This window comes from Chiloscyllium punctatum, chromosome 6 (assembly GCF_047496795.1).
Source record: "Chiloscyllium punctatum isolate Juve2018m chromosome 6, sChiPun1.3, whole genome shotgun sequence".
Lineage (NCBI taxonomy): Eukaryota > Metazoa > Chordata > Chondrichthyes > Orectolobiformes > Hemiscylliidae > Chiloscyllium > Chiloscyllium punctatum.
This window is the reverse complement of record NC_092744.1, coordinates 20,692,553-20,812,688: the sequence shown is the minus strand read 5'-3', so window position 1 is coordinate 20,812,688 and position 120,136 is coordinate 20,692,553. Positions and strand designations below refer to the sequence as shown.

Below are 120,136 nucleotides of genomic sequence, written 5' to 3'. Positions count from 1 at the left end.
CATGACACCAAGTAGGAAAATTTGTTAACTGAAAATTTCATTACCAAAGCTTTGGTCCTGTCATCTAAATCATTGCTGTAAATTATGAAAAGTTTAGGCCCCAGCACAGACTCTGGTGGGAGTCTGCTCAATACACCCTGCCAATGTGACAAAGACCCTTTCATGCATACTGTTTGCTGCCAGACAGTCCGCCAGGCAATTCTCTGTCCATCTAATGTGTTACCCACTACATTATGGGCTTTTATTTTCTATTATAATCTTTGATGTGGCACCTAATCAATTACACAAAGACAGAAGTGGGAAGTTGAGTGCAGAGATCGGAGAGGTGCTAAATGAACATTTCTCATCGGTCTTCACTCAGGAAAAGAAGAATATTGTAGAGGAGAAGAATGAGGTACGAGATATTAGACTAGAAAGGATCAAGGTTAGTTACGCACAGGTGTTATCAATTCTAGGAGTGAAAGTAGACAAGTCCCCTGGGCCAGATGGGATTTATCCAAGGATTCTCTAGGAAGATAGGGAGGAGACAGCAGAGCTGTGATATTTGAGTCGTCATTGTCTACAGATTTAGTACCTGAGGACTGGAGGACTGCAAATGTGCCCTTGTTCAAGAAGGCAGCAGAGATGACCCAGGTAATTATAGACCAGTGAGCCTTACTTCTGTTGTAGGAAAGGTGTTGGAAAGGATTATAAGAGATACCATTTATAATCATCTAGCAAGCAACAATTTGATTTCAGATAGTCAACATGGTTTTGTCAAGGGCAGGTCGTGTCTCACAAACCTCATTGAGTTTTTTGAGAAGGTGACCAAGCATGTAGATGAGGGTAGGGCAGTTGATGTGGTATACATGGACTTCAGTAAAGCCTTTGATAAGGTTCCACATGGTAGGCTGTTGGAGAAAATGCAGAGGCATGGAATTGAGGGCGATTTAGCAGTTTGGATTAGAAACTGGCTTTCTGAAAGAAGGCAGCGAGTGGTGGTTGATGGAAAATGTTCAGCTTGGAGTCCAGTTACTAGTGGTGTGCCACAAGAATCTGTTTTGGGACCACTGCTGTTTGTCATTTTTATAAATAACTTAGACGCAGGCATAGGTGGATGGATTAGTAAATTTGCAGACGACACTAAAGTCGGCGGAGTGGTGGACAGTTTGGAAGAATGTTACAGGTTGCAGGGGCACTTGGATAAACTGCAGAATTGGGCTGAGAGGTGGCAAATGGAGTTTGATGCAGCTAAATGTGACGTACAGGAAGGCAGAATACTGGGTCAATGGAAAGATCCTTGGTAGTGTGGATGCGCAGAGGGATCTTCGAGTCCATGTGCATAGATCCCTGAAAGTTGCCATTCAGATGGATAGTGCTGTTAAGAAGGCATATGGTGTGTTAGGTTTCATTGGTAGAGGGATTGAGTTCCGGAACCACAATATCATGCTGCAACTATACAAAATGCTGGTGTGGCCACACTTGGAATATTGTGTCCCATTACAGGGTTTAGAAGCTATAGGAAGGGTAGAAAGGGAGGCAAGAGAGGTGGCATTTTTGGTTAGGGATAACATTATGGCTGTACTGAGGGAGAAAATACCTGGGAGATCGAACAGTGAAGTTATTTGGCTGGAAGTGAGAAGTAAGAAAGGGATGATCATCTTGTTGAGATTGTATTAGTTGCCCTCCAATAGTCAGCAGGAAATTGAGAAGCAAATATAAGAGATCTCAGATATCTGTAAGAATAGTAGGGTTGTAATGATCCGGATTTTAACTTTCCAAACATAATCTGGGATTGTCATAGTGTTAAGTGCTTGGATGGGGAGGAATTTGTTAAGTGTACAAGAAAACTTTCTTATTCAATATGTGGATGTACTTACTTGAGAAGGAGCAAAACTTGATCTTCTGTTGAGATATAAGGCAGGGCAAGTGACTGAGGTGTCAGTGGGGGAGCACTTTGGGGCATGTGATCTTAATTCTATTAGTTTTAAAATAGAGATGGAAAAGGATAGAACTGATCAAAATTTAAAGGTCTAAATTGGAGTAAGGTCAATTTTGATGGTATTAGAGGAGAACTTTCAAATGTTGAGTTGGGGAGGCTATTCGCAGATAAAATGTATGGTTGGGAAGTGGGAGGCCTTCAAAAAGGAGATAACACAAGTCCAATGTCAGTATGTTCCTATTAATGTGAAGGTCAAGAATGGTAAGTGTAGGGAATGGTGGATGATGAGAGAAATTGAGGCTCTGGTCAAGAAAAAGGAGGCTTATATCAGGTGTAGACAGCTGAGATTGAGTGAATCCCTGGAGAAGTATAAGGGCAGGAGGTATAGTTAAAAGGGAAATCAGAAGGACCAATAGGGGATGAGATAGCTTTGGCAAATAGAATTAAGGAGAACCCAAAACGCTTCTATAAGTATATGAAGGGCAAAAGAATAACTGGGAGAGAAAAAAGGCCCCTTAAAGATTGATGTGGCCATCTATGTGTGGAACTGCAGCAGATTGTTGAGATACTAAACAAAGATTTTATGTCTTTACTGTGGAGAAGGACATGGAAGCTAGGGAATTTAGGGAATTAAATAGTGATGTCTTGAAAAGTTCATATTAGAGAAGAGGAGATGATGGAGGTCTTAAACGCATAAATATAAATAAATTCCCAGGATCTAATCAGGTGTTTCCCACAATTTTGTGGGAAGGTGGGGAAAAGATTGCTAGGCCCCTCGCTGATATATTTATATCATTGACAGCCATGGGTACGGTTCTGGAAGACTTCAGGTTGGCTAATGTGGTGCCATTGTTTCAGAAACAGTGTAAGAAAAAGCCAGAGAATCATAGACTGGTGAGCCTTATGTCAGTGGTGGGTAAGTTGTTGGAAGGGATTCTAAAGAATAGAACTTACATGCATTTGGAAAGGAAAAGACTGATTAGGGACAGTCAACATGGTTTTGTGCATGGGAAACCATTTCTTACTGACTTGACTGAGTTTTTTGAAGAGGTGAAATAGAAGATTGTTGAAGGCAGAGTGGTAGACATTGTCTATGTGGACTTCAGGAAAGCATTCGATTAAACTACTTAGTAAGGTTAGATCACATGGGATCCAGGAGGAGATAGTCATTGGATACCAAATTAACTTGAAGTTAGGAGACAAAGGGTGGTGGTAGAGGACTGCTTAGGGACAGGAGGCCTGTGATCGGCAGTGTGCTACAAGTACCATTGCTGGGTCCACTGCTTTTCATAATTTATATAAATGATTTGGATAAGAATATAGGAGGTATGGTTATTAAGTTTGCAGATGACACCAAAAAACATGATGTAGTGGATACGAAAGAAACGTCTCTCAGAATACAACAGGACCTTGATCAGGTGGGTGATGGGTTGAGGAATGGCAGTTGGAGTTTAATTTAGATAAGTTGTGAGCTGTTGCATTTTGGTAAGGCATACCTGCACGAGCTGTATAGGGCTCTGGGAGTGCTGCCAAACAAAGAGACCTAGGGGTGCAGGTGTATAGTTCTTTGAAAATGGAATCGCAGGTAGATGGAATGGTAAAGAAGGCATTTGGCATGTTTGCCTTCATTGAACAGAATATTGAGTATAGGAATTGTGATGTCATGTTGCGCTGTACAGGCCATTAGTGAAGCCACTTTTAGAATACTGCTTACAATTATGTTCACCCTTATATATGAAGGAAGTTGTTAAACTTGAGGATGCAGAAAAGATTTACCAAGATGGTGCTGGACTGGAGGGTTTCAGTTATTGAGAGAAGTTGAATAGGCTGTGGTATCTTTCCCTGGAGCATTGGACGCTGAGAGGTGACCTTAAAGAAGTTGCAAAATCATGAGGGGCATGGATAGGGTGAATAGCCAAAATCTTTTTCGTGGAGGGGTTGGGAGTCCAAAAACTAGAGGGCATAGATTTAAGGTGATAGGGAAAAGATTTTAAAAGACCAGACGGGTATCTTTTTCATGTAGAGGGTGATGCAAGTATGGAGTAAGCTGCCAGAGGAAGTGGTGGAGGCAGGTACAACATTTGAAAGGCATCTGGATGGGTATGTGAATATAGAGCGTTCAGAGGGATATAGGCCAAATGCTGGCAAATAGGACTAGGTCAGATTGGGATTTCTGGTCAGCACAGATGAGTTGCGCTGAAATGTCTGTTTCCATGCTATGTGACTCTATGACTCTACAGCTTAGTATGCAGGTACAACACGTAATCTAGATGGCTGATGGAATGCTATCTTTTAACATAAATGTAAGGATTTTTATGCTTCAGTTGTGCAATATCTCCAACGTTGTGTCTCAGTTTGATCTTCTTCCTGAAGGAAGAATATAAAAGCACTAGTTGGAAACAGTTCAGAGGTTTTATGTGGATAGGTTAGACAGGCTGGGTTTATTTCCCCTGAAGTTTAGAAGAGTGGGGGTTGACCCAATTGCCATGTCTAAGATTTTGAATGGTCTTGCTGAGGTGAACGTGGAAACAATGTTTCCCCTTGTGGGTCAGTCAGAAATAGCAGACTTTAAAATTAGGGGTTCCCCTTTCAGTACGGCAGTGAGATTTTTGTTTTCTCACACTGTTGTGCTACTTTGGAAATCTCTGCCTCAGAAGGCCAGGTCATTGAATACTTTTAAGACAGATGTGGATAGATTCTTGTTAGGCAGGGGCATCAAGGGCTGTATGGGAAAGTGAAATTTGAAACACAAACAAATTAGTCTCGTGATCTTATTGAATGGCAAAGCAGGCTCAAAGGGTTTGTTTCCATTTCCTGTGTTTGTATGTAAATCTGGTTGCAAATCCCAACACAAGGGTGGGCAAGGTGAATGCCAATGGACTGGATCAATTTTCTCCCTAATTTTTGTTTTTACTTCTCAGTACCTTAAAGATTCAGCATAGCCACGTATGTGTTTATCTTAAAAGGACCTTGCTTGTTCACAGCCTATTTGCCTCCCAGCATAGTACAATCCTGAAAGTTGCACTGCAACACATCTTTGTAACTTACAGGAACAGTGGCCTTCATCCCACTGTATTCACTGCAGCACCATATTGGGCAGGCACCACAAGATTAGATTAGATTCCCTACAGTATAGAAGCAGGCCCTTCAGCCCAACAATCCACACCGACCCTCCGAAGAGTAACCCACCCAGACCCAATCCCCTATCCTATACTGACCCTGACGAATGCACCTAACACTATGGGCAATTTAGCATGGCCAATTCACCTGACCTGCACATCTTTGGATTGTGGGAGGAAACCCACGCAGACGCAGGGAGAATATGCAACCTCCAGACAGACAAGGTGGGATTGAACTCATATCCTTGGTGCTGTGAGGCAACAGTGCTAACCAATGAGCCACTGTGCCGTGTAGTAAGCCATCATAGTCTACATAGCACAAGTTGGAGAAAAATCTTGACTGATGCCTGGAAATCATACAGAGCCAACAAGTTCCAGGGTTTGTTACTGCAGACAATACATGAAACCAGGTAAAATTGCTCATGGAAGAACTTGCATTTATACAGCACGGTGGCTCAGTGGAACTTACATTTCTACAGGTAGCACAGTGGCTCAGTGGTTAGCACTGCAGCCTCACAGAACCAGGATCCCAGGTTCGATTCCAGCCTCAGGTGACTGTGTAGAATTTGCACGTTCTGCCTGTGTTTGCTCTGGTTTCCTCCCATAGTCCAAAGATGTGTGGGTCAGGTGAATTGGCCATGCTAAATTGCCCATATTGTTAGGTGCATTAGTCAGAGGGAGATGGGTTACTCTTTGGAAGGTCGATGTGGACTGGTTGGGCTGAAGGGCCTGTTTCTACACTGTAGGGAATCTAATCTAAATTTCAGGCCCTCAAAACATCCAAAGCATTTGTAACCAATGAAGTAATTTTAAGAAGTTTGCCAATGCTGCATGAAACAAAACGGCAAAGTTGCAGACAGCTAGGTCTCACAGTAGCATTATGATAATTGGCAGGCATGTCTGTTTTATAATAATGTTGATAGAGGCAAAAATATTGACTAAGACACCTAGAAAGAACTCACCTCGTTCAAAATAATGCTGTGGGATCTTTTATGCGATGAACAAAAAGGCAGATGAACAACATTTCATCCGATAGGCAGCAATCTCCCACTTGCCTTTGTACCACATTGGGAGTGTCAGCCACATTTTTTTCCCATTCAGGGATCAGCGCTTGAATCCACAACCTTTATATTTAGTTGACACCTGACAGCAGCAATAATAGTAGTGGACTGCTATCACCTTAACTTTCCTCTGCAGGACACATGTGGTTACGATTTAGGCAAAAATAGTTGCTCTTTCATTGTTGCTGTGGAATCTCCCAACACAATTACAGGGACTGCAGAGATTCAAGGAGAAAACCTCTAAAGCACCTAATGAAGTTGCTGGAAAATGCAGTACTTTTTTTTTACAACCAAAAACGCACGTCACTAAAATGCATAATTCCGTCAGCTAATCAACTTTTCCTTGCTTTACCACCATTATCCATAAGCCATGAATTCATCAAAAATAAAATACAGCAATGAGCTTACTTTATTAAACTGTTTTTATTAACTGAAAACATTGGCACATGAGGGGAGTGAGGGAATTTGGAGTGTATGGTCACAATAAGACCCTTAGGCTTGGTTGGGTTTACACTAAACACTTTGTTACAGATGTGGACCAGCACAATGACTCTAACTTGACTCTACCACAGTCCTTAAACAACAATTGCACACTTAACAATAAAAAATACACCATGTACAAAACAGTACAATGCAATCATTCATCTTGAAAAGCTGACGTTTCTCTTTCCACAAAATTGTGACGCATGACTCAATTGGGTTGGCACATAAGCTACTGGGATGATGTCTTCAATGAGTGCAGCGACATAATTTGACACTGAGTATGCTCCGTGCATGGATATGCACTATCTATAAACAGTTACTTTTGGAAAGAATCAGAGCTGCTCCTGCTCTAGCTACTGATGGCAACCAATGAAAAACAAAATGCTTCTTCAAATCTATCAAAGTTGGCTTTGCCAAAGCTTTGATTTGCATAAAGGTTTTCAAAGGAAAAAAGCAAGCTGAATGCTTATCAGCATGATACTATAAACATTAATAATCTGTAATAAACACAATACAATACAGTTTCTCGAGGCTTCTTTTCAAAGCCTCATTTGAGAATAGTTCATGGTTTTTATATCGGTTCTGCAGTCCACTTAAACGGGCTATATTGTCACGCATCGGGGCTAGAAGACAATCCATTGAAATGATGCTGCCAACTGGTAAACCCAATGTTACCCACAAACAGGATGCAGTCATGTCTACTGTCAAAGATTGTCTTTCAGCCCAAGAATGAGTGGGGGCTATTACAATGCTCAGAATAGACAGCAGTGTGTAATTACATTGTACCCAGTTAGGAAAATGGTAGATAAACAGTGTTAGCCTTTATTTAACTCTTAGAACACAAAATAACTTCTTAAAACTTTCAAAGCTGGCTTTGCCAGAAACTTTGAAACACAATCCTACAAATTGACAATACCCTGTGAAAATAGGGTTGGAAGTCCCAGCAAGTATTTTTAGTTTATAAAATTCTACTGCAAGACTTTTGCATCCTCTTTCATGTGTGGTAACAAACCTTCATAACAACTCATCCCCAGGCTTGTGGAGACATTTTAAGTAATTATTATTCCAGCATAATTAAATAATAGATAAACCACTGCAACCAGAAAAACAGATCTCCCTCCCTTGTTTAAAAGAGGGCAGCACGGTGGCTCAGAGGTTAGTATTGCTGCCTCACAGTGCCAGGGACGCAGTTTAGATTCTTGCCTTGGGTGACAGTCTGTGTGAAGTTTGCACATTCTCTCTGTTTCTGCCTGAGTTTCCTCCCACAATCCAAATATGTGCTGGCCAGGTGAATTGGCTATGCTAAATTGCCCATTGTGTTAGATGCATTAGTTAGGGGAATGGGTCTGGGTGGGTTACTCTTTGGAGGGTCAGTATGGACTTGTTGGGCTGAAGGGCCTGTTTCCATACTGTAGGGAATCTAATCTGAAATCCATGTGTTCTGATTCTTTGAGCCTCATTTCTTAACAGCGAGTATTAACGAAGATTGTCCTTGAATACTTGGTCTGGCACTTTCATTTTTCTCCCTAGTCTGAAAGCTGTGATGATATAAGACAGATTTCTTGGTGAGTATCTCTGATAAATTTTTTTATTATTATTCTTTGGCATGGACATTTGCATCATAAATACTGGAAAATATGGACCAATTCAACCAGATCATGACAGATCTGCAGATCCATCTTTGCATGACAGATGGGTGTGTCTTACAGCCAATTAAATTCTTCTGAAACCTCATCAGAACTTTGTTCTATGAAACAAGGTCGTCATTAGCACTAGCAAATACATAAAGTCAGATACTTTGGTTGAGGGACAGATATTTGTCAGAGATAGGGGGAAAAAAGAGTGCCATGGAATCTGTTATGTCCAGTTGAGAGGGAAGATGGAGTCTTGATTAAAGGTCTCTTAACAGTACTTTGGATGATTCAGTACTGCCCGAGAAGTGAAAACTTAAGTTAAAGAAGCCAGAGGACTCCTGCAGTACAACACAGCGACTGACCTACAATCCTCTTGTAACCCTATCTCTGGGATACTTATGGATTTATCCAATAACACTGAATAGATATTAAAGAACATTCAGCTTTGAGAGGCACTGGGAGGGGAGAAGGCAAGTAAAAGCAGTTTGTGGCTTCAAATCCAAGACCAGAGACTTGAGCACAAAATGCAGGCTGATACCTGGGTGCAGCACTGAGGGAGAATATCACTGTCGAAGATACCATCTTTCAGGTGGGATGTTAAAATTGACACCCCATTTTCCCTCTCAGGTGCAAGTAATACATTCTTTGGTATTACTTCAAGGAAGAGCAGAGGAGATTTCTCTGGTGTCTTGACCTACTGTCCAAGTGTCCTGCTGCAGAGGGAACAGCCTGACAGCATCATACACCGGGAGATTCTAGGCTGATTTTTGAAAAGATCAAGATTTAGGAGCTTGTTGCAGTTCATGCTAATTATCTCTAACCTTCATGTGTTTATAACCAATTATTTAAAATAATCAACAAACTTTAAGATTTATTATCCCTCAACCAACACCATTCTAAAATATTATCTGGTCTGTCATCATCTCACTGTTTCGCTGTGCATAAAATAACTAGCGTACTTCCTACATAACAACAGTGACTATACTTCAAAATTATTTAATTTCCTCAAGAACAGTTTGAGTTTCCCAAGATTATGAGAGGAATGATATGAAGGTAAGTTTTAATCACATCAATTGCCAAGAACAACAGAAATCCTTGTGATCACTTTATAAAAATTGTGCTTTTTTGATGACTTCCTCTGAAAATGAGATCAGGGGATCAGTGTTTCAGATCCATATACCTCATAAGCTGATTTCACCTACTTCAATATTTCTGTTTGGAATATCAAAGCCTCAAACTTTATGCTGACAGGAACAAACTTTGGATCCAACTTGAGGTCAGGTGCAGTGTAGCTAGCTAGTAGCAGGATTGCCCTTCCAAAGCTTTTGGAGAGGGATAAAGAGAGACAAATCACTACATCAGCAAGAAGTGACCAAACACCAAACATAAGATTGCTCATTTACAATGATATTAACATAGGCACAGAAAGAGAACATTTTGTGCCTTGAGCCTGGTCTGTCGTTCAAGGAGGTCTCAACAAATCTAAGGAAAAAGTGAAGACTGCAGATGCTGGAGATCAGAGCTGAAAATGTGTTGCTGGAAAAGCGCAGCAGGTCAGGCAGCATCCAAGGAGCAGGAGAATCGACGTTTCGGGCACGAATCCTTCTTCAGCCCTTCCTGAAGAAGGGCTCATGCCCAAACGTCGATTCTCCTGCTCCTTGGATGCTGCCTGACCTGCTGTGCTTTTCCAGCAACACATTTTCAGCTCAACAAATCTAAGTCCAGATTCCACATACCCTCAATCAGTCCAACTTTTAAAAACAACAATTACTCTCATATCCATTGTAATTTGTGGAAAACAGTTCCAAACTTCCACTACCCTTTGCACGTAGAAATCTTCCCAAACATGAAATGGGCTTTGCTGTGTTTGAAGATTCTAACGGAAGACCTTATGATCGGACTTACAATTTTAACATTGCACTTCCAATGCAATCACCCTTCCATGTACGTTCTGTCTCTAAATAATAAGTCAAGAATAAAATATGACACAAGATCCATTTGAGTCTTTGGACTATCATGGCAATTGCCAGTAACTAAATTATATCTTAAACCTTAAAGTGAAACTTCAGTGATTTTAATCTCCATGTCTATGATCTGATGAACATAGTACCCATTTTAATGATCCTTTAAAGCATACATAACAACCAAATGTAAGTGTGTGTGGTAGGAAGAAAACATGTATTTTGCAAATATAGGTTGATGACATGAAGAAACAGATATATTTTCATTATGGATTCTTCTATACAAATCGGCAAAGGAATGTTTCAGAAAATAACTGTGGACATGCAAAGGAGTAAGACCTCAATCAGATCTAGCTCAGTGATATTCATTACATTGCATTATATTAATGACAAAATAGAGTTTTAAAAAAACTGATTCTATTGGCAAGAAGAGTTAGTAACCAGATTATACAGATTTAAGATAATTGGCAAAACATCGATGGAGGAGATGAGAAATTTATTTCATGTGGTAAGCTGTCATGGTCTGGAAAGCGCTGGCTGAAATGACAGCGGCAGAGGATTCAATCACCTTTTTAAAGAGAATTAAACAAATACCTGACGAGGATAACTTCACAAGGTGAATGATAGATTAGTATCTTCAAATGGTGCAATGGTTTTAATTTTCCCTTTATGATTAAGATACAAAGGAAGATTTTGCATTTATGTAGCACCCTTCAAAATGGACTTCACAGTCACTGCTATAATGTCAGAAACATGGCAGCCAAATTGGATGCAGCAAGTCCACACAAACAGGAACGTGACAATGAGCAAAGATGATCGCTTTCTTGTGAAGTCAATCAAAGAATAAATATTAGTCAGGACACTCCTCTTTACTCTTCTTTGAAATAATATCATGAAATGTTATTTACTCACCCAAGCAAACCAATGGGGCCTGTTTATCATATCATCCAAAGCTAGGACCTCTGACAGAGCAGTATTCTCTCAGTCTACTGTTGAACTTGATTTCGTACTCAAGCCCTGGAGAGGGACATGAACCTGAGATGTTATGACTCTGAGGCAAGACCAACTAAGTTGTGGACGACATTTGATTCCACAACTCACAGATGAAAGGACAACGAGATATGACAGTTTCCTGGGAGGCAGCTTCAAAATCTTACCAACACAGAATACTTCGACTTGAGTTATAAAAGCACGTGCTTAAAGAGGAAGAGAAGACTGACAAAAACTAGCTGTTGAACATGCTGTCTCGCGTCAGTGAGACAAGTGCTTGTCCAGTCCTGCTAGAGTTGATTCAAAGTTCTTGTGGCCCCTTGTTTAATATTTTAGGGTAATAGTCAGTCTGAGGCTATTTCAGGAATAAACATTTTGACTGTATGACTGGAGTTTCCATTTCAATTGATAGAGTAAAATGAAACTGTAATAACAGTGTAATGTCACTAAGGGCACTGAATACAGCCAGGAAATTTATTTAGTGTGATAGCAACAACTGCTAAATGACACCAGATCAAAATATTTGCAGATCACATTCAGTTCCAAATAGTGAAGTTAAGATTGTGATTGATTTCAACAGGCATGTCCATCTTAACCTGCTCTGCCTTCCTGTACCAACAGCAAAGTGAATTGATGCTTTGTTACTCACTTGGACATTTCTTGAACATCACAGCACACCCATTTCTCACTCAACTACTTTATAAATAGTAATGGGGTCTTGGAGAGCTGGCAGCCATTTAATGTCAAGGGGTCTGGTCAATACAGTTGTTTCATGAGCCTTGGGCAAGGGAGGGAGGAGTTAAGTTCAAACACAATTTCTGCTCCCGATCACTGTTCAGGGAGGGATCCTTCTTTGGAAATGGATAACATACATGGCTGTGCTATACTCCAAGGTCAGAGACTATCATGATGGAGGAACAGCCAAAAAGCAGAGGACCCATGCCAACCACTCGAATGGAACCCAATAAAATAAACATGTCTAAGGGGTGAAAGAAAACAACTGGAAGAAATAAAGGAGCAGGAAAAGTATGCTTTACACTCAACAGTCTCTTACATCTGAATTTTAGATCAAGATTACACTGAAGGCACTCCATCCTTATCTGACACTTGCCACACATTCTGTCTGACATTAATACCAGTCTAAATAGAACAAAAGACTGACTGCCTTCTATCACCAATGATATGATATATTCTACAATAATTTGTCAGGTTCTTAGCAGGCAATCCTTTAGATTAATAAACCAGCTCCTGAGAAAATAAGTTGACACCCCCCTCTAAAATAATCTCCAGGGCCTTGATTGGCTACGCAAAGGCATAGTTCACCCTTCCTGTTAAAAAAAGTGTCAGTATACTTGCAAAAATATCAATTGCGGTATCAGAAAAATTGTCAAAATAAAAAGAAAATCAAGATTCACTGCGATATGCTGTGTCTTTTCCGTGTCATTCTAAGAACAGAGTCAAAGAAAACAAAAGTTAAACTTTGCCCTTAAGCTTACATATTCTGACGAAGCTCACTTAAAGGACTCTTTCTGACATTGTGATGGGTACAGAACTGTTGTGATTTTCCAGCTGTAATTTTCTCATCCAAGTCTGAACTTTTCATTCTCTGTGGAAGATTTTTGCAGCCCAAAGTCAGGTGTGTAACGTTGGCCCATGGAAGAGCTTTGAAGAATGGTCTGCTGATTGTCACATATCACTAGCCTCAACCATAACTTCCTCACCCTCAGCTCCACAGCCCAAAGGAAACCTGGTTCTGCGGAAGATGTCCGGAATGGCAGAATTACAAAATGGAGAGAGGCTGGATGAGTTACAGCAATCTTTTCCACCAGAAGCTGACTGACTCCATTTTAAATGAAAAGAGAAAATACTGGAGAAACTCATTAGGTCCAGCAACATCTGTGGAAAGAGCAACAGAATTAATGTTTCAATCCAACGTGTGAGTATTAACTAAGATCTGAGCTGTTCCGTAGAAACGTTAACCCTGTTCCACGCACTCTGTTTCACCTTCCACAGATGTTGCCAGACCTGGGAGTTCCTTCAGCATTTCTGCGTTTATTTAAAATTTCCAGCATCTGCAGTATTTTGCTTCAATGTGATTCTAATTTTAAACTGCAGACAACTAAACTACCAATCCAAAGGTCGTGGAATCCATTTTAGTTTACTCCTTTTTTGTATTAGAACTATTTTCTTTCATTCTCAGGATATGAGGGTTTCTGGCAAAGCCAGATTTATTGCTCATTCCTCAGCTACCTTTGAGAAGGCGAAAGTGAGCCACCCTATTTTGGAACGGCCGTATTGAGGGGGATATTCACAGTGCTGACAACACAGAATGCTAAGAAGAGATTGATAGATTGATTGTAAACCATAGAAATGAATAAGAATATATTATGATCAGAGCAGAGAGATGAATGTGAGGGGGAGCAGTGGCTGCAAGTCAGGTTACATTTATTACAACAACGCTATGACTAATTCAAACCTTGGCAACAAAATGGCATGAATTGGATCGGCATGTTTCAGCTTTTAGCAAAGGTCTGTCAAAGGCAAGTTCCCATTAAGAAAGCTGGTAAGTTCAGTTTGGAGTGTTGGTCTAAAGACAAAATTCTTCAGATTTCATTTTCTGACTCCTTGCTGTCTGGTCCACCACAAGCTCCTTGTCAGTATATAAACTTCTGTACCTGAGCACCTGCTCAGATTTTAATCCATTCTCTTTTTAAATCAGTGATCAACAAAATGGGCGAATTTAACAGCTGATCTGCTGGAGATGAGAAGTTTACGATTCCTTAAGCATGTTAATCCGAGCACAGATTTTGAGTGCTGGGCCGAGTTTGATGTTCATGGCACTCATTAGGTGGTCCTCCTTCAGCAAGAGCAGAGCCTGGCCATCAATCTCCTGGGATCGAAATTCATCGGCAATATCCTTGCAACCTGCATGTGAAAACCACACAAAAATGGTCAGAGATACTACTAAACAGATTTTCATTTTTAATTAATGTAACAGATACAGGCACACAGTACACCACATAGCCCATCGAATCTACTCCATCATTTAATTAGGCCACTGTTGACCTGGTAATCCTCAACTCCACTTTCCTGCCTATCCTCACAACCCTCGATTCGCATATTGATTCGAGATCTATCTGAAACCTGCACACAGCTAACAACCCAAGCTTTACAGCGCTTTGCAGTAAAGAATTCTACAAGGTTATTACTCTCTATCTTAAATAAGCGAACCCTTACTCTGTGAGTTTGTCCTAGACTCTCCCACAATAAGAAGCAAGTGCTCAGGAAACTGGATATTATCAAAGGAATATAGAAAATATTAAAATAAAACCAGGGTATTCTTCGTGGACTAGCAAAGGGGAGATCTGATGAACATGTTCAAAATTATGAGGGTAAATAGACAGGGAAAAACTTCCCAATGACAGGAAGGTCAGCAACCAGAGAACATAGATTTCGGTAATTGGCAAAAGAACAAAAATGGATACAGGAAGATTCTTTTATTCCTGCAATGAGTTGTGGTGTTTTGGAATGCTCCACTTGAAAGGACAGCAAAAGCTAATTCAATAAAAAGTTTCAAAAAGGAACTGAACTAATATTTGACAGGCAAAAATTACAGGACCACAGGAAATGTATAGGCAAGGAGTGGAAATAGTTGAATAATTAAAAGCCTGCAGGGACACAATGGGCTGAATGGCCTCCTTCTGCCCTCTATAAATAATGAAAAGACAGAGTTAAATCAGAAAGTAGTGGCCAGATGAAACTAAGTTTAGACTGCATGGAGAGGTAAGGAAGCCTATAATTTGGAACTCGTCAGAAAAAGCTGCATCACAGGAGAAATCCATGACAAATGCATTATAAATTAAACCAAACCTCAGTGAAGTAATTTTTTAAAAGCTTTCTCTTTGGCGTAATCCCTCAATCATACTCAAATTAGGACTGCAATACTGTAGCCCAATTTCTGATTTAAATGGCCTACAAGTAATAATTCTGTAAGTTGAGAAGGAAGTCTGACCACCTAACACCCACATACTCCACACCCAATGCATCTCCCAAGCCACCTCCCAAACAAGCTGACAATTAGATAAGTACAGTGACCATGGCGAACAGGGCACACACCTGGTAGAGAGTGTATGAACTCCCATACATGATCAACTGTCCACATTGTTGGGTCAACATGTAGTGTTTCACTGCAGTCTGACACCTCTCTCATCCTCTGTTCTCGCATTTCCCGTTCACGTTCCCGCTCATTCTGCCGGCGGCGCGTCGTCATGGCAACAGCAACCGTTTCTTCAGGAAGTGATGGGTTGGACGTTGTTGTAGCCTCTTCTACAGGAGTGAAGCTAACAGGCATCTAGGAGGAGTTAATGATTTTATCACTTGCAGTACTTTAGATCTGTGCTACTAAATGATCATTGAAGTTAGTAATTGGGTTTCCTGTGGGTACCTATTCTGTATTCATTCATTATAGGAGAAAGTGAGGACTGCAGATGCTGGAGATCAGAGCTGAAAATGTGTTGCTGGAAAAGCGCAGCAGGTCAGGCAGCATCCTTCTTCAGGGCTTATGCCTGAAACGTCGATTCTCCTGTTCCTTGGATGCTGCCTGACCTGCTGCACTTTTCCAGCAACACATTTTCAGCTCTGTGTTCATTATACTGACGTAGGGCAAATCATCAAACCTTAGAAATAAAGTATACTGCCAAGTCCTCATCAGATGGAAAACAGACCATAAAAGATGGAGGAAGATCCAGGGAATAGTTCTCTAACATTTCAGCTAGGGAGCAGAATGCTGCCATCACAAGACATTTTCATTAATAAACTTTGCACTAACTGTCTGATGCGTTAACCTCTGATACCAGTGAATTAGTCTCAACTATCACATGCTGTATACCTCTCCTTTCTTTTTAGCTAATGCACCATATATAAACCGCTGCTTCATAATAAACTTCATAAATGATCTTAAAACTATTTATGAACAGTCACTGCCTATCTTAGCTGCCTGTGACTCACAAACACCAATTGTGACACTCTGCTTTAAAATTCTATCTAAAAGAATCTAAAGTTGGTACATAACTGATTTTCCTAATAATTTTACATATCAATTAGCTACTGTTTTTAAATGAAATTTAACTAACCAAATCATTCATCAAGTTATAATCGTACCATTTTCTCTCCTAGTTTAGCTTGTCTGCATTCTTTGATCATTTTAGCAATTCAAATTGTGCCCCTCATTTTTGCAGATCAAGCGAGCACTGTACATCTCTAAATCTTTTCCAATGTCTCTCGGCACCTCAAACAGTCTTATAATCAAAACTGGCTATAATACATCCGATCCCACATCTGCTGGGTATTGACATTATCTCTGTGGACAGGCACTTCTTAGATTTGCTTCAACATCTCATCATTCTATTTGTCTTGGCAAAAGCTGTTGGACATAATGCTTGTCCAATTAGTACACAGAAACTGTACCCTTCCTGAAATAATACATTCTTCACTGTGCAATCAGTTGACAATCTTGCCTAACATTCAAATTCAGGATCAACTGATTAGGAGCCAAACACTACACCATCTAACATTGCCCCACTGTTGAGGAAATGATCACCCACCGCAGCTAAAGTCCTGAAAGAAAACCATATGATTAACCTTCAAGCAAATTGGTTGGATTTGGGATTAAACAAAATGAAAAAGCAACCACTTGAAAGATGCTATTTTCCGCCCATTCCTCAAGAGATTCTTTGCATTCTTCTATCTATTGATAGAAGATGGAACTGCTGGATGGAACTTTCAAAGGCATTGGAGCTACTGTTAAGAACAGGACACAAAATTGATTAATAGATTGATTTATTTTGAAAACAGAAATAGGTAGGAGTTTTGTTGATCATTTTAAAATGGGTAATGGCCAATTTTAGCAGGAACTTGAAAATAACTCAATCAGTTATTTCCTAATTTTTAAGAGAGAATTTCCTCAGCAGAATACACACCCCAACTGGGTGATCATTATATCCATCCTTGGTAAGGTTCACACAACTTTATGGCACCATTACCACACATTAGGACACTTTGACTTCAGCTTGTCCAACTTGGATTCCCATTTTTATTGGATTCAGGACACTAGAGATAAAATTGAATTAACCTGAAAATGTAATGATCATGTCATGCATCTACACATCTTGTGTTCATGTCTCTTATACCTGTCTCATAAAGTGATCAGCTGATGCTCCTTCAACAGTATTGGGTCTCCTTCCTCGTCGATTAAACCCATGGGATTCTGTTTTCTTTGTCCAACGTGTGCTCTTGTCTGATTTAAAAAGCCCCATTCGTTTACTGCAGCCAACATTGTACCTTAGAAATCAAAGGGTAAACATTGTTGAGGAACTTTTTAATTGAGGAGGTCAACGCACTCCCTTAAGGAGATGCGAAGCAAAGACGTTCACCAAGGTTCCTTAAGCAGCTCTTTCTAAACCCACAAGCACTACCATTCAGGAGGACAAGGGAACTAGATACATGGAACACTATCATCTGCAATTCCCCTCAAAGGCGAGCACCATCCTGACTTGGAAACATATTGGCATTCCTTCAGTGTTGCTCAGTCAAAACTTAGAACTAGCTCCCCAACAGCTTTGTGGGTTTACAAACACCAAAAGGCAGAAGCAGTTGAAGAATGCAGTTCAATATCATTTTCTCAAGGGCAACTAGTTAAGGGCAATTAATGTTGGCTCAGTCAGTGATACACACTTCCCATGAAGAGATTTTTTAAAAGATCTCTGATGGTATACACAAATCTTTGCAAGTGTCAGGCCATGTTGACAAAAATCTTAATAAAATGCTTATGGTATCCACAGTTTTACAAACAAAGGCAATGAGTACAAAAGAAAGATGCCAAGCCTTGTAGAGGTTGCAGAGGAGGTAACTAGAAAGGTATCAGAGATGTAGGACTGCAGTGGCATGGAGAGATTACAGAAGCTGGGAATACCAGAAGAGTATTTTCTTTCCATTCATTTTTTGGCCAACAAATTTGGAATGTCAGGGATCAGGGGTCTTGGCACCTAGTTGGAGAGTTAGCAACAGCTCCAAGTCACCTCTGATGGGGTTGCCCCGCAGTAAGTGCTGACTAGAGTCATCGAGTTAGAGATGTACAGCATGGAAACAGACCCCTCAGTCCAACCCGTCCATGCCGACCAGATATTCCAACCCAATCTAGTCCCACCTGTTAACACCCGGTCCATATCCCTCCAAACCCTTCCTATTCATATACCCATCCAAATGCCTCTTAAAATGTTTCAATTGTACCAGCCTCCACCATTTCCTCTGGCAGCTCATTCCATACATGTATCACCCTCTGTGTGAAAAAGTTGTCCCTTACGTCTCTTTTATATCTTTCCCCTCTCACCCTAAACCTATGCCCTCTAGTTCTGGACTCCCGGACCCCAGGGAAAAGACTTTGTCTATTTATCCTATCCAAGCCCCTCATAATTTTGTAAACCCCTATAAGGTCACCTCTCAGCCTCTGACACTCCAGGGAAAACAACCCCAGCCTCTCCCTATAGCTCAAATCGTCCAATCCTGGCAACATCCTTGTAAATCTTTTCTGAACCCTTTCAAGTTTCACAACATCTTTCCAATAGGAAGGAGACCAGAACTGCATGCAATATTCCTAAAGTGGCCTAACCAATGTCCTGTGCGGCCGCAACATGACCTCCCAACTCCTGTATTCAATACTCTGACCAATAAAAGAAAGCATACCAAGCGCCTTCTTCACTAAGGTAAAAACATTGACTGCAGATGCTGAAAACCAAATACTGGATTAGTGGTGCTAGAAGAGCACAGCAGTTCAGGCAGCATCCAATGAGCAGCGAAATCAACGTTTCGGGCAAAAGCCCTTCATCAGGAATAAAGGCAGTGAGCCTGAAGCATGGAGAGATAAGCTAGAGGAGGGTGGGGGTGGGGAGAGAGTAGCATAGAGTACAATGGGTGAGTGGGGGAGGAGATGAAGGTGATAGGTCAAGGAGGAGAGGGTGGAGTGGATAGGTGGAAAAGAAGATAGGCAGGTCGGACAAGTCAAGGAGACAGTAACTGAGCTGGACTATCCTATCTACCTGCGACTCCACTTTCAAGGAGCTATGAACCTACACACCAAGGTCTCTTTGTTCAGCAACACTCTCTAGGACCTTATCATTAAGTCCTGCTAAGATTTGTTTTTCCAAAATGCAACACCTCGCATTTATCTGAATTAAACTCCATCTGCCACTTCTCAGACCGTTGGCCCATCTAGTCAAGATCCTGTTGTAATCTGAGGTAACCTTCTTCCCTGTCTACTACACCTCCAATTTTGGTGTCATCTGCAAATGTACTCACTGTACCTCTTATGCTCACATCTAAATCATTTATGTAAATGACAAGAAGTAGAGGCAGCAGCACCAATCCTTGTGGCACTCCACTGGTCACAGGCCGCCAGTCTGAAAAACAACCCTCCACAGCCACCAAAGGTCTTCTACCTTTGAGCCAGTCCTGTATCCAAATGGCTAGTTCTCCCTGTATTCCGTGAGATCCAATCTTGCCAACCAGTCTCCCATGGGGAATCTTGTCGAATGCCTTACTGAAGTCCATACAGATCACATCTACCGCTCTGCCCTTATCAATCCTCTTTGTTACTTCTTCAAAAAACTCAATCAAGTTTGTGAGACATGATTTCCACGCACTGCCATGTTGACTATCCCTAATCAGTCCTTGCCTTTCCAAATACATGTACATCCTGTCCCTCAGGATTCACTCCAACAACTTGCCCACCACCGACGTAAAGCTCACTGGTCTATAGTTCCCTGGCTTGTCCTTACCACCCTTCTTAAACAATGGCACCACATTAGCCAGCCTCCAATCTTCCGGCACCTCACCTATGACTATTGATGATACAAATATCTCAGCAAGATGCCCAGCAATCACTTCTCTAGCTTCCCAGAGTTCTAGGTTACACCTGATCAGGTCCTGGGGATTTGCCCATCTTTATGCGTTTCAAGACATCCAGCACTTCCTTCTCTGTAATATGGACATTTTGCAAGGTGTCTTAAGCAGTCACTGTTGGGCATTTCTCAGGCTCAAAGATATCGGGAGAGAAATCTTACTTCCCCGCCCCAAGAACTGCCAGTCATTCAGAGGCTCTCCATTCTCCATCTGTGCCATTGGGAATGGTGGCAGCTGTTTGCAATATACCCACCAAAGGTACAGGATCAATGAAAGTCATGAGGTCAAAGCTGACTGGAGGCAGCATAAGAGTCACGTGGTGAGATCTGTAGGAGAAGGTGGGAGAGGGAAAAAGGATAAGAAGCCAGGGTATGGGGGTGGCTTTCAATGGGACCTCTCCCTCTCCAAATACCAGGTCCCTCAGACAGGCACTGAATGCCTTCAACTAATGGACTCCCTTGTCAGAAGTCCTCAGGCAAATTGGACGATATTCTCTTTTCAAGCTCCTGCATGACAAGTACTCTTCCCACAGCTGTAAACCGCACTCCCCCACACCCCCTCACAATTAGCATACCAACCGGAAAACTGCCCTTGAGCTTCTTGCCCCAGACGTAATCCGGCAAGTGTGAAATTTTGGCATGGTGTCCATCCACCCTCCCCTCGCCAATTAAATGGCCCCAACCATCTCCAAACTCAACAATGGAGTGGCATTAAGTTCCACCCTGAACTCTGTTTCTCTCTCCATGGATGCTACCTGACCTGCCGAGTTCCTCCACATTTTCTGTTTTGATTTAAGAAGGCATTAAGTTGAAAAATTAGGTCTTCAAAGAAGCAAACATAGAGGGTTGCTTTATTGAGGGAATTTGGGGACTTAAGACCCCTATACAGCTGAAGAAATGGCCATCAATGGTGGGGCAAAAGGTGTAGGGGATTAACAAGAGGCAAGGCTGAAGGAGCTGAGCAATCTTAGGGGACTGTACAAACAACATTCATCTGTGATATAACTGGGACTGTACATTTTCCTTAAATAACATACTCTTGCTTCTTATCATTATTAAGTATTCCATGCTTGCCTCTTAGTGATTTTACAGGGCTTCTTTTTCTAAAGACATTCACATTTTCAAGGAACTCAGTAGTTTGCCACAGACTTGTATAATTTGAATACAATGCTTACATCAATGTTTGAGCCCTTTTGATATGATACATTGCTCCAAGTCTGGGGTTGGCAATCATCCTATAAACTTTATTGAAAATACAACTCTCAAAGTCAGCAGCTTGCAAAGACTCAGAAATTCCAAGGCCTATCTTTGTACACATATTTCAGATCATAGTGTTCAGTTTTTTTCAGTTTGTAATGGTTCTTATGCAGAACAATCCAGTTTGACTTGGCAGAGAATTAATAATATACACACAAGAACTGTTCTCACTGCTTGACTGTACACTCTGAGCTCAGTTGCCAAATGGAAAGAACGCCATCATCATTTACTTTGAACCCTATCGATTTTCTCCCCAGAGAGCTTCAAACGAAATGTTTGGAAATTTTTCAAGGTTTTGTGCACATGAGAAGGCTTGGCAGATTTGCCAATCTGATACAGATCACTTTCATCACATCTTCTGGCAATATTTTGGATGACGAACTATTAAACCTGACAGTTCTGGGTCAGCTTGGAGATGTCATGCACAACTTTGGAAACAGTATATCATGCCTGGGAGCAATCAGCAATGCCAAATGAGGAACTATTTTCCTTTGTCCTAGGCAATAAGCTATTTAAGTAACTAGTGAAAGTTTGTTTAATTCCTGCAGTCAGCCTCACAGTTCGTTTCTTGCAATATTAAAAGTTGGAATGACACAGAGACCATTTAGCATGCAACACTGAGTATGCTCTATTGCTGTACATTCTAGAAAGGAACACAGCTCCTCTAGTACTACACCAAGTCAGAATGACTATACAGTGATTGTGCATATCATCACTTTCAAAACAAAAAGCATTTTTGATAAGTCATGCAATGACATTTTGCTGAGTAACTGTTTGTCCTTTATTGCCAAAGTAATGAAGCATAAAGGGAGAGAAATGTTGCAACTGTGCAAGGCATAAGTGTGACAGCCTCTGGAGTACTGCACACAGATTTGGTCCTCTTGAAGAACAACGTAATTACACTGGCAGCATTTCAGGAGGTTCACTAGATTAATTCTAGAGATGAAAGGCTCGTCTTGTTTGGGGAGATTGAACAGTATAGGCGTATCATCACGACAGATTGAAAGAATGACAGGAGATCCAATTAAGATATATGAAATGCTTAAAGTGATTGATAAAAGGTGAAGTAGATCTGATGCTCCCCCTTATTGGGCAAGCTAGAATGAGAGGTCTAGTCTATGACTAAGGAGCTGCAGATTAAAACAGGGATGAGGAGGAAATTCTTCTTTGAAAAGATTGTGAATCTGAGGAATTCACTACCGTAGGGTGCAGTGGATGTGAGGATCCTGAATAAATTTAAGAAGGAGATAGACAGTTTCTTAATTAATTAGTGAGTTGAAGGGTTATAGACAGCAAACAGGAAAGTGGAATTGAAGCCAAGATGAGATCAGCCATGATCACAGTAAATGGCTGAACTGGCTTGAGGAACTGAATTGCTCCTGCTTCTTACATAGTTATCTGAAAATCTTCTTTTAACTTGTGGTAAATGAAGCCTCAATACCTGTGGAAATTTGGTGAATCAGTCATACAATCTTCTTATTCAATGACATCACTGTTGGGAGCCAGTGCCATATGAACACAGTCCTATTGAACTTATCTGTCATTTTAATAAAGGCAGAGCCTTCATTTGGTCAAGCCTGGGTCAGCCGTGCCTGTGTTTAGTAGTACTCTTGCCACTCTGTCATCAGGTTGTGAGTACAAGTCTCAGTCCAGAGATTTGAGAACGTAATCTAGGCTAACACTTCCCAGTGCAGAGAATGTTGCACCATCAGAGATGACCACTTTCAAATGAGATATTAAATAGAGCTAGACTTAAAAAATGTCATAACAAGAAAAATTCTCCTAGGTCCTGACCAATATTTGTCCATCAACCAATGTCATTAAAAAAGATTATCTAGTCATTATCATATAACTGTTTGATGGTAGCTTGCTGGGCAAAATTGTCTGTTGTGTTTCCTATTGGCAAGTCAGTGGTTCTATTTAATAATTATCTAGGAGTTTTTATAAACTATATAATTTCCTGGGTAACTATTAAACTTAACAGAGTTGAAAGCCTCCAGACAGTTCAGAAGTACTCAGTTGATTGCAAAGTGCTTTTGGGCATCCTAATGTAATGAAGGGTGCTTTATAAATGCACACCTTTCTCCAATAGTGCAACTTCACTTCATTGGTATCTCCAGGTTTCTGAGTAACCGTTCTCCCCGTTGAGAATGCTGGTGAGTCATTGGCCCAGGCATTCTGATGGTCAGGTAGTCAGGGCACCATGGACTGGTGTCATGCTTAGACTCTATGTGGAAACCCTAATGTAGCTGACTACATGACCATTGTTCAGGAAATTTAAACATCTGACAGGCAAATTCCCTAGGACTCAAACCCTCTGAAAAAGCCCTTAAAATCAGAAACATTGGAGGCTTTCAACTTCATTAAACTTAATAGTTACCCAGGAAATTGTTTAGGTTTATAAAAACTCCAGGGTAACTGTTAATGGAACCCCTGACTTGCTACTGACACCCCTCAATCCCATTAAACCCCTGAAAACTCTCCCCCAATCTGACTTTGTTGGACTCAACACATAAACTTGCCATCCCAATCAGATAACACCACCAGTCTCACCTCACCAGGTACAACACCACCTCCCCAACCCTGATGCCACCCTGCACCACCCCATACTTACACACCATACACACCCCTCAATCCCAGGTGCCCCTTGACTGGACCCCTCCCCACCTTGCTGGATTTGACATAGCCCAACATATCTCCGCACTGAACAAACATCTAACCCTCAGTCACCTAAATTGACTGCCATTCTAACAATCCAAACCCCCGATACTACCCCATAACCACCTGAAACATCCATTCACTTAGCTGGCACCTTACCTACCTGGAATCCTATGCACCTCACCCAGTTGGCACTTCACCCACTTGGCATTTCAACCCCCTCACTTACCTTACATACTTACCTTTTCGCAGTAGCTAGTGTGTAAAGTGGCCGACTGAGTTGTTGGACTTTGAAGTCCTGGAACACAGTGTGCTGACTGCTGTTAAAGGGGAGTGTCACTTATATGAATACCATATTCGCTGTTGGGTTCATAGATTCCTGGACAGGCTCGTAACAGGAGAATCCTATCCAGGAATCTCCAAAGCAAGAGCTATCTAAAGGTAAGTGGGTAAATTTTAAAACAATTGGGGTCAGAAATATAGTCTCCAACCCTGCTGGCAATATCTAGGCCACTATTGTGCTGTTTTTTGTTATTATGGTTTTTGTACAACCTTTTTCAATTAATCCAGGGTTGTTTTTCTTGGACCAGAGAAGGTTAAATGTAGATTTAATAGAACATGGATAGTCCTCACAAAATTGTGATTATATCTCTGAAAATCATGACTTTAAGTGAAGCGACTTTATTTGATTGAAGGATTCTCAAAGAAATTAACGTTAAAAGTGAAGTTAGGCTCTGTTGAGGGTTTTCATGTTCAGAGAAAACAGAGTCCAAGTTGAAATACTGCACCATACAAGGGCAGCACAGTGCATTCCCAGCTGAAATAACTTGCAAAATAAAATAAATCACTGACTATAATAGAAAAATTGTATAAATAAAACTTAAATAACGCTCACCAGTCTCTCTAAAGTGGCTGCTGTGTCAAACCCACAGCAATCTTAAAGTTCAATTTTGTCAGTGTCGCTCTTTCTCACTTTGTCTGGCTCATGTTTAACATAAATGAACATCAAAAGAAAATTGATTCCCTTGACAAGAGAAACAGTAACCAGAATCCACTGATTTAAGACGATAGGTAAAAGAAGCAGAGGGAAGACGAGGACAATTCTTTACTTAATGAAATTGAACCCACCACCAGGAAGGGAGATTGGAAGCAGTTTCAGCAACAGTTTCCAAAAGAAAATTTGTTATATGTTTTAAAAGGGAAAAAAAGATTCAGAGCTATGGAGTAAAGCAGAATCTGGTATTCAGTGGATAGTTCTTACAAAGAGCTTGCACAGGCAAAATGGATCGAATGCCAGGTTTCTATGATGCATGCTTACACAAAGTCATCATTTCAGAACTTAACAATGATTCATATCAAGTTGCAGCTGTACAACCTGCTTACAAATAATCTATAGAAATTACTATAACTGTATATTTATAAAGGTAAGTACATGTTTGAGAATCAGATACATTTATTTGTAAAAATATGGGGTTGAGACTGCATTTGTTATTTGTGGATGGTGTTGATGTTGAGTTTGCATTGAGAACAGATGAGGGGGATGTGGTCAGATTTGAGGTTTGGTCGAGATTTGAGATATGGTTGGCTTGGGCTTGAGGATGGGTTTGAGGACGAGACCGGCGTTGAAGGTTGGGAGGTTCACACAGTGCCAAGCCGAGTACACCAGATAACAATCTGTGCTGTATTGCTGCACTGAATCATTGAATCTCTACAGTGTGGAAACAGGCCCTTTGGCACAATAAGTCCTCACTGACCCTCCGAAGAGTGACCCACCCAGATCCATTTTCCTACCCTATTATCCTATATTTACCCCTAATGCACCAAACCTACATGTGGATTGGGTTGAATCAAGTGAGCTGAGAGGCAGTTTTGTTTGGAATGCCAACTCTGGCATTGGCCAGCTGGAACAAATAATCTGTATCTGAATTTTGGACAAAAGTTTTATGAAAGTGAAGGGGTCTCTGACTTAATGAAAATGGCGCCAGAAATTTGATTCTATAAGTTTCACCTCTGAACTTGGCATCCACCATTTTCATCAGGGTCAGGAGTACAATGGAAGCTGCTGGAGTCATTTGGACAGATAGGACACCCATTCATAGATATAACAGACCCTTTTGATTAGGGCCAAGGATTCCTTCGAGAGAAGTAAACTACCTTTTCCAATTGCTAAAATAAATGTGAGTGTGCATAAAAAGTGAAACTTCCAAATGATCAAGACCAAGCTCCTTAATTCTTTTTTTTTAAAACCTGCCTGCTGCCACTGCTTGCAACTGTCTGTTGATATAAGCCTGCTGGTTACCATTATAGGATTAACCCTGCATAGCTGATTTCACAATCCAGCATCATGGGTCTTGTATAGTCATGTATAGGTTTGATTGACCTGACCATGAAGTGAGTGAGTGAGTGCGTGTGCCTGCAAAGAATTAATACTTGATGGGATTTGAACGTAATGACAGGGTGTTTATTAATGAGTTTTTTAAAATGTCTGCAATGGGCACATTCAACTTCACTTCATTTCCTTTCAGAAGTCTGCCCATTGCTAGTAATGGACGTATTATCATGGATGGTGTAACAGCAAAACAAGTGTTTGAGGAATCTGAGTTAAAAAGGCCTGTTGAATGGATAGGCAGGCGCAGGGAACTATAGTGGTTATAAAAGGCCATGGTGGTGGATTGAGAAGCATAAGCTGACATCAAAGCTGGTACAAGGTGGCATGAGTTGGTATGGATAGAACAAGAGCAAGAGCACTATATGGGGAAAGACGTGTGAGAGATGAGGCCTGGAGGATTGTTTCCGGTTTAATTTCTTTTACAGCTCGAATAAAGTCCTTTCACAAAACCCATTTTTATACCCAGTCTCTGCGGCTGACTCACTCAACGCCCATTAATAGCATCAGTACACAGAATCAAATTTCCAAGATCAGAAGATCAGTGGTACTTACTACCTGTTGGGATCGTGAGAATTTTCACAGTTTCGTGCTTCTAACACGAAAGTGAAAATTAGGCCCTCCAGGTCATTCTGTACAATCGCAATCACAGCACCAAATGCATCAGATGTGAAAAATATTTATTCTGCAAAGAGCCAATAATGGCAAAACTGGCTGATCTCCAGTACACTCAAGTATGCTGGAATGTAATCCTTTCTTGACAGCTGGCAATAAATTGTGGCTGTGAACACTCAAAAGTGGGTTATCTCCTAGTTTTGCCATTATCGCCAACCTTGCAAAACTCCAAGAATGCTGCATTGCCTCAACTCTGACTCTCATGCCTTACTTTCCCATTTATTGGCTGGCTGTGCCTTCAGCTGCCTCGGACTTAAGTTCTAGAACTGCCTTCCTGAAACTCTCCACCACTCTATCTCTTGCTCCTATTTGAGCATGCTCATTAAAATCTACCTTTACGATCAAATTTTCGTCACCTATCCCAATCTGTCTTGGTTTCAAATTTTGAACAAAGATCTCACGTGAAGAACCTTAGAATATTTTGGTATTTTCAAAATATTATGTAAATGCAAGTTATAATTGATGTTATAACATCTGCTTAAGAGAACCCAGTGTATTTTGTAACAATGCAAAGCAGCAGACACCACAAGTCTCCCACCAACCAAACCCCTCCCCACACCTTTCCCCACCACAATTCTATGTGTCAGATGCAGTTACTCAATTTATGCTGCTGACTCACTTTACTGTTTTTAACCTAGCAGTCAAGAATTATTTACTCGTTAAATTCACTTAAGAATGCTGGCTCAAGATTGGAAGATGAGGAAGTCAGATTTATTTTGGACAGAAACTATTCCATCTGGTTCCCATCCTAGCCAAACCACCTTGTCGCAAGGGGATTAAAACAGCCAGTAGATTAACCACACAGAAGGCATTCAAGTAGAACTGATCACACAAGGAGAGAAGTGACAAAGTCCATACCAACAATGAGTACTGAAGGCCGTTACATCAGTCATTACATCAACTCTATCGTAATTACAGCCAGGTAATTATAACACGACCAGAGACTGCCTAATGTTTTGATGTGACAGTCCTTTCACTGCTCATTTTAAATAGATTAACAGCTACGTTAATGCATCACGAGAGGCAGTGAGGCAGTGGTTATGTCACTGGGCTAGCAAACCAGAACTCCAGGCTAATGGGGGAGGTAGATTTGAATTCTACCAAGGCAGATGGTGAAATGTGAATTCAATTATAATCTGGAAAGGGATCTGGTGACCATATAGCTCCTGCTGATTGTCCAAAAACCCATCTGGTTCACTAATGATCTGTGGGGTTGGAAATCTGTTGTCCTTACCCGGTCTGGCCTAAGTATGACAGCAATATAGTTGACTCTTCAATTCCCTCCTAACTAGTAATGCCCACATTCCACAAGTGAATATAAAAATCCAAGTTATGAATTCTACCTAGAGCACATGGACTGCAGTGGTTCAAGAAGCCAGTTCACCATCGCCTTCTCAAGACAAACTAAGGACGGTCAATAAATAAAAACTAAAAGAAGTGCGGATACTGAAAATCAGAAACAAAAACAGAAATTTCTAGAAAAACTCAGCGGATCTGACAGCATCTGTGGAGTGAAATTTGAGATAATGTTTCAAGTCTAGTGATCCTATCTCAGAACTGTGTTCTGGAAAAGATCACTGGATACGAAACATTAACTCTGATTTCTCTCCATACATGCTGATGGGCAATAAACACTGGCTAGCCAGCAATGCCCACATCCCATGAATGAAAAAAATTGCTGTGAATGAATTAAAAAAGGATGTTGCCTGAACATGTTAAGCAGTTAATGTTGCAAAAAGTACTCAGCTTCCCACTCTAATTACTTTTAAACAAGAAGAGGACATGTGTGGACATATTTTGTGTAAAAAGCTACGTATAAAAATATAGGTTTACAGTATAAAGCCAAATTAATTGTTTAATCTGCAAAAACCTAAGCCTTTTCAGCAGAATAATGAGCATAGAAAGATGCCAAACATAGAAATATGAGTTTCCTACCTTTTAGCGCATGACATAGAACAAAAACGCTTTGATCTTCTGAATTTGTGCGCATAATCCATTTTCCCACAGAACTCACACTTCAGCATGTCTGGATCACTGCCCTCCATCCCTTCTGAAATTATAATGGAAATGAAAGAATGGAAATGAAAATTAAAATGAAAAGGAAGTTACTGTGAGGTAACTCATAACTAAAAACAGACTGTTCTGTTCAATCTGGCTATTTATTGAACTTGTCCTCCTTCAGATCCATCTTCCCACTTCTACCTCAACATGCATGCCAGTGGAATAACACAAAGGGGATCCAACCATGCCATGACATGTATCAACAGAACACTGGCCTACGTCCATGATTTTGTGTACGGCTCATTTCTGATAACAACAGTTCTTGTCAGGTGGAGAAAGACAAAATCCAAAAGAGATTAATTACTCTCTGGACATAATGTACAAATACTGATAACAATGAGTTTTTCTGACAAATTACTGGGGGCCCTCTTTGGTTCGATCTTATCATCCCACTTTAGTCATAATTTCCTCATTTTTAGATTAGCTCAATGTCAAGGTTAACTTTTTAAGATGAAGAGAGTTGACTGTCAAAGAACTGATGCAAACCAGTTAAAATGGAGTAGAGGTTGGGATGGGACCCATTTCCCACCCTAATTTCCCTAAATACAATTTGATATGGGCGTCTCCTTTGAATAATTTCTCCCTGTGTTGAAAATAATTCTGTGAATTTGAATTGGACACAGCAATGCCACTTGCTTCAAGCTAGCCAGCTCTCCATTACGTATGCAGATTGTACCCTGAAGTTGCCATGCATAAAGATTATAACGCAAGGACTGAAAATCAATTTCACAGAACAAGGTAGCAAGCATACCAAGTCATTTGGTCTATCATGATTGTTCCAGCTCTTTAAAGCTGCTCTTTAAAAGTACAAATGATTTGCTATTTCTTCCTGGTGCTGCATTTTTTTCCCTTTTCAAATATTTATCCAATTCCCTTTTACAAGTTACAACTGAATCTGCACAAACAATTTTTTTATAATCAGCTCATTCCAGACCACACCTAGTTTGCGAAAGAGTAAACTATCCCAATCATCTCTCTGGTTCTTGTTCAATTACCTAAAATCTTTTTATCTCTGGTTACTCACTGTTACGTATTTGGAAACATTTCATTATTTAAAATAAACCCTTCATAACACTGAACAACTCAAATTAATCTCCCTTTCATCTCAATGCTCTGAGAAGAATAATCTGGACTTCTCTCTAATTCTCCGATATATCGCAAGTCTCAAATGGCATTAGAATAAATGGAAACTTGATAACTAATGTGGACATGAAGTGCTGAAGGGCCTCTGTCCATGTTGCAAAACGTACTGACTCTCATTCTTTATCAAAGTCTAGAAAATTTCCTTTGCAACCTCTCCAAGGAATTGACATCCTCCCTGAAGTATGCTGGCTACAATTGGACACAACACTCCAGTCAAAACCTGAGAGTCGTGCTATAAAACCCTCCCTCAACCTTTCCAGGAAATATTGGATTTTGTTGAGTGTCTACAATGAAGTCCCATGCTGCTCCTAGCTTTTTATGTCACAGTAACAGTTTAACTATCATAGATTTCTAACCAATCATGAGAAAAAAAACAGGTTGGGAAACTGAAAGCTGACCTATTGTGGATCCTTAAAGTTATTAAAGGGTCAGAGAATGAGGAGGTAGAATCTTTGTTTCCATTCGTGGGGGAAAGAAAACTAGAGACCATAAATATAAGATGGTCATTAATGAATACAATAAGGAATCCAGGTGAACATAAGAAATAGCAGGCAGGAGTAGACCATTCATATCTTTTGAGTTGATTTACTATAGTCACGTGTATCTAAGTATAATGAAAAGCTTTGCTTGCGAGCAGTACAAGCCGAACATAGTAAGCAAGGACACACTGATCACAGAGTGCTTAGACACAGTGAGGCATACAGGTTACACTGCACAGGAGGTGCGTGAGGTAGGATTAACATTAACAAGATCAACATTACTTGAAATTAGAGAATCCATTTATCAGTCTAGTAATGACAGGGATGAACCTATTGGTACATATGTTCAAGCTTCTGCCGGAAGAGGTTGTGGGAGAGCACTACCGGGGTTGGAGGGGTCTTTGACGATATTAGCTATCTTTCCGTGGCAGCGGGAAGTGTAAATGGAGTCAATGGATGAGAGGTTGGTTTACATAATGGTCTGGGAAGTGCACATGACCTTCTATAGTTTCTTGCGGTCCTGGGCAGGGCAGTTGCCATACTGGGTCATTATGCACCCAGGTAGTATGCTTTCAATGGTGCATTTACAAAAGTTGGTGAGGGTCCCTATGGATCTAAGCTGCCCAAGGAAGACAGGGTATTCTTTGAGCATGCTTTGCCAGTCTGTAGATCAGATTGATCTTTAACTCCATTTTCCCATCTTCTCCTCTTGAATCCCTGCGAGACTAAAATTTACTTCAACCTCAAACATCTTCAACGATTATATAAAAACTTCTTTACCTAGAGACTGGAGGGACGTCAAACTTGTTGCTGTTGGGAAGAGTTGAGGCAGATAGTTTAAATATATTTAAGGGGAAGCAAGATAGATAATGAAAGCAAATGGAAAAGAGATCATGTTGATGGAATCCAAAGAGAGGATGGGAAGAGGAACATGACTGTAGATCAGCTAGGATGAAGGAGGGTCAGTGAACTTGAAATGTTAACTCTGCTTTCTCTGCACAGATGCTGCCAGACCTGCTGAGTTCCTCCAGCAATTTTGGTTTATAATTTAGGTGGGGTGAGTGGTTTATTTCTGTGCTGCAAAATTCATGCAGTTCTATATAGAGTCATAGAGCTCTACAGCATGGAGGCAAACCCTTCGGCCCAACTGGCCCATGCTGACCAAATGTCTATCCACACTGACTCCACATAGCCTAAACCTTTCCTATCCGTGTATTTATCTAAATGTCTTTTAAATGTTGTTAATGTAGGTGACTCCGCTCATTCCATGTGCGTTCAACCCTCTGTGTAAAAAAATTGTCCTTCAGGTTCCCTTTATTGCTTCCTCTCTAACCTTAAATTGATGCCCTTTAGTCCTTGATTCCCCAAACCTGGGAAAAAGACTGAGTGCATTCACTCTTTCCATGCTGCTTATACATTTCTATACGATTCCCCCTCAGTCTCCTATGCTCTAAAGAAAACAGTCCTAGCTTGACCAACCTGTTCCTATAACTGAGACTCTTGTGACCTGACAACATTCTTGTAAATTTCTTTTGCACTTGTTCCAGTTTAATAACATCCTTCCTATAGCAAGGATACCAAAACTGATCATTATATTCCAAGTGTGGCCTTACCAATGTCCTGTACAACTGCACCATAACTTCTGAACTTCTATACTCCAAGCCCTGAGTATATAGGTTCAATGTGCCAAAAGCCTGCTTCACTGCCCTGTCTACTTGTGACTCCATTTTTAGAGAACTGTGCACCTGAACTCCAAGATCCCTCTATTCCACTACACTCCTTAAGACCCTACTATACCCAAAAAACTTCTAACTTGATTTGACTTTCCAAAAATGCAAGCCCTCACACTTATCTATATTAAACTCCATTTGCCATTAGACTTCCCACCTAATATCAATATCTACCTTTAAAGTTCTTTAAACGTGACAGAAAATTGAGCAGGATGCATAAAGGTCAGCAAGTTTCATTATCGAGCAATTTGTGTCTTTAGCTTTATCCCCCACATCCTACAAAATGTTTTACAAACCTTCACCAGTAAGGTCATCCAAATCGCTGTCCAGAGACCCTTCCAGCTGTTTGCCTGAGTTGCTCTGGAGCTCACCTACTGACTGGACAGAGGTGGGGGACGTGGCTGGCACTTCACAGTGCACCTTCTGTTTGACTGGCTGCTCAGTCAACAGTGAGGAGCGGCTCACCTATCAAAAGGAGGAGATTCAAGTCAATTTAACACAGTCACCTCAGCAAAACTGAAACAACATGAAACATTGGCTACTAGATGTGTTAATGAGGTGACCCTTTGATCTTTTACTTATGAAGTCTGAGGTTCCTTCTCTCACTAGCACCTGAAGAAGGAGTGAGTCTCCAAAAGCTTGCATTTTCAAAAAACCAGTTGGATTATAATCTGGTGTCATATAAATTTTGAGGTTATATAGACTGTGCTCAACTCCCTTAAGATTAGAAGATTCGGGTGAGTAATAGAAATATAAAACTCTCTGTTTTAAAATACACCGAGGCAGAGGGAAGGGGGTGTCAAAGTAAATATCAAAACAGAAATTGATGGAGTTATTATCCACAAGGATGATGGGAGTTTCAAGATCAAGGCAAGCTAATGGAACCAAACAATATAATGACGGCCTGACTGAATGATGGAAGATGCTTGAAAGATCGAATGACCCAGTCTTGTTCCAAAGTGGGAGAAACTAGAACATCAGCCCAGTTTATAGATGATAATAATGGCTCCTTGTCAACTAGCTTAGAACTAATTATTTAAAAAAATTAGCAGTGACTCAGTACCATAAAGTCACTAAAATAAGGAATCATGGAATTTTTCAATGCTAATGGAGGCCATTCAACTCTTCTATTCGAGGCTAAATTTTTGGAAGAGCAATCCATTCACCCTGCTTCTTTCCCATTGCTCTGCAAGCTTTCCTTTCTAATTTAACCTAATGTATGCTTCTAATCTCATCCTATCCAAATATTGAAGGTAAAGTTGCCATAGTCTTGTGAGATTATTAGAGACAGACAACTGGTCGTGATTTAACATTAGGGTCACCACTCCTCCCAGGCAAAGGGAAAGTTTAAGCAAGGGGCAACTGAGAAATATCTATTCAGTAAACAGGTTGATAACATGTAGAGTAATTCAGCAATACATGGTTAATCTTGAATTAATTTTATCTTTGCTGGGACTGGGGATATTTTCCTTGTGTGGGGAAGTCCAAAACTAGACGGCATACTTTTAAAGCGAGAGGGGAAAGATTTCAAAAGAACCTGTGGAATAGCTTTTTCATGCAGAAGGTGGTGCGTGTACGGAACAACCTGCCAGAGAAGGTGGCAGAGACAGGTACAATTACAATGTTTAAAAGGCATCTGGATGGGTATGTGAATCAGAAGGGTTTATAGGGATATAGGCCAAATGCTGGCAAGTGGAACTAGGTCATTTGGGCTGTCTGGTCGGCATGGACGAGTTAGACCAAAGGGTTTGTTTCCATGACTATGACTCTATGGCTATTTACAGGTGTCCACACATTTTATGTTTTCAGACTCTGAATGATCTATAAAGCTCATAGTATTAATTCAGTGAGACATTACTGTATGTCAATCATTTGTTTTAATTACGATGAGATTAGAATCATAAAATTCTGCTTGGATTGTCACTATGATCAGGAAACAAGTGTTGTAGAAAATAAGGTTATTCAGTCAACAGTAACTAACTGTTGTGACATTGCATTATGTTGAAACCAAAAGAAATTGATAGTTTGCCTTAGCCAAGTTTTCTAACCCTACTATCACATCACTATTTGCAGGGTCAAGAAGAAAAACCAAGTGTACAATTTGTTCTGTTCTTTAATCATATCATATAAACAATAAATAATAGATGAAAATGGATGTAATTCACCATTTACATAGGGCAAGCAGTTTTGTATCATTAGGTTTTGTGACACTAGTCAATACCTTTCATCCCTGGTCCCAGATTCACTCTACACCAACTGCCTACCGGTAATGGTGTTAGGCACCATGAAAGATGCATTATTAGTCAGACTGAATTTACAACAAAACCCACAAAATGTGTATTTGCATGACATCTTTCACAACCTTAGGAAGTCTCAAAATACTTCACAATTGTTGAAGTACAAGATATATAGTGCAGTGGATATATAGCTGTGCTGAGTTTTAAATATTCTCAAGTTTTGTTCTTAATCACTTGTATGTTTTAAGTATGACCTCCCATTATAAAGTAGTTGGCGGAAAAACTGGTTGCAAACATTTAGTTCTTGCATAGATCTTGGCTAAGTCAATCTATGAAAAGTTCATTACCCCATTCACTAGAATGTTCAGTCCCCACCTACATATACCCCACCTACTCCACCTCCCAACCTAGAAGGAACACTCTGAAGCATGCTCACTGTCTTCATAATGGGACTGATGCTGAGATGCTACCCAGTGACGGAACAAGTGTCTGTGACCAGGAGGAAAATTAATATAGACAAGCTCATTATTTAAAGCAGGTAACAATTTTAAGTCAAGTAAATAAAAGAGAGAAATCAATCTAGCAAAAATCAACAACATTGTTTTGGAGGTGTCATATGTATTTTTATTTTCAAATTAGAAAAAACACAAAACTGTTCATTTTGGTTCTTTGCCACATCACTAGGAATATGTACAGACTATTTTATTCACTTCATGTAATGCATTGGGGCCAAATATCTTGGGTTGAGAATGCATTGATATCCATACATTATATTTATTGAAATGAGAAAATCCACTTCAAAATAATTTGACTTCCTATAGTAGTTTCCAGGAACACATTTACGATTTAAAACTCCCTGTGTTACAGTGTTGGTAAATCAGTGGCTTGCAGTAATAACTTGAAACCAAACTTCACCATGTTAGGTTGAGAGTTTTAAACTAAGTTGAAGCAACAACAACAGAAATTGCTGGAAAAACTCTGCAGGTAGCAGCATCTGTGGAGAGAAAGCAGTTAATCTTTCAGAACTGATGGTAGCTGGGAAAAGGTTTAAGTATGACCTACCATTATAAAGTAGTTGGCGGAAAAACTGGTTGCAAACATTTAGTTCTTGCATAGATCTTGGCTAAGTCAATCTATGAAAAGTTCATTACCCCATTCACTAGAATGTTCAGTCCCCAACTACATATACCCCACCTACTCCACCTCCCAACCTAGAAGGAACACTCTGAAGCATGCTCACTGTCTTCATAATGGGACTGACGCTGAGATGCTACCCAGTGACGGAACAAGTATCTGTGACCAGGAGGAAAATTAATATAGACAAGCTCATTATTTAAAGCTGAAGATGTGTTTGGGGATTCTAAATGACAGATGGAAACTGAGCTTAGAGGGAGAGAACAGCAGTTGGGCAGACAAAGGAATGGGTAATGGTCAGTCTAGGAGAATCAAAGACTGCTAATGGGGACCATTAGTGGTTAACAGTGGGTTGGGTGTAGTTAGCAACTCATGTGATGACAAGGCCTGGTGTGTAGAGCTAGGAGAAGGCGCTCAGGTCCAAAAATTATTTAACTCGATTTTGAGTCTTGAAGGCTGCAGGGTCCCCAAGTGGAAAATGAGATGCTGTTCTTCCAGCTTGCACTCAACTTTACTGCAGCAAACCCGAAAGAGAGAGGGGACATGGGGGTGAATTGAAGTGGCAGGCAAAAGGAAGCTCAGTGTCATTTTTGTTGACAGAGTGTGGGTGTTCTGTAAAGTGGCTGTGGTTTGTCGCCAGTGTACAGCAAATCACGTTGTCAGCAGCAAATGCAACTGACAGAACTGAGAGAAGTGCAGGTAAATCACTGCTTTACCTGGAAAGTGTGTCTGGGCTCTTGGATCGTGAGGGGGGAGGAAGTAAATTTATGTTATACTTTCGGTGATTGCAAGGGAAGGTGGCATGGGGCTATGGGTGGCGTTGGGCAAGGAGGAGGAGTGGAACAAAGTGTCCCAGAGGGAATGGTCCCTGTGTCCGTGGTGGCATCTCACTGGAGGTGGCAGAAATGGCAACTAATGATCCTCCTGATGTGGATCCTAGTGGGATGGTATGTGAGGACGAGGGAACTCTATTGCTGCCGAGGGAGGGAAGAGAAGGTGTGAAGGCTGAAATGCAAGAGGGGTCGGACACAGCTGAGGGCCCTGTCAACCACAGTGGTGGGGAATCCTTGGCTGAGGAAGAAAGCAGACATTTCAGAAGCCCCTTTGTAGAAGCTGGCATCATCAGAAGAGATATGGCAGAGACAGAGTAACTGGGAGAACAGAATGGAATCTTTACATGAAACAGGATGTTAGGATGTATAATCAAGGTAACTGTGGGAGTCGACAGGTTTGCAGTGGATACTGGTGGCTAACCTATCCCCAAAAATGGGAAGAGCTTTCAGGGAAAGGAAGGGAGAATTTAGAAATGGACCAGATGAAGGTGAGTCAAGAGTGAGATGCTGGAAAAGCACAGCAGGTCAAGCAGCATCCAAGGAGCAGGAGAATCAACTTTTGGGCATAAGCCCTTCATCAGGAATAATGGTTTATGAGCCAGGGCGCTGACAGATAAATGGGATGGGGCTAGGGCTATGGGGAAGTTAACTGAGAATGCAATAGGTAGATGAAGGTGAGGGAGAAGGTGATCGGTTAGAGAGGGGGATGGAGCGGATAGATGGGAAAGGTGATGGGCAGGTCAGGAGGGTGTCGAAGGCTTGAGACTGGGATAATGTGGGGGGAAGGAGAAATGAGGAAACTGTTGACATCCACATTGATCCCATGTGATTGCAGGGGCCCAAGGTGGGCTATGAGGCGTTCTTCCTCCAAGTGTTGGGTGGTAACGGATTGGTGATGGAGGAGGCCCAGTACCTGCATTTTCTTGACGGAATGGGAGGGGGAGTTGAAGTGTTCAGCCATGGGGTGGTGAGGTTGGTTGGTGTGGATGTCCCAGAGACGTTCTCTGAAATGATCCACAAATAGGCATCCTGTCTCCCCGCTGTCGAGGAAACCACATCAAGTGCAATGGATGCAGTAGATGACATTGGTGGAGGTACAGGTAAATTTCTGTCGGATGTGGAAAAGATCCTTTCGGGCCTTGGACAGAGGTGAGGGGGGGTGTTGTGGCCGCAGATTTGCACTTCCTGCAATGGCGGGGAAGATGCCAGGAGTGGGGTGTTGTGGGGGGGTGGACCTGACGAGGGAGTCACGGACAGAATGGTCTCTCCAGAATACTAATAGGGGTGGGGAGGGAAATATACCTCTGGCGGTGAGGTCCGTTTGTAGGTGGCGGAAGTGGTGGAGGATGATGCGATGTATGAGAGGTTGGTGGGGTGCAACGTGAGGACCAGGCAGTTCTGTCCTTGTTGCATGGGGAAGGGTGGGGTTCAAGGGCAGTGGTGTGCGAAGTGGAGGAGATATGCTGGAGGGTGTTGCAACCACGTGGGAAGGGAAATTGCAATCTTGGAAGAAGGACGCCATCCGGGATTTTCTCAGGTGGAATTGGTCATCCTAGCAACAGATGCAGTGGAGGTGGAGGAATTGGGAATAAGGGATGGCGTTTTTACAGGAGGGGGAGGAGGTTTAGTCTAGTTAATTGTGGGAGTCAGTGGGCTTGTAGTAGATGTCCATGGCCAGTCAGTCGCCAGAGATGGAGATGGAGAGGTCCAGGAAGGGGAGGGAGGTGTCCGAGATGTCTAGGAGAATTTGAGCTCGGGGTGAAAAGTGTTGGTGAAGTTGATGTACTGTTCAACCTCATTGTGGGAGCATGAGGTTGTACAAAGACAAAGAACAAAGAAGATTTACAGCCCAGGAACAGGCCCTTTGGCCCTCCAAGCCAGATCCGATCCAAATGTACTGTCTAAACCTGTCAGTCAATTCCTAAGCATTTGTATCCCTCTGCTCCCATCTACTCATACATCTGTCCAGACGCATCTTAAATGAATTTACCGTGCCTGCCTCTAACACCTCTGCTGGCAACACGTTCCAAACGCCCACCACCCTCTGTGTGAAGTACTTGTTGCGTGTATCCCCTTTAAACTTTCCATCTCTCACCTTGAAAGCATGACCTCTCATTATTGAATCCTTCACCCTGGGAAAAAGCTTGTTTCTAGCCACCCTGTCTATACCCTTCATGATTTTGTAAACCTCAATCAGGACCCCCCTCAATCTCCTTTTTTCTAGTGAAAATAAACCTAACCTACTCAACCTCTCTTCATAGCTAGCACCTTCCATACCAGGCAACATGCTTGTAAACCTTCTCTGCACCCTCTCCAAAGCGTCCACATCCTTTTGGTAATGTGGCGCCCAGAACTGTACACAGTATTCTAAATGCAGCCGAACCAATGTTTTGTACAATTTTAACATGATTTGCCAGCTCTTATACTCAATTCCCCAACTAATGAAGGCAAGCATACCATATGCCTTCTTGACCACTCTATCCACCTGTACAGCAACCTTCAGGGTATAATGCACAAGCACTCCTAGATCTCTCTGTCCATCAACTTTTCCCAAGGCTCTACCATTCATTGTTGCACTGATACAGTCATCGATATAGTGGAGGAGCAATTAGGAACAACTGTGGAAGATGGACTGTTCCAAATTCCCGACAAAGAGGCAGGCATAGCAGAGTCCCATGTGGGTGTCCATGGCTACCTCTTTGATTGGAGGAAGTGAGAGGATTGGAAGGAGAAGTTGCTAAGGGTGAGGACCAGTTCAGCCAGGTGGATGAGGATGTTGGTGGAAGGGTACTGGATGGGACAGTGTGAGAGGAAGAAACGGAGGGCTTGGAGGCCTTCGTTGTGGCGGATGGATACGTACAGGGACTGGATGTCCATGGTAAAGATGAAGCACCGGGGGCCTGGGAAACAAAAATCTTCGAGAAGGTGAAGGGTGTTGGTGGTGGGGAGTTCCTGGGCTAAGGGGGACAGTGTCAAGGTAGGCAGAGATGAGTTCAGTGGGACAGGAGCAGGCTGAGACAAAGTCAGCCTTGTGAATCTTTGGTAAGAGGTAGAATCAAGTAGTGCTGGGTTAACAGACAAAGGTTGGAGGCTCTGGATGGAGATCCCCAGACGTGATGAGGTTGTGAATAGTCTTGGAAATGATGGTTTGGTGATGGGAGGGGAAGTCATGGTCAAGGAACAACAGGAGGAGGTGTTTGCGAGTTGGCGCCAAGCCGAAGGTTAAATCACCACCGGTTGTCTGTCTCTAATGAGAGAATAGCGCTATGGTCTCGTAAGACTATGGCGACTTTACCTTCAATATCTGGATAGGGTGAGATTAGAAGCATTCACTAGGTTAAATTAGGAAGGAAAGATTGCAGGGCAATGGGAAAGAAACAGGATGAATGGATTGCTCTTCCAAAGACCTAGCCTTGTATTAAAGAGCTAAATGGCCTCTGTTGATTCTCCTGCTCCTCGGATGCTGCCTGACATGCTGTGCTTTTCCAGCACCACACTCTCGACTCTGATCTTCAGCATCTGCAGTCCTCACTTACTCCCAGATGAAGGTGAGAGCAGGGTACAAATTGGAAGCAAAATTGATAAATCTTAATTGGATGAAAAAGCAAAGTAGCACTGACGATATCAATGATATACCAGAGAAAGAGTTGTGGGTGGGGTCCAGAATAGGACTGGAACAAGGAATGTTCCACATACCTCACAAAGAAACATTCATAACTGAGGCCCATCCAGGTACCAACGGCCAAGTCTTTGACCTGAAGGAAGTGTAAGGAGTTAATTGCAAAGTTATTAGAAGTGAGGACAAGCTTGACCAGAGGAGGTGGATTGTAGATGGGAACAGTTCACGCCTTTTTCCAGGAACAATTGGAGACTCCTGAAACCAGCCTGATGGGAAACGAACGTATGAAGGGAATGCATATCCATGGTGAGAAGGAGGCAACTGGAGCCCATAAACTGTAAATTCTGAAACTGACGTAAAATGGATGTAGGTGAGAAGGGACTGGACAAGGAGAGAAAAAATACATCGAGTCAAGGTAGGGAGAGATGAGTTCCATGGGGCAGGAGCAGACAGAAACAATGAATCTGCCTGGACAGTCCCATTCGTGGATTTTGGTAAGCAGGTTGTGTGGGATTGAGTGACTAATAGATTGGAGGAAGATCGTCAGATGAAATGAGATTAGTGACTGTTGTGGACAAAACAGCCTTGTGTTCAGTGGTGGAGTGGGAGAGATAGCAGGAGGTGTCTTAGGAGCTGGCACTCAACCTCCACAATGTAGTGGTCTCTGGCCAATACAAGAAATCAGACTTTGTGGACTTTCTGGGGTGCCCCAGTCCCATCACAGTCAGACATTTATTTTCATTACCTGGACTAGCCACATCAATTTTGCATTCAGACTTCCCAGATGTTGTCTGCTCCGGTACAGTTGTCAAAGAAATCAACACTGGCCTTATTCTTCCTTCCAATCAACCACATCATACACCATCCCCACCGAAAATGGTAGAGGTTGTAACGTTCTCCCAGATTTTAAGTGCTTTGTATTAATGACTTGATTAAGACACTCATGAATCTCAGCTCCGAAGCTCAGTCTGTGTGATGGTCAGAGAGCTTTTGCTGTGTACTTGTCACCACCTTCTCTCACTGCTTCCCTTGAGCTTGAACCTGGCAAGTTAACAAGCAGACCGCCTTGCCCAGCTGAAATGATGTCCCTCAGGCCTGTGCAGGATCATTGTTATCGTGTGAAAGCCTATTATCTTCATTGTGCCCATTTGGAGACAGAAGCCCAGATCTCCATAAAGCATGGGCCCTGGTGTTTTGCTTCCCCCTCCCCTCCCTGCTCAGGCCTCACGTTCAGGGACCTAGGCCCCAAGCTCTGGAATTTCCTCCCTCAATTTCCCTGTCTGTTCACCTCTATCTAAAGGCATGTCCTAAAATCTCTCCTCTCTTTCACCAAGCGTTTAGTCAACTGTCCTAGAATCACCTTACACAACTTGATCTCAAATTTTGTTTGATGATGCTCCCGTGAAGCATGTTGCGGCATTTTGCTAACCTTTAGTTAACACATGATGTTGGAAAAGCACAGCAGGTCAGGCAGCATCCGAGGAGCACGAGAATCCCTTCATCAGGACTTATGCCTGAAACATCTATTCTCCTGCTCCTCAGATGCTGCCTGATCTGCTGTGCTTTTCCAGCATCACACTCTCGACTCTGATCTCCGGCATCTGCAGTCCTCACTTTCTCCTCCTCAATACAAGATGCACATGATTGCTGTTGCAGGCTCAATCCTCGAGCATAAATCAAAACCTTTATGAAGTAAGCGGGGCTGGGAGGGGGGTGTTGGGAGGTGGGAAAATGGCTAGGGACATTACAAATGATGCACAACAAAACAAGGACTACTCACAGGGAATGGCTCCAGTCCCTCCTGAATAACAAACCCTTCAATGACGTGAGTGAGGATCTGCGGTTTCACAATTGCCTGTGGTGGCTTGTTGTCCATCCCAGGAAGGTTGGTGGAAGACACTGCGCCATTGGTTTTCAGTTTTGCAGGTGGAACAATAAGAGATGAGGAACTGGAGAATCTCAAGGTGTCTGCAGAGGACCTGATAACAGAAGCACTTGCTGAGGTCACATTGGGGGGCACTGCTCGTTCTGTAAGACAAAGAAAAGTACAATCTCTTTTTAGAGGAAGGGAAACAAATTACATTCATTTATGTCACTTCTTCTAGAACTTCAGGATATTGCAAAGCTTTACACAGCCAATGACATATTTTTGAAGTAAAGAGCACAGCAAAATCTAGCAAAAATGTAATAATGACCAATCTGATTCTAGTGATGTTCACTGAAGGTGATATCTGAATAAACTCTCTTACTTTTCAAATCTTTCCTTAGATTTCCATCTAGCTGTGAGGGCAGGCAGGTCTCAGCTTAACATTTGATCTGAGAGACACAACTTCAATACCACAATACGCCTGCATTACTGCATGGGAATGTCAGCTTGGGTGTTCAGGCCTCCAAAGTGGGACTTGAACTCAGGACCTACTGGCTCAAACGCAAAAGTGTTACTAACCTAAGCCACCTCCAACATTAAGTAAATACAAGAAGAATTATAATGCTTTATTTTGAGCAGAGCAGCTCTCTGTGGTGCATTATCCATAATTGACCGCACTGTCCATTATCTCTTCCAGAGGCAACATATAAAAATGCATCATCTGGCATTACCTCACTGCCTCCTGTGGGACCATGCTGTGCGCAATCTGGCTACCCTGTTTCCTACCTCATTGGCTGCACTGCAAAAAGAATTCATGTTTTACTGATGGTAAAGCACTTTGAGACTTTTCATTTAAAAATAAAATTCATGAAATGTAGGCATTGTTGGTGAAGGCAGTATTTAAGACTGATCCCTAATTGTCTTGGAGAAGGTAGTGGTGTGAGCTGTTACAGTGGGAACTGGAAAGACATCCACTGTGACAACAGGAAGGGAAATCCATGTTTCTGATCCAGTGAGAGTGAGGGAACAGAGGAAAAGTTCTAAGTCAGGTTTATGTATAGCTTTAAGGGGAGCTTGCAGGTGGTGGTGTTCCTATGTATCTACTGCCTTTGTCCCACTACGTGTGAAGAAGACATGGTTTTGGAGGGTTCTGTTTGAAGAAGCTTAATGAGTTACTGCAGTGCATGTTGTATTTGGCTCAGACTGCGGTTTTTGTGTGATAGTGATAGAGGCAGTGAATGCTGAAGATGGTGCATAGGGTTCTAATCAAATGGGTGGCTTTGTCCTGGATGTTGGTGAGATTCTCAAGTACACTTGAAATTGAATTCATTCAAGGAAGTGGTAAATATTCCATTGCATCTCTTAATTGTGGGTTGTAAATAGCAGACAGGCTTTGGGGAGTCAGGAAGTGAGTTATTTGTTGCAGAAATCCCAGTGCCATGAAGTACCTTAACTCAGGACACAGATGGAACACAAGCTTTCAGTACTCCAGCCAAAATGTTGTTAACACCAACAGCCTTTGCTATATCCAGTTCTTTCAGCCTTTTCTGGATGTAATGAGGTGTAAATCAAATTGGCCGAAGACCTATGATACTAGGGATCTGAGAAGGAGCGCAAGTCAATCATCCACTTGGCATTTTTGATTGCTGATGGCTGATGCTTAAGCCTTGCTTTATGAAAAGTTCGACATAAAGATGAGTCATTCCTTCAAGAGTAACAGTTTTCCACTCCCATACATCAACCAGTTAGTGTTAACTCGAATAAAAATTAGAATCAAGATTTTGCCAATGCATTTCATGTGGGTTTTTAAAGTCAATGGTCATAGTAAACTCCCGTTTCATGTGTTGCTGCTACATTTGTGGGAAATTTACATAAGTGAAGAGTTGGATAGCCATTCAGTCACTTGTTAGCTTTCTTTTTCAAACCACATTTATTTCTGCCTTCTTAATACCTGACCTTGGCAAATGTCCACAGCTGACAGAGTTTCTCCTTGTGCTGTAGAGATAGAGGATTCAGACTCAGAGGGAGGTGGTGAAATTGGTCTGTGTGCAGCATAGCATTCTTCCTGGTCCTCCCTCATCTCCTGGTCTTCCACAGGGTAGACCTGAAAAGACACAATGACAAGGAATTAGAATGCACCATACAACATTGAAGGTTGACCATAAACTTCAGTAAAAATAGAACCAATGTGTTGACCCTAATTCATCCACTTCATCTCCATGCCATTTCCAACACACGCATGCACACAAATTCATAACAAAGAGAGCACATGATCCAGATTTCCCAGAAACCGAAAAAATGATGCTTGGCTTGCATGACCTGGACTATGAAGACTGATACAAGATTAATATGCTTGAGGGATGGCATGATGAATTTCCATAGTAAACCACACAGTGTGCTTATTTTACAATAATTCTTTATATTATAGTTCATACTAATTCTGTTGAGTGATCACTAAATCCCTTGGGAACTATTTTTGGTTCAACAGTAGCAAAGGGAATCAATTTGAATTCAGTCCTCAGAGCACTCCCTCAGTGCAATTCCTGAATAGTAGTGGCACCTCAGAAGTATGAAGGGCTTCATAAATTGCCTGAACTTGGCAAAATGCCTGGTCTTCACATTCTCAGCTGCAGATACAGATAGTGTCATCATATTTCAATGCCTAGGAATCTAAATCAATTGGGAATAACCTCATGAAGGGAAATGGACAGGTATTTCTTTCCATTATACTCTCAAACAATACTGAGGGACCATTTTTGGTTAGCATATGTCTGAACACCACAAGCAAGGGATCAAGGCTCTGTGATATGACCCAATCCTGGCACCAAGGAACTGTTGAGAAGGAACTACCTAAACATAAACTACATTTACTTTGTTTGCTGAGGGTCTCACTCACTGAAAACACTCTGCAAGTGTCACTCCTCGATGAACCATCTTAACCATCAAGGGAAGGCAGAATGGCTCAGTGGTTAGCACTGCTGCCTCACAGCACCAGGGTCCCAAGTTTGATTCCAGTCTTGGGTGACTGTCTGTGTGGAGTTTGCACATCCTCCCCGTGCCTGCGTGGGTTTCCTACGCGTGCTCCGGTTTCCTCCCACAGTCCAAAGATGTGCAGGTTAGGTGAACTGGCCATGGTAAATTGCCCGTAGTGTTAGGTGCATTAGTCAGGGGTAAATGTAGGGGAATGGGTCTGGGTGAGTTGCTCTTTGGATGGTCAGTGTGGACTTGTTGGGCCGAAGAGCCTGTTTCCACACTGTAGGGAATCTAAACTAAAACCTCGACATTTTTGCATGCAATTCTGACAGTATGAGTATTAGTGTTGACCTTGAATTTGCTCATCACTAACACTTGGCATCTTTCATTTTGCATTTCATCAATACAACAATATACTTTTTAAGGAAGTAGACACGTACAATATTCCTCATATACACATGGTGGGTATGAATTGTTCAGAGGAACGGAAAATACTTCTGTAATGTTTCACAATATTTTATGGTCTAAAGATTATTGCTCATTCTTTCTTAAATCATAGAGTGTGCTGACTATGCCATACATTGCTGACTATGCCAGCATTTATTGCCTATTCTGAATTGCCCTTGAGTTGGTATTGAGCTGCCTTCTTGAAATGCTGCAGTCCATTTGGTGTAGGTAAACTAACAATGCTGCTCGGGAGGGAGTCTCTAGATTTTGGCCACCAACAATGGAGGAATGACGATATTGTTCCAAGTCAAGATTGTGAGTGGTTTGGATGGAAATTTGCAAGTGATTGTGTTCCTATGTAACTGCTGCCTTTGGACTTTTGGTAGTAAAGATCGTGAATTTGATGAATGGTGTTAATGGAACCTTTGTGAGTTTATTGCAATGCATCTTGTAAATGGTACACACTGCTGCCTCTATGTTTCAGTGGGGGAGGGGCTGATATCTTTTTTAAGATGATAAACAGATTGCCCTCAAATGGCCTGCTTTGTCCTGGATGGTATCAAGACGGTAGAGATTTACATCACATTCCTGACTTGTATCTTGTAGATAGTGAATCGGCTTTTGGTCTGTCAAGAGCAGAGTTACTCTCCTCAGAATTTCCATCATCTGACCTGCTCTTAGGGCCACGGTATGGATAGTCCCATTGCATTTCTGGTCAACCCCAAACTTGGGATTGCCAGCAGTGGAGAATTTCAATGATGGTAATGCCACAGAATTTCAAGGAGAGATGGTTATATTCTTGCATGTTGGAGATTGCCATTGCCTGGCACTTGAGCAGCACAAATGTTACTTGGCACTTAACAGCCAAACCTGAATGTTGTCCAAACCTTACTGCAGATTGATACAGGCTGCTTCAGTATTTGAAAAGTCACCAGTAGTGTTGAACACTGATGATTGCACAATGAACATTCCCACTTCTGACCTTTTGTTGGAAGGAACGTCATTATCAAGCAACTGAAGATGATTGGATCTACAACTGAGGAACTCCTGCAGCCATGTCCTGGCACTGTGACTGACCTCCAACAACCACAGCTGTCATTCCTTGTGCTTGGTATGACTTCAACCAATGATGAACAATTCAATTCACATTCAGCCAAAATGTAGTTCTGTGGAACAATACTTCAAGGCCGCCTATCAGAAAGGTTAGAATTGGTGTTTTGTGTGTACCACTATGTTGTTGAAAGCAAATCTGAATGGGCACATACTGGGCTGAAATTCAGGTTTATCCAAACAAATGTGAAACTACTGATTCAGAGTATGGATAGGGACTCCCATTAGAAACATGACAGTTCTGAATCAAGATATACACATGAGGGGTTACGGTTAATTTGGCAGGGATCTAGATTGAGATTTTGAAGAATGCAAGTGTCCTTTTTTAAGGTGTTCTTCTTGGTTGGTAAACAGTTCCCATACCTGCTCACTGGCCAAAGGATGGTCAGATTAGATGCTCTCAAACCTCTGCCATCAATCCCCCATTGGTTGCTATGAACGATTTTCATCACCATCCAATTTTTCCCCTTCATGGCTTACATTCAGAATCTTCTGCAATAGTATAGCTGAGATCACAACCTTGCAACATTGGAATTTGGCCATTGCTTACCACGTTCAAGTCCTCTGTGGGTTCAATTACCTGAACTGCAAAAAACATTGTACCTCCACCCATCAAAGACAGAAATTGCCTTGGGTATGTTATAATACCCTTCCTCTATTCCACTAGTGACCATAATTCCCACTAGCAAACCGCTTATGGGCAAATTATCGCCATCATGTGAGACATAAAATAACTTGTGTTAGATAGGTGAACAAAGACTAATTAAGGTTGAAAGTGAATATTATTTATTGCAATTCATGGACCCATTTATCTTTAAACAATAATTTAATTTTGATGATTGTTGGTTTCTGCAGGGGTAGGGAAAAAGGTACTAGAAGATGTAATCATGACTATGCTACTGGTAGAGTGAATAATTCGACTGTAAATTATGCTAGGTCCTGTGTGATGCAAACTGATTAACCAGAGAGTTAATTTTATTAATTTATGGAATGTGGGTATTGTTGCAAAGCTCAGCGTTTTTTGCCCATCCTTTTTTCTTGGGTAAGTGGTGGTAAGCTGCCATCTTGAAATCCATGTGATGTAGTTACATCTGTTAAGGGAGACAGTTCCAATATTTTGAACTAGCAACAGTGAAGGAAGTGTGATATAGTTCCAAGTCAGGTTGGCATGTAGCTTGCAGGGGATCTTGCAGGTTTTGGTGTATTCATGTATCTAATGCCCTTGCCCTTCTAGATAGAAAAGGTCAAGGATCTGGAAGATGCTATCTAAGGAGTTATTGTGTATCTTCTAGATGTTACGCATTGCTACCATTGTGCATCAGTAATGGAGACAGTAAATGTTGAAGGTGGTTAAAAGCACTGTTTTTGCATTCAGTGGTACACTCCAAACCTTACAAAGAACTGGACTTCCTGTGCACCAAACAAAGCAGAACCCCAAACATAAATCATTCTGAAATTCTCACTCAAATCCCAGTGTTTACTGCCATTCAAACAAGACTGCCTAAGAATAACTGTGGGATCACAAAGCAATTGACTGGATTGCACAATGAATTTCCTTAAAAGAATGTGAAATGCACAGAATCAGGATAAAGCAGGTTAATACAATAACACAAAAATGGTGGTTAATTCTCATAAAACTATTTTTCATGCAAATTGTAAAAGATTCAATGAATCCCTACCAGTGGCGCATCCACTGGAGCTGAAGGCTGGACTTGCAGGTTAACAGCAATGGTCTGGGGTGGGGGAAGAGCCTGGAAGGGCATTTGAATCAGAGCCTGGGCAGCAGGGAGTTGTTCCCTTGAATGTAGAACAGTCTGTGGTAGTACTTGAGTAGAGGAAACAATGTCTGATGGTACTGTTAGGTTCTGCACTGATTGCAAGGGCAGTCGCTGGAGGTGGCCTGGGGCTGTTGATGAGACCTCTTGCGAAGGTGATACCAGTGTTGAATGTTGCTGCTGGGATGGTGCAGGTAAGTGCATAGTCACTGGACTTGATTGTCGTAATGGCCCAATCTGAGCCACCGGTGAGCGATGGGCAGGCAGTAAGTGCGTTGGCTGTGGCTGTTGGCTTGGCTGCACATGAGTTGAGGTTTGCTGCTGGCTGGAGCCCAATGGTAGATGCGTGTGAACCAGGCTGTGAGACTGCGTCTGTATTAGTGCCTGTGGCTGGATGATGATCGTTGATGCTGATGGGCTAGGCGGCGACTGAGAAGGTACTGGAGAGACCACAACTGTCTGCTGCTGGCTTTGAGGATGAGAGTGAGCTGAAGGTTGGCTCAGTGGTTGGCTATGGGCCTGGGTTGATATACAGTGCGGCGATTGAGAAGAGGCCTGGATTAGCGATTGACTGTGGGGTTGGACTGGCAGGCAATGCTGAGACTGCGGAGGGTCAGAACCCTGGGCTTGAAGAGCTAGAGGCTGCAGTTGCTGTCTGTGTTGGATCTGCTGCTGGATAATAAGTTGATGGTGTGCTTTCGGCGTTCCTTGGTGAAGTGGAATCTGCTGCTGTTTAATCAGCTGGTGTGCTTGAATTGGTGTGTAGGGTGCTAGTCAGGACAAACAACAGAGATAACAGACAAAAGTGAGCTAGCTTGGTTTTTACTCTGAAGGAAGTATCAAGAAAAAAACAAATAATTGTTAAACATCAATATTATAATGCATTATAATTAACTTTCCTATTTCAATGGACTTTTAAAAAAATTATATAATGAAGGAAATATCTTGAAGAATTCACCAACTCTTCCAGTAAAAGAAAGCCAAATTGCATTGTTTCAATCACTATTAAATCAAGGGACTGAATGCCAATACCTGTTTCTAAATCATTATTTGATCTATTTTTCAATTCATCTTCTGTTACCATTTGATGAAGTTGCCATTTTGTACAACAAGAAGCTATGTCTGATCAACCTTTCTTATGGCTTCACAAGATATCTCTGCAACAGATAAAACTGCCTTACATCCTTCAGAGTTCAGAAGAATGCAAGGTGATCTCTTTAAAACATACACGGTTCTTGACACACGGGATGTTGGGAGGTTGTTAACGCAAAATGGGGATTCTCAAATCCAGCGACACAGAGCCAAGTGAAGGATTCAGAACATTAGATTGAGATGAGAAGTGTATTCACTCAAAGGTTCCTGAATCTTTGAAATTCTGTAACATGGGGGTTGTGAACATTCCATTATGTAGTCAGGCCAAAGATCAACAGATTTTGAATGCTAAGGGAACCAAGGAACATGAAGACAGGGTGACAAAGTGAAACCAAGATAAAAGATTACTTCACAAACTATCTGAACATAGGAGCAGATTTGAGGGATCGTATCTTTCATGGGATGTGGATATTGCAGGCAAGGCCAGCATTTATTGCCTGTTTCTAATTGTGCCTGAAATGTGTAGCTTGCTTGGCCACTTCAGAGGGCAATTAAGAATTAACCATATTATTCTGGATCTGGAGTTACATGAAGACCAGACCAAGTAAGGATCACAGTTGCTGTCCCCCAAGGATTTTGCAACCATCAACAATAGTTTCATGGTCACCATGAAACATGGGGTGGCATGTGGCTCAGTGGTTAGCACTGTCGTCTCACAGTGCCAGGCACTCAGGGTCGACTCCACCTTTGTGCAAAACCCGGCACAGACAACGTCTGCCTGGGTTTCCTCCCACAGTCCAACGATGTGCAGGTCAGGTGGAATGGTCATGCTAAATTGCCCATAATGACTCGGGATGTGCAGGCTAGATGGATTAGCCATGGGAACTGCTGGGTTACAGGGAGAGGATGGTGGGTGAATCTAAGTGGGATGCTCTTCGAAGGGTCGGTGTGGACTTGAAGAGCTGAATGGCATACTTCCATACTGTAGGGATTCTATGAATAAGCCTGGCTTTTAATTGCAGATTTATTAACTTAATTCAAATCCCTCCAGCTGACAGGGTGGGATTTGAATCCATCTCCCCTGTGCATGATCGTGCGCATGAGTATAACCTAGTGCAGCTTCCATTTCTTATGCTCTTATGGAGCTATGTTGCATCCTCCCTTTGGCACATTAATTAAAACAGGCTTCTTGTACATGGATAAACAATTTTTTGAACATTGGCTGCAAAGAATATGACTCAAATCCAGAGCAATTACAAAGTGGAACTCAGCAAAATTCCAACTCCAAAATAAAGAATTGTTGGTTCTGTAAATCAGAAACAGAGATTGCTGAAAAAGCTCAGCAGGTTTGGCAGCATCTGCGGAGAGAAATCAGAGTTAACATTTCAGATCGAGTGACCCTTCTTCAGAATGAGTCACTCAACCTGAAATGTTAACTGATTTCTCTCCACAGATGCTGCCAGACCTGCTGAGTTTTTTCAGAAATTTCTGCTTTAGTTTCAAACTCCAAGATGTTGTAGTTAATTAAAATTCCTCCCTCCATCTCACTACTAGCTCTGTTGCTGCCACTTACCAGGGGCTATTAATTGCTGTGTGTTTGCTGGCATCTGTAACCGGGTCACCGTGGACACCCGGGTCTCAGGGCTGACTGACGTCAGGCTCTCTCCTTTCTTGGTGCTTTCAGGGGCTGAGTCGTGTTGGTTGGTTTTAGGGCCAGCTCCTTGCCCTGCCTGCTTTGTGTGGCTCATCGGGAGCTGCTGTGTTTGACAGGTACCTTTTAATGGAACGCTCTGAGGGGATGGCGCAGGTAAGGCACCTGACTGCTGGCTCCGAACAGCCAGATTCTGAACCTACAACCAAAAACATGAAAAAGGCAAGATCAAATTACTGGTCAGCAATGAAACAATCGTGAATAAGTGAGCTAGATGGTTAATAAATGGAACTGTGCAAAGGAAAAGATACTTTTGTATTACCTGCATGAGGGGCTTGACAGAGTAAATGAGGATACATTATTTTCACTGGCAGGAGGGTGGATAACCAATGGTCCCAGATTTAAGATTATTGCTACCATAATTGGTAAATGGCATCTGTGACAACTGACCTTTCTTTCTTGGTTAAAGACAGATGTAGGCTGCTAAACAGCTGGTTTGGGTCTGATCTTTAAGACTTTAATCATCTTACCCACCTGACCCTCATACACTATTTTAAGACCATAAGAAATAGAAACAAAAGTAGTCTGTTCAGCTCCTTGAGCCTATTCTGCTATTCAACAGAATCATAGCTCATCCATCATGCCTCACCTCCACTTTCCTGCTCTTTCCCTATAACCCTTGATTCCCCCACTGATTAAGAATCTATCTATTTCAGCCTTAAACACACACAAGAACTCTGCACACAGCTGTCCATAGCAAGGAGTCCACAGACATACAACTGTCAGAGAGAAGAAATTCCTTGTTATCTCCATCTTAAATTGGTGGCCCTTTATTCTGAGACTATGCCCCCTGATCCTCGACTCTCCCATGAGGGGAAACATCCTCTCAGCATTTACCCTGTCAAGTCCTTTAAGAATCCTATATGTCTCATTGAGATCATCTCTCATTCTTCTAAACTCCAGTGAGTAGAGCTCCAGGCAAAAGTGAGGACAGCAGATACTGGAGATTAGAGTCGATTGTATGGTGCTGGAAAAGCACAGCGGGTCAGGCAGCATCCAAGGAGCAGGAGAATCAACACTTCAGGCAAAAGCCCTTCATCAGGAATGAGGAGGAGGTAGAGCTCCAACCTGTTCCTCCACCCAACCCATTCAGCCTGTATCTGCTCTCTGTTATAATTATCCAATTAGCCCTACTTCTGTGGTCTTTCTGCATGTTCCTTCATATTTTGACCCTTGTGTGTTTAGTCTTTTGAAAATTACTATTCAATCTGCTATTGCCACCATTCTTCCACACAATGCAATCCAGGCTGTAGCTCACTGCATCAAAACAATGTTGTGTCATGTTGCCACTGGATCTTTGGCAATCACCTTTAATGTGTGTCCTCTGGTTACTGCATTTCTGCAAGCAGGAACAATTTCACTTTCGTTACTCTACTGAGATCATTCAAAGTTTTGAACACCAGTTCCAAACCTTCTCTGCTCTAAGGAGAACACCAGTTTCTCCACTTAACCACACGAGGTCCTCATTTCTTCGTGAGATGGCAGCATAGTAGTAACTGCACTGGATTAGTAATCCAGAACTCCAAGCTAATCTTCTAAGCACATGGGTTCAAATCCTACAATGCAGATTGCAAAATCTAAATTCAATACAAATCTAGAATTAAAAAGCAAGTAACCACGGTTGATTGTCGTCAAAACCCTATGATTCACTCATGTCCTTTAAGAAAGGCAATCTGCCTGTCCTTACCTGGTCTGGCTTACATGTGACAACAAGCCCATGGAAATGTGGTTGACTCTTAATTGCCCTCTGGATGAAAAATGAAGTGATGCCCACATCCCATGACTGAATCTTAGCACCATTTCTCGACACCCACTTTTAAGTCTTTGAAATACTCTTAAGGAGAGCTACCCAAAACAGAACACAAAAACAGTGGGCTAAGGCCTTACCAACATCATATAAAGGCTTAATATAAACTCTCATTTGCTCTATTAATAAAGCCAACTACACATCAGCTCCTTCAATAGACACTGCAATGAGGTCCAGTAACTTCAAAGATCTACATTTGTACACTGTTTAGATTTCTTGATTCCTGCACTCCCTTTTAAACCATATTGTTTATTTAGTCTCCAAACCCCACACAGCTCACTTCTACGTTCTTCCCTAAATCCTCAAACAGGACTGCCCAGACAGGCCCATTGTTTCTGCCTGCTCCTGCCCCACAGACCTCTTCCTACCTCAACTCGGCGATTCCTCTTGACAGTTTATGTCTGAATTTCCAGTTTGCCACATCCTCTACACCATGGGCATGCAATCACGTTAGACTTCCATCCCCCATTAGGACGGCCTTAGGGTTCTCCGCTGCTTCCTGGAAAAAAATACCTGATCCATCCTAAACCACTATCACCCACCTCTGCCTGGCCAAACTTGTTCCCACCCTAAACAACTTCTCTTTGAACTCCTCTCATGTTCTTCAAGTTAGGGTGTGGCAATGGATCCTAGTTATGCCTGTCTCTTTGTGGGATACGTGGAACATTCCTCATTCCGGTCCTAATCCAGCCCCTACCCGCAACTCTCTCTCTCCTGGCTATATCAATGATATCATCAGTGCTGCTTCAGTCTCTTGTCTGGAATTGGAAAAGTTTATCACTCCCACTTCTAATTTCCACCCCGCTCTCACCATCACCTGGTCCATCTCTGACTCTTCCCTTTCCTTCCTTGTTTTCATTTCTGGGGATAGGCTGGCCACCAATATCCACTAGGTGAAAGTAAGTACTGCAGATGCTGGAGATTGGAGTCAAGAGTGTGGTGCTGGGAAAGCACAGCAGGTCAGGCAGCATCTGAGGAGAAGGAAAATCGATGTCTCGGACAAAAGCCCTGATGAAGGGCTTTTACCCAAAACATCGATTTCCCTGCTCCTTGGATGCTGCCTGACCTGCTGAGCGTTCCCAGCACCACACTCTTGACACCAATATCCACTACCAATCCACCAACTCCCACATTTACCTTGACTATACATCCTTGCACCCTGCTTTCTGTAAAGACTCTATTCCACTCTCTCAGTTCCCCTGTCTCTGTCACATGTGTTCCAATGATGCCCACTTCATAAGGGAGTCTCTGAAATGTCCAACTTCCTCCTCAAACAAGGAATCCCCAGCACTGTAGTTGACAGGGTCTTCAGCCGGGTCTGAGCCATCTCTCACACTTTGGCACTGACCTCCTCTCTCCCCTCCCACGACAGTGACAGGGTCTCACTTGTTCTCATCTACCATTCCATCAGCAATCATATCCGGACGATCACTAGCCACCATTTCTGCCACCTCCAGTGGGATGCCACCACCAGACACATTTTCCCCCTTTCAATCCCAACAACCACCCCCACACCCCATAGCATCTTCCTCAGCAAAAGGTGCAACACCCACTCATTTACTTCCTACCTCCTCAGTATCCAAGAGCTCGAGCACACCTTCCAAGTGAAGCAACGCTTTACCTGCACTTCATTCAATCACATCTAATGTATTCACTGCTCACAGTGTGGTCTCCTCGACACTGGGGAAACGAGGTGTAGACTGGGTGACCTCTTCGCAGAACACCTACATTCTATCTGCAAAAACGACCCTGATATCTGCCACTTCAACACTCTGCATTGTTCCCTGGCCAATATCTCTGTCATGGGCTTGCTGATGTGCTGCAGTGAAGCTCAGCGCAAGCTGGAAGAAAAGTACCTCATTTCCACTTGGAAACTTTACAGCCTTCTGGACTTAATATCAAGTTCAACAATTTACGTGCTTGAGCATCTTCTCCACACACACCAGGCCTTGTTATTCCATGGTGTGCTATTACACAAAACCCATTGTTAGCTACTGATAGTCCTCATTAACAGCTAGAAAATGTGTTGCTGGAAAAGCGCAGCAGGTCAGGCAGCATCCAAGGAGCAGGAGAATCAACGTTTCAGGCATAAGCCCTTCTTCAGGAATGAGGAAAGTGTGCCAAGCAGGCTAAGATAAAAGGTAGGGAGGAGGGACTTGGGGGAAGGGCGTTGGAAATGCGATAGGTGGAAGGAGGTTAAGGTGAGGGTGATAAGCCAGAGAGGGGGTGGAGGCGGAGAGGTCGGAAAGAAGATTGCAGGTCAAGAAGGCGGTGCTGTGTCTGAGGGTTGGGTCTGAGATAAGGTGGGGGTAGGGGAAATGAGGAAGCTGAAGAAATCTGCATTCATCCCTTGTGGTTGGAGGGTTCCTAAGCGGAAGATGAGGCGTTGTGTTGCCATGGTCTGGCGGTGGAGGAGGCCAAGGACCTGCATGTCCTTGGCAGAGAGGGAGGGGGAGTTAAAGTGTTCAGCCACGGGGCAGTTGGGTTGGTTGGTGCGGGTGTCCCAGAGGTGTTTTCTAAAATGTTCCGCAAGCAGGCGGCCTGTCTCCCCAATGTAGAGGAGGCCACATCGGGTGCAGTAAATGATGTGTGTGGAGGTGCAGGTGAATTTGTGACGGATGTGGAAGGATCCCTTGGGGCCTTGGAGAGAAGTGAGGGGGTGGTGTGGGCGCACGTTTTGCATTTCTTGCGGTTGCAGGGGAAGGTGCCGGGAGTGGAGGGAGGCAGCACGACGCCTGGAGGAAGAGCGCCTCATCTTCCGCATAGGAACCCTCCAAACACAAGGGATGAATGCAGATTTCTCCAGCTTCCTCATTTCCCCTCCCCCCACCTTATCTCAGTCCCAACCCTCGGACTCAGCACCGCCTTCTTGACCTGCAATCTTCTTCCCGACCTCTCCGCCCCCAGCCCCTCTCCAGCCTATCACCCTCACCTTAACCTCCTTCCACCTATCATATTCCCAACACCCCTCCCCCAAGTCCCTCCTCCCTACCTAATATCTTAGCCTGCTTGGCACACTTTCCTCATTCCTGAAGAAGGGCTTATGCCCGAAACGTCAATTCTCCTGCTCCTTGGATGCTGCCTGACCTGCTGCGCTTTTCCAGCGACACATTTTCAGCTCTGATCTCCAGCATCTGCAGTCCTCACTTTCTCATTAACAGCTATTCATTTTCCTAGGCTCTCCATTCTCCACTCCTTTCTTTCTCCTTGGGTTCTATCCCCACCTATCAGTTACTCTTTACCCCCTCACCCCACTTATCCTCTACATTAAAAAAACAACTTTTTTCCTTGCTACCATCAGTTCTGAAGAAGGGTCCCTGGACCAGAAACATTAACTCTGATTTCTCTGCACAGATGTTGCCAGATCTGCTGAGTATTCTAGCAATTTCTGTTTTGGTTTCTGATACCCAGCATCCGCAGTTCTTTTGGGTTTTTTTGCTTATTTAGTATTTTGTCTCCTCATTCTTCCCAGCAAAATGTATTGCTTCATACTTTGCTGTCTTAATTTCAATCTAACATGTGTCTGCCCATTTCAGCAATCTGTTTACCCAAGACCTCCAAGTATTTATCACTGTCTGTCTCTTTGTTAACTACAATTCCTTGTTTTGTTAACATCATCGAAATGCCCAAGTTTAAGGTAATGAGTATGCCTGGAAAGGAAAATGTTGCAGAGCTTTGGAAATCAAACGTTCTGGGGAGCTTACCAAATGGTCAGAAACTGAACTGAACTAGCTATATAACAGCAGGTCAGAGGCTAAGAATCATGTAGTGACTAACTCGCCTCCTGACTCCCCATAGCCTCTCCACATCTACAAGTCTGGAGTGTGATGGAATGCTCCCCACTTACCTGGATGAGTGAAGCTTCAACAATACTCAAGGAGCTTGACACCACTGAAGTCGAAGCAGCCTGCTTGGTTGACACCACATCCAGAAACATTCATTTCCTTTGCCACCAATGTTCAGGAGCAACAATGTATACCACTTATAAGATACAATGCAGAAATTCACAAAGGCACTCAAACAGTACCTTCTAAACCAACAACCACCATCATCTGGAAGGACAAGGGCAGTAGATGTATGGAAACACTACCACCTGTAAGTTCCCTTCCAAACCACTTCCCATCCTGACTTAGAAACATAATGCTCTTCCTTCAGTGTTGCTGGGCCAGAATCCTGAAACTCCTTCCAAAACAGCATTATGAGCATACCAACAACAAATTGATTGCAGTAGTTCAAGAAAGTGGCTCACTATCACCTTCTGAAAAGTAACTAGGGATGGGCTGGCCCAGCCAGTGACACCACATCCCATGAATGAATAACAACCAAAAAAGCAGAGGACAGTGGGTCTAATTGGAATAGCTCTTTCAAACATCAAGCACAATGATCTGAATAGCCTTGTGCTGTTCATGAATTTCTATGGTTATTAAAGTTGCTCACTAAATCTACAAAATATGATTTACGGAATTTAGGGTGTGCAGAATGTTAGCAATAAGCTAACAGAGAAGTATTTTATTATTTCATCTGGCACAAGAGTTCTAGTGATGTCTCAGTCCAGTGAGGTAACAATGCTCCTGCTCTCAGAACTGACAGACATCCAGGACTCTGTGCAGTTTACATTTCCCCTCACCCCACCTCTACCCAGTCATTCCACAGTGGAGAGAAAGATGGGGCAGGGGAAAATGCGACACCATTCTGGAAACTAAAGCAAACTAATTTTCACTGCAAGGCATACACATCCCAGAGGGCAGCTGTGGCTTTTGCAACACAGTAATAAATGGTTTAATGGCCAAATTTGGCAATGAAGAAATGGCCGTTGTCATTCCAAATTGGGCTGGTATGTGGCTTGGAAGGGAATTTGCCAGTAGCGATCTTCCAATGCATATGCTGCTCTTTTCTTTCTGGATTGTAAAGGTCATAGGTTTTGAAAGTGCTGTCTGTGGACCCTTGAAGTGCAGTTTGAAGGTGGTACACAGTGCTGCCTTTGTGTATCAGGGATGAAAGGAGTGAATTTTGAAGGTAGTGGATGGGGTGTCTATTAATGGGCTGATTTGTTTTGGAAGAAATCAACTTTTCTAAGGAGAACCTTACTACATTCATATTATGGAAGTAATTTGCTAGCAGAATATTTCATGCTTTAAAAAGGTCAAAGTTACTCCAGAAGGTATAGGTCCATGTTTAAAAGATAACAAAATCCTAACATGAGTCATGATATGCCTACGATGCATGTTGCAAACAAGGTTTTGCTGTGTTTCTCTGGTTCACTGGGTTTGGGAATATCAGTTTGTAATAACTCACCTGTGTGGATGTAGACACTGAGGAAGAGGAAGAGGAGGCAACAGGAATATCTGGCTGCACAGTAGCTACAGTAGCAGTGGGAGTGAAAATCAGCTGTAGAGACATAGAGAAGGTCAGGAAACAGCAGGTACAAAGATGTGAAATTCTAGAATATCCCCACTAGCCAACCACTCAGTAACCTTTTCTCCGGTAATATAAATTGCTGATCCTGTTTTAAATTTGGCATTCTTTGTATTTGTCCTGATGAGTGCAAATTGAAAAACGCTGGCAACATGTATCTTTATTTTCAGCGATGCTCAAGTTCTGTACTACCAAGTTTATGTTTGAGTTTCGCTAGAGGTTAGCCTACAGAAGGTAAGCTGGAACTTGACAGAAAATTAAGCAAATCCATGAAATGGCAATAAAATAGCTTCTCAGATAGTTTTAAAGTTGTGAAAAGATAGAGGCGATTTTGCATAGGACAGCAACTATCTTCAACTAAGCCTGGATTTTTTTTAAAATCAAGGACATAATATTAATGACAACAGCTTGCATTTATCTAGCTCCTTTACCAGAATAAAACATACCAAGGATCTTCACAGATGCATTACCAAACAAAATCTGACACTGAGACACTGAGGAAATATTCAGATAGATAACACAAAAGATTTTCTTTATTTGTTCAAGGGAAGTGGACATCACTGGCTGGGCCAGTATTTATTACCATCCCTTATTACCCTTGAACTGAGTGCATTTCAGAGGGAAGCTGTGGGTCTGGAATCGTATTTAGGCCAGACCAGGTAAAGATGACAGATTTCCTTCCCTAAAGAGCATTAATGAACCAGATAGGGTTTTGGGACAATATTAGAGAAGGGCACAGAGGTTTAGATAAGAAATTCCAGAGCTTTAGGGACAAGACAGCTGAAGCATAACCACGATAGGTAAAATGATGAAAAACTGACATAGATGTAGTAAAGAACTGCCAAAATGCTTTACAACATGGGCTCATTGATCGATGAAGTGTTCTACTCCCTGCAATTTTTCTATTGTGGAAGGTTTACACTACCAGTCCTGTGCTGTATTACTTACCATTTGGGCCCTGAGGTACATCTGCGCCTGGCTTGCTGTGAGAGTGGGGGTGGTGTTGCCGAGAAGCATGGCTTGCTGGGTGATTCCGCTGCCTGAAGTGCTGGTGGTCTGAGCACGACTGATCAGCTGAGTAGCCGAAGGAGATGCTGAGAGGTTAATCTGCACAACAGGACCCAAATGTCAATTAACAATTGGATGCAGTGATGCACACTAAACTGAAACAAAACATTATTCATACAGTTTCTGAAACTAACTTGTTTCAAGGATAATTAAGTTATCTAATAATAAGATCATCTGGTTAAAGAGGGCAAACTACTTGACAGAGTGCTGTTGTTTTCATATTACAATAGCCATGCTGTAAAAGATTTCTAAAGATGATATTAGAAATAAGCAAAGCATAGAAAAATGAGAGACATACAGATGAATAGAGCATTTCACAATAACAGGTCTCAATACACTTTATGCTAGTGAAATATTTTTGAAGTACAGTCACTATTCTAATGGAGGAAACACAGCAGTCACTTTGCACACAGCAAACTCACACAAACAAAGTATTAATGATCAGATTATAATTTTTTTGTAATGTTGACAGAGGTATCTTTATCGACAAAGAACAGGGGGCTGGTTCTCTTGCTCTTCTTCAAAACAGTTCAGCTGGATATTTTAGATGCAAAACTAAAGGCAGCTGGAGCCTTCTTTTGACACAGAATTTGAAAGACAAGACTTCCAACAGTGCAGCACATCCTCAGTACCTCACTGAAAAATCAGTATGGATTTTTGTGTTCAAGCCCTGGAGTGGAACTTGAACTTAGGACTTTAGAACTCAGGGGGCAAGTGTGCTACCAACCAAGCCATGATTGGCAGAAGCAGATAACAACAGTTTAAAAAAAAATTGATCAGACTGGGCTGTGCTAGAGATGAGAGATGGCTATTAGCACATCTGCAAAGTTATAGCAGGGTCGATATATAAAAGACATTTCCATTTGCGAGGGAGACCAGACCCTAAATATAAACAAACAGTCATTAAGAAGTTCACTAAGCAATTCAGGACAAATTTGCTTACTGAAAGAATGATTGAAATGTGGAACACACTACTGTGGGGAACATTTTTTTAAAATTCACTTGCACATTGAGGTGAGTGGCATCGAATTAATTAAGGTGAAGCCACATGAGAAAGTAATGAATAAAAGAATACACTGATTACAGTTTGACAAGGACAGGTGTTTGCTAATCTGTTTGAAAGTAAGTGCTAATCTCAGTGGACGAGTTAACTGGGGTATTAGGAGCAGATGTGAGTCATTCCATCTCTCAAGCTTGCCCTGTCATTCTACATATGGTAGATAAGCTATCTCAATGCCATCTTCACACTATCCGCATATCAGCTGGTGTCATTAGTAACAAGAAATCTATCAATTTCTGATTTGAAATTACATATTGACTGAGCTTCTACAGTGCTCCGAGGTAGATATGGCGAATCCACTAAATGAAGACATTCCTTCTCTTTTCAGTCCGAAATGGCTTATCTTTTATTTAAGGGCTATGCCTCTTGGTTCTAGATCCACAGTGGGGAAACATTCTTTCATCATCTACTGCATTTACCTCTTATATGATTCGATGAGATCATCTCTCGAATGTCTAAATACCAGAGAATACAGGCACTCTCATCTAAATTTCTCCTCCTGGGACAGTCTCACCACCCCCCCAGGACCCAGACCAGTTACCCACTACTGCAGGGACCAGAAATGCTCACAATATTCCAGTGCAGTCTCACAGATGTCCTTCATATTTGAAGCAAGACTTCTTTGCTGCTGTATCCTTTTATAATAAAGACCAATCATTCCATTTGGGAGCATTTGTGGAGAGAGGAATTATTAATGTTTTGAATCTGATATGACTCTTCAAAACAGTTTTGAAAAAGTCAAATCAGTCTCAAAATATTCACTGTTTCTCTCTCCACAGACGCTGCGTTTCTCCAAGACTTTCCATTTCTATTTCAGACTTTTAGCAGTTACTGCAATTTGGTTTACTAACATCCCACTTCCCTTCTGAACCGAATGCTGCAACCGTTGTCAGCTTTCAGGGACTTTTGAACAAGGACACCCTAGGTACCTTTGGACATCAACAGTTTCCAATCTCTCAATATTTAAGAAATATTCTGCATCTTAGTTCCTCTTACCAAATTATATTCCACATTATATCCCAACTGTCATGTTGTTGCCACTCAACCTGTCTAGATGTTCATGAAGTCTCTTTCCTTCCTCCTCATTTCTTACATTTCTACCAAGTTTTGTATCATTCGTAAACTTGGAAATATTACAATTGATCCCTCATGTTCAAGTCAGTGTCACAAGATTGTGAATAGATGGATCTAGATACTGATCACAACCTCTCAACCTCAGAATGATCCATTTATTCTTAGTCTTTGCTTTCAGCCTATCAACTAATCCTGAATCAATGCTGGTTTATTACCCCAATTCCATGCAGTTTAATTTTCTTTACCAACTTAGTGTGCTATTATATCAAAAATCTTCTGTAAATTCAAATATGCCACATCCAGTGGCTTCCCCTTATCAACTCTACTAGTAACATCCTCAAAAAACTACTTTCATTTGTCATAATTTCCCCTTCATTAACCTATGTTCTTTCCAATCAAACCTTTAGTTTCTGAATATCTAATAATCACATCTGTATTATCCCTACTCCTGATGGCAGACTACCAGGTCAGTAGATCCAGTTTCACCTCTTCCTCCTTTCTCAAATATAGATTATTTGAACAAAATACTGATGTTGCCATGCCATCTGCATCAACAAGTAGGCATGGAGGAGATATCAGGGATGTTAAGGATACAGTATTTTTGACACAAACAAACAATATGGTTTTAACTCCTAGTACTGGCTTGAGAGAGATTTTATTTGATTTGATTATTGTCACATGTACCTAAGTGCAGGGAAATGTTTTGTTTTACATGTAGTACAGGCAGATCATAAGATACAGAGATCATAAAGTGATTGAACAGAACAAGGAATACAAAGCTGTGGCTGCAAAGGGAGTGCCCAAAAAGCAAGGTCGGCATTAGATTTGAAATTTGAGATGTGCAAAGTCACAGATATAGTCAAGCTGGAGGCAGAGTGTTGCAAGTCATTATCATCCATATCAATTGACTCCATAGGAGAATATGTAGATATGAAAGTGACAGAGGAGACAAAAACAGAACCATGGAGCCATGAAGGTTAATTTTTAGGTATGGAAACAGAATCCGTTGCCAGGAATGCTGTGGCAACAATTGATTATTTAAGAGCTGATGTAAGCAAGAATAAACTTCTGCGCTGGACAATGAAAGTGCAGTGCTGAAGTAGAATGGTATTACTGACCTTGTCAAACTTTGCAGATAGGTCAGGAAAGGAAAGCAGGGTTATTTCAGTTCCAAAGCACATGATTTGTGACATTTAATTAGTACGACAGGGCAAAACCTGATCAATGCGAAGGTTGGATCTTTGGGGAACTGGAGCTGTGACTACAAAAGCTGGAGAATAAGCAATTTCGGGGAATGCACTGATAACCTTTGGAGAAGTAAGTATAAAATCATGAAAGTACATTGCCACTTAGGAAAGACACTGCAACTACACAGTGTGATCAGACCAGGAGGGGCACTGGAGAGATGTCAAGTGTGACACAATGGGATAAATTAACACAATTGCAGTAACAGAAGTTGTTGGCTTTTTCCAGGATTGTCTTTGGACTATACGTAAAGAGGGAAGCAAACTAAAAGAATTGAAAACAGGGAAGTGAGAATACTTCATTATTACAGAACGCATTAACTTGCTGCACCTGGAGTGCAAACCTTCAAGGAGAGATGAACATTTTCAGCTGGAGCATAACTCATAATTTTATACATCTAAGATAAATAACTTGATATAAATTATATACTTATTTATAAGGTATATGCTGTATAATAATACTGAAGGTCAGAGTATTCTAATGGATGTATTTTGACAGAATTGAAGAAAGATTTACAGATTTTGTTGCCCCTCATTAGTCATAGGTTTTTCAGCTCTCACAGCTTAGTGCATGGGTGCATCAATTGTGATGCAAAAGGGAAGATAATTATGAAGAAGAGACTGGATTAGCCAGAGGGTCTATACCATAACTATCATTATTGTGATCCTAGCAAGAAAATCGCAAACCCAATTCTGTGTGACTTGCACTCAGATAGCTACTTTCACAACCACCTTGCAATTAATGATATACTCATGAAGTGTTGCAATGTAGGGAAACAAGTCCATTGCTGGAAAAAGGAACTGGGTGGAATGCTTTATTCAAAGGAATTGGCTCACTAGTCTGAGAATTCCAAGTTAAACAGCATCGATATAAACTGAGGCAAACAGAAGCTTGAATGCAATGGCTCTGACAGAGTCTGCATTTCGTCACCAGATCTCTACTGGCCACATACGTGCTCTAATGTGAAAGGATGAAATACTTGGCTTGGGTCGGGGTGGTGCAGAGAGAGCAGCATGGTGGCAATGTCTTTGCACCAGTAATCCGAGGCTCAAACCAATGCTCGGAGAACACAGGTTTAAATCCCACCATAGCAGGTGAAGGAATATAAAACTAGTGTCAGTAATAGTGACCAAGAAACCACCATCAATTATCATTAAAAAAACACCCACCAGGTTCACTCATGTCCTTTGAGAAGGAATATCTGCCGTCCTGACACATAACTCCAGATCCATAGCAATGTCATTGATTCACAGCTGCTCTCTGAAATGGCCTAGCAAGCCACTAAATTAAAGAGAAATTAAGGATGAGGAACAAACGCTGGCCTTGCCAGCAATGCACGTCTCCCATTAAACAATTTATAAAAACTCACTAAACAGTAAGTGCGAGGCCATGCATTTTGGGAGGACAAACTATACAAGGAAGGACATGAGGAATGCTGGAACCTAGGAAATACAGAGGAATCTTAGTATGCATATCCACAGATCTGATGTGGAAGTGCCAGTGTCAGACTTGTGTGGACAAAGTTAAAAATCACACAACAACACCAGGTTATAGTCCAATAGGTTTATTTGGAAGTACTAGCTTTCAGTGCGCTGCTCCTTCATCAGATAGCTATGGAGAGGGATCATAAGACATAGAATTTGTAGCAAAAGGTTACAGTGTCATGCAACTGAAAAGATATCTTGAACAAACCTAGATTGCTGTTAAGTATTTCATCTTTTAGAATGGGCTGCAGGTTTCAGTTTATTGATATGTACCTGGTGTTGTGTGATTTTCAACTTTATCCATAGATCCTTGAAGGCAGCAGTACAGGCAGATAAGCTGGCAAGTGGGATGCTTTCCTTTATTAGTTAAGACATTGAATAACAAGAGCAAGGACATTCTGCTGGAGCTGAATATAACATTAGTTAGGCACAACTACTGTATGTAACTTTTGTTGCCACATGAAAAAGAGATGTGACTACACTAGAGAGGGTGCAGAGAAGACTCACCAGGATTTTGCCATGCTGGGGTTATTAGACTGGGGTGATTTTCCTCAGAACAGCAAAGTGTGAGGAGGTATCTGATTGAGATGTACAAAGTTATGAGGTAGGGTAAATTGTGAGAAGCTTTTCCTGTTAGTAGACGAGTCAATAATATGGGGCATAGTTTTAAGGGAAGGAACAAGAGGTTCACTGGGGATTTGAGAAAAGGTACTTTTACCCAGTACCTGAAACTCACTGCCTAAAAGGGTGGTAGGGGCAAGAACTATTCATTTAAGATGAGCACTTGAAACATGGCTACAGACCAAGTGGTGGAACACAATTGGATACTTAGATGCTTGATGATCAGCGCAAACACATTGGACTGAAGGGCCTTTTATTTGTGCTGTAAAAACTCTGACTCTATGAATGAGAATGTCACCTCAGCTGGGTTAAGAACAATATGATTGGAGGGAGTCGGTGTTGGCCAGGGGTGGACAAAGTTAAAAATCACACAACACCAGGTTATAGTCCAACCGGTTTATTTGGAAGCACTAGCTTTTGGAGCGCTACTCCTTCACACCTACCTGATGAATGAGCAGCATTCTGAAAGCTAGGGCTTCCAAATAAATCCGTTGGGCTATAATCTGGTTTTGCATGATTTTTAACATTGAAGGGATAGATAAATCAAAGCCAATTATCGTGAGTCAGTCTCATGCTCTTCCTAAGTTGCAGAGCACTACCACTCTTTGCTATGGATATACCATATGCTGTCACAACCCCTAATGAACTGAAAGGGGATAAAGGTAAATCCATTTAAAGAATAGAATCATTGCATTAAAATTGTCTCTCGTGTAACAAGAGAAATAAAACAATATACTTCAAGAAATCAATGTGAACCACTGGAAACTCAGAAAGGGGAAGTTTATTTTTGCAGGGACTGAAACAGTTTGGGAAAACACTTGCTTGCAATGGTTCAAAATAAAAGCTGCTCTGTTAAAGAGCAGCAGACTGATTGAGTCCTTCTACATTCTGAGCCAGGCCCAAAAAACATGCCATACCACACTAGTGAAGAGGCAATCTCACAATGTGACATATTCAGTGGGAAACTGAGTTTTCCAGGAAGTAGTGACAGTGCTGCTTGCAATTTTCCCTCCGTTCATTTTAACTGTTGGATAGACTGTGGGCTGCCCATCTGCACTTTTTTCTCAATTAGTTCCCAGTGGCAGCACAGGATCCTGAAGCAGCCTCTTTTTAGAGCACTTAACCATTGAGTATATAAAACAGGTAACAAAATCTCTGGTTAAAAATCACAGCCACAGATGGTTGGTTCATAAGGTGGATCCAAAACTTTTTTTAAGACCTACATTCAAATTAGCACTATGATATCAAAAGGTTACTGTGACTCACTGAGGTCTGTGACACACTTGACTGTTGGCTGATGCTCCCTGTAGGTGAAGCAGACTGACGCCCTCCTGCCTGAAAATGTAATATGAAGAATAATCAGTGACCTGCACAATGCATGAAAAGAACCCAGTGGCCAACGAAGAGGATTGGTTAACCTGTTTCTGAAACCTTGTTACTCATAAATCATGGTGTTCAACCCATGCCTTTCACAAAATCACAGATTTGTTACAGTGCAGTAGGAGGCCTTTGGCCCAATGGTCTGCATCAGATTTCTGAGCATTTTGACAAATTGTAAAACTTCTGCCTTTTATCTGTAACCAGGCACAAAGTTTCTATTTCAATTCCTTATGGAATGCCTCAATTGTATTTGCCCCCAACCACACATCAAAGCAATATGTCCCAAACACAAACCACTCGCTGCGTGAAAACGTTTTCGAAAGGCTAGTTACAGAAGAGGTTTATGGAGGGGGTTTTGAAAGCTCAGTGATATGATGAAGAGACCTTGTAGAACAATAGATACAGTTGCTGAATGAGCATGTCACAAAGAATGGAGCACATTGGGACAGTAGAGAGTGTTCACAACGGCCCTTCAGCCCATCAAGTCTGTACCAATCAAAAACAAGCACCTAACTATTCAAACCCCATTTTCCAGCACTTGGCCCTTTAATGTTTTGACATTGCAAGTACACATCTAAATACTTGTTAAATGTTATAAGGGATTATGCCTCTACCATTTTTATAGGCAGAGAGTTTCAGATTCCCTCTACCCTCTGGGTTAAAAAAAATTCCACTAGTCCCCTCTATACCTCCTGCCCCTTACCTTCAACCTATGCCCTCCTCCCCACATTGCACAGTGGTCATTCCACCAAGGGGAAAAGTTCCTTCCTTTCTATCCTATCCATGCCCCTCAATGCTGTACATCACAATAATGTCTCCCGTCATTCTCCTCTGCTCCAAGAAGCTAGCCTTTCAGGCTGATGGTTTTTCTATCCATCATAGGAACCTCACAGCATCCTTGGGTAAGACAAAGGGTGGAGGGGTTTGCTTTTTAAATCAACAACTTGTGGTGCATGGACATTGCAACCCTGGGCAGCTACTGCTCCCCAAACCTTGAACTCTTCATCATCAAATACCGCCCCTTCCATCTACCACGGGAATCTACCGCTGGCTGCTATACTAACTGCTTTGTACATACCACCACAAGAAAAGCTTGAGGAAGCTCTGGATGTGCTGTACTCCCTCACTAACACCCTGGAAACGGAACACCCCGAGACCCTGTTTATTGTGACTGCCGACTTCAATCAAGTCAATCTAAGGAAGGTGTTGCCCAAGTACCACCAAAACATTACCGGCCCCACCAAGAGCCTGAACATTTTAGACCACTGCTACAACACTGTGAAGGATGAGAGTGGTGCTGGAAAAGCACAGCAGTTCAGGCAGCATCCGAGGAGCAGTAAAATCGAGGTTTCGGGCAAAAGCCCTTAATCAGGAATACAGGGAGAGAGCCTGAAGGGTGGAGAGATAAATGAAAGTAGGGTGGGAAATGGGAGCTACTTTCTCCCCACCCCCACCCTCCTCTCATTTATCTTTCCACCCTTCAGGGTCTCTGCCTGTATTCCTGATGAAGGGCTTTTGCCCAAAATATCGATTTTACTGCTCCTCAGATGCTGCCTGAACTGCTGTGCTTTCCCAGCACCAATCTAATCTAAACTCTGGTTTCCAGCATCTGCAGTCATTGTTTTTACCAACACTGTGAAGGATGCCTACTGCTCCATACCCCGCCCTCACTTCAGGAACTCCGACCACAATGCCGTGCTTCTGCTCCCAGCTTACAGGCAAAAGCTCAAGCAGGAGACCCCCTCACAGAAACAGGTCCAGTGCTGGTCGGAGGAGGCAGAGGATCAACTCTGGTGCTGTCTGGAATCGGCTGATTGGGCGGTGTTCAAACAGTCTGCAGGTACCTTGAACAAATACACCACCACCGTCACAGACTTTATCAGCAAGTGTGTAGAGGACTGCATACTGAGGAAGTCAATCCAGGTGTTCCGCAACAGGAAACTCTGGATGAATCAGGATATACAGAGCCTGCTAAAAACCAGGCATAACGCTTTCAGATCAGAAGACCCACTCAAATTTAAGGAATCCAAGTATGACCTTCTTAGAGCCATTAAGACAGCCAAGGACCAACACCAATCCAAACTAGAGACCCAGACAGACACCTGGTGACTATGGCAAGGTCTGAATGACATCACAGGTTCTAAAAAGAGATAGTGCAAGGTAGCAAACGATGACATATCCCTCCCAACGCCTTCTATGCTCACTTTGAGCAGAATTTCGGCAGAGAGGTAACACCTATTCCGACAAGTCCTGATGAACCTATCCCAACAGTCACAATATCAGAGGTCAGATCAGTTTTCCTTCATGTGAATCCAAGGAAAGTGATGGAACCAAATGGAACACCAGGTCGTACACTCAGAGCATGTAGAGATCAATTGGCAGAGGTTTCTCGGACATCTTCAACCTCTCCCTGCAGCAGGCCACTGTCCCTGTTTGTTTCAAGAGGACCAACATCATCCTTGTGCCCAAGAAGGCTCATGCAGCATGTTTCAATGACTATCGCCCAGTGGCCCTAACTTCGGGGGTCATGAAGTGCTTTGAAAGGCTGGTCATGGCATTAATCAAACCCATTACTCTTGACCCACTCCAATTTGCCTATTGGACCAACAGATCCACGTCAGATGCCATATCACTTGCACTTCACTCCTCTCTAGAGCATCCTAAGACCAAGGATAGCTACGAAAGAATCTTACTCATTGACTATAGTTCAGCCTTCAGCACAATTATCCCCTTGAGACTGATTACTAAACTTAGTGATCTTGGACAAAGCCCCACTCTCTGCAACTGGATCCTCAGTTTCCTGGCCTGAAGTGAAGATTGGGGACAATATTTCATCCTCGCTAACACTCAATACTGGAGCCCCCCCAGATTTGCGTACTCAGCCCCTTACTGTACTCACTGTATACCCATGACTGTGTCGCCAAACAGCAGACTAATGCCATTTACAAGTTAGCTCATGACACCACCACAGTCGGTTGAATCTCAGATGGTGACAAAACAGACTACAGACAGGAGGTGGAAGACCTGTAAAAATGTTGCACTGAGAACAGCCTAGCTCTCAACACCAGCAAAACCAAGGAATTCATTACAGAGGAATCTCGATTATCTGAATACCAATTATCCGAAAATCGGATTATCCGAAGGAGATTTCGCGGTCCTGATGGAAACATTACATCAAAGATGGGTTTCCAACACTGATTGCATCTTTTGTTTACAATGATTAAACAGGCACTGTCTCCAAATGACTAACCTCCCGCCCTCTCGTTCTCCCCCACACTTTCCCTGGAGTTCTATACAGGGGTGTACCCTAAACCCTCCCTTCCCTAGGTAATCTCGCTAACATTGTTCTGTATAAGACAAAGGTAGAACCTGTCCAAAAGTTGTAGTAAAGAGTTTTGTGTGTGGCTGTGGCTGCACGTGTGCATGTGTGCTATTTGGAGACTTACCCAACAAAGGCAACTGCAGCAGACTTGTTTTTGGTGTCCAGTCCAGCTGCCCTGGAGAAGGGGCTGGTGTGTTCGGGGCTGTGCGGTGGGTGGGGGGGGCAGGGGTGTTGGACAGGGTTGGGGGTGGAGGGGGTAGAGTTGAACGGGGTTGAGGCTGGGGGGAGGTGTTGCACAGGGTTGGGAGTGGGGGAGCGGGGTTGGGGGGAGGGGGGCGGTGTTCCACAGGGTTGGGGGGATGGGTGTTGCACGGGGTTGGGTGTTGTGGGCATGGGGCAGTGTTGCACGGGGTTGGGGTGGGGGGTCGGTGTTGGCCAGGGTTGGGGGCGGGGCCTCACGCACTGTGATGCTGCCTTACCTTTAAAAACTATGAGCCCCAGAGGAAAGGCATTTAATCGATTAACCAAATAATTCATTATCCAAACGAAATATTGCCTGCCCATCTCATTCGGATAATTGAGGTTCCCCGGTATTGACTTTCAGCGGAATGTTACTCATGCCCCCCACATATTAACAGAACAGAGGTGAAATGAGTGGAGAGGGTCAAGCTCCTGGGAGTGGTCATCCACAACAAACTTTCTTCGACTCTTCATGTGGATGCACTGGTTACAAAGGCACAACAATGTCTCTTCTTCCTCAGGCAGCTGAGGAAATTTGGCATGATGGTGATTACCCTTGCCAACTTTTATAGGTGCGCCATCGAGAGCATTCTGTCTGGATGTATCACTACCTGGTATGGCAACTGTACCACTTAAGATAGGAGACGGTTACAGAGAGTGGTGAACTCAGCTCAGACAATCACAAAGGCCAACTTCCCATCTATAGGATCCATCTATCAGGCCCGCTATCAAGGAAAGGCCGCCAGCATTCTTAAAGATCCATCCCACCCTGGCCATGCTTTTCTACAACCTCTACCATAGGGGAGAAGGTACAGAAGCCTGAACACATGCACCAACCGGTTTCGCAACACTTTCTACCCTATTGTAGTTAGAATACTGAATGGATTCACAAACTCTTTGTTTTTGCCGCCGTTTATCTATTATTTACTATCTATGCAACTTAACTGTGATCTGCCTGTATTGCTCACAAGACTAAGCTTTTCACTATGCCTCGGTACACGTGACAATATATTCAATTCAATTCAATTCAAAATCAATCCCAGTCTGCCCAATCTCTCTTCATAACTAAATCTTTCCTGCCCAGGCAAAGTCCTGGTCAGTAACCTCTGCACCCCTTCCTACGAAGTGAATTCCAGAACTGCATACAATAATTTAGCCCTAACCAGCGTTTTATATAATTCCAGCATAACATCCCTGCTCTTGAAAGAATAAAGGCAAATATTCCCTATGCCTTTTTAACCATTATATCTACTTGCTCTGCTACCTTAAGGGACCAGTGGACATGTAAACAAAGGTCCTTCTGATTGGCAGGGTATCCCAGGGTTCCATTTACTTTGTATTCCCTTTACTTGTTTCTCCTACCCAAGTGCTTGATCTCACACTTATCCAGATTGAATTTGATTTGCCACTGATCAACCCATCCAGCCAGCCATCTATATTCTCCTGTAATCTAAGGCTATCTTCTCACTACTTACCACAGTAAAACATTTTGTTTCATTTGTGAAACATAATGATCAGCCCTTCTACATTTAAATCTAAATTATCTATGCATAGCACAAACTAATCACTGCAGGACCCTACTGAACACAGTCCTCCAGTCACAAAACAACTCTCGACCATCACCCATTGCTTCTTACAACTCAGTCAATTCTCTACCTAATTTGTCAAATTTTCATGGACCCGTATGGCTCTTACCTTTATTACCAGTCTCTTATGGGGGACCTTAACAAAGGCCTTGCTGAGGTCCAAGCAGACTACATCAAATGCAATGCCCTCATCTACACACCACCCCTTTCTGAAAAATTCAATCAAGTTGGTCAGACATGACCTTTCCTTAACAAAGCCATGCTCAGTATTCTTATTTAATCCCTGCTTCACCAAGTGCAGATTAATTCTGACATTCAGAGTTGCTTCCAATAGGTTCTCCATTTCTGAAATAAGACTGACTGGCCTTAAGTTTCCTGGTTTATCCCTTCCTCCCTTCTTGAATAACAGTACCACATTGGCTGTCTTCCAGTCCTCTGGCACCTCTACTGTGGATAGAGAGGAACTGAAAATTATAACCAGGACCTTACTGTTTCCTCCCTTGTCCTACTCAGCAGCTTAGGATCCATTTCATCCAGTCCTGGAGATTTATCCAATTTTAACCCTGCCAGATCACTAAAACCTCTATGCTAACTTATTTAATTAAATCAAATCCATCTGCCTGATTTCTACTGCCACATTACCCCTCTCACTGGTGAAGACTGATACAAAATATTTATTTAGAACCTGATCTACATTATTAATTGAGAGACCAAGATAATATTATGCAAACCATGGCAGTGGAAGTTGAATTCAGTTTAAAAAAAAATTGAATTAAGAGTTTAATGATAACCATAAAACTGTTTCAACTGTTATAAAAACCCAACTGGATCACTCACATCCTTACCTGTTCAATGCAACATGTGATTTAAGATTGGGATGAGCAATAAACACTGGCCTTGCCAGTGATACCCACATCCTGTCAATTGACATCAAACATCTTCCAGCTCCACATACAAATTATCACTCACAAAATTACTTAGGATTTTCTTACATTTTACCTGCCATTATCCTTTCATGCCCCCTTTTGGCTGTCTTAGTTTCCTTTTTAAGTTCTCCCTTGCACAATCTATAATCCTCTTAGGCCTCTGCTGTTGAGCCCTCAGTATCTGCCATTAGCTTTCCTTTTTCTTTTTATCCAATCCCTATATTCCTCGATTTCCAGGGTTTGCTGGATCAGTTGGTCCTACCCTTTATCTTTATTGAACATGTTAGCCTGTACTCTTTCTATCTCCTTCTTGAATATGTCCCATTGATCGGACACATTGTTCCTGCCTCTGAACCAGAAGACTGGGTTCAAGTCTTACCTGCTCTCAGGTGTGTTATAACATATCTGAACAGGTTGATTAAAAAAATGTACATCTTTCGTGTTGATTTTCATCAGTTATCAAATCTGAATTAATGTCATAATTTTACAGCATCACTCAAAAGTCAAAATGTCCCCCATTATTTTAGAATTTACATTGTTGTTAAACAGATCAACCCAAACAGTTACGTAAACCTTGCTAGAGATAACATACATTTGAATGAAAAAAGCAATTTAAGTGAAATGTTGGTGTAAGATGTAAAGTTCTGATTTGGTTCACTGTCTTCAGACCATATCTGCACAGAAGTTATATTCCAGAATTCAATGAATCCCAAGAGGGTTCTAACAGATCCGAAAATGCTACTGTGATACCCCTGTGTAAGAAGAGATGGAGACAGAAAGCAGGAAACGATTGAGTTAGCCTGACATCTGTTATTAGGCAAGTACCAAAGTCTATTAAGGAAAAAAATAGCAGGCCATTTCGAAAAGCTTAATGTACTCAAACAGAGTCAGCATGGTTTGGAGGAAGGGAAATGATAATGTTACATATTTGCTGGAGCTCTTTGAGGATATAACAAGCAAAGTTGATAAACTCTGACAACCAGTATATTTGGCCTATTTGGATTTTCAGAAGGTATTTAATAAGGTAACAGTTAAAAGTTTATGTCAAAAGGTATCACAAGAGTTCAGAGCAGAGTGGGTAATATAGTAGAATGGATTCAGGATTGGTTGACACATAGAAGGCAGAGTCGGGATTAATGGGTATTTATAAGGTTGGAAAGACATAATTAGTGGAATGGCATAAAGATCCTCATATCTGCGTGGGTTTCCTCCGGGTGCTCTGGTTTCCTCCCACAATCCAAAGATATGCAGGTCAGGTGAACTGGTCCTGCTAAATTGCCCATAATGTTAGGTGCATTAGTCAGGGATAAATATTGGGGTGGGGAATGGCTCTGGGTGGGTTACTCTTCGATGTGGACTTGTTGGGCCAAATGGCCTGTTTCCATACTGTAGGGAATCTAACCTAATCAGTTCTAGGACCTCAGTTATTTACTATCTACGTTAATGACTTGGAGGCGGCAACAGAGATTTGCTGATGATATAAAAATTAGTGGGAAGGTATGCTGTGATAAGGACTTAAGGTATCTGCAAGTGGATATAATTAAGTTGAGTGAGTAGGCAAAGACGTAGCAGATAGAATTTAATATAGGAAAATGTGAGGTTATGTACTTTGGTAGGAATAATCATAAGGCAGACTATTATTTAAATTGGAGAGGCACCTAATGATGTGCAGTGGAAATCTGGGAGCTTTTGTCTATGAGACTCAAAGCGTTAGCAGAGACGTGTAGCAAGCCAATAAGAAGACAAACACAATTTTAGCCTTTGTTACCAGGGACTGAAGTTTACAAACAGAGAATTCTTGTTCCAATTGTACAAGGTGTTATCAGGCCACATCTGGAGTACTGTTCAGGGATTGGACCCCTGCCCACTTTAAAATGGATATACTGGCATTGAAAATGGTTAAAAAGAGATTTACTAGCTGTTTCCTGGGATGAAGGGGTTGACTTATCAAAAATAGCTAAACAGATTTGACCTTTGTTGATGAGCTTGAAAAAAATTAAGGGTGATTTTGTTAAAATGCAGTAAATTCTGAGGTGGGGGTAGCTGACATTACAGATGTTGAGGAGCTGTTTCCACTTGTGAAGGAATCTCAAATTCAGGGGAAAAATTACAGAATAAGCTGACATTTATTTAAAACTGAGATGGAAATGAAATTTTTCACCACGAGGGTAATGCATGTCTAGAGTTCTCTAGCCCAGTGTGCTGTGCAGGCTAGATCACTGTAAGTATTTTTTAAAAAAAGAGGACAATAGTTTTTTTTGAAATATCTGGGAGTTGACACCTATGCTGAGCTGGCATTAGAGAGGAGTTGAGGCCTGTAGCAGATTAGTCATGATCTTGTTGAATGATAGGGCAGGCTTGCGGGCTGAATAGCTCACTTCTGCTCATATTTCTTCTGTTCTTATTTTTGTTCTTCCCCACCAATGTAATTTTTCCCAGGTTATTGCTCCCTGACCTTTGAACTTGACAACTCACCTGTTGGACAGCTGCTAGGCTCTGCAGTTGTGTGCTGCTCAGGTGTTGTTGCTGGAGGGCTGCAGTCTGCAGCATTAAATGCTGCTGCTGTGCCGCATACATCTGCTGCAGATACTGGGCTGCAGTACTAGGCTGGCGGTGCAGAGCTTGCTGGATGACCTGCAGTGTACAAGATACAGGAAACTTCATCAGACTTCAATACATGCATTCATTACAACAGTAATAAATACTGGCCTAGCCAGCGAAGGCCACATTCCATGAACTAACAAAAATATGCGCAGAATGTGGTTCTTCATCTCTTTCCCGACATCTGCAGGACTATCAACAGGATGCATTGCAACACCTCATTAAAGCTCCTTCAAGACAACCTTCAAAACTATAACCTCAACCAGCCGATACACAAGGACACCAATACCTGCTCTCCCAGCCACTCACCATCCTTGGAACTACATTGGTATTCCTGGGTCAAAATAAATGCTGGTCTAACTAGCAACACCAACAAATCCATGAATAAAGAAAAAAAATGACACAACACTCTGACACTATAAGATGTAGCAGCAGAAGTAGACAACTCAGTCCACCAAGTCCGCCCCATCATTCATGAGATCATGGCTGATCCAATAATCCTCAACCCCACTTTTGCCGTTTCCCTATAACCCTTGATTCCCTTACTGATTAAAAAGTTTGAGTCAGGTTTGATAAAGACAAGAAGGAATTTCTTCGCTTCGAAGGTAGTGAATCTGTGGAATTCTTTATTGCAGGATTTTTGGGGATGGGTTATAAAATATGTTCAAAACTGACCTAATTCTGGGATTATGTCTTCCGGTCTGAGACTCTCCCACAACAGGAAACACCTTCTCTGTATCTACCCTGTCAAGTACCCTTAGGATTCTCTATATTTCTATAACGTTGTCTCATTTTCTTCTATATTGCAATGGGTTCAGATTCATCCTACACAACCTTTCCTCAAGAAAACATCTTCATACCTAGAATCAACTTGCCAAACCTTCTCTGGACTGCCTCCAAAACATCTTTCCTTAGATAAGTGAACCAAAACTTTTTGCTGTTTGAGGTGTGGTCCAACTAATGCCTTGTATAATTTTAGCATGACTTCCCCACTTTTCCATACTATTCACTTTGGAACAAAAGCTAACATTCCGTTGGCCTACTCTGTTACCTGCTGAGCTTGTATGGTAGATTTTCATGGTTTATGTGCTCCTATATCCCTCTGTGCTGAAGTTTTCTGCATTTAAGTAATACCCAAATCTTGTATTCTTCCTGCTAAAATGCATAACCTCACATTTTCCCACATGAGATTCCATCTGCCACATTTTTTGTCCAGTCACTTTGCCTGTCCCACTTTCCTGTAGCATAAGGTAAAGCACAACCAGGGACAACTGGAACTAACTAGAAATGGATTTGTAGGCATGGATGGTCAAATACACACAGTAGAGATCGTGCTGGCCATTATGAAAAGAGCATTGCTTAAACTGTGACAACTAATGGAGATGAAACAATAAAAGATTACGGTATCCCCTAATTAATTCTCCTTCTCACCTCCCATATCTCACAATCTCTTTTGATTTACAAGCTGTAGATGGTGTATTACTTTCTCCCTGTCTTTGCCACAACATAACTCATGTTTTTTTCTTATTTCAGACACCCAAGAATGGCAATTTGCCAGTGGAAGAGTAGAAAGATCATGCTGTTGAAGATTTACTGTCAAACTGCCAAAATTTGGCAGATGGAGTATAATGTGAGAAAATGTGAACCTGGCCATTTTGGCAGGAACATTCAAAAATCAGTATACTATTTAAATGGAAAGAAATTGCAGAACTCTGAGATGCAGAAGGATTTGGCTGCCCAGGTATATGAATCGTAAGTGGTGAGGATGTAGCTACAGCTAGTGGTGAGGAAAGCAAATGCTATATTGTTGTTTATTAGAAGAGGAATGGAATATAAAAATGGAAATTTTGCTACATTTGTACAGGGCAATGGTGAGACCACATTTGGAGTGCTGTGTACAACTTTGATCTCCTTACTCAATTAAGATTATTATTGCATGAGAAGCAGCTTACAGAAAGTTTACTTGACTGATTCCTGGAATGAGGAAGTTGTAAAGAAATGTTGTGCAGATTAGGCTTATATCGACTGAGCTTTAGAAGAATGACAGGTGATTTAATTGAAACATATAAGATTCTGATAAAGACTTGACAAGGTGTTAGGAGGAGGTTTCATTTTAAGAAAGGAACTAGAATTAGATAGTACAATTTAAAAATGAAGCATCTCCCATTTAAGACACAGACATTGTTATGATCCATCTAGTGGTAATACTGAATAAGTCAGACTCCAGTGTGAGGCCTGGCTTGATAGACGGAAAGAAAAAGTAGAACTTAAGGTCTCTTATTGTGGAGGTCAGTCACTGAACATATTCACAAAAGACTGCAAGTGCACTTTTAACAAAAGAATATAAAAATCTATTAAATAAATGCACAAACTATATTATTCAAGAATGATTTTAAACAAACTCATTGTAACTTTCAGAAGAAGGTTCAGTGCTCTTACTCCAACAACAACATTATAGACTCTCTAATCTTAGTGACGGATTACCTGTATCTCCAAGTTAAAGCTTCCTGTTCAGTTTGTGCAGCTGTAATTGGTTTCCTTTCCAGCAAGTTCTGCACTTTCATTCAATGCTTCTATCTTCAATCAACATTTCTTCCACAGATCTTTAAACCAGCTTCTAATTCAGTTCATTATTACTGCCACACATGTTCTTTAGACAAATGTTTTCAACAATCTTCCTGCATGTTTTCCTCTCTGACATCTCCATGGCATGCTGCTTCTGGAGATTTCTTCCAAACAACCTCTGACATCTCCCCTTCTGTCCTGATTGTTGTGGAGACTGTAAAACTGATAGGACTTTTGTTTCAATAGACTGTTCCTCTCTGAATGAACCTAGTTCTGGGTCTCTGTTTCTCTGAGTTGGAGACTTCAAGTCAGTATACACCTTAGCAATTATCTCCTTGTCAAGTTTGCTTATCATCTTCTTAAAATCATATAGTTTCTTAGATACATTGATCAAAACAAGACTTTCTCACCGTATAAGAAAAAATATAGATCAAACCAAAATTTAACATTACTCCACCGTAGAACCTAAGTTTCCAAATAATAACATATTATAAGCCTTCATCACATCTCTCTGCAGGAAACTAATTGAAAAGCTATCTTTCAGAGGCATTTTCATTTTCTATCAGAATTTCCTGTCATTGCTGTTTCAATTCTACCTATAGAGATCTAATTTTGAATTTATGTATAGTTGCTGTAGTTAATACAACTTTCAAGTGGCCAAAGGGACATTCTTCTGCCCATTCAAGTTACTTTCATTTCTTTAACAAACTCATGAAAACAATTACTACAGTGTTGAAATTTGGAACAAAAATCTGAAAATTGACTTATGCCAATACACCTCAAAATTTCCTGTTTTGCCTTAGTAACAAGGTAGTCTTTACATTTGCTTCTCTAGATTTTGCTTGGCCTTGTCCAACAATGCATTATTAAATGACCCAAATAAATTATCTTTGCTTTGGCAACTTTCCTTGTAGCCAAGGTTATGGTCAAATTTGTAACCATCCACCAATTTATTCCCAGGTTGTCTAAACATACCCAAATCATCAACGTAAAAAACACATGCACCTAATCCTTCAATGACCTTGTCAGTTAAGTATTAAAAGGTTGGGTGTGCGTTTCATCTGAACAGCATAACATTATATAAAGTCCATCCAGGGAGACAAAAGCCCATTTGTTTTTGGCCACATTGGTCATTTGAAGTTGTCAATATCTCGTTTAAGTTATTTTATATAATAAATTATGCTTATCCAATCTTATTAATACAGTCCTCCAATCACAGAAAAAAACAAGAATCTGTATGTGTTACCACACTGACTTTGCAATACTCTATACACAACCATTGTGATCCATTTGGTTTTACAATAGGTGAACTCCAGCTAATGTGACTTAAGTTAGATAATATGTCCATAATGAACTTGATTTACTCACTTCAGCTGACATCTCTGGGTTTAGTCTGCAAAGGTATTGTTTTATGGCTAACACATCCCCCACATTAACATCATTTTAACTTAAATCAATTTATGACTCACAATATACTCTTCAGTTCTGATTATGCTACCTTCAGAGTACCACCTAACTTTTTGGCCAACTCACATGGCTTGGACATTTGACATAAATATTGGAAGTATAGCATCTGAGATTTGGTTTATAAATTCTCCTATTATTAATTCAAAGGATTCTCAAGCCTCATGCCCCAACGTCCATTCGAAAAGACTGAATCCTGTGGACTTATTTGCAGTACCTAATAACAACAGTAACAAGAGAATTCCTTTTATCCCAATGTTAAAACATTATTGCCGATAGCTTTAATAATCATGGTCTTGACGATTTAATGCCAACTTTCTAATGCACCTCAAGATGATGGATTAATCAAACTAATTTTTCCACTATCATTTTTCATTAATTTTCTGCAAAGGCACTGCCTCAGGAAATTGTGCTGAAATGTCAATACTTGTTACTAATCCCAACCACTAACTTTAGGTCAGGGCTCTATTGAGTCTAACAAGACCCTACCAAACTATTCTTCAAAAGCTGATATCAGAATTAAAGGTACAGGTTTCTCCATTACACGATATGTATGTATGTCCGGCAAAATTTTACCACAGAAAACCAAAGTGATCTGTTACTGGAGTTTCATGAGCTATTTGTAAAAATCTGTTATGACATATAGATGCAAATGCCACCTGACAGGTTACTGTCCATTCAAATAGGTAGGATATTGTTAAAATTGAGAAATTTCAGAAAAGATTTAAAAGGGTATTTATGGCACTGGAGGGTTTGACTTATAGGGAGAGGCTGAATAGGCTGGCTTTCGAGTGTTGAGGCTGAGAAGGTTAATACAGGTTTATAAAATCATAATGGGCATGGATAGAGTGAATAGCCAAGATCTTCTTCCAAGAGTGGGAGAGTCCAAAACTAGAGGGCATCAGTTTAGTCTAAAACTAGAGGGCATAGGTGTAAGCCTGTTGGGGGAAAAATTTAAAAAGGATTTGAGGGGTAACTTTCTCTTGCAGAGGGTGGTGTGTGAATGGAGGCTATCAGAGGAAGTGATGACTCTAATGAAATATATGACTAGGAAAGGGTTAGAGGGATATGGCCAAATGTTGGCAAATGGGACTAGGTCATGTCTGGTTGGCGTGGACGAGTTGGGCCGAAGGGTCTGTTTCTATGTTGTATGATTTTATGATTCTCTCAAATTAAGATTTATCTGTTGCATTTCTGTTAAAAGTGAATGGGCGAAATATGTCAGCCTCATTCTCTTTACTTTCTTCCTTTCTATTTAAATATATGAAAATCATGTCAGATTACTGAATTTGAATATCATCTCCCATTTGCATAGACTTCTCCACTTCCCAATTCAATGGGTCTGAGTTCTACTCACAACATAGTAAAGAAAAGGTTTGCTCGCTGAGCTGGAAGGTTCGCGAAAACAAACCTTCCGGTTCAGTAAGCAAACCTACATCCAGAACCTCAACCTGAGCTACAAATCTTCTCAAACTCACTAACAGTAAAGAAAAGTCCATGATGGTTCTGTTGTAATATCTCAATTTCTTTTACTTCCACTGATTGTTTCAACACCCTTGGTGAGGTCAGTAATTTTGAACCTGCCAGACCTGTCTCCAAGATAAAATCAATGCCTTCCATATGGATTTGTTAAACGACAACTGCAATGTCTCCATTTGCAAAGTCATTCTTTAATCCAACTTTACACAATGGTACTGGTTTATAACTTCCATTAGTCCCATCAATGGGACTGGTTTATAACTTCCATTAGTCCCATCAGCAAGTGACTTGCCCTAGTGTCTCACAAAATCTTTCCTGATTTGCCTTGTTGATTAGAATGAGGAAATACCTCTCGTTTGAAATAAAATACCTAGCATTTCCAGGAGTCTGATTCACTTTAGAAATAATTGCCAGAGCCACCTCCCCCTTCCTTCGTAGATTCTGATGATAGACACTCCCCCTGTACCATGACCACAGCTTTGATGCCCATCCTGATGCATCTTTTTCTGAGGATTCCTTACACAATAGGTCTTCCATTTCATTTCCAGCCACTAGAATTTGCTGTGAACAGTCTTATTATATTGAAAGCATATTATATTCTTTATAGCACTTTTACATTGAGCTTTTCATTGTTTATTATTTCAGCTCCTTTTTATTTGTTTCCTAAAATTTTCAAACCCCAGACTTATTATTCCTCCAATTTCTTTGTTTCCCAAATAACAATTTTTCCACATGTTCAAGATATCATATAGGTATCTGCTAATATCAAGGAACATGGAGGAGTTCAGTGTCATTCGGACGCAAAGTTTTGCACACAGCTTTGGTTCTTCCTTCTAAGTATAGTGACTTAACAGCAAATCTGAGGCACCAATCGTAATGCAGCATCAAATGGCCAATGTTTCAGCTGCCAAGCAGCCCAAATAGCAGCCATGCATTATCTGGATGCTGTCGTGAAAATTCAGATGGCTGCCATCAAAGCTCTAGATTCCAGTTCTCAAACAATGCTCTCCATCCTAATCTGTCCTCCACACTCCTTGATATTGACTGCAGAGTCTCAGAGCAGTTCAGCACCCTATTATCTAATAAGTAAAGGTGAATGGGAAATTGGGAATGGGAAGGTGAATTAGTTCTTCATCTACAGTACCAGCAGAAGGGCCAGGCAAAGAAGAACAACATCTTTAGCCAATAGAGTCACAGTGGCATACAGCACAGCAACAGTCCCTTCAGCCCAATGTATCCATGCTAACCAGACATCCCAATCTAACCTAGTCCCATTGCCAGCATTTGGCCTATATCCCTCTAAAACCATCCTATTCATATACCCTTCCAGATGCCTTTTAAATGTTAAAATTGTGCCTGCATCCACCACTTCCTCTAGCAGTTCGTTCCAGACATGCTCCACCCTCTGCGTGAAAACGTTGCCCCTTAGGTCCCTTCTAAATCTTTTCCCTCTCAACTTAAATCTATGCCCTCGAGTTTTGGACAGTTCCACTCGAAGAAAATGACCTTGGCTATTCACCATATCCATGCCTCTCATGATTTTATAAGCTGCTATAAAGTCACCCCACAGTCTCAGATGCTCCAGGAAAAAATACCCCAGCCTATTCAGCCTCTTTCTGTAACTCAAACCCTCCACTCCCAGCAACCCTCTCAAGTTTAACAACTTCCTTCTATAGAAGGGTGGCCAGAATTGTATGCAGTATTCTAAAAGTGGCTTCACCAATGTCCTCTACAGCTGCAACAGAAAATCCAACTCCTATATTTAATGTTCTGACCAATGAAGACAAGGTGCCAAATGCCTTCTTCACCACCCTGCCTACCTGTGACTCCACTTTCAAGTAACTATGCACCTGCATCCCGAGGTCTCTTTGTTTGGCATCACTTCCCATGGAGAAAGTGAGGACTGCAGATGCTGGAGAGTCAGTCGAAAAGTATGGCACTGGAAAAGCACAGCAGGTCAGACAACATCCGAGGAGCAGGAGATTCGATGTTTTGGGCATAAGCCCTTCATCTGCCCAGACCCCACACTTTTCAACACTCCCACACTCTTCAACACTCCCCAGGGCCCTATGTTTATTTAAACTAATGTTGCACAAGTGAAGGTGTGTTTGGAATGTCACAGAAGCATTCAACTGTCTCCATTTTTAAAGCTATTATGACAGTCTTGATGTAGATCTTTTAATATTTGCTAATGCAAAGAAATGTTTGCAAAAATCTTTTAAATGACAAGACCAAGGGATATTCAAAGGCTATCAAATTACCATCAATATGTCACCAGGGGGCCGAACATCCTTGACCATTACCACACAACCAAAGATGCCTAACGACCCATACCCCGACCACACTTTTGAAACTCAAATCACAATGCTGTGTTCTTCTTCCCAGCTTACAAGCAGAAGTTGAAACGTGAGGACCCAGTACAGAAAGCAGTACAGTGCTAGTCTGAGGCAGAGGAATAGCCAAGGTCTTTTCATCTGGGTGAGGGAGTCCAGATCTAGGGGGCATCGGTTTAAAGTGAGAGGGCAAAGATTTAAAAGGGACCTAAGGGGCAACTTTTTCACAGAGAGAGTGGTACATGTATAAAATGAGCTGACAGAGGAAGTGTTGGAGGCTGGTACAATTACAATATTTAAAAGACATCTAGATGGGTATATGGGCCAAATGCTGGCAAATGGGACTAGATTAATTCAAGATATCTGATCACAATGGATGAGTTGAACTGAATGGTCTGTTTCCATGCTGTTCAGTTCTATGACTCTAAGTCTTGCCCTGGTTTGACTTTCCAAAATGCAACACCTCACATCTCTCTAAATGAAATTCCATCTGCCACTCCATAGCCCATTGACCCATCTGATCCAAGTCCAGTTGTAGTGAGATAATCTTCTTTAGTGTCCACTATACTACTTATTTTGGTGTCATCTGCAAACGTACTAACCATGCCTCCTATGTTCATATTCAAATCATTTAAATAAATGGGGAAAAACAGTGAATCCAGCATCAATCCTTGTGGCACATCACTGGCCATAGCTGCTGATTTCTGTCCATCTCTATCATCTGATTAACATGACCAAGTCAATGCAGGCATCTCTGGCTTACAATGAGTGTATGTTGTTGGAATTCACAAACTCTTGGATCTTTAAGTTGGTGACTTTGTCCACCCAAGAGATGCTGAGACAGTGTAGGTGGGCATTGTGCAGTCTTTTCTTCTGCTTAGCCTATATTTTCCACATCTCAGCACTTGTAAGCCAATGTCACGGAGTTAAAAATCACACAACACCAGGTTATAGTCCAACAGGTTATTTGTAAGTACTAACTTTCAGAGCACTGCTCCTTCATCAGGCAACTAGTGAGGCAGGATCATAAGACACAGAATTTATAGCAAAATATCATTGTTTCATACAACTGATACGATATATTGAACAAACCTAGATTCAAAATATCGTATCAGTTGCATGAGACTAGTCTGTTCAAGTTCACCTGCAGCTTCCCTGCTTCCAAATGCTACCTGCCTCTCCACGTATCTTCATGTCATCTGCAAACTTTGCAACAATGGCCTCAGTTCCTTAGTCCACATCATTGTTATGCATATGGAATTCCACTAGTCACTGGCTGCCATCTTGAAAAAGAGTCCTTTATCCCTCCTCTCTGCCTTCTGCCAGTCAGTCAATTCTCTATCCATGCCACAATCTTGCCCCTAAGAAAATGGGCTCTTATCTTACTTAGCAGTTATCTTGTGCAGTTACAAAAGACTGTTGATGATAGGATAAAATCCTGTTTGATCCAACTGCAAATGTCAAAAGATTCTGATGTTATCAGATAATAGCTGATCTGATTCACCTAGTGGTCATGGACATCGTGCCTGGAATCTTTGGCGAGCAGCCAATTTTCTCCAGCAGCTTACATAGAATGCTGTGCTCACATAGTCAAATATCTCCATGTAACTGATGAAGACAGTACACAGTCATATCATCTCTCTTTCTGTTTCAAAACTAAGAAGGTTGTTCCACTGTAGAAACTGGATTTTGAGATAAAGGCATTAATCCCGGATTTGCATGCTGACAAATACTGATGTGAACACTGGCAAAATATTTTTCTCATGATGTTTAGCAGGGAATGATGCTTCGATAGTTATTGCAATCATTGCAGTCACCATTTTCTTGCACAGAGTAACAATCTATATCCCACACTTCCTGGAGCACAGCCCCACTCCTCCAGCAGAGACAAAGAAGCTTATACAGGTACAAACATACAAAACAGGAGTCTCCTTCCTATCGGAAAGATGTTGCGAAACTTGAAGGGGTTCAGAGGAGATTTACAAGGATGTTGCCAAGGTTGGAGGATTTGAGCTATGGGTGGAAGCTGAACAGGCTGGGGCTGTTTTCCCTAGAGTGTCGGAGGCTGAGGGGTGGCCTTATGGAGGTTTACAAAATTATGAAGGACATGGATAGGATAAATAGACAAAATCTTTTCCCTGGGGTGGGAGAGTCCAGAACTGGAGGGCATAGGTTTAGGGTGAGAGGGGAAAAGATATAAAAGAGACCTAAGGGGCAACTTTTTCACGCAGAGGGTGGTACGTATATGGAATGAGCTGCCAGAGGAAGTGCTGAGACTAGTACAATTGCAACATTTAAAAGGCATTTGGATGGGTATATGAATAGGAAGGGTTTGGAGGGATATTGGCCAGGTGCTGGCAGGTGGGACTAGATTGGGTTGGGATATCTGATTGGCATGGATGGGTTGGACCAAAGGGTCTGTTTCAGTGCTGTTCATCTCTATGACTATGACTCTATAAGTAGACTAGTTAGCTCCTTGAGCTTGCTTCACCATTCAAAATTATCATGATTGTTCCTGTCTACTCTTATAACTGTGGATCCACCTCTGTTTTAAAAATATTGAATTGTGCAGTTAAACTGTGCTATTTTTATTCTTCCTACCAAACTGAATAACTCACATTTTCCTACATTATACTCCATCGGCCAAATTATTGTCTACTCACCCAACCTATCTCCAGGCATTTGCAGCTTCCTTATGCCTTCTTCACAACACACCTTCTTACCCATCTTGGTGCTGTGTGCAAATTTAGTTACCAAGCCCTTGCTTCCTCATCTAAGTCATCACAGGCCCCATCACAGATCCTGGCATGATGCCATTACTCACATCCTGCTAATCAGTGAAAGACCCATTTATGCATACTCTCAGTTTTTTGCTTGCAAGCTTATCCATGCTAGTATCATTCTCCTTACACTATGAGCTTTTATTTTCCACAATACCCTTTGACATGGTACCTCATTGAATACCTTCTGGAAATTCAAGCATAATACATTTACAGAATCCCTTTTTATCCTTCAAAGAATTACAATAAATTAGCGAAACATTAGTGAAACCATATTGACTCTTCCCGATTAGTTATGATAGCATTCAAATGAGCTCTTCATTCAAACTACCACTGCAAATCTGTGAAGGAGTGTTAGTTTCCTGTGCTTGATGAATTCAGGCAGTACATAATCAGCACTCAGAGCTTTGCCTGTGGCAGATAAGTCAATAGTTTCACTGTACTCCTCTGAGGGTTGGACATCCAGCTCTTCCACAACAGGCAGGTTTTCTATGGTGTCCAGAACTTCCCCAGAGATTATGTTCTTTTGGAGACCAACTCTAGTCAATGTTCCACCCATGTCTCCAGTTAATTCTGTGACTGCTGTTCTTTTCTTTACTGATAGACCTGTTGCCTTTTTGTTCCCAATCATAGCATTCCCTGTGCCTAAGGACATCTGGATATTCTGGCCGAGTTGTAACCAGTAGTTATTTGCACAGGGCCCAACAGTCTGTTGGACGTTACGTTGAGCATCTCATAGTGCACTTAGAGTCTTCTCTTCTTGACCTCTCTTGTAATTAATGAGTGTGGATCATTTGGCTCGAATGGCAAGTCACATTATAGTGATGTTAGCCCCAAAATAATGAGTGCTTTCTGCTCTTGCTTCCCAAATGTTGAAAATGGGCACTGTAGATGGTTTCTTCAAGTTTGATTTGCATTTCTTCTGCACTTTGAATGGGAATGCTGGATAGTCTGTTTATTCAAGGCAAGGATGTTAATTGAAGAACAGCTCATATTGATTCACTGAAACATTTCTGCTTTGAATGAAAAGTCTTGTCCTTGAGCAGACCGGGCAGGGAACTCGATTGCAGTATGTAATATGGCAGCTGCAGGTTTTGAAAGGATGTTAACAGAATCTCTCTGGCAAAGCTTACCCCCTGCATGAGTTTCCTCTGAACCCTTCCAATACCACATGAGTATGTAACATTATTCTTTCAGTGAGTGACTCTCAGCCAACCCTGCCCCTGAAAGGTAAGGGATGCTAATGCTTTTTATTTTAAAATTAATTTATGGGATGTGATCATGGCTGGCTGGGCCAAGGCTTATTGCTCATCCTCAGTTGCCCTTGAGAAGGTGAATCATGAGCTAGCTTCCTGAACTCCTGCAATCTATTTGTTGTACATAGACCCACAATCTCAGGATCTTGACCCATAGACACTGAAGCAATGGTGATGAATTTCGAGAATGGTGAGTGGTTTGCAGGGGAAGTTGCAGGTGGTGGTGTTTCCATCAGCCCTTCCAGATGGCAGTGGTTATGGGTTTGGAAAGTCCAGCCGATGCCAATGTTTAATCATGGATGTCTCCAGGAAACTGTGATGACCTCCAGCTCTGTCAGGACAATGTTTCAGCACAGATACATATGTTAGAAACTTTATTTTGAGGCTTCTTTTAAGACAGAAAGATTGAATTAGAGGTGCAAAGGGGCAGTTAAGACCACTTGAGTAAATAGCTTGGGAGGCCTTGGGAATTTTTTTAATGCATCTGAATGGGTGTGGCAAGCTCTCAGATTTCAGGCTTTTGATTTTCTGGGTTTCGGTTCTTCAGAAGCTGCTGGGGTCTCAACAGTTGGAAACTTCAGTAGATGTCTCCTGGCCATTACTCTCTCTGAATTTTCTCGATTTGTTTTTGTTCCTGGATTGAAGAACTGCATGTTAGAATCTGTGTCTGAATTTGCCTTTTTTCCAAAGGTTAATGGCATGTTACTATATTGGAACAGTTAATTAGTATAATTATTGCATCTATTGTTCAGTTCAGTTTTCCAATTGCGTTTGTTACTCCAATTTCTTCTTTCGTTTGTTTGTATTTTAACTATAGTGTTTATATAAATTGTGTTCTTGTTTAACGTTGAATAGTTGGACTAGTCTCATTGTATCTGGAACATGGTGCTTCACATTTGCCTTTAAAATTAGAAAATGTGAGGGTCTGGACTATCTTCTTAAAATATTTTAAGGGGGATGTATCTGGTCCGTAACAAAACCCTGTGGCACAATTTGTTCTGAATCTGTTACATAAAGCTCAAGGTAGCAGCAAAGCTTGTAGTCTCTGCCCATGTTCATTTATCTTTCATAGGACATAACTGAGGCAAGCAGCCATGCACCACAATCCCTGTCCACCCTTGCAGTGAATTCCACCAGTAAAAGTGGTCTTGTCTTAGGAATTCTGTTGACAGTAGTGTTAAGCTCCTCAAAGAACTGAACCTCCAGCTCTGTCAGGACAATGTTTCAGCACAGATACATATGTTAGAAACATTAAAGTAAGTTAATGTAGAATTGTGAATAACTTGCAGATTTTTGAAATAAAGGTTTGAGTACTTCGAGTGTTGTGAAACTTTTGAATTTTCTAATCTAGGCAGTTATGGAGTAAATTTAAGGCTAGGATAGGGAAGATAGCTGGCTTCTTAGGGAATCCAAACATATTAAGACTATGCAGGCAAGTGGAGTGAAGCCGAAGATCAACCATAATGATGCTGAATGTTGGAGCAGGCTCAATGGGCAAACTTTTCTCCCATTTCCCATGTTTATGTGTAAGTTTGCTGCTACCTAAACATGACAGTCACAGAGTCACTTACAGAATACCAAAAGGATATTTGATCCATTGGGCATGTGCTTGCTCCATGTGGTGTAATCCAATCAGCCACACTCTTTCTCTCAGTCTCATGGACATGCAAGCTTATTTCCCTCAAATGCTCATGAAATTCCTTTTAATATCATTCATCCTCTCCATTTCCACCACCCTCATGAGATCCAAGTCATTGCCACTTGTTTTGTAAATAAGTTGTTCTTCAAATACCACCTGCATCTTTTGCCCAAAATCTTAAATCTGTATCGTCTACGACGACAAGAGTTTTTCTCTTGTCTACTTTATCTAAGCCTACTTTATCTTATATCCATCTATCAAAGTTCTCTTCAATCTCTTTCGCTCCATGAGAACAGCTTGGGCCTTTTCAATCCCACCCTGAAACAAACATCTCTCCAGCCTATGAACCATTCTGGTAAATCCTCTCTTCAACCTCTCAAGGACTTCCACAAATTTCCAGGTGATGACTAGACCTAGACATAATACTTTAGTTGGACCCCCACCAGAGCTTTGAAAAGGCTCAGCACAATTTTTCTGTTTTTTCACTCAGCACCCCTACTTACGAAGGCCAAGATTCTATCTGCTTCACTCACTACTCTCAATATACCACCTTCAAAGATCGACAATGATATAACTCATCGTACTACGTCAATCATGGAGCTTTTCCAAATCAAAGATTTATTTGGTCAGTCATTCATAATTGTTGCATCCTTACAGGATCCAATATGTACGCTGTGCAATTATTTAAAAAGTTAAAAATCACTCAACACTAGGGAACACTTCAGCAGTCAGGGCATTTGGCCTCGGACATTCGGGTGACTATCCTCCAAGGTGGATATTGGGACAGGCAACAACAAGCAGAGGCTGATAGCCAAGTTCTGTACCCATGAGGATGGCCTCAACTGGGACCTTGGGTTCATGTCACACTACAGGTGACCCCACTGCACTATACACTCTCTTTCACTCACACACACACGTACTTTTACATATGCACGCACTCACACCCACGCATGCACACTTTCACAGGCTTTTACTCCATCACACTTGCACACAAACTTTACCAAATTTGCATACACGCAAATACACACTCTCTCACATGCACACACTTACTCTGTCTCTCTCTCTCTCTCTCTCCTGCATGCGCACACACATAAGTTTATTGGGTGAATTTGTATTTGCAGAATTACATTTGCAGAAACATTCTAGTTTGCTCAAAAAATGCAGAACCTGCAGGCAGTCAATCCATGTAATATTTTGTAAATTCCACTTTGGAAATAGAACCAGTCTGACTCAAGACTGGGATACAGGCAGATTCTAACCTTACACCTTTAATGCATCATCTGAGCTGAGAAGTCACCTTTTGTTCTAAAACCTTAAGTTATCCTGAGAATGTGACTTAAAAGTAGCTCTGGGATTTACATATTAAAGAACCAAAACCAGCAAACCCATTCTAAAAGATGAAAGACTCAGTCTAGGTTTGTTCAACGTATCATTTCAGCTGCACAACACTGTAGTCTTTTGCTCTAAATTCTGTATCTTATGGTCCTGCTTCACAATCTCCCGATGAAGAAGCAGCGCTTCGAAAGCTAGTGCTTCCAAATAAACCTGTTGTGGTGTGATTTTTAACTTTGTCCACCTCAGTCCAACACCAGCTCCTCCAAATCGTAATTATTGAAATTCAGGCCTAAAATGACCTGTTCTAGCCATTAATGTTGACCTTCAACCCTGTTCTCAACTAGAAAAAAGTAATGCACTTCATGGGCATTTAAGGATTAAAAGACTAGGAACAGGAGGAGGCCATTCAACCACTTGAACCTGTTCTGCCATTCCATTAGATCACGTGTCTTAGCTCTGGTCACTGAAAATAAAACAGATCTCTCAACAACCCGTTGAACTCAATAACTTGTTTCCTTCAAACTAGAGAGAAAAAAAAAATTTCTGAATTTTCAGACATTTGAATGTAGGTCTTCACTTGAAGATCAACTAATTGTATCCATGGGAAATAACTGAAAACAGCTCTCATCAAGAGCGAACAAAAATCTCAAGATGATACATGTTCTCTCTCAAAGTAATGTTTAGTTATAATCACAATATTACTAACCACAGCATTAACAAAGAATTCTCCCTAAACCATCCCCAACATAATTTGAAAAGGACTGATGAATGTGGCAAATTTGGAACCTTTGTTATTTCTGGACCTAAAACTTGCTCTATAATTCTGGAAAGATTGTTAATATTAAAAAGTAAACCCACACACACTGGACAGACATTCCCACTGGTACAGATTGGTTTATAACTTAGTTGACGTGGAAATAACTTCACTAATACAGAAACTGGACTCAAATAACAAACTCCAGGGGAAGATGGAAACTAGTAACTTAAAATGTTTATAAAACAACTAATACCAAGGGAGCCTGTCACACCATTCCTCTATGCTCAGAAATTACTGGCATTAAATAAATGAAGGGTCTGCCCTGGTTATGGTTATTTCTAACTATATCCCATTATCCAGTTGTCAACTGTGGTTATATAAGTGGTATGCCCTTTAGGTCAGAAGGATCAGGCTCACCTACAGTGACTGAACAAGAAATCCAGGCTAATGTACCTAATGCAAAACTGAGGGTGGGCTGAGTGTCAGGAGTGCCTTTGAGACAAGATTTTATAACCAAGAGCTTGTATGTCTTTTCAGCTGATTTAGAAATAAATCACTCATGGGATGTGGACATATTTATTACCCATTTCTGGATGCCTTTGAGAAGGTGGTGGTGAACTGCCCCCTTAAACCACTCTAATCCATTTGTTGTAGGCACATCTACGATGGTGTTAGAGAGGGAGTTGCAGGATTTTGACCCAGTGACACAATATATTTCCATCTGGATGGTGACTGATGTAAAAAGACTGGGTGGGATTAGTTTAAAGAAAACAAGAGGAATTCTTCCCAGTGCTATGGGCGACATTCATCTTTCAAACACCATCAGTAATACCAGATTATCTGTCTAGTTATCTTGATGCAGTTTATGTAAACTTGCTGTCTTCCCTGTTTCATGTCAGTGACCATATTTCAAAGGTCTTAAAACACTCTGGGACATGAAATGCACTACAGAAATGCAAGTTCTTTCTCTCTTTGTCCATGTTATGCAGCTAACGAAACTTGGAAACGTATAACTGGAAGAATATAATCCCAAGTCAAAAACAGATGTTACTACTTCATTGCATGGCAGAAGGTTTTTGCTGAAGGGAGATGGTGGTTGCTGTGTAACTGGGCACTATAATTATATGGATATGCTTCTAATCAACTCAGCAAACAAAAAATATAGTCCATGCAGTGTATATTTAGTCCACATATGCAAAATAAATTCTATATAAAGCTTTGCCTCTCCTGTGACCTCCATCTCAGATGTAATCTCACTGTGCACAAATCAGGACGTTTGCAGGAGAATCATTTAGACCAAACAATATCACAGCTACATACTTGAACAGCTTGTCTGTCAGAGCTGCTGTAGACAGATATTTGTGGTGCCTGTGTCCTGGGCGACGTGCTGACTGTTGTCGTAGTGGTTGATGTTGTTGTACTTTGGTCATTTTCCATGGCTGGTCACTGCACAGCTTCAGACAATCAGCACATTAGTTACAAATTTCAGAGATGCGAGGCTTCAAAGCTGAAAGATAGCAAAATGGGGACAATTTACGTACATTCCTCACTATCTTCACTGACAAGGGGGTATTGTGGACATCCAGCTACATCTAAATGGTGATAACCGGCTGCCCTTTCCACTGAAATCACTCTCAAAGAACAATATGTGATCAAAAGCCCTATCTTTTTCAGGCAATTCAACCTTGCCACCTGTGCCTTCCATGGAAATAAAAATCAGACATTGTAAAATGGGTTGCTGATTTCTTTCATGCATTTGACATTGTCACACAATATTTAGATAGCTGTTCATTAAATCAGAATGATTATGATCTTATGACCAGACATATTTCACTCATACTGATCATGTTCATTGATCTGTAAATTTCCTATACCTAGTGAGTTTTCCGTATACTTAACCAATACTAGAGTATACAATGGTTCATTGTCATTGAAACTTTCAAGAAGGCTTGATAGGGCAGATGCTGAGAGACTGTTTCTCCCTCAGTTGCACTCTAGATTAGAGATTTCAGAAGTCCAGATTTTCTAGAATTCGGGGCTTATCCACTTAAGGACTGAGAATGAGAAGATATTTCTTTAGTCAGAAGGTTGTGAAACTTTTGAATTTCCTTTCAGTGGGCTGCTGATGCTGTTACTGAGTATATTCAAGACTGAGATTGATGGGCTTTGGGATCCTAAAAGAATCAGGGGATAATGAGGTCTGACAGGAAAACGAGTTGAATTGCCATGATACTACTGCATGACAAAGCACGTTTGAGCAGCCTACTCCCATGCCTAGCTCTTACGTTTTGTCAATCCAGTATATTTCAGAAGACCAGCTGAAGTATTGCGAGTTTGGAGCGAAATCAGGAACAGCTTAGAACTTGGAACTATTCCCTGGTTTTTGGAATGGACCCAGACAGTGATAATTAAGTGCAGCAAAAAAAACAGTGATGATTTACTGGAGTTCATTATCACACTGTGAAAAGCTGTGCGCCAGAACATTTTTACAAGCTGACACACAGAACCTCTTTACCACTGCCAATGAGTTTCTGGATCCATGTCATTTGTATGACAAATGTGGTGTATAGAAACTACCTGATCGGTAGACTTCGAAAACAAGTTTAACAATTCATCATTAACTTCTCCATTACAGTGAAAATAAACATTAAGAAAATTATCTGGGAATTAACACATTGGAACAATCCGCAGATACCATCCTCCATATTCCTGGTTCTAATCTCAGCAATCAAAAAGTTTAACTGTAGATATAAAGGAATTACAGAATGAAAACAACATAAAAGGGGCCCATCATAACAGTACCAACACCTTAGTGGTGCTACCCAATTAGTCCATTCCCCTGCTCTTTCACATTTATTCCTTCAAGTATTTATCCAATTCACTTTGAAATAATTATTGAGTTCCTACTACCATCCTGACAGGCTCACAGTTCCTAGGCCCAACTATTATCAACTGTTTCATCAAATGACCTTCCCTCTATCATATAGTAAGAAGACCAGTCACAAGTCCACAGATGCTGAAGCAGTCCGTATGTGTACACAGAATGACCAGGACTGGTAAGTGATAAGGAACATTTGTGACATGCAAATGCCAGGCAACGACCATTTTCCCACAATAAAGAATCTGGTTAGCACTGATTCGAAGCTGAACCTAGAGGAACAAGAGCAGCGGATAGATGGAACATAATTACCTGCAAGTTCTCCTCCAAGCCACTCAATATTCTAATTTGGTACCACGTACCATCCCTTCATTGTCAGGAGGTTGAAATACTCTCTAACAGCATCATGGGTGTACCTACTCAAACAAGCTGCAGTGATTCAAAGGCTGTTCACCACAATCTTTTCAATTAGGATGGGCACTGAGTGCTGGCCTAGTTGGTGATGCCCACACTATGTGAAATACTACAAAAAAGACAGTCTATTCTAAAACACAACACTCACTGCATTTTTTTTCCTTCAATTAGTCTCTCAGAGTCATAGAGATGTACAGCAACGGAAACAGACCCTTCGGTCCAACCCTCTCATGCTTTTGCTAATTATTTAGATCTCTTTTCTGTTTACCAAATCTTTTCAGTTTCTCTAAACTTACTTGAGTGCAACTTTTCAAATGACTTTGTCTCCTTCTGTACAATATTCACTGAGTCTTCTCTGTTCTTGGGAGGACAAGCCTAGCTCCTCCAGCCTCTCCAATTCATCCTTTGGGATTCATACCGGTGAGGTGATTGATGATTTATGGCTGATTTGAAATTTGTATAGTCTGTGTGCTCAAATCTCCTATTGTTGGCTTGAATTATGTTTTGCTGGATGTGGGGATGTGGGTATGGATAATGACAAATTTTGCATTGATTTCAATACAACAACTGGCATATTGCACACTTCACATAGCAGAACTATCACAAGGTGTTACCATTAAGCCACCATCATCATCACCATGGGTGACCAAAAGCTTTAAGGAGGGGAGAGTACTATGGAGAGGTTTGGGAAAGGAATTCCAAAGTTCAGGCCCTAGACAGTTTAAGGTTTAGCCAATGGCCACACTTTTGGAAATCAGGAATTGAAGACAGAGAAAGGTCTCATAGAGAGTTATAGTGATAATGGCAAAACCAGTAATCCAAATTAGTGCACTGGACATTAATTTACATTCTGGTGTCTGATCTTTCTCTGGGCATGGCTGAGGGGATTCCAGGCATGAGAAAGCACCACATCTGTGCATCTCTTGAATCCTTTTCGAAAGCTGGCCAGGGTTTTACTGCTCATCTGATCTCAGCTGTAGCCTGCACACAGACAGCAGTGCCAAATCCATGCGACAAAATCCCTTAAATCTGTTTATTTACTCATAAAGATATATAGCTACGTTGCCCACTATGCTCAGGTGTGATAACTTTTGTCTCTGGTTAAACTACTCTTTCTGAATTACATTAGTATTCTGTAACTGTTCCTATTTCCACCTGCCCAGGAAGACAAATGGAAACAACAATCAAGATATTATACTTTTTATCACAGCATAAACATCTTTAGAAAATACTATCAGATGGCAGGTGGAGAATGTCTGCTTTGAAAATAGCATTCATCCCCCACTAGGCAGGCAGATGTACTACCAATTTTGATGGTATTACACAGGAACTTTCAAAAGTTGATTGTTTGATGGTATTACACAGGAACTTTCAAAAGTTGATTGGGGAGATTAAGGGATGCCTGGGATCAAATGAAGGAGGAGTATAGGGGGGATAAGAGTACACTTCAGAAAGAAATCAGGAGGGCAAAAAGCTTTGGCAGATAGAGTAAAGTAGAATCCAAAGAGATTATACCAGTATATTTAGAGCAAAAGACTAACTTTGGAGAGAATAGGACCCCTTAAAGACCCAACAGGATCACCTATGCGTGGAGTCACCGGAGATGGACGAGATTCTAAACAAATATTTCTCTTCAGTATTTATTGCGGAGAAAGCTACGGAAGCCAGGGAATTCAGGGAAATAAACAGTAATGCCTTGAAGAGTCCACATTTAGAAGAGGTACTGGAGGTCTTAAAATCCATAAAGGCAGATATATCACTGAGACCCGATCGCTGGAACATTATGGGAAGCTGGGAAGAAATTGTGGGGGCCCTGGAAGAGATATTTATACAATTGACAGCCACGGGTGAGATGCTGGAAAAGTGGAAGGTGACTAATGTTATGGCTTCATTTAAGAAAGGTTGCAAGGAAAGGTCAGGGAACTAGAGACCTGTGACCCTAACGTCAGTATTGGGTATTTTGTTGGGATTATGAGAAAGTGGATATACATACATTTGGAAAGGCAAGGACTGATTAGGGGTAGTCAGCATGGTTTTGTGGATGGGAGATCATGTCTCAGCAAGTTTATTGAGGTGTTTGGAGAGGTGGCGAAAATGATAGATGAAGGGAGGGTGTTAGATGTTGGCTAGATGGACCCCAGTACACATCATATAACACTGGGATATAGTCCAATGGAGTTGTGGGGATGTACACATTCTCGGGGCACCGCCTCTCTCTCACACACACATATAAAAGTCTATGGGGTGAATGTGCATTTGCAGATACATTAATCTATAGACAGTCAGTCAATGTGACATTTTATAAATTCCTACATTGGAAATAAAACCAGTCTGACTCCAGGTTAGGAAACAGACAGATTGTAACCTCACACCTTTGGTGCATTGTTTGAACTGAGATGTCACCTTTCTTTATCCACTGATAAAACCTTAAGTTATCTCAGGGCTGTGACTTGAAGAAATTGTAGGATTTACATATTAATCAATCGAAATATGCATCCCTATTCTAAGTGATGAAAGACTTAACAGCCATCTAGATTTGTCTAATACATTGCATCAGTTTTTTTACATTAGATTAGATTCTCTACAGTATGGAAATAGGCCCTTCGGCCCAAACAGTCCACACCAAACCTCCAAAGAGTAACCCACCCAGACCCATTTCCCTCTTACTAATGCACCTAACACTACGGGCAATTTAGCATGACCAATTGACCTGCACATCTTTTGGACTGTGGGAGGAAACCAGAGCACCCAGAGGAAACCCAAGCAGACATGGGGAGAATGTGCAAACTCCACACAAACCGTCGCCAGAGGCTGGAATCAAACCTGGGACCCTGGTACTCTGAGGCAGCAGTGCTAACCACTGAGCCACTGTGCTGCCCAGTTGTATGACGCTTTGATCTTTTACTTATAAAATCTGTGTCCTATCTACTAGCTACCTGACAAAGGAGCAGCACTCTAAAAGCTTGTACTTTCAAATAAACCTGCTGGACTATAACCTTGTGTTGTATGATTTTTAAATTTGTCCACACCAGTCCAACACTGGCACCTCCACATCACATATGGACTTCGACAAGGTTCCACATGATAGAATAGTTAGTAAAGTTAGATCATATGGGATCTAGGGAGAGCTAGCCAGTTGGATACAAAATTGGCTTCACGGAACGAGACACAGGGTGATGGTAGAGGATTGTTGTTCAGACTGGAGGCTTGTTGTTCAGACTGGAGGCCTGTGCCACAAGGTGTGCCACAAGGAATGGTTCTGGGTCCATTGTTGTTCATCATTTATATAAATGATCTGGATTAGAATATAGAAGGAATGGTTAGAAAATTTTTGGATGAAATCAAAATTGTGGTATAGTGAAGAAAGCTATTTAAAAGTACCATAGGAGCATGATCAACTGGGTCAGAGAGCAAAGAAATGGCAGGGGGAGTTCATTACAAATAAATGCAAGATGTTGCATTTTGATTAGACAAACCAGAGCAGGACTTACACAGTTAATGGTAGGGCCAAGGGAGTGTTGTCAAAAAGAGAGACCTATAGGTTCAGATACAAAGTCCCTTGAAAATGGCGTCACAGGTGGACAGGGTGGGAAAGAAGCCATTTGGGCACGCTTGCCTTCATCAGTCAGAGTACTGACTACAGGAATTGGGACATCATGTTACAGCTGTACAAGACATTGGTAAGGCCACATTTGGAGTACCGTGACAAGGATGGGCGATTTGAGTTATAAGGAAAAGCTGGATTGATTGGGACTTCTTTCCCTGGAGCATAGAAGGCTGTGGGGTGACCTTATAGAGATTTTATAAAATCATGAGGGGTATAGGTAAGATGAATAGTCAAGGTATTTTCCCCAGGGTAGGGAGGCCAAAACTAGAGGACATAGGTTTAAGGTGAGAGAGGAAAGATTTGAAAGAGCCCTGAGGTACAACTTTTCCATACAAAGGGTGGTGCATATATGGAACAAGCTGCCAAAGAAAGTTGTACAGATGGATACAATTACAACATCTAAAAAGATATTTGGACAGGTATTTGAAAGGTTTAGAAGGATATGGGCCAAACACAGAAAAACGGGATTAGTTTGGACGACAAGGATGAGTTGTGCTGATGGGGCTGTTTCCCATCTGTATAACTAAATCTTTCTCAATAGAACTATGACTGATACTGCCTGCCACACAATTTGGCTGTCTTTGATCCAGCCAAGAGTGCACAGGTACACAGCTGTGAAGGGCAAGTTTGAGAAAAACACTGCAAATTATTTCTCTGCACATAGGATTAATGCCTGGAAAGGAATTAACAGAAAGGGTGGCTAATGGCAGAAATTTCACCTAAGTGACAGCTTGGTGCTACCTTGGAAAGCAGAGATGAACCTATTCCAGAAAGTTACTCAAAATCTCTGTGTCTAGAGGTGGGATTGAAGTCAACAACAATTTTACAGTTGGGGGGGGGGGGGAAAGAAGAGGGCAACCAGCACTGCTTCACCATTTTGCCTATTTCCAAATCATTCAAAATTAAATGGCTGAGCAACGTCTTGGAAGCTTAAATGGGGCAGATCAAACAAATAAAAAGTTTTGAGTTGTAAAAAAATGCAAAATCTATCTTCTGCTTTTCATTTATTTCTCAGTTTTCAAACTATCCTGTGCATGGAAAGTATTCTGGCTATTGGGCTCACTGTTTTGAGGGTTGAGAATCATGAGGTAATTATGAGCACTGGGTCTACTGTCCAAACTGAACCTAGGTAATGATCTAGTGTTAAGTGGTCTCGGCCAGTTTTGGTGACAGGAGAGATCTTGGGTCAAGAAGAGAAGGAATAAATCACTCAGGATTCCACCTTGTCATATCCTTTCTCACATGAGAATCCTGTCAACTGGAACCCACCTGGCAGCTGTCACACCTCTTGAAGATTGTGAGCTTGAGATCTCCCCAGGGATTTCAGTACAAAATCTAAATAAGTGCACCAATGCTGAAGGAGTGCTCTCCTGTTACAGATGCTGTCTTTTGAATCGAAGATCTGTCATCTTATGTGACAGTAAAAGCTCCTACTAAACTGTTTTGAAGAACAGCTGGAGCATTCTTCTCACTTCTTCCTAAGTGTACATAAATGCAAACAACACAATAAAACAGATTTTCTGGTCATTGTGGGATTTTCTATAATTTACAAAAAGTAAGAAATTAACCAATCAAGTTCCTGAATTTGTGGAATAGATATGATTTATATTATTTTAAAGTATTAGACGAAAGAAATTAGGAAACAGCAGATAATCTTTTTATACCGTTAGTTGTTCTTGATACATAAGGTTAATGTTCATGTAACATATGTTCCATCCTGGATGTAAGGTTGCTCACTGAGCTGGAAGGTTCATTTTCAGATTTTTGTCACCATACTAGGTAACATCAGTGTGCCTCCAGTGGTATGACCCTCTTTTTATTTACATGTCATTCCCTGTGGTGATGCCATTTCTCATGGTGATGTCATTTCATGAGGGGGTGGCAAATGGAATCCAAGTCAATGTGTTTGTTGATAGCGTTCCTGTTGGAGTGCCATGCTTCTAGGAATTCTTGCACATGTCTCTGTTTGGCTTGCCCTAGAATAGATGTGTTGCCCCAGTCAAAGTGGTGTCCTTCCTCACAAAGGCATGACACTCTCTCACTATTATCTTTACATACAGATGAGGAAGGACACCACTTCAACTGGGACAACACATCCATCCAAGGACAAACCAAACAGAGACATGCGCGACAATTCCTAGAAGCATGACACTCCAACCAGAACTCTATCAACAAACACACTGATTGGATCCCACTTACCCTCCCCTGAGGAAAAGAACTGGAAATTACATCACCACCAGAAATGACATCACCAACCGAAGGAAACTTAAATACATAAATTAAAAGCAGGCCATACCACCAGTGCTTCACCGGAGGCTCACTGAAGATGTTACCTGGTATAGTGATGAAATGTCAGAAAATGAACCTTCCAGCTCAGCGAACAAACTTACATCCAGAACCTCAACCTGAGCTACAAATCTTCTCACAACTAGCTAATATGTTCCATCCATTATATTAATTTCACTCAGTCTGTGGTAGGAGATAAGGAGATCTACTCTAGCTTTCCAAGGAAGTAGAGGTATCTGTATCAGTTTTCTTATGTACTCGTAAATATATCTGACCAAATGTAGATGTATTGTTGCTACAATACATTAAACCTCTGTTAAAAAACGCTTATTTTGTACATACTCTACAGTAGTGTATCCTCTTTCATTGATTGCTAGATAGGCTCAACCTATAGCAAATTATCTTTCCCCAATACAGCAGACTGTTAGAGATGGGAAAACACCTTAAGATACCAAAAGTGGTTAGCTGAAAAAAAACTACAGGTTTAGAGCAGTGCATTGTAACAGAAATAATAGTTTCTGGAATTCAGATTGTTAGACTCAGTGCTATATACCTGCTGGTTCCTTTTAATCAGGAAACTAGAGTAATTCTCGATGATTATCCATTGAAGGTGAACTGATATCGCCCACTTTTGCAATGGGTATTGCTAAGCTTTCTGGTGAAGCTCTGGAGCTTAAAGAAGCCTCAGTTCCTGACTTCCCCCCAGACTTTGGTGGAAACAAAAGAGTAAGGTGGTACAAATAGGAGATAAGGTAGTCAGGGTGCTGGGTACTGTTCTCTGCAGCTGTAACCACAAGTTTGTGTTGCCTACCTGATGCCACACTTAATGCATTTCACCACTGATGAGGAATTTAGAAGGGGCTGTTCCATGTGGAAACCAGTGACATAGATAAAACCAAATGAGCTGCTCAGAGAATTTGAAGAATTAGCATCTCAATTTAAATGCAAAACAAAGGTAGTCATCTCTAGATTGTAATCTACATCATGCGTCAATTGGTATGGGCAAGCAGATTAGAGAATTAAGTGTATATCTGAAAGTGTGTAATGGGAAAAGGGATTTTGATTCATGGGGATCTGGCATCATTTCTCAGGGAAGAGCTGTTCTGTTGGGATTGGTTGCATTTAAATTAGGCCAGACCAGTGACCAACAGTACAATTAGAGCTGTAGGTAAAGGGGAGCAAGGGCTTGTGTGAAGGGAGATTTAGATATAGTCAATCATTGGTATATTATAGCACTGTGGTAATGCCAAGAGAAGGGCAGAGATTTTAACAAATAATGCACGCTAATGAAGAAGATCATTGCAGGGAACAGAAATAATAAAAATGAAATTAAAAGGTTCTTTATCTATAGACGAAGCATCTATAATAAGTTGGGTGGCTCATTCCCCTGGATCCTCTCATTCTCTCTTCCCCCATTCTTTTCAATATCCTTATTTTAGCACTGGCAACCGATGCTGTGCCCAATCACCTGTCCAAAATCTCTGAGCCAATGACCATGGGCAATCATTCATAATATTAGGATGATCTTTATCCCTGTGCCCACCTCTATTTGAAGGTTAGATTTTATTCCTTCCAAGAACAATGACTTCTTATATTCCAAAACATTACATTCACAATAGAGTAATATGTTGCCTGATAAATATTTTGTTTACCTTTGCAGAAGGCTACTTACGACTGTAACAGTTCAATGAGTCTCATGCTACACAGGAAATACTAAATACAGAATACTAAAATAACTCAGTTTCAAAGGGAATCCAAATTCCTAACATTTGTGAAAAGTAAACCATTTTTGACCAATTTATTGGAGTTCTTTGAAAAAATAACGTGCTTTACATAAAGGGGAACTGGTAGAAGGCAATCTGGTAAGTGCCACATTAAAAGTTATTATAGAAAACAAATCTCATGATGTGAGTAGGAGGTGAGATATGAGCATGGACAGAAAAGTTGCTAACTAACAGGAAGCAGAGAGCAGCTATAAATTGGTAATTTTCCCATTAGCAAGATGTAACAAGTGATGTGCTGGAAGGATCAGTGCTTGGGCCTCAACATTTAACTTCAATGAAGAGACCAAAGATACGGGATGGAATTTTAGATGGGAAAAGAATAATATGACGGGAAAGATGGGAAAAGTCACCAGTATGAATCTAATATTTAAGCATTTTTTTAAGAATAAAGGAGGAAACATACTGGAGACTTAAACACCAACTAAAGGCCTTAGTTTTATTTAAAAGACCTGTTGTGAAACTTGGAAGGATTCAGAGAAGATTTGGAAGGATGTTGCCAGGGTCGGAGGGTTTGAGCTGTGGGGAGAGACTTCTGCTAATTTCCCTGGAGTGTCAGAGGCTGAGAAGTGGCCTTATAGAGGTTTTTAATGTCATGCGGGGCATAGATAGGGTGAGCAAGTTTTGAGAATATTTGTAGCTCAGGTTGAGGTTCTGGATGTAGGTTTGCTCACTGAGCTGAAAGGTTCATTTCCAGACATTTCGTCAACATACTAGTTCACATCTTCAGTGAGCCTCCGGACAATAGTTTGCAAGAACTGTAACAAACACTACATTGGACAAACAGGCAGAAAACTAGCCACCAGGATACATGAACTTCAACTAACCACAAAACAACATGACCCTCTCTCACCAGTATCCTTACATACAGATAAAGAAGGACACCACTTTGACTGGGACAACACATCTATGCTAGGACAAGCCAAATGGAGACACGCATGAGAAATCCTAGAAACATAGTATTCCAACCAGAACTCTATCAACAAACGCATTGACCTGGACCCCCACTTACCACCCTCAGAGAAAAAGAACAGGAAATGCCATCACCATTGCAAATGACGTCACCACAGGAAATGACATCACCAACTCAAGGAAATCCAAACATATAAATGCAGCAGCAGTGCTTCGTCCAGAGGCACACTGAAGATGTTACCTAGTATGGTGATGAAACGTCTGAAAATGAACCTTTCAGCTCAGCGAGCAAACCTACATCCATAGATAGGGTGAAAGGCAAGGTCTTTTCCCTAGGGTGGGGAGTCTAAAACTAGAGGGCATAGGTTTAAGATGAGAGAGGAAAAGGACCTAAGGGCAACTTTTTAACACAGAGGGTGGTGCATATATGAAATGAGCTGCCAGAGGAAGTGGTAGAGGTTGGTAAAATGACAACAGTTGAAAGACATCTGGATCGGTATATGAATAGGAACAGTTTAGATGGATATGGGTCAAATGTCGGCAAATAGAATTAGATTAATTTAAGATAGCTGGTCAGCATGGACGAGTTGGACCAAAGGGTCCACTTCTATACTGTACCACTCTACGTCTAAAAATATTCACTGATCCTACCAATCAGCTGCTTTTCCTGCACTCACTATAGTTTGTGACATAACTCCACTGTAGGTAGGCCTCTTGATCCACAGGTTTTAACATCTCCCATTTACTTCTTACACTGGACAGTTTATCATTTGCAGTTAATGTTAAAGTGTCATTGTCCCCCTTTGCACCAAATTTCCAACAGCATAGTCAATAACCCACTCAGTTTTTTATCTCACTCTGTTGCAGTTGTGTTCACATTGACCTTTGCAAAGGCACATTCCAGAAGGAGATGTACAACAGTCTCTTGCCCCCACCACACCAAAAGCTGCTTCGAGGGCAGAAAATGGTGGTTCAGACTGATCAGGTGTACATGAAGGATCTCGCGAGTAGTGCCCTTCTCACCACCAGCCAAGCGATGTTTTGGTGCTTGTTTCAAAGTTCTGGTGGTGAGGCATTCTGCCAAATGACTTTGACAGTCTGTTTAGTGAACCATGTGAGAGGAATTATTCTCTCCTTTACTCACAGGGTCTCAAGGAAGCTGACTACTCTCTGATGGACTTGTGATCAAAGTGTTTTTCTTTGCAAATTTCTCCACAATGGACAGGTGATATGGAATGGTCCAATTACTTCCACGTCAAGGTGGCCAGTCCCATCCTTCAAAATACCAAAGACAGTTGAATCTCAGTACTGAGGGATGCACTAAAGCTTGGGGCAGCTACTGCCAAGGTGCAGTGGGGAAAGACTATAGCCTGAGGTTTTCCTGCTGAAGTTAAGTGGAGCTCCACTCAGTTATTGGACACTCCTAGTGACTCATGCATGTAAACATAATCTTGTATGTGGAAGAGATGGTTTTGGTTTGTTTAGATAGAGTCAAATGTTTGTTTCCTTGATATGCTACTTTACAAACCAAGCTGCATTTGTAACTATGTATACAAAAATATTTTTTATGAATAAAGTATATTTTTGAAATGGAAAAAAAAAGTTTGTTCATAGTGACCTCAGTTATTGAATCCTTCCCTTGCCTCAAACATATGTAAATAGTATCTTGCATAAGAAAGAAATGCCTTGGGATTCTAGGAAATGTCGAGAGAATCAAGTTCCATATTGTTTGTTCTCAATATATGAAGACTGTACAGAATCAGACTGCTCTAGTGACTATGTTTGTATATAAATATTTTTATGAATAAAGTATATTTTTGAAATAAAAAATGTATGTTCAAATTGACTGTACGAGCTTCTCAGGAGTTTTAAAGAATGAGAGGCAATCTCATTGAAACATATATAATTCTGAAGGACTTGATAAGGTACACACTGAGCTTGTTTCTCCTGGTCAGAGAGTCTAAAACATGGGGGCACAGTCTAAGGATAATGAGTCAATCATTTAGAACTGAGCTGAGGAGAAATTATTGCACTTAAACAGTTGTGAATCTAAGGAATTCTCTACCACAGAGGGTTGTGGATGCTGCTTTGTTGAATGCATTCAAGGCTAGGATAGACAAATGTCTGGTCTCTCACGAAATTAGGGGGATACATGGGGCAGTAAAGAAGGTGAAATCAAAGCTCAAGATCAACACTAAGAGCAGTACAGGCTCAATGGGCTACCTGGTCTACTCCTGCTCTTAGTTGTTGTGCTTTTGTGTTCTTATGCATTATGATGTTTTTGCTGTCAAACGTGACCATGCTTTCTTACTTAGATTTGGCGGATGTCCAGTAGTAGGAAAACACTTTTCATTTGTACTGAGGACTTTATGACTGTAAAATGTCTCCGTTAATAGAGAACTTTTCTCCTTGTAGCTGCCTTTTTATTGTGGGGACATGTAATACCAAAATTGTACACAGGATCCCTTAGCAAAATTATTATTTTTATATAAACATCCCAACATTCAAGAGTTAAGCAAAATGCCCCTTCAGCTAACATTTGCAGATTTATAGTGATCATATCTGATTTATCCCACAAACAGGTTTGGACTTGATTTCCTAAAGATTTGACAGCAAACTAATTAACATTGAAAAAAAGTGCTTCGTTGATGTTCTCAATATTGGACTTTGCTATCTAATTGTGCAAAGTTAAGATTATTTTTCTTTCCACTTTCTCCCATATTGTGTCTTATTACTTGCAGGCACCACTCCCTCTATGAACAAACCATTCAACTGTGAAACCCAACACCAAGATGCCTACTTTTAGTTGTACTTCTTTCCAATATGCTTTCACCACCTCCACATCAATCCCACTGAGATTGGGAATTTAGCTCACCGAGAATCTCAAATGCAATATATACTGATACATCAGTGATGTAAAACTCAGTTTTTCCCATTCATGTTCAGCTTGAGAAAAATCTATACACACTGCTGGTAACTAAATAGCATTGTGCTTTAGTACACTCACAACTTAGAATGTCAATCGGAGCAAAAACGACCCTTGGATTGCTCTCAACTGGCAAGCTGCCAATCAACAATACAATCCCAAGGAAAGCTGCAAGCATTAAGTTAACAACTGGCAACACAAAGAATGGTAGCGCAGGTTCTACCAAATTTCATTGATCTTCCACCAAAGCGATCATTTTTTGAAGTGGTTACACTGAATCGCAGGTATAGAATCTTATTGTTGGGTAAACCTGGGAATATGCACTTCCAAGTTTTTATTTATTTTTTGACACTTAATTTGGTGCATTATCCAATAGTCACTTTGCATATCTGCATATTATAAAAAAAATCCAACAAGAATTTGCTCTGTAGAAGCTATGCCTTCCAATGTCATATTTTCTGGTCATGCTCTAGTGTCAACATTTGCAGTTGTCCAAGATAAAATCCGTTCATTAACCAGTGATTTTTAAAAAATATTATTTGGTAATTTATCACTTTTATTTGTGGGGCCTGATGTACAATTTTTGTACTGCATGTCCCCACAATAAAAAAGGTGGTTACAGGGAGAAAAGTTCTATATTAACTGAGACAATTTACAGTCAAACTCGTCAGTGTAAATGAGAAGATTTTTCCTACTACTGTAAATCACAGCAACACAAATGTCAACATTTCTCTATCAATTTTATCATCCCAATTGTCACAATGTATTTGGAGCCTCAAGAAGCTAGGTGGCTCTGTCAAAGTTTCTGAAGCTTACTCACAGCTTGTGACTCTCTTTTCTTTGTGACTGACCATGACCAATGCAATAGGCATTTGGCTCGTGCCATTAATGCAAAATAACTGCATTTATACAGGACAAATAGTAGTGCAGTAATGACATAAATGATGTGTTTTTCCATATTCACTCAGGGTTAAATATTGATGAGAAATCTAACTTGCTCTTAAAGTTCAAACATTACCATAATCATGTTAGTTTTAAATTAATTCCATGATTACTCCATCACCATGATCTTATCTGAAGTAGTGCCTTTGATTTGCTATTATTTTACTATAGCTTTTTTTTTTAGCATTACTGCTTAATCCACACACCCTATCCAGACTACAACATCTCTCCTGTGTCTCAACTATCAGTAACAGACATAAACAGGTTGGTTTTGAAAAAGGCCCTTATACATCCTCAGGATATCTCCAGAAGACCATAATCTACAGAAGCATACTTAGGCCATTCCGTCCATTGGTTCTGCTCTGCCATTTCATCTTGCTGATACATTTATCAACACCATTATCCTGCATTCTCCACAAAATGCTTGATCCTCTTAAAAAATCAAGAACCTGTCAACTATCCTCTTAAATGCACTCGACTTAGCCTTTACAGCCTTCTGCAAAGAGTTCTAAAGTCACCAACCTCTGGCTGAAAAAAATTCTCATCTCAGTTCTAAAGGATCATCGCTTCATTCTGAAGCTATGTCCTCAGGCCTTCATCTCTCCTACTAGCAGAAACATCTTCTCCATGAGCACTCCAACCAGGCCTCTCAGTATTCAGCACATTTTAATCACCTCCTCCCTCCTCCTTCTAAACGCCATCAAATACAAACCAATGACAATGCCAGCACATCCTTCCTTAGATACAGGGCCAAAGCTGCTCATAATATTCCAAATGCAGCCTCACCGGTACATCTCTGCTCTTGTATTCTAGCGCTCTCGAAATGAAGGCATTTGCCTTCCAAACCGCGAACTGAACCTGCATGTTAACCTTAAGAGAATCCTGAACTAAGATTCCTAAGTCATTTTGTGTTTCAGATTTCCAAAGTATTTCCTCAATTAGAAAATACTCTCAGTCTCTACTCTTCCGACCAAAGTGCATAACTTTCCCACATTGTAGTTCATCTGCCACTTTTTTGCCCACTCTGCCAGTCTGTCCAAGTCCTTCTGCAGTCTCCCTGATTCCTCAGTATGACTTGTCCTATTTATGTCATCTGCAAACTTAGTAATAATGCCCTCAGCCCCTTCGTTCAGATTGTAAACGACTAAACTGAATAGCTGTGGTCTCAACACTGACTTCTGCAGAACTCCACTAGTCACTGGCTGAAATCCTGAAAAAGATACCTTTATCCCCACTCTCTACCTTCTGCAATTCATCCAATCCTCTATCCAGGCCAGTACCTTGCCACTAACATCATGAGCTCTCATCTTATTTTGCAGCCTCTTGTGTGGCACCTTGTTAAAAGTCTTCTCGAACTCGAAACAGATCATAGCCATGGGCTCTCCTTTGCTTAACCTGTTCATTACCTCCTCTAAGAGTTCTGGCAGATTTGTCAGACATGACTTCCCCTTGACAAAGCCATGCTGACTCGACCCTATTCTACCATGCACTTCCAAGTATGGCACAATCTCATTCTTAGAAATGGACTAACTTTTTACCAATGACTGAGGTCCAGCAAACCAGCCTATAATTTCCTAATTTTTGCCTCTCTCCTTTCTTAAACTGGGGTGTTACATTAAGCATTTTCCAGTCCTCTAGGACCCTCTCTGACATTTGAAATATTGACACCAATACCTTTGCAATCTCCTCAGCCATCTCCTTCAGACCTCTGGTCTGAACATTTGGTCCAGGCGACTTATCTACCTTCAGACCTTTCAGTTGCCCAAGCACCTTCTCTTTGGTGTTGTCCACTGCACTCACCTCTGCCCCCTGACTCTTCTGAACTTCTGTTAAGCTGCCGGTGTCTTCTACTGTGAAAACTGATGCAAAGTACCTCAGTTCCTCTGCCATTTCTTTAGACTATTGGAAAAGGAGGCGAGAGAATTAAAAATGGGAACAATGTCTATTTTATTACTCCCTTACCTTTTGGATATTTAAAAAAAAGCTAATATAAAAGAAGCTTTTTTTATTTGGTAGCTTATTCTCATATTTCATCTTCTCTCAATTATTGCTTTTATAATTATCCTCCACTGGTTTTTAAAGGCTTCCCAAACCCCTGGCTTTTTTCTTTGCTTTTATGCTATCCCTGATTTCCCTCCTCAGCCATGGGTCACCTCCCCTTAATAGGTTTCCTCTTCATTGGGATAAAATTTCTACATGCCTCCCGAATTACCCCCAGAAATCCCTGTCATTGCGGCTCCACTGTCTTCCTTGCTACACTCCCCTTCTAATTAACTCCTCCCTCATGCCTTTGTAGTCAATTTTTCTCAATTGTAGTACCGTTACATCTTGATTCCAGCTTCTTCCTCTCAAACTGCAGGGTAAATTCTATCATGTTATGGTCACTGCCCCCTAGAGGTTCTGTCACCATAAGTTCCCTAATCAGAACTGCTTCATTACATTTCACTAAATCCAGAATTGCCTGCTCCCTACTGGGTTCTACCACAAGCTACTCCAAAATTAACCATCTGATAGACATTCCACGACACGGTGGTTAGCACTGCTGCTTCACAGCGCAAAAGATCCGGGTTCGATTCCCGCCTCAGACGACTGACTGTGTGGAGTTTGCACATTCTCCCATGTCTGCATGGGTTTCCTCCGGTTTCCTCCCACAGTCCAAAAATGTGCAGGTTAGGTGAATTGGCCATGCTAAATTACCCATAGTAATTTATGTTGGGGAATGGGTCTGGGTGGGTTGTGCTTCGGCGGGTCGGTGTGGACTTGTTGGGCCGAAGGGCCTGTTTCCACATTGTAAGTAATCTAATCTTTTACTTAAGATCTGTTACCAACCTGCTTTTCCCAGTCCACCCGCATATTGAAGTCTCCTATGAATATTGTAAGTGCCCTTCTTACATGTCTTTTCTATCTCCTGATTTATTTTCTTTCCCACATCCTGACTACTGCAGGGTGCCCTGTACACAACTCCCAGCATCTCTTCTTTTGTGGTTTCTCAAATCTACGAACATAGATTCTACCCCTTCCAACTCTATATCACTTGCTATCGATTTAATTTCATTTCTTGCTAAAAGGGCAACTCCGCCCCTCTGCCCATCCTTTCGATAGAAAATGTATCCTTGGATATTTAGTTTCCAGGCTTGATCTTCTTGCAGCCCATATCTCTGTGATGCCTGTGGTAGCCACAACATCGTACCTACTAATTTAAATTTGCACTAGAAGCTCATTTACCTTGTTTAATATTATTGTGTGCATTTAAGTACAAGATCCTCCTCAGTCCTGCATTGACTGTCCCCCCTATTATAGTTGTCCCCTTATCTGCTCTGCCTGAAGTTAAGATTCCTGACCCTTTCCTTACTTTGTCTTTTTACTTGTTCTGGAAACATCAGTAACTTCTGCTGAGCCACCCCCCCACCCCGCCTCCCCACAATTTAACATTTTCCATGAAACTCACTGACCCCTGAACCTTCCTCCCCCCACACCCTATTGTTTACTTTACAGCCCTATCCACAACCATAGAGTCATTAATTCACAGAGATGTGCAGCACGGAAACAGACCTTTTTGTCCAAACCGTCCACGCCGATCAGATATATCTAATCTAGTCTCATTTGCCAGCATTTAGCCCATATCCCTCTAAACACTTCCTATTCATATACACAACCAAATATCTTTTAAATGTTGTAACTGTACCAGTTTCCACCATATCTTCTGGCAGCTCATTCCATACACTCACAACTCTCTGCTTGAAAAAGTTGCCCCTTAGGTTCTTTTTAAACCCGTCCCCTCTCACTATGATCCTATGCCCTCTCGTTTTGGACAACCCTACTCTGGGGAAAAAACTTTGACTACTTACCCTATCCATTGTCCTTGTGATTTTATAAACTTCTAGAACTTCTCAGCCTCCAGCGGGAAAAATGCCCCAGCCTTTTCAGCCTCTCCCCAAGAGTTATGTGCTTCACCAGGACTCGTGATCCTAGCATGAATCAGGTGAAGCCTGTCCCATCAGATAAGCTCCCTCCCTCCCCAGTACTGTTGGCCATGACCCATACATTTGTACCCACTTCTCCTGCACCAATCTTTAAGTCACATTTACCTCTTTAATCTTGCTGTCCCTGTGCTAACTTGCTCATGGTTCAGGTGGTAATCTGGAGAATATTACCTTTTGGGTTCTACGTTTTAATTTAGCACCTGACTGCTCATATTCCCTCAGCAGAACCTCTTTCTTCTTTCTACCCATAGTGTTGGAAACTACATGGACCATGACAACTGAATCTTTCCCCCCCCAACTCCAGTTTCCTCTGCAGTCCAGATGAGATATCCTAAACCTGGGCAGGCAACACAGCCTTCTCGACACTTGATCCTGGCCACAGAGAACAGTGTCTATTCCCCAGGCTATACCCATCCCTGATTACAACTAAGCTTTCTGTTCTCCCACCTCTTCAATGCCTTCCTGTACCACAGTGCTTTGGTCCGTTTCCTCATCCTCTCTACAGTCCTTTAAGGTAATTTCAAACCTGTTAGACAAGCTAAGTGGCTTGTCAGGACTACTTCAGCACTACCTCCTGGATGCTTCTTCCTGCTTCACTCACAGTCACACCCTCCTTCGTAAGGTATAGGAGCAGAATTAGGCCATTTGGTCCATTGAGTCTGTCCTGCCATTTGATCATGGCTGTTATGCTCCACACCCCCAGTTTCCTGCCTTCTTTCCATACCCTTCAGCTTATTACCTATTAAAAATCTGTCAAACTCCTCCTTAAATTTACTCACTGTCTCAGCATCCACCGCACATTGGGCTAGCGAAATCCACAGATTAACAACCCTCTGGAAGAAGTCGTTTCTCTGCAACTCTGTTTTACATTTCCTATCCCTTATCCTAAGACTATGAACTCTCATCCTAGAATGCCTCACAAGAGGAAGCATCCACTCCATGTATATTTTATCCATACATTTTATCATCTTGAATACCTCAATTTGATCTCCCCTCATTCTTTTAAATTCCAAAGTATAGGCCTAAACCACTCAATCTCTCTTCATTTGACAAACCCCTCATCTCTGGATCAAACTTGTGAACCTCCTCTGAACTACCTCCAAAAACACTACATTTTTCCTCAAATAAGGGGACCAAAACTGTGCACAATACTCCAATGCAGTCTCACCCATTCCTTGTCTAGTTTTAACAACACTTACCTTTATATTCCATTCCTTTAACTATTAAAGCTAACATTGCTTTCACTTTGTTATCTACTGTACCTGCGTGCTAGTTTTCTGTGACTCATGAACGAGGACACCCAGATCCCTCTGCATTGGAGCACTCTAAAGTCTCTTCCGCATTTAGACAATAAGTCGCCTTCTCATTTTTCTGACCAAAATGCATGACTCACACTTATCCACGTTAAGCTCCATCTGTCACATTTTGGCCCATTCTCCCAACTTATTTATATTCATTTGTAAGTTTCTTATTCCCTGTCCATAACTGCTGACTGAATTCAAAGGAGTTAATCAGTTTTTTTAAACAAAGAACTAAGTTATTTGATTTTTAAAAATATTTCTACTGGTCAATTCGTTTATAGCCTGTAAATATGTCCCCTTTTTACCTTCAATCTGAAAGTAACCTAGTCAAAGTAATAGCTATCACTAACTAATGAACTTATGGCTTATCTGTGATGTCACTTTTTTTTGGGCCCCGATCCTTGCCTTTATCCTGTTAAAGAAAACATTGAAACTATAAGCCAAAAATGCATCTCTTGCCCTCTGCACCAACTTGCAACTTTGCCACCAAATTCCCCAAGTTAGAGACAAAAAAACTGCAGATCCTCGAAATCAAAGTAGACAAGCTGAAGGCTAGAAGAACATGGCAAGCCAGGCAGCATCAGGAGGTGGAGAGTCCTGAAGAAGCGTTATACCCAAAATGTTGACTTTTCCAACTCCTGATGCTACCCGGATTGCTGTGTTCTTCCAGCCTCTTGTTTGTCTTCTAACAAATTGCCCAACCCGTACACTCACATGGACTGTGTCTCACCCTGGATGTGATCGCTCCTTCCAGACAGTGTGAAGCTTACAAATAATATTTCAATAATAATTAACACCAATTAAAGCCCTATTCAGGATGCAGGCCATTGTGCACTGATACAAAAGCAATTATGTTGGGATGGCATTGCCTTATGGTATAACAGGTAGACAATTACTCCAAGAGATCCAGTTAATGTTCTGGAAACATGGTTTGAATTTTCATCATAGCCAATGAGGAATTTGAATTCAATGAAAAACCTGGAATTGACGTTCTATAAAATCACTGTCAACTATCAGGAAAACACTTAATGATTAGGTTAGATTCTCTACAGTGTGAAAACAGCACCTTCGGTCCAACAAGTCCACATTGACCCTCCAAAGTGTAACCCACCCAGACCCATTTTCCTCTGACTAATGCACCTAACACTATGGGCAATTCAACATGGTCAATTCACCTGACCTGCACATCTTTGGATTAAGGGAGGAAACCAGAGCACCTGGAGGAAACCCACGCAGACAGGGGGAGAATGTGCAAACTCCACATAGACATTCACACAAGGCTGGAATCAAACCTGGGACCCTGATCCTGTGAGGCAGCAATGCTAACCACTGAGCCACTGTGCCACTCTGCCCTTACTTGGCATGGCTTACACTTGACTCCAGACCCACAGCAATGTGGTTAACTCCTAACAACCCTCTGGACAATTAGGGTGCTCAGGAGAAAGTGAGGACTGCAGATGCTGGAGATCAGAGTCGAGATTGTGGTGCTGGTAAAGCACAGCAGGTCAGGCAGCATCCGAGGAGCAGGAGAATCGACACTTCGGGTATAAGCCCTTCATCAGGAATGAGGCTTGTGGGCCGGGAGCTGAGAGATAAATGGGAGGGGGTGGGGCAAGGTAGTTGAGAAAGCAACAGGTCGATAAAGGTGAAGGAGAAGGTAATATGTTGGAAATGAGGGTGCAGCAGATAGATGGGAAAGGTGTTGAACAGGTGGGCGGTGCCGAGTTGGTGGCATGGGACTGGGGATAATGTGGCGGGATGGGAAATGAGGAAACTATTGAAATCCACATTGATCCCAAGTGGTTGCAGGGTCCCAAAGAGAATATGAGGCACCCTTCCTCTTGACGTTGGGTGGTAACAGTTTGGCAATGGAGAAAGCCCAGGACCAGCATGTCCTTGATGGAGCGGGAGGAAGAGAAGTAGTTTTCAGCCATGGGGTGATGGAGTTGGTTGTTGCGAGTGTCCCAGAGATGTCCTCTGAAACAATCCGTAAATAGGCGTCAATCCTCCCTGATGTAAAGGAGACCACATCGAGTGTAACGGATACAGTAGATGACATTGGTGGAAGTACAATTTCTGTTGGATGTGGAATGATCCTTTAGGGCCTTGGACGGAGGTGAAGGGAGTGATGTGGGTGCAGGTTTTGCACTTCCTGCGGTGGCAGGGGAAAGTGCCGGGAATGGGGTCTGGGCTGTTGGGGGGTGGGGTGCACCTGACGGGGGAGTCGGGAAGGGAACAGTCTCTCTGGAACACCGATAGGGGTGGGGAGGGAAATATGTCTCTGGTGGTGGGGTCGTTTGTAGGTGGCGGAAGTCTGGAGGTTGATTCAATGTATATGGAGGTTGGTGGCATAAAAGGTGAGGACAGGGGGTGGGGTGGGAGGTTGGTTCTGTCCTTGTTGCGTTGGGAGGGGTGGGGTTCAAGGGCGATGATGTGGGAAGGAGATACGCTGGAGGGCATCACCGACCACGTGGGAAGGGAATTGCAATTTTGGAAGGAGGACGCCTTCTGGGAATTTCTAAGGTGGAACTCCTCATCCTGGGAACAGATAGGGTGCAGGTGGAGGAATTGGGAATAAAGGATGGTGTTTTTATAGGAGGAAGGGCCGGAGGAGGCAGAGTCTAGTTAGATGTGGGAGTCAGTGGGCTTGTAGTAGATTTCCGTAGTTAGTCAGGTGCCGGATATGGACATGGAGAGGTCCAGGAAAGGGAAAGAGGTATCTGAGATGGTCCAGAAGAATTTGAGGTCAGAGTGAAAGGTGCTCAGCCAACATCACCCACATTCATGTGAACAAATTTTAAAATGTACTTTAAGGTGTTGTTATTGTCATAAGTGTGATATTATGAAAATATGATCTCACTATTAATTTTAGATTGATTGTGTTCAATTGTATGCAGGTGGCAAGCATTAATTGGAATTTCAATTGAGTACAAAGGGACAAGACCTCAAGTGGTACAATGGTAATGTCCCTACCAATGGACTGGGAGGCCCTGGTTCAATTCTCACCTGCTCCAGAAGTAGGTAACAACATCTCTGAACAGATTGATTAGAAAAATAGGTTTAATTTTTTTTTAAATTACAAAGGATCGTGTCCTCACGGGCTGAGTGCATTAACTAAACCCATATCAACATCTAAATTTAACTTTAATTTGGATGTTTGAATTTCAATACAGCAATCCTGTAAGGGTTTATTACCCTTCAACTTGATTTCATTTATATTAAGGTTTAAAAAGGTGGCGCTGGAAAAGCACAGCAGGTCAGGTAGCATCCGAAGGGCAGGAGAGTCGACATTTTGGGCATAAACCCTTCATCATCTCCAGCATCTGCAGTCCTCACTTCTTCTTAATTTATATTAAATAACAGAGTAAAGGGATGTGTATTAAATTAAGAAGTGCTTTTAACATAAACAAATATAAGTATTGGATTTCACCTTTACTCAGCCTATCCTTCACCATATGATTTTCAGAGCATAACAACAACAACGTGAGTGAATTTCTTCAACTTGTCACCTGACATTTTTATTGTATAAGCTGTGTAATTAGTAGTCTCTGGATTAGAAGATTTTGCATTCAATAGTACCATTCCAGAAACTTTGAGCTCATTATCTGGACTAAGATTTCAGCACAGTACTGAAGAATTGCTACACTATCATGGGTGTCTTTCAAATGAAATTTAAATTGAGATCACATTTTACTCTTCAAATGTACACAAAAGATGCCATGAAAATTATCCCAGCCAGTATTGTTCCCTCAACAAATACCATAAGAAAACAGAATATTTGGTCATCCATTAATTTTAGGTTTCTGGGACCTTCCTATATACTAATTTGGTGCCTTGTCACTGATTAAAAAAAAATGTTGGGTCAATATTAGAAACTGCCTTACAAGAGTTAGGGAGCTATTCCCAGTGTCACAGTCACTGTTTATCCCCCAAGATCATTAAACTGGATCATCTGGTCATTGTTAGTTTACTGTTTTTGGGACCCCAAGAATAAGCTGCACTTCTAGTAAAACTGTTGCAGCACAGCCACAGGGCTGGCACCTACCCTGTAATAGGAAAAATTGTCCAGATGTGTCTTGTCTCCAAAAAATAAAGACAAATCCAATACAGACAATTACCACCTTGAAGTCTGCTTTCAATCAATAGCAACTGATGGAAGAGACCATCAAAAATGCTATCACACAGCACTTGCTTTGCCAAAACCTGATCATTGAGACTCACAGAAGTGCTTGGCAATAGCCAGTTCCAATAAGAGAGAATCAAACTCTTGACACTCAATGGCATCACCATTACTGAAACTTTCATAAATTTCTAGGATTACCACTACTACAAACTTAACTGCACCAGCCGTATAAATAGTGTGGCTAAAACAGCAAATCAGAAGCTAGGATCTTCATGGAAAGAATTTACCTCCTGTCTCCCCAGTGCCTGTCCACTATCTAAAAAAGACTAGTCAAGACAGTGATGGCATACTCTCCACTTGCTAGAACAATTACAATACCGACTACACTCAAGAAACTCTACCCCATCCAGAATAAAGCATCCCTGCTTGATCAACATCCCATCCACCAACTTCAACATTCATTTCCTGATTCATTGACACTAGTAGCAGCAGCAGAGTGTATCATCTACAACAGGCATGAGTTACTTTTTTTTTGAAACGGCTATTCTGACAAATTTTCCAGCCGTACAATCTCTAAAGTTCTCTTAAGCAGACCATAGGACTGCTGTCTCATTAATGAGAGATGACTACTGGTTGTTTAACCTCACACATCAGGTGAGAGGAGAGAAATGACAGGGAAAGTCCTTTAAGCTAAACTCAGCCATGTGAAAATTGAACCCAAGTTGTTGGCATTATTCTGCATTTTCCAGCCAACTGAGCTAACTGATCTCCCCCAACCACAATCCCTCCTCCTCCAGGACAGCAAGGGCAGTAGATGCATGGGAACACTACCACCTGCAAGTTTCCTTCCAAGCCACACAGCATCCTGACTTGGAACTATGATGCCATTCCTTCAATATTTTCTGTCAAAATCTGGAATTCCTTTCCAACTATAGGCCTCCCTCTCCATCCCAACCATGGACTGCAACAGTTCAAGAAAGTAGCTTACTACTACTTTCTCAACGACAATGACACAGTGGGCAATAAATTCTGGCCAAAGCAGCAGCGCCCATATTCTGTGACTGAATGTCTAAAAGGCTGCTATATAAATGCAAAACCATTTTATTTGTTTAGAGAAAAACAGAAATTAATTGTTAAATACCATAACTGGAACATTAATTAGTGATATAATGAAAACATGCACAATAAAGTATAATTAATGATCGAAAAAAAACTGGAATTGTTAGAAAATCTCAGCAGGTGTGGCAGCATCTGTGGAGAGAAATCAGTCAACATTTTGGGTCCTGTGGCCCTTCCTCAGAATGTTTTCTTTATGATTGGAAGATGTGTAATATCATAACTTTTTTTTTCAAAAAAAAGAAATTCTTGTTAGAAATCTTCCCCCAAACCAACATTTTTGCCGATGGTTCATCAGAAAGTTCGGCCCCTTTAATAGAATGAACCAGAGCCCTGGGACTACAACAACCAGAAAACATTGCGCGCAGTGCGCAAGCTCAGTAAACCCTGTCTATTGTAAATACGTCACGTCTCGCATATATTCAGTAATGGCATTTCGCTTAACAGCACAAAAAAATTTTAAAAACTGAAAGCTTTTGAGCAAATAGGTGGAGTTAGATGCTATGCATTTGAATAATACTCCATTCATTGTAGCAGTTATCCTTTTCCGAACATGTAGATTACTACAGGAACAGTGCTAAACAAAGCTGTCCTCACAGTTCATACAGGCAGTGTGCAAAATGAAAGAACCATTAACAATATTCAATTAAAATGTATTTCTATATTGCATAGTGAAATACCCAGTGAATTATAACTCCAGTCTGCAGCTTCCCCTGATTGCAGCCGGACTGTAGATTGCAACAAACGACTGTAAAACTTGTCAAGATATATCAATATTTCCGACGTTTGAATTTTAACATTTTATTTCGACTGATTAATGCTTCTCGATTGGGTTTTTAGACGGTGGCAACCCTGATACGATCACAGCCACAAACACAGTCTAGCATTTCTGGAACCCGCAATCTAAATATTCAGAACAATTTGAGTGCATGTCATTTTCAGATCGAATTCGAGCACAACTTACTTAAAATTCCTTGCGAAACAGACACCATGAAAATACTGCAATTATAAGCAAAAATTGCTGTTAGCGTAATTAATCAATGCAATTATTACTCGGATTGCATTAATTGGTACGTGAAGCGTAGCGGTTGGGGGGGGGGGGGAGGGGGTGACATCTCTGCAGTGAGGTGAAGATGATTTTTATGCATCATATTTTGCGGGAATGGTGCATGGACTTACCTGCATTGCACCGGTGTCACGGAGCTTGCATCTCTTTCTCTCGCCTATTTAGTACAGGTTCTAATACAGGGTCAGAAACACAGTCACGTAATGCACTGCGCAGAGTCTGGTGCAAGCAAAGAAGGGAGGGCGAAAGACACATCCAAACGAAAGTTGATTTTTTTTTCTTTTTTTTATGAAAAGTAACGCACAGCACCACACAGAGCACAGGAGGGAGTAGAACAGGTCGAGTGGTGTAAAGGCTAGATAGATGTTAGAGCTTAACAGATTTATGATTAAAAAAAGTTTTTCCATTTCTTTGCGTAAACTGAACGAGTCACTTTCCAACCATTATCGCACGGTGCCTTCCCATCAAATTAGGCAGACGTAATAAATTACATTCTTAAGACCCCCCCCCCCTCCGACTTTTTTATTCTCGATTCGATAGCCAGTGAGACACTGCAGAATAAAATTTGCACAGCGCCAAGTGCCCGCAAGTAGCAATGAGATAAATGTTTTATTTTCAGTTTGAGCTGTGAAAGAAATATTGACTAGACCCTGCAAGAACTTCACTGTCCTTCTTTAAATAGCACTTTTTGTGTCAAGTTGAGATGTTCAAAGTCTCGCCTGAAGGAATGCACCTCTACAATGCTGCACTCTATTGGATTTTACTGTCAGTCGAGATTCTACAAACAAGTCTGTAGAGTGGGGTTTCAACTCAAAATATCTTGACTCAGAGTTAAAATGCTTTCCTGAATGAGGGAGGCAATGTCGTGATGAGTGAATATAAAGTACCAGAAAGAGCCTGATTGGCCTAAATCATTTTTATTCCTGTTCTTATTTGATTGAGTGATATATTATCATGTGTACTTGTTATATGTATTTGTGAGAAATACAGTGAAAAGTCGTAATATTGCAACTCTCTGGTGTCATCTTAAAATACTGAAATAAATCAAGACATAGAATTATAAAAGTTGAAAAAAGAGAAATAAATGTAAAAGTTAAACATTATAGTCTTTCTTGTTAAGTGCTTAGCCATGGCCTAGATCCAGGCTTTTCCACACTAATGCTGAACCCAACACCAGCACGAAGCAGTCAGCACCGTGGTGCTGGAACAGAGTCGCCATTCTTCGGCACCATCATCCCTCCACTGACACCTCACCACCATGAGTCTGCACTTGGTCAACCTTGGAAAAGCAGCCATCGCTGAAGCCTCCAGGTCCTGAACCTGATATTGGGCCCAAATTCGCTTCACACCTCTGCCTCCAGGAACATGCCTCACGTCCGACGCACTGGGAATCTCAATGCCACCAATACTGTATGAGCTCTCCCACAGTAGGTAAGTAAAACTAAAGTTAAAAGAAAACTGAGAAAGAAGAAAAAGGAAAAGCAGACGAAGAAGGCAAGCCCAGGCTCTTGTGCTCAGGAACCTGGAAGCTGCATTGCTTACTCCACCGTCATCTTGACTGGAAATTTATTATTGGACATGTTCGCACTGTAAAATTTAAAAGTTCTGTCAACCTTTTATCCTCATGCTCCAATTATCCAGTAGCAAAATCTGCCCTATTTTTCTGCCATATTGGCTTTTAGTGTGAGAAACTGAGTGCACTGATAAAAATCATCCTATCAAGAATCATTTTGGATTGGTTGCTGGATCTGTGATGGTAAATATATGGGTTCAAATCCTGCTCTGGAATGAGAAAACATAATTAAGGTGATGTTTGGATTGAAATGCAGTCACGTACAAATGTCTGGTTTATTATAATCATGTGATTTCTACCAGCCTGTACACATCCTGAAAGGCAGACATCTTCAGTTTCAGTTCAATAAAGTCCACATATTGAACACAAAACTGTGATGTTGATTCACAACATAGCATCAGATGTGGTGCAGAGCTGACTGTCCAGACCTGAAGTAAAAATAACAGCTGCAGAGCCCTGAGCTGCTACTGAAAAAAAATCA

General features: G+C 41.5%; 1 protein-coding gene across 3 annotated transcripts; it reads right to left on the bottom strand.

Moving 5' to 3' along the window:
* Positions 1–10,414: 10,414 nt before the first annotated feature.
* On the bottom strand, positions 10,415–118,311 carry LOC140478759 (polyhomeotic-like protein 3). Of its 3 annotated transcripts, XM_072572098.1 has the most exons (15): positions 118,196–118,311; positions 92,068–92,254; positions 75,014–75,172; positions 66,351–66,419; positions 59,481–59,639; positions 58,413–58,505; positions 51,173–51,449; positions 48,412–49,277; positions 44,159–44,306; positions 42,116–42,363; positions 32,809–32,977; positions 29,035–29,149; positions 17,358–17,508; positions 15,286–15,520; positions 10,415–14,094 (listed from the first exon to the last, which is right to left on the bottom strand). In XM_072572098.1, the coding sequence occupies exons 2-15, from the start codon at positions 92,182–92,184 to the stop codon at positions 13,940–13,942; spliced, it is 2,961 nt and encodes a 986-aa protein (XP_072428199.1). In that variant the 5' UTR covers positions 92,185–92,254; positions 118,196–118,311; the 3' UTR covers positions 10,415–13,939. The 3 variants fall into 3 exon arrangements, with proteins under 3 accessions (XP_072428199.1, XP_072428200.1, XP_072428201.1); XM_072572099.1 differs by lacking the exon at positions 58,413–58,505; XM_072572100.1 differs by lacking the exon at positions 92,068–92,254 and having other exon boundaries at positions 118,196–118,291.
* Between the last annotated feature and the right edge of the window lie 1,825 nt (positions 118,312–120,136).

Excerpts from the sequence above, each read along its gene's own strand:
- LOC140478759 (XM_072572098.1), bottom strand. The coding sequence starts at position 92,184 with ATGGAAAATGACCAAAGTACAACAACATCAACCACTACGACAACAGTC. Across the intron at positions 42,364-44,158 it reads AGCTGTGGACATTTGCCAAG|AACGAGCAGTGCCCCCCAAT; the intron begins GTCAGGTATTAA and ends TTTGTCTTACAG. Across the intron at positions 29,150-32,808 it reads GGATGACCTTACTGGTGAAG|AAGGGATGGAGGGCAGTGAT; the intron begins GTTTGTAAAACA and ends TTATAATTTCAG.